We start from the raw sequence: 117,527 nt of genomic DNA on the forward strand, positions 1-117,527 counted from the left end.
GGGGATACTCCCAAACTCATTCTATGAGGCCACATCACCCTGATACCAAAACCAGACAAAGATACCCCCCCAAAAAAAAACTATAGGCCAATTTCACTGATGAACATCGATGCAAAAATCCTCAACAAAATACTAGCAAACCACATCCAACAATACATTAAAAGGATTGTACATCATGACCAAGTGGGATTTATCCCAGCGATGCAAGTGTTCTTCAATATCCACAAATCCATCAGTGTGATACACCACATTAACAAACTGAAGAATAAAAACCATATGATCCTCTCAATAGATGTGGAAAAAGCCTTTGACAAAATCCAACACCAATTTCTGATAAAAACCCTTCAGAAAGTGGGCATAACGGGAACCTACCTCAACATGATAAAGGCCATATATGACAAACCCACAGCAAACATCATTCTCAATGGTGAAAAGCTGAAAGAATTCCTGCTGAGATCAGGAATAAGACAAGGATGTCTGCTCTCGCCACCACTCTTCAACATAGTTTTGGAAGTCCTAGCCATGGCAATCAGAAGTAAAAGAGAGAAAAGGAATCCAAATTGGAAAGGAAGAAATAAAACTGTCACTATTTGCAGATGACATGATCCTATACCTAGAGAATCCTAAAGTCTCTACCAGAAAACTGTTAGAGCTCATCCATAAATTTGGCAAAGTTGCAGGATGCAAAATTAATACACAGAAATCAATGGCATTTCTATACACTAACAATGAAAGAGCAGAAAGAGAAATTAGGAAAGCAATCCCATTTACCATCGTATCCAAAAGAATAAAATACCTAGGAGTAAACCTACCTAAAGAGATAAAAGACCTGTACTCTGAAAACTATAAGACTCAGATGAAAGAAATCAAAGATGACACAAACAGATGGAAAGATATACCATGCTCATGGATTAGAAGAGTTAATATTATCAAAATGACAATACTACCTAAGGCAATCTACAGATTCAATACAATCCCTGCCAAATTACCAAGGACATTTTTCACAGAACTTGAACAAAATATTTTAAAGTTTATTTGGAAGCACAAAAGACCCAGAATAGCCAAAGACATCCTGAAAAAGAAAAATGGAGCTGGAGGAATCAGGCTCCTGGACTTCAGACTATACTACAAAGCAACAATCATCAAAACTGCATGGTACTGGCACAAAGAGAAAAATAGAGATCAGTGGAACAGGTTAGAAAGCCCAGAATTAAACCCACGCACCTACAGCCAACTAATCTATGACAAAGGAGACAAGAATAAACAATGGAGAGAGGACAGCCTGTTCAATAAGTGTGCTGGGAAAACTGGACAGCCACATGGAAAAGAATGAAATTAGAACACTCCCTAACACCATACACAAAAATAAACTCAAAATGGATTAAAGACATAGATATAAGACCAGACATTATAAAACTCCTAGAGGAAAACATAGCCCAAACACTCTCTGACATAAATGACAGCAACATCTTAGAATATTGACAATAAAAACGAAAATAAACAAATGGGACCTAATCAAACTTCGAAGTTTCTGCACAGCAAAGGAAACCCTAAACAAAACAAAACAACAACCCACAGAATGGGAGAAAATCTTTGCAAGTGAATCAAACTGACGAGGGATTCATCTCCAAAATTTATAAACACCTTCTGCAGCTCCATACCAAAAAAACAAACAATCCTATCAAAAGATGGGCAGAAGATCTAAACAGCCAATTCTCCAAAGAAGACATACAGATGGCCAAACACACATGAAAAGATGTTCAACATCACTCATCATTAGAGAAATGCAAATCAAAACCATTATAAGGTACCACCTTACACCAGCCAGAATGGCCATCATCCAAACGTCTACAAACAATAAGTGCTGGAGAGGGTGTGGAGGAAAAGGAACCCTATTACACTGTTGGTGGGATTGTAAATTGGCACAACCACTGTGGAAAACAGGATGGAGATTCCTCAGAAAACTAAATAGAGAACTACCATTTGATCCAGCAATCCCACTCCTGGGCATCTATCCAGAGAAAACCATGACTCGCAAGGACACATGTACTCCGATGTTCACTGCAGCACTATTTGCAATAGCCAAGACATGGAAACAACCTAAATGTCCATCGACAGAGGAGTGGATCCAGAAGAGGTGGTACATATACACAATGGAATATTACTCAGCCATTAAAAAGAATGAAATACCAGCATTTTTAGCAACATGGATGGATCTAGAAACTATCATGCTGAGTGAAGTCAGCCATACAATGAGAAACCAACATCAAATGCTTTCACTGACATGTGGAATCTGAAAAAAGGACAGACTGAACTTCTTTGCAGAACAGATGCTGACTCACAGACATTGAAAAACTTATGGTCTCTGGAGGAGACAGATTAGGGGGTGGGGAGATGTGCTTGGGTTATGGGATGGAAATCCTGTGAAATCAGATTGATATGATCATTATACAACTACATATGTGATAAATTCATTTGAGTAATAAAAAATAAAAAAATAATAAAAAACAAAAAAACCCAAAAAAACATAAGCCCTAAACTTTCACTGGCAAAAGTAAATGAATCCAAATTCTATCATCCAAAGCCTCAAACTATGCATATCCTTCTGATACACAAAATCAGCTTAGCAGGAGGGATGTAACATTTAGCCACCAGGAAATATATTTCAAATATGGTCAGAACAAAGGACAGACAGCCATCGTGGTAAGAATAGAAATGAATGATCGTTGGCTAAGATCAGCGTGTTTAATGCCTGTTTTGTTTCAGTTCTCATTACAAAGGCTACTATTGTCAGAGATATAATGTAATTCCTACCACAGGACTTAAAAAACAGGATTTAAAACAGGCCAGGGACTTAGTCATCCAGATCAGATTTGCCAAAATGTCCAAAAAATTAATCAGTTCATCCTGCATTACAAGAACACAAGGACTAACTCATGAATTATGGATCAGTTGGTCTGACTTTTAAACCTGAAAGTTTCTGGGGCAATTCATTAAGAAAAAGATCAATTTGTAAAATCCTGGAGGTTATTAAGTTGTTTAAAAGCAGCCCACAGAATTTGTCATGTCAAACCAATTCCACCTTCTTCTTCAGCCAGGAGGAGGTGACAGGTGGCATGAAAGATGTGAAGGAGATGGCTTACTTGGTTCCTAATAAGTTTTTGATCAATCAACACATTGACCATCAACTAATATGTTGTTTGGTTAAGTTTAGGGACAACCAACCCACAGAGAGCGATGCAGTAACAAAATAAGAGAACCACTCCTCCGTCCAACCTTTATCGAGATTCTGAATGTGTAAGGCAGCCTGCTGAGCAGTCTGGCTGGGCTGGGGTGGGGGACCAAAGAAAATCAAATAGCTGCTCTGCACTGAAGAAGATTAGAGTGAGAAGGGAAGTTGCCATCAACTTTTTTAATGTTCAATATGAAACACTGATGATATGTAGGCATGACAGGATCAGGGTTAAAAACATGGACCCTAGCGTCAGACTGTCTAGGTTGGAATCCTGGATCTGTTATCTACAAAGAACATGAAATTGAGAATGTCATGTGATGTCATGGCTTCATGTCCCCATTTGTAAAACAGTGGTGATGATGGGGATATATATATATGGGGATATATATATATCACAGGGTTATGGGTAGCATTGAATGAGTAGTACGTGCAAAGCCTTAGAATATTATAATGTTAGACATTCACAGAGAGAGAGATTACTGCCAAGGGTGGGTAGGTTTGAAAGGGAGGAGGATAAGAAGGATGAGGTAAGTTAGAGGAGTCAGAAATATATAATGTTTAAGCAGAGTTGGAGTTCCCGCTGTGGTGCAACAGCAGCATCTCTGGGGCACTGGGACACAGATTCGATTCCCTGCCCGGGACAATGCACTAAGGATCTGGCGTTGCTGTAGCTGTGGCATAGGTCACCACTGCTGCTCTGCCCGGGAACTCCATATGCCACGGGGTGGCCAAAAAATAAACAAACAGAGTCAAATGAGTAGGCCTTGGCCATCAGAAACTGAAGGAGGAAAGGCTATGGCTTACGTGGAAACACTGCGTTAGTTCAGCAGTAACCAATACACTAACTATGTGGGGAATAGACTTCCGCCATATAGTGGATTGTCCAACTATGTTATAGCATAATGTGCGTAAAAGGCAGTCATGAGACAAAGATGAGGACTCATCCACGGTGATACCTTCATCATGGCGAATCGGATAAAATGACAAAGGGAAAGAGGGTAGAAAGAAGAGAGGGGTGCATTGAGCAGCTCAGAGAACACGAGAATCAAGAAAAATGTACACACACAAGGCAGGAAGATGGAAATTAGAATAGGAAGGATTATTCCTACGCCAATTTAACACTTACTCATTCTCCTTTGTTTAATTATACACAGGGCCGGCCTCCCTCAGAAAATTACAGTTAGCCCTTCAAACTTGTGTAAGCCAGAAAAAGGAACTGATTTTAAGGAAACAGTTGTATTCCAGTAAATCGACAGGCAAGGAGTCCTGATAGGTTACAATGAGAAAGTTGTCGGAAGGTTTACTTGCTCAGGGGTAAGCTCCCCCAACCGCTTCTCTCTGTCTCAGGGCTACCTGGTGGTTTGCAGAGCAGTTGGACATGTACTTAGCAGGTGCCTCCAACAGCTCTAGAAAGTCTTTCTGCTCTACCCGCATGAACCAGTGCCTCATACCTTGCTGGACCTCCAGGAGGAGTCAGCGAGTTGTTGCTGGATGAGACTGCTGCAAGATTTGACCCGCATTTGTTTAGACACACTACCCCCGACCCCCCTGCTAGAAATGAACCTGGCACAATTTGCTTACTTGGCAAACGCTGAGAAACTTAGAGTTTATATGGCAGCTTCAGTTTATCCTCACTCCTGACATATTATTTTTAAATGAGATCCTTTTCTTTCTTCCATGTGAGAACTATCTATGTTTCAAGAGGGGGGGTAGCTTGATTTCGGGAGAAACCAATGCCTGTGTTAAAATTGAGAAACAACTGGTTTCTTTGATAATTGTGTCCTTGTGTCAGATGTGCGCTTAAGCTGCCTCTCCCTTGCTGCTCCTCAAATGTTCACTTCGGCCTCATTCTTATTGCGTGTTAGAAGCTGTGAAGCTACATGTCTCTACCTCATCATAGATTTGGTGCTCAGATCCCAGGAAAAGCAGGCCCCTCCCTGCTGGCAAGTCAGCTCCATGACCAGGGCGATACGCCTCCTCACCTCACCTGAGGAGCTCCCCGAGGAGACACAGAGTGGTAGCTGCCATGACAATCAGATGTCCGCAGTCACTGTCCCCACACCCAGCCAATCTCCTGCCTAAGGATCTGCAGGAGCAGGATCGCCGCCCCCAGCCCCACGTCCCCTCCACTGTGTAACCGCGGCAGCTAATATTCAAAGGAACCTGACTTCCCTGTGGGTGGAGAGGGAATCCATGTCGCGAGCTTGAAAAGCAAGGCCAATGGCAAATTAGCACAAAATGCATGAGGCTCTACCATGCAGCGCTTTATAGGGAACATTTTAGGCGCATGATGTATCCGAGGGTGAACACACTCCATTCTACTGGAACCATCTCCAAATTCAAGCTCAGCTGAAACCCCACAGAGGGAATCCTTCCTTGACTCCTTTCTCTCCAACTTCAAATCCCAAGGGGGTCATAGACGCCGATGTGAGATATGACCTCGGTGAATTGAAAACTGATCTGGAATTTTTCTGAGCTTTGTCCTGCCCTTTGAAATAATCAGACTTTCTGTTGACAGTTCTGCCTTCGACTACACGCTGCAGCTAGCAAGACTCCTTATTCTATGTACTTTGCTGTCTAGAGCCCTATTAACCTCAGATTTATTAGCTTTTTTTGTCGACCACTTATACTGCCAGCCTCCCAAGAGGAGAACACATCACAAAGCAAAGAAACTCTAAGAGACACATACATAGAAAAATATCTCAAATAGCAAACATTTACTGAAAGCAGAAAGTCAGATGATAGCACTTGAATAACCCCTCTCCCTCACAAGCACATTCTATAGATACACTCATGGAAGTTGTGCAAATAAATCTCATTATGCTGCCGAAGCACAGAATTATTGTCTCTCTGAGAGTACTGAGATGAAGCCGAGAATCTTCACAAATTTACTGGGCTGGCTCCAGACACATACTAGATTATATTCATCAAAATGAATGGATTTTAAAGTGAGTCCAAAATAGATTCTTTCAAAAATCTAAGACTTTGCCTCAGAGGGACTTCTTCCCCCCCTCCCCTTCTGTCCTGTCTCTGGCTTCCAGGGAGAAGCATAGAAGAGAACAGTTATTAAAACAAAGAGAAAAACATAATTTGACTTAAGTTACCGAGCCAGGGAGCCACCAGATGTCAACAAAGCCAGCAGAGGTTATCGGCAGCTTGGGACCAGAGATAGAAATTAGAGCAAATGTATCTGTAAACAATGTCTGCAAAGTCCATTCAGCTCTAAATAGCGATTTTGAGATTCCCTAGATGGAACCTTTCTCGGCTGGCCGGGGTAGATGGCTGTCTCTTTGGTTAGTTCCGCAGATACTTTCCTCATGATTTTTCTTCATTAGGTGTCACGCTTTCAAATTATCCCACTTTAATAGACCAGCCAGCTATTTGTGGTTCAGTTTAACCATAAGACCAACCAGAAGGAACACAAATGAACATGACCTGCCACTGGATCCATTTTTCATCCAGATCATGTATAAGATGTTCCCAAACACACACACACACACACACACACACACACACACACACACACACACACAGTGAAATACTCAGAGCTAACATTCTGGAATGCTTACTGTGTGCCTAGCTAGCACTGTTTGATCTCACTGAACTTACCCAAGACAAAGAGAGAATAAAGAATAAGAACCTTGTCCAAGGTCACGCAGTAAGTGGGGGAGGCAGGATAGGAAAACAGGCCATCTAGCTCAGAGCTTGGCCTGTTAACCATTGCTATCACCTTCCTAAAGGAGTACTTGGACTGAAATGTGTGCTAGAGAATATGCAAGATGTGCCTTGAGGAAGTAAATTTTCCAAGTTATCTTATTAGCTTCCACGCCTTTGTAGAAAAACAAAATACATAGTTATTCAACTACAAGTTATTTGTTTATATCCTTGTATCCTCTGCTCTGTACTGGTTAGCACGAAAGCTGTCAGACACATGTGGCCATGGAGCACTGGAAATGTGGCTTATCCAATTTGAGCTGTGCTGTGAGTGTAAAATACATACTGGATTTCAAAGACTTGAGTACCAAAGACAAGACTATAAAGTATCATAATTTTTATATTGATTATATGTTGAAATTGATCATTTTTGGATATGTTGAGTTAAATGAAAAATAATACTAAATGCATTCTATCAATTTCTGTTTATCTTTTAAAATGTGGCTACTAGAAAATTTTGTCACTTTGTGTTTCTAATGGACAGCACTGGTCTATGTAAATAAGGATACCAAAAAAGTCTCTCAGATTCAATATGTAACCTTAAAATAGTGAGGGCTTGGTAGCTTATTTTTATATCCACATTATTCATAATTTTGAACCTCAAAATCCAGTTAGAAAAATGTCTTTATTTATAGAAAATATAATATCTATGGGCATATAAAACCCTAAAAAATTTATAAAACAGCTAATAAGTAAATTTAGAAGGTTCTCAGGATACAAAGTCAACCTATAATACTCAATTACATGTTCATATAGCAATAGCAAATCATTTAAAAATAAAATTTAAAAGATTCCATTTTAAATAGCTTCAAAAATAGAAAGCCCTTAGAATAAATTTAACAAAAGTTATGGTAAGGCTATACATCACATCTGAGAGAAATAAAAGACCTAAATAAATGGAGAAATATACCATGTTTATGGATTGGAAGACTAAATATCGTTAAGATATCAATTCTTCTTAAATTGATCAACACAATTCAATTATGTGAAACTGATTCAACACAATTTCAACAAAACTTCAACAAGCTTTGAAGTAGAAATCACAAAGTTAATTCTTATTTTTTGTGGAAAGAGCCTAGAATATGTAAAACGACATTGCAAAAGAAGAAAAAATTTGGACTCACAATGTCTAATTTCAAAATTAAATAGTGGGATAAACAATAGATCAGTGAAACAGAATAGAGAGTTCAGAAATAGTTCAGAAACATATATACTCAACCAATTTTTGACAAATGCCCGAAGGCAATTCAATAGGGAAAAAAAAGTCTTTTCAAAAACTGATGCAATAATTACTGGATTCATGTGGGGAAAAAAAAAAAAACTCAACCTCGACCTCTTAGAAAAATGAACTTGAAATGGATCATAGACTAAAACAAAAAGCTAGAACTTTAACGCTGCTAGAGGAAAACAATCTCTTTGTGACTCTCAAGGAGGCAAAGTTTTTGTAAAGATGAGACAAAAAAAAATCACCAACAGTAAAAGAAAAACAACTGTCAGATTGAGTTCATCAAATTTTAAAACATTTGCTCATCAAAAGACGTGGTTTAAAAATGAAAATGCAAGCTACAGCTTGGGAGAAAATATTCACAATACATATATCTGACAATAGACCTGTATGGAAATGGACTATATCAGACCATTCAAGTTAAAGATTGTACTCATAAGAACCTAAAACACAAACAACCCAAAGGTCCATCAATATCTGAACGAAGAGACAAATTGTGGTTTATACATACAATAAAATCAGACTCAGCAAGAAGAAAGAATATACTACTGTTACAACAAAATGAATGAATCTCAAAAACCTTATGCTGAGTCAAAGTAAGGCACAACGTTGCAGACTCCATGATTTTATTTCTATAAAACATAAGAAAAAGAAGAAGCAATTTTTGGTTGTCACAATCAGAACTTTGATTCCTGATGTGGTGCTTGGCTCTTTAGGAAAGAGCACGAGGGAACTTTCTGGGGAGGTAGAAATGTCTTAAACACTGACTGCAGTTGTAATTACACAGGTGTATGTATTTATCAAAACTTGTTAAACTGTTTACTTCCTAACTGTATATTACATCTATCTAAATTTTATTTCAATAAAAAAGCCAGTTACATTGCTCAATCTATGTACAATTTTCATTAAACATTTTGTTTGTCATGTTATAATTAAAGTCATCAGGTAATTAGTGTTCCACAGAGGTAGGGATTTTTGTTGGATTTGTTTACTGCTCAATCCCCAATCCCTGGCCCTTAGTAGGCATTCAGTAAATACTGGTTAGTGAATGACTCATGGAACACATTACTAAGGCCAGCTAAGGGTCTTAACTTCAGTTATATACGTCATTGTATTTTTTGTTTCATATACTATATGTATTATTTATAATCCAACTCTGTAGAGCCAGCCCCTTGGACTGTAGTGTGCCTGACAGAAAAAAGGGATTAGGGAGCAAAGCATGCATTCATTGGTCACGTGGTTATAAATTTAATTTTACCTGCTGAATAACTAAAGGCTATAATTGTCAGGCCAAAAGTGCCAAATATTTCATCTTTCATGCAGGCACTCAACAGGTCACTAGATTTTCATCTTAAGCATGTTGAAAACGAGTCTACGTAGGAGTTCCCGTCGTGGGGCAGTGGTTAACGAATCTGACTAGGAACCATGAGGTTGCATGTTCCATCCCTGGCCTTGCTTAGTGGGTTAAGGATCCGGCATTGCCATGAGCTGTAGGGTCAGTTATAGACGCAGCTCGGATCCCGAGTGGCTCTGGCTCTGGCGTAGGCCAGGCAGCAACAGCTCCAATGAGACCCCTAGCCTGGGAACCTCCATATGCCACAGGAGCAGCCCTAGAAAAGGCTAAAAGACAAAAAGAAAAAAAAGTCTACATAGATTTAAAAATTAAACTTTTGAGATTTATGACCAATTTTAAAGGTCCAGGATGTAGTTACATACATGGTTCACATAATTATTCCCCTGAAAAGCACTAGGATAGTACAATTTTCCATTGAGTAACCATTTTCTCCTTTGAGATGTGATCAGAACTAGTAAAACATCATTAAGAATTACATAGAATACGAAATAAGGAAGGTCAAGATCTTTGACTATTTTACCCTCCTAGTTTAAATGTGACAGTTTAACTTATGATTTAGCAAGTGTTCAAAAAAAAATGAGCAGAGTTTGCACATGATAGGATATTATAACGTTATAACGTTACCAGCATTTCCAAAACACTACCATCGTTAGACAGTAGCGTGAAATTATTTTCAACATATTGAAATAGGAGAAATAATTGGTAAAAATCTCAAAGTATATGCACAAATATTTATTGTCATTGAAGAGCAATATTTCCCCACAAATTACCATTTAACTCCATGAATTCAAGGAATAAACTTGGACTTGCACCTCACAACAGCTCTCCCTCATGGAATAATCCCCCAAGAAGAGTCCAGTTACATTTTATTTCACACCAAATTGGGATTTTCTGATTAATCTTGAGCATTATTATCTTGGGGAAATATTTCAGAAAAAAAAATCTTAAAAGAAATGCTACAAGTAGGTAGGTTTTGTTGGTTAGATAGTTCTGTATATGTATGTTGTAAGATTTTATACACGGTTAGTCCTGAGAGAACAGAAAGTGTGTGTGTGTGTGTGTGATAGAGAGAGAGAGAGAGATGAGAGAGCGAGCGAAGAGAGAATGTGCAAGAATATAGGAAGGAGGGAAGAAGGCTCTCTCCTGAAGATAAAAGTTGTCTAACTTTTGCAAGTAATTTCTCTTTTTTCTATTTTCCAGGCACCCTCTCAGATCTTTTTATGCTCTTTCTGATCCTTTATAAAAGAATCTAATTTGAATAGGTTTGAAAAGTAATGGCTATGAATATTCTATTCTGTGCGGATCTATTTTGAATACCAAACACACACACACGGAACTGTACGTGTAATTTAACTTCCATAGTTTCATGAGAGAGGCTATTTCTGATTGGGTGATTCTGCCTCAGTGGTTGCTAGGTAATGAGCTTTTAAGATAAATGCATTTCCTACCTCCAAATCAATAATTGTACAATGTTAATTTAGAACATGATCTCCATGGTCACCAACAATTACCAGGAGAATTTGCTTTTCATGAAACAACATTTGCACAAAACTTGTCCCTGCCAATGTGTTCTTGAGTACTTACTATATTTGATATTGGCAGCTGTACTACCATGGCATGCTCTTTGCTGTTGGATCTATTGATTGAAATGCCACTCATTTTGTGCAGACAAAAAAAAAAAAATATATGGCTTAGCTGGCTTCTATTTATTAAGATGTGGCCAAGTAGAAATTTCATTTAACTTTAAGAAGCTCTGATATCATTTTTCTTCCACATTTGCTTCTTGCAAAAAGTGTTTGAAATTCAGGGAAGAATTATAAACCATCCACTTGAAATTTGGTAAAAAAAAGAAGATTTCAGCTTCTAGTAAATTTTCTACTAGCTTTTATTTATACCACAAAATACTTGTACGATGAAAGCAGACTGTCTCAGAGATGTACTTTTAAAAGAAAACATCTACCCTACATGAAGACAAAATACTTGATGAGTAAAAAAAAGCAAATGGGTCTATACAGAGTATCTCAAATCAACTAATAATAGATCACTTGTTTGAAAGTTTCCCCCATTTAAACTGAATGATTTTTACAAAAGAAAAAGACGAAAAGAGTATTTGTAGGCAGCATAGATATATCAAAATGGGTATCTGTATTAGTGCGCAAGGGTTGCCATTAACAAATCATGTACTAAAAACTGGGTGCTTTAAAGCAACAGAAATGTATTGTCTCACAGTTCAGAAGGCTAGAATTCTGAAATCAAGCTTTGAGCAGGACCATGCTGTCTCTGAAGTCTATAGAGTATTATCCTTTCTTGTCACTTTCCAGCTTCTGGTGACTGTCAGCAATCCTTGGCATGGCCGGGGGTGGGGTGGGGGGGAGGGAAAGGGCAGGGGGTGGGGAGAAACAGCATAAATTTTTTTTAATATTTTTTGAGAAATGTTTTTTGTTTGTTTATTTGGTGGGGGGGGGGGTTGTTTTGTTTTTGGCTGAGCCTGTGGCATGTGGAAACTACCAGACCAGGAACTCAAACCTGCACCACAGCAGCAGTCCCAGCCACTGCAGTAACAACACCGGATCCTTAACCCACTGCCCCACAAGACAACTCCAGCGTCGCTCTAATCTATGCCTTTGACTTCACATGGCTGCCTTCCCTCCATGTGTCTGTGTCCTCTGCGTATAAAGATTCCACGGTGTAATCTTGTCTTAAGTACATTTGCCAAGATCCGTTTTTCCAATAAGGGCACACTCTGAGGTTTGGTAAACCATATTCTGAGGCAGATGTTAATTTTAGGGAGCATAATTCAATGCAATACCATTGGCTGGGTTGGAAGATGAGGTCATGTTCTACATAAGGTCAAGGACCATTATTGGCTAATCTCCATATTCTCACCATCCAGTATGAAGCCTAGTCCCATGTGGATACTTATAAATATGAGTTTAATAGGCTAGATGGATGAATAAATAGCAAGTTAGATAATGACTCCTAGTGATGAAAAACCAAAAAATTGCAAATGTAAAACATGAGGACATAATACCTTTGTATTGCATTTTATTTTCTGCTGCTTATATTTGCATTTCTGTTTGGGAATTATCCAGATATAATTTGACTCCCCTTGTAACCCAGACCACAAAGCACCATCAGGCCTGCCAACTTCTCTTTGAACTTCTCCCACACCATGAGCTCCGAAGTAAAATAACCATGCCAAAGCACCCATGAAGATTTTTTTCTAGTTGAATCAAACTCTCCTGATCTTCTTTGAAGTACACGAAAATAAAATAGAGCTTCTTATAAAACAGCATTTCCAATTAAGGAAAAAGACAGAACAGTAAGCTGTCTTCATTTTATGTCACGCTCTCTTGGTTCTTTATATACTGTTTTTCCAGAAGTCTAGAAAAATGTGTCAGAAGTTTTCTGAGAATTTTCTTGCTGTAGCAGAGCTATGACAGATTATAAGGTTAGCTGTGCCACTTAGGAGAGAGACAACTCCCTTGTCTTTATTAAACAGAAGGGGTGAGTAGCATTTAGCATCTTGTGTTATGAGGATACCACTGTGCTTTCATTTTCCAAAGATGTCTAAGTTTATCAGCGTAATAATGGGCCAAAGGACTGAAAAAGAAAATATTGGGAATCTTCGTGATGCTTATTATTCACTCTGGTGAAAGAAACCTAGAAATGAATCACAGCTTTAAAAGACAACCACAGGACAGCAACAAGGAATTACAACCACAGTGAAGGCCTCTTAAGCCTTTCCTTGTTTCTGTTCTTTTCCCGGAGCTAAGTGGCACGCTCTCCCGGACATTAATGAATGGCCTCTGTCAGGAGTAAATATATGAAATTACAACTGCTTATTTATCGGATAAATTCATGCATCGGTTGGTAACAATAGACTCTTATTTGAGGCAGAGAAATGGTACCCATTCCTCAAGAAGATTTCCTCAGCAATCTTATTACTGAAGTCTGAAATTCCACCGTGAAGTCATCAGGTATTGGGAAGAGTTAGTTTCTCCTCCTGCTGAAAAAGGCAAACGTTCCCGGAAAGTGGACCCAACTCAAGTCTCCATTCCTAAGACTTTGTTCTGACGCAGGAAGAGACCATATCATCACAGATTTTACATTGCAACTCCAATGACGACGACAGCGTTTCCATTTCCTACCCCTGGGGGGAGCTAGAGAAAGACGCAGAACCATGCTGAGATTCACCACCAGCAACTCTACCTACCAGATGCTCCTGGCCTACGCACACCCTCCTAGGAGACCCCTCTTCTCTTTCCTCCGACTCCTCACATGCCCTCCTCTCTTTTCACTCTCTCGTGATGCCCTTGCCCTCTACTTCACTGAGATACTAGAAATTCTCCGAGGCCATGGGCACAGGGCCCACCACGTGGTCTGTCTTTGGTTCACATTCTCCGCCTTTCTGCTTTGTCACTTTTCCACGGTTTTGTGCAAGGCCCGTGCTTCCTTGAGCGGCACCCCATCTCCTCATACCTACTGAAGAGTGTTGCTTTGGCACCTGTCCTGACTCCTGCATCATCGGTTTCTCCTATTAGTCTATTTCTATCAGCCTACAAATATACTAATATTTCTACCATTAAAAAAAAAAAAACCTTCCCTTGTATACCTTACATTTACAGTGTTATATGTCAGATATATTTCAATAAAAATTTAAAGAACCCTAAAAATAGAAAAAAAATTTAAAACTCTCTTTTGTTCATGACCCCTCCACTACAATTGCAATTTCCTGCTCTTCTTCACCGATATCTCGTCTTTAAAGGGCATCTATACACATGGTCTTTGCTTTCTTTTGCTCTGTTACTTTTGAGGTCACTCCAATCAATTTCGTCTTTACTACGGCGCTATAAAAACCCTTGTCAAAGTTATCAAAGGCCTCGCTCCACGGCTACAGCCAACGGGAAATGTTCAGTTTTATGTTTTTTCCCCCGACCAGCTGCATTTTTACTGTTTTTCTGGAAATAGTTTCCTCACTTGACTCTGAGGTTGTAACTTACTATTTTGATTCTCTTTCTATCATGCTGGCCCTTCCTCACCTTCTTTTGCTAATTTCCACCTTCTTTCTCCAACTGCTAAATATTGAGACACAGCAGGAAACCAATGACCCCTAACCTCCTATTTCCAGCTTCAAAGCCCAGACTTAACACATCCAGCCGCCTGTTTGATATTGCGACCTGAGTATCCAATAGACAATTCAATCTTAGCATGTCCAAGGCCACGATCCTCATTGTCTGTTTTATTCATCTTTTAAAAATTTTATTGAAGCATAGTTGTTTTACAATGGTGTGTTAATTTCTGCTGTTCAGCAAAGTGATTCAGTTATGCATATATGTCCATTCCTCTTCCGGTTCTTTTATAAGAAAGGGCTCATTTTCTTCTCCAAACCTACTCTGTTCCTGGATTCATTCATCCAGGTAAATATCACCTCCACCCTTTCAATGGCTCAAGGTTAAAATCCTTGGTTTTATCTTTGACTCCTCCCTGCCCCTCAGACCACACCCTCCCTTCATCAGCAGTCCTTACAGATTGACCTTCAAGATACATTCACCATCTGGCCCCATCTCCTCCTCAGGTACTACCATCATCCCTTGGTAGGATAATTTTCATGGCCTCCTGATGGCTCTCTTCCCCCTTACGCCCTTCCCCACCCTCAGCAGCCAGAGTGGTCCTTTCAAAACAAAAGCTAGATTTCACTTCTCTGTTCCAAAAACCCAGTGGGGGACTTCCTGTCATGGCTCAATAGAAATGAATCTGACTGGCATCCATGAGCATGCAGGTATGATCCTTGGCCTTGCTCAGTGGGTTAAGGCTCTGGCATCGCCATGACCTGTGGTGTAGATCACAGATGTGGCTCTGATCTGGTGTTGCTGTGGCTGTGGTGTTGGCCAGCGGCTACAGCTCCAATGTGACCCCTAGCCTGGGAACCTCCATATGCCATGGGTGCTGCCCTAAAAAGACAAAAAAAACAAAAAAAACAAAAAAACAATGTCCATGATTTTCTTTTCTGTGGAAAGATTCTTTTGTGCTGTATATTAGATTCCAGATATAAGTGGTATCATATGGTATTTGTCTTTCTCTTTCTGACTTATTTCACTCAGGATGAGAGGCTCTAGTTCCATCCATGCTGTGCAAATGGCATTATTTTGTTCTTTTTTATGGCTGAGTAGTATTCCATTGTGTATATATATCACATCTTCTTAATCCAATCATCAGACATGGAGAACAGACTTGTGTTTGCCAAGGGGGAGGGGGGGAGGGAGTGAGATGGGTTGGAAATCTGGGATTAAGAGATGCAAACTATTGCCTTTGGAATGGATAAGCAATGAGATCCTGCTGTATAGCACTGGGAACTATATTTAGTCACTTATGATGGAGCATGATAATGTGAGAAAAAAAATGTATATATGTATGTGTGACTGGGTCACTTTGCGGTAAGGTAGAAAATTGACAGAACACTATAAACCAAGTATAATGGAAAAAACAAAAATCATTATGAAATTAAAACAAACAAACAAACACCCTAGTGGGTCCTCATCTCATGTAGAATAAAAACAAATTTCTCAAATATTAGGCTATAGTCTGGTTCCACCCCTTCTCTGAATTCATTTCCCATATCTGTCTAGTTTTCTTTCCTGCTTCACTTAGAATAATTTCTTCCCAGAAATTCCACTTCTGGATACACACACACACACACACACACACACACACACACACATATACACACACACAAAGTAAATCAACACAGTGTACCAAAGAGATATCTGCGCTGCCATATTTATTGCTGCTTTATTCACAGTAGCTCAGATATGGAAACAACCTAGGGGTAAAGGATAAAGAAGATGTGGTGTGTGTGTGTGTGTATCATATGCATATGTGTGTATATAATGGAATATTATTCATCCATGAGAAATAAGGATGTCCTGTCATTTATGACCACATGGATGGACCTTGAGGGCATTATACTAAGCACAGTGATTATAGTTAAGAAGACTATATTATATCCGTGAAATCTGCTAAGAGTAACTCTTAAATGTTCTCACCACAAAAAAGAAACCCTAATGATGCGACACGATGCTGGTATTAGCTAACGTTATGGTGGAAATCATCTGGAAATATATAACTGTATTAAATCAACATATTATATACCTTAAACTTAACATTATATGTCAGTTTTTCTCAATGATGCTGGGAAAAAGAAAGTGAAATAATTTCTTTGTTCTTCGTCCAAGATGCCAAGAATATCCCCCCCTTAGGGCCTTTGGACTTGCTGTTTCCTCTGTCTGAAACACTCGTACCCACACATTCTCATGGGTCTGTCGCTTCTTTCTTTCTGGCCTCTGTTCACATGATAACTTATCAGGGGTCTTCTTCTGTCCCCCCGCAGAAAAGAGCAACCACAACCCCGACCAGCTCTTCTCAGACTTCCCAGCTCTTATCACTGTTAAATATTATATATGTGCCTGTTCACTTGTTCATCTATCTCTTCTTCTAGAAATTGATGTCTAGCCTCTCTGGGCAGGGATTCTTGGCTGTTGTATTCATTATTGTTTGCCTAGAGCCTAGAACAGTGCCTAGCATATAGTAAGTGCTCAGTACGTCATTTCACTGAATAAACGCCTACGTTTTAGCAACTCCACTCTTACTTTTCCTAAAAATGTTCAACCGTCTTCTCATTTTCCTTTTATTGATGAGATAAACCAGCTCAAGGACCTGCCATCTGCAAATGACAACTCAGAATCCTCCCACAGAGTTCCTTGAAAACAAAACTAAAATGTAATCGAAAGCTGTGGAAATTTTTAATGCATTTATTTTAGGTTAAAATTATCATTTTTTCTAGGCCTCCACAGTATGATTTATTTTTAGGAAAAAAAAATTTGTGAAACAAGGCAGGACAAAAAGAAAAAGACAACAAGAAAACTAGGGCGGGAGGAGGCTTAACTAACCAATTACCTCACAGAGGCTCTATGGGGATCAGGTGTGTGTGAAAACACTCTAAACGGTACAGTGCTATGCAAATCCAGTTGTTTCATTACATTCCTCTTTCTGGGGCTCTTCATTATTAACCAAGTTGTTTGTGTTGACATATTTACTTCTGAAGGTCTTGCAAAAAATACCCTGGTGATGTGTCTACCTGAGGAAATGCAGGACTGTATTCCAAACCTCACTGAATCTCCTTTCTGTGAAAAGAGAAGGAACTGGATGGTAGGCAGAGTAAGCGTCTCCAACGACATCCACATTCTGAGAATGGGTGAAATGACAGAGCGAGGGGAAATTAAGGCTGCAGATGGAATTAATATTGTTAATCAGCAGATCTTTCGGGAAAGGCATCTGGATTATCCAGGTGTGCTCAATGTAATTACAAGGGTTCTTAATGGGATGCTGGTGAGGCCCCAGAGGGAGCAGTGAGGATTTGTGGGAGGAGGCCGGGAGCCAGCGTACGGACGCTGCCAGAGCCTCAAAGCTGGAGGAGCGGAGGAGGTAGACGTTCCCCTGGAGCCTCTAGGAGCAACACAACCCTACCGACCCCTTAGTTTTGGCCCTGGGAGACTCATGTTGGACATCTGACTGCTAGAACGTAAGTTAACAATTTGTGCTGCTTTAAGCCTCTGAGTCTCTGGTTGTTCCTGGGGCAATAGAAAACTCATATAAACAACTTTGGGGCATGAGTGGGCTTCAGGGTCAAAAAGACCTGAGTCTTGGCGTTCCTGTTGTGGCTCAGCAGGTTAAGAACCCAACGTAGTGTCCATGAGAATATGGGTTCAATCCCTGGTCTTGTTCAGTAGGTTAAGGATGTGGCATTGCCATGAACTGTGGTGTAGGTTACAGACGAGACTGGGATCTGGCATTGCTGTGGCTGTGGTGCAGCCGGCAGTTGCAGCTCTCCTTTGACCCCTAGCCTAGGAACTTCCACACACTGCAAGTGAGGCCCCAATTGGGGGGGGGGGGAGTCCTGAGTCTTCACTCTAGAACCTCCAACATCTCCAAACTTTCTCCTCATCAGTAAAATGAGGAAGACAATAGTGTCTTCTCCACAGGAATATTGTGAATATGGAACAAAATAGCTTACGTGAATGAAGACTCCAAACAGGGCCCACCGCGCAGTAACTTCTCAATAATCATTAGCTATAAGCTGTTAACTGATCATTTGGGGGAACTTTAAGTATGAATTTATTTGTAGACGTTGAAAGACGGGTACAGTAAGCTGCACACATATTGGGATAAAGGGAGAATTTGGAGGAACGAGAGTTCACGCTCTCTTAGTGGTGTGATCTTGGGCAAATCCTTCAACGTCCTTCATCTGGAAGCTAATTACGGTTGCTCCGTCTCTACCCAATTAGATACTCCATGGAAAAGTGTTTCAGAAACCAAAGCCATAGTGTTGGAATTAGTGCATCCCTCATAAATCCTTCCCATTAGCTTCTTTTGTTGACATTTATTTTTCTAAATGTGTCATAATGAAGACAGGCTCCTCTGGTTAGAGCCAGAGGAATCTAGTTAGTTGGATCTGGGCTAAGACCAAGATTAAAGTAGGTAACATGGTCGCAGGGAAAGAACATCAGTACTACCCAAACGAGATTTCTTTTTTAATGAAATGCAGGTCATGACCACATTCTAGAGAGGAATCAGCAATTTTTCTAAAATCAGCCTCAAGAACTTGACGTTTCCTTCTCTGTACTAACTCCTCTTGCTTACATCAAGCAAGGCTCACATTCATTCTGATTCTTTTGCATGGGCTGTATGTCGTAAGACTAGGTTGCATCTAGTTGCAAGCCGAGTAGAAATCATAAAATCATAGGGTAATCCAGACAGCCTCGTCCCTTCTTCTTTTTTTCTTCTCTCTAAATTAGATGTTTATGTGAAAAGTCCTTGAACGGCTTGGTTGGTTTCTGCTCTAATGTCATCTTGGTCCTAGATCAATCTCTGCCCTCTATTAGCTCGACTTTCCTCTCCCCCCCGCACCTGTTTTCTGAAGGTCAACTTCCTTCACCTCTTTCTTAGGTCTTCTGTAATACAAATGAATAAAAGCTCACAATAACAGAACTAAGGTAACAGGATGGAAACGGAATGCGGGTAAAGTGAGTTAGCACAGTATTCCCCAAACTGTATCATACAGATCTCTAGCTCTGCAGGTGGCGAGTAAGTTCATGGAGAGTTCCCAGCTTTCATAAATTTGGAGAATGCTGAGTTAAAGTGGAAAAGATTTCATTATTTCTGGTTTCTCTACCTTTTATATGTTAATGTGCATGGGGCTATAGTACACAGCTTATCAGGTTTACCTAACCAGACACTCTTTTTTTTTGAATGTAGAACATTTAGGGGACTAGAATGTTAGGTAAACTCCTGGTTAAGGAGGGGAAAAACCCCAGGAAGCACAGTTACTGAAATTACAAAATGTATGAAAAAAGATAGGAAGCTCCAAAATAACTCTTATACATCCTTCCGGCTAATACAATAGTATGCTTGTATGTAAAAGTAATAAATAAAAACTATCCCTATTCTAATTCTCCTTGTTTTTACTGGGAAAGGCCCACTCAATTACCTCCTGCTCTCCCTCACTTTTCCTTTCTCTTTCTCCACCCTAAAAACATTACTTTCCCTAATTTTACTCTTTTCCCTAATTTTACTCTTATATCCAATTTCCTTTCTACAACCTTCCCACCCAAGTCAAGAAATAGTAGTAATTCTATAGAGTATCCAGGTGGTTTTTTGTTTGGTTTTTGTTTTTTGTTTTCTTTCAGTGGAGAGATGACTAGGCTATAGCAGAAAATATTCTATTGATATCTCATAACTAAAATGTTTGAAAATCCAGCGTTAATTACCAAATTTCTGACTTTTGAGTTTCTCCCTCCCTTTTGAAAGCCAAAGCCAAACAGCTTACTCTAATTACTATTATCCTCACCAGTAAATATTCATGTACTTAAATTTCCCTGTGACCTCATGTCCCTGGAGTTGGAATTGGAATTTTAGAAGAGACCTTCTTTACATATGAGAATTGCATGTTCTGCCTCTTTGATTCCCACATGCCACTCAATAACCAGGCATTCCTCATTCATTCAATAAAGACTTATCGGGTGTTGGTGCATGGCAGACTTTGTGCATGGTACTAAGAAACATGTAGCTTACAGGGATTGGTGTTGGCCATGATGGTGGCAGTGTGAATGTACATCCTGTAAAAGACGTCCCTCATTATGTAAAGAGCCAGTGAAGTGGAAGTGCTCACCATTCTAAACGGATGAGCATGGGACCAGCTTGCAGACAGAGGGCAATTATTACTGCTGGGGAGTGGCTTATTGGACCACTTATTTGTTCTGGATCAATGGTTCTAAACTCAAGCTGCACAAAAGAGATCTAAAATATCGATACCTGGAGTCCCATGACAAATCAACTGAATTGGAATCTCCGAAGATGGGGTCTTTGACATGGTTTCTTTATAAAAGGTCCATTGGTGAGTGCAATAATATGTACCCAGTGTTAAGAGCCATTGTTGCCGATAGGAGTAAGAAGGGAGTTGTCTGGGTGCAGTAAGGATATCGACATCAATAGTACCTGAATTAAGAGGAAAGCCAAGGGAAGAATTATTAACTCTCCATAAATTAACCAAGGAATTCAAAAGTTGGACATGCCCCTGAATTGTGACCAAGGGTCATGGCACCTACAAAATTACATAAGATAGATCCTGTCTTCTCAAGCAACTCCACTCTCTTAGAAACATAGGAGGAAGGCTACACTGCAGAAAGGCTCCCAATTTTCTAGGGAACTCAGCTCATGGGATACATTTATCAGAGTTAAATTTATAAATATTGCACATGGTCTCAATACCCAGAGGTAAACATTTACATACCAGATCTTATTAGCAGACAATTGTGAAACCAAATAATGATTTTTTTCTGCAGAGTTGCACATGTAAGAACAAACACAAATTAAAAATAAGAGGCTTAATTTTCCCCGTTGAAAATAGCAGAAAAGACTTCTCCCCTCTCGTGTTCACAGAGCATTTGCTTTAGGAACTTAGCATTGTACGTACTTTCTCATCTCTTTGAGATGCATACAAATCCTTTTGAAGACTAGACAGGTCTTTTGTCAGCTGGCCTCTTGGCATCTTTCTGACCTAGGAATGTCCTTCTGAAGAACTGGGAACCATCTCTTTGAAAGACAAACATCAAGGGAAATGGTACCCCTAATCTTCTAAATTCTGTGGGAGGATAGGAGTTAGACTTTGTGGGCACTTTGCTCTAAGTTGCAAAACCATCTCCTATTTATAAAGAAATGAGGTTTGTTTTTTCTCTAGCTAAAGCCAATCACTTAGTATATATGATCTCCAATTACCAGGTGAAATTAAGATGAACTATGTGTAGCAAATGATGTTGAGTCTTCTACTTACTTCATATCTTGAAACGTGTATAAATGGGTTAATCTGCTTGGCTATATAAAGGGATGAGATATCTTTGTCTCTTTGAAGTCTTTTTTTTATTGAAGTATGGTTGATTTATAATATTAGTTTCATGTGTATAGCATAGTGCTTTGATTTTTGCAGATTATATTCTACTACAGGTTATTATAAAATGGGTATAATGCCCTGTGTTATTCAGTAAATCCCTCTTGTTTATTTTATGTATGGTAGTTTGTCAGTCCTGTGCCCCTAATTTGTCCCCTGCCTCATCGTTTTCCCCTTTGGTAACCACAAGTTTGTTTTCTATGTCTGGAAGTCTGTTTGTTTTGTACATACATTCATTTGTATTTTTTTTTTTTTTAGCATTCCACATATGAATGATATTATACAGTGCTTATCTTTGTCTGATTTATTTGACTAGGTGTAGTAGTCTCTAGGTCCTTCTACTTTGCTAGAAATGGCAGTAATTCATTCCACTGAGTAATATTCCAGTGTGTGTGTACATATATCTTCTTAATCTAATTGTCTGTTTATGGGCATTTGGGTTGCTTTCATGACTTGGCTATTACAACTAGTGCTGCTATGAATATTGGAGTGCATGTATCTTTTCCAATTAGTGTTCTCATCTTTTTTCCGGATTATATGACCCGGAGTGAAATTGTTGGATCATTTTGTAGCTGTACTTTCATGTTTTTTTGGTTTTTGGTTTTTGTTTTTTTTGGTTTTTTTTTGTTTTTTTTTTTAAGGAAACTCCATACTGTTTTCCAAAGTGATTTCGTGGGAATTTACATTCCCACCAGTAGGGTATGAAGATTCCATTTCCCCACATCCTCTCCAGAGTTTGTTATTTAAGGTGTTTTTGATGATAGCCATTCTAACAGGTATGAGGTGAGATAGCTTATTGTGCTTTTGATTTGCATTTCTCTGATAATTAGCAATGTTGAGCACCTTATGTGCCTGCTTATCCATCTGTATGTCATCTTTGGAAAAATGTCTATTCAAGTCTTCTGCCCATTTTTGATTACACTATTTTAATATTGAGGTGTTTAATTTTAATATTGAGGTATATGAGCTGTCTATGTATTTTTGGATATTAACTAACTCCTTGTCATATTAACTAACTCCTTGTCAGTTGTTTCGGTTGCAAATATTTTCTCCCATTCCAAAGATTTTCTTTTCATTGTTGATGATGTTCTTTGCTGTGCAAAAGCTTTTTAATCAGATCCCATTTTATTTTTGCTTTTATTTCTTTTGCCTCAGAAGACTGACCTGAGAAAATGTTCTTATGATTTATGTCAAGGAGTGTTTTGCCTATGTTCTTTGAGTCTGATGGTGTCTTGTCTTACATTTAAATCTCTAAACCATTTTGAGTATATTTTTGTATATGGTGTGAAGGAATGTTCTAATTTCATTGTTTATATGTAGCTGTCCAGCTTTCCTCGCATTACTTGTTGAAGGGACTGTCTTTACTCCACTGTGTATCCTTGCCCCCTTTGTCAGAGATTAATTGACCATAGGTGTGTGGGTTTATCTCTGAGCTCTCTGTTCTGCTCCATTTATCGATGTGTCTGTTTTTGGGTGAATACCATGATTTTTTAAATTACTGTTTTTGTGGTATAGTCTGAAGTAGGAGATGGTTATGCCTCTAGCCCTGTTATTTTCTCAAGATGGCTTTTGCAATTTAGGTCTTTTGTGGTTTTCTATAAACTTTAGGATTATTTATTTTGTTCTATGAAAAATGCCCTTCGTACTTTGGTAGGGATTACACTAAATCTATAGATGGCTGTAGGTAGTGTGGCCATTTTAATAATATTTATTCTTCCAGTCCAAGAACACAGGATATCTTTCCATTTCCTTTATCAATGTTTTATCATTTTCAGTGTATAGGTCTTCTTGGTTGTTTATTCCCAGGTACTTTACCTTTTCTGTGATTTTAAACAGAATTGTGTCTTTCCTTTCTCTTGGATTTCTGTACATCAATAAGGAAATATAAGAGATTTGTATTAATCTTGTATTCTGCTGCCTTGTGGAGTTAATTTGTTCTAATGACTTTTGAGTGAAGAGTTTAGGGTTCTCTATATTGAGTAGCATATCATCTGTAAATAGTGACAGTCTTACCTCTTCCCCTCCAATTATATATATTTTTTGATTTGTGGCTAGGATTGGCTAGGATTTCCAACACAGTGTTAAATAGAAGTAGTGACAGTGAGTATCCTTATCTTGTTCCTGTGTCTAGCAGGAAGGCTTTCAGTTCTTCACCACCGCGTATTGTGTTTACTGTGGGTTTGTCATAAATGGCCTCTATTATGTTGAGGTGGTCTTTCTATACACACATTGAGAGTTTTCATCATAATGGATTTTGAAACTTTTGTTAAATGCTTTTTTTGCGTCTGTTGAGATGATCGTGAGTTTTTTTGTCTCTTGTTAATGGGTATCATGTTGTGTATGTTGACACATCCTTTTTGATATCCATTTATACATCCCTGCAATAAATCTAACTTAATCATGGCATACGGTCCTTTTTATGTATTGTTGGATTCCGTTTGTTATCATTTTGTTGAGGATATTTTATAGTCATCAAAGCTATTGGCCTATAATTTTCTTTTTGTAATGTCTTTGGTTTTGATGTCAAGGTAATGGTGGCCTCATAGAAAAAATTAGGGAGCATTTCTCAAAGTTTTTGAAATAGTTCAAAAAGGATAGTTTCTTCTTTATATGCTTGGCATAATTCCCCAGTAATTAGTCATAGACTTATTTTTATTTTTATTTTTTGCAGGATATTTTTATTACCAGTTCTAATTCACTTCTGCTAATTGGGTTGTTCAAATTGTCTGTTTCTTCTTGATTCGGTGTTTGCAGGCTGTATGTTCCTAGAAATTTGTCCCATTTCTTACATGTTGTTCAACTTGTTGGCATATAATTGTTGATGGTATCTTCTGTATTTCTGTGGTACTGGTGGTGGTTTCTTTTCATTTCTCATTTTAATTGGGTCCTCTCTTCTTTCTGGTAAGTCTGGCTAGAGGTTTGCTTGATTTTTGTTTTATCTTTTTTAAAAAATCAGCTCTTTTCTATTTGGTTTTTTAAATCTTTATTTCCTCTATGATCTTATCATTTCCTTCCTCCTGCTGATTTTGGACTTCGTTGTTTCTTTTAGGTGGTAGCTTATGTTGTTTTGAGATTTTCCTTGTTTCTTGAGGAAAGCCTGTATGTCTATGAATTTCCTTAGAAATGTTTTTGCTGCATCCCATAGATTTTTGGAAAGGTATATGCTTTCATTTTTATTCGTTTTAACATTTTCTGATTTCTTTTGATTTCGTCATTGACCCAGTGGGTTTTTTAGTATCCACATGTTTGTTCTTTTCCCATTCTTCTTTCTGTAGTTCAATGTGTATTCTGCTTTCTGTGTGTGGGGGGGGGGTGGTGGTGAATAATGTCCTGTATATGTCAATTAAATATAAGTGGTCTATTGTGCCTTTTAGGACTTATGTTCCTTTATGATTTTTTTTTTTTTTTCTGTTGAATGATCTTCCCATTGATATCATTGGGGTGTTAAAGTCGTCTTCTATTATTATACTACTGTCAGTTTCTCCTTTTAGGTCTCTTAGTATGTGCTTTATATCTTTAGGTCTTCCTGTATTGGGCATGTGTACGTTAATGAGTATAACCCTTTACCGTCACATGATACTCTTGTCTCCCAGCACAGCCTTTGTTTTAAAGTTTGGTCTGATATGAGGGTTGCTACCCATCTTTGTCATTTCCATTCACATGAAATCTTTTCCATTTCCTCACTTTCAGCATGTGTGTTTTTCACCCTGAAGTGGGTCTGTTGTAGGCAGCCTATTGAAGGTTCTTGTTTTTTAATCCAAACAGCAACTCCATATTTTGATTGGAGCATTGAGTCCATAACATTTAAAGTAATTACTGATGGGTATATACTCACTGCTATTTTATTCCTTGTTTTCCAGTTGTTTTTGTAGTTCTCTGTTCATTTATTTTTGTTTTGATGTTGTGGTTTAATTTTCTTTTGTAGTATGCTTACTCAAACATATATTTTTGTTTTTTGTGAATCTATTGTAGGTTTTTTGATTTTTGGTTACCCTGGGGTTCATACATGTTGACCCATAACAATATCTACTTGGCTTTAAACTGATAATCATTTAAGTTCAGATACATTCTAAAAGATCTAAATTTTTTTATTCTCCTCCCACACATTTTTTGGGTTGTTTTCTAATTACTCAATTTTATTACATTTATAGTTGTACAATGATCATCACAACTAAATTTTATAGCATTTCCATCCCATCCCCGAGTACATCCCCCACCCCGCAACCTGTCACATTTGGAAACCATAAGTTTTTCCAAAGTCTGTGAGTCAGTATCTGTTCTGCAAAGATCACTGTGACCTTTTTTTAGATTCTGCTTGTAAGTAACAGCATTTGGTGTTGCTGTCTCACCGTCTGACTGACTTCACTTAGCCTGATAATTTCTAGGTCCATCCATGTTGCTGCAAATCTTGTTATTTCTTTCCTTTTAATGGCTGAGTAATATTCCATGGTGTATATGTACCACATCTTCCTTACCCACTCCTCCGTCAATGGACATTTAGTTGTTTTCATGTCTTAGCTATTGTATGTAGTGCTGCAATGAACATTGGAGTACATGTGTCTTTTCAAGTCATGATTTTCTCTGGATAGATGCCCAGGAGTGGGCATTTTGTGGCTTTTGATGTCCTATTTTACATATTCATGCCTATCTTTTTAATGTTTATTGTGGTCAAGAGTTGCTTTACATTTTTGTTTTTTTAATCTACATACTGGTTTATTTAGTCTTTAATCCTTACTATATATTTACCTTTCCTATTGAGATTTACCTTTTCCTATAGAGTCTTCTTTTCTATTTATAGAGAAAACCCTCAAGCATTCCTTTTAGAGTGAGTTTAATATTCTGAATTCTTAGTTTTTGCTTGTCTGAGAAATTCTTTCTCTCTCCTTCTGTTCTAAATGATAGCCTTGCTGGGTAGACTATTCTAGGTTGCAAGCTTTTCCCTTTCAAGACTTTGAATATATCATGCCACTCACTTCTGGCCTGCAAAAGTGTCTGCAGAGAAATCAGCTGATAGCCTGATGGGGGTTCTCATGTAAATGACTCTTTGCCTTTCTCTTGCTGCCTTTAGAATTCTTTATAACTTTTGGCATTTTGACTATGCTGTCTTGGTGTGGGTCTTTCTGCATTCATTTGTTTGGGACTCTCTGTGATTCCTGGATATCGTTTTCCTTCTTTAAGTTGGGAGAAGTTCTCAGCCACGGTTTCTTCAAACCCCTTCTGTCTTCTCCTCCTTCTGGAACCCCTATTATGTATAAGTTGGCATGTTTTATATCATCTCATAGATTTCATATGTTGCTTTTTTTTCCCACTTGTTTTTTTTTTGACCACTGTTCTGATTTGGTGATTTCTATTATTCTATCATTCAATCACTTCCATGTTCTGGGTCATTTAGTTGGCTGTTCATTGCTTCATGATTGCTTTTATCTCAGAAATTGAATTACCTATTTTTCGTTGGGTCATCTTTATAGTTTCTAGTCCCTTGTTACAATGATCTGCAGTTATATCAATAAAATTGCTAACTGAATTAAGATGATCTCTTTTTGAACTCAGGGTTTGCTAGACTAACCTGTTTCATTGTTTAGTCTTTCAGGGGTTTTCTCTTGCTCTTTTAATTAGTAGTTCCTTTGCCTTTTCACTTTACTTAAATTTCCTCTGTCTCTCTGAATTTAGGAGAAACCCTTGTCCATTGTGGTCTCAAAGGGGTGTTCTCGTGTGAGAATGTCCCTGTGTAGACAGTGTGTATCCAGTGTCTTTGGTGTGAGGGCTTGTTTTGAAGTGGATGCCAGCTACCTCTTTCCTCATCGTGTGCTGGTTACTGTCACCTTGATAGGGAGTGGGTTGGTGTTAGAGGATCTAAAGCCTGCACAGTGTGAAGCAGGACATCCCCTCTGCTCGGTGGCTGTCACCACCCTCTCAGGGGCGGGGTCTTCTCCCCAGTTGCTGGGGCAGAAGCCCTGAGGATTGAGCTAAAGCAGCCACTAAATTGCATGCTTTGCCCCAAAGGATAGGAGTACTGAAGTAAATGAGGCTCATGCATTCACAGAAGTACCATGAGTTTCCTGTGTAGGAATTTGCAGCTCTACTCAGACACAGCCCAGGGTCAAATCCCTTCCCCCATTGTGGTCATCCCAGACCTCACACAAGGTTATGGCACAGAGTAGGCGGATCCAGGTCATTCTCTAGACTGGGGTTGGGAATCAGGGCTTTGCAGCTGCAGGAATTAAAGCAGCCACACTGCCATCAGAAGTCAGAGCTGCCTCTGTGGCATTGATTGAGCTAATGTTAACAGTAACTGCTATGACCTCACCTAGACCACACCCCAGGCCCCTAGGCCACCTGTGTCCCTAGATGGAATCTTTTCCCCAGATCCAGCTGGCCTCACTCATCCCACACTAATCTCTAGTGTAGCATGAGTGTGGCCAAAGTGTTCATCCCGTTTAGACAGGGGAGCACAGTGAGGGGGCAGCTGCCAGTGCAGAGCTCTCTCTGCCCTGTTCATTGGCAAACCAGCACCTGTGCATTCTTTGTGAGAGGTTGAGGTTCTCTAGCCTTTTCTGCCCATTCAAGCAGTTCTTCCAGCACCTGGTGGTGGGGGGGGCTTGTCTTCTCCACGTAGGACCCCAGGACTGGGATGCCCAGTCTCTGGCTCAACCCACGGACTCCCTAGGGTGAAAGCCCACCTGTGGACCTCCTCATCCTTTCAGAGCCCTCCTAGGGATGCAGGTCCCAACCCCATGCCTTTTTTCTGTCCTGCCAAGTTACGCAGAAATCTATCTAGCAACTTTAATTGTATAGGAGTTCTTCTGCCAGTTTCCAGTTGGTTTTCCATGAACATTATTCCACATGTACATGTATTTTTGATGTATTTGGGGGTGAGAGGGTGAGTTCCACATCTTCCTACTCTGCCATCCTGATCCCTCCTTACCTCTGATCGGATTGTCTGTGATACATGCCGCATTGTGGTTGAATGCGTTTCGGTAAGTTTTCTTTCTATTACCTTTGGAGAAGTCTCTGGGTTGGAAAACAATTTCATTTTCATTGATATTTCCCCAACACAGAAAACTTCCACCTACTAGAGAGTAAAAATCAATTCTCAAATGTATTCTTTTTATCTCAAACTATCATCACGTACACAAATTTTGAGATGTTTAATGGTCTGATTTCAGATTCTGTTCAGTTCATAATTATGGTCTGATTTAAAATTCTCTTCAATGTTCACAGATGAGGGGAAATTTTGAAAATACCTTGAGTTTATAATCTTGTTTTTAATCTAGTCAAAACTGCAAGAATGTTCAGGAAACCTCAAATATTTGCTACTTTCCAGAAAGGGGAAAAAAGTGTTCATTTTGGCACTTTAGAGAGTACTGCCAACTAACCGGTCAAGAAATTGAGGAATATAGAAAAAAATCTTGGAATTTCTCCTTCTTAGTGCCTGGTTTTATTTACTCAAGGCGTTCAAGGCAGAGATACTCACTGGCAATACTGAAAAGCAAGTTGCCTCAAGGAAACCCCTACCAAATGCTTTGAGGAAGCAAGTCTTCCACTCTAGTCCTTTTTATTTAGACAGTTTCGTGACAGCAAACGTGTGATTCGACCAGTGTAAAGTACTTGCTTCAGAAGAAAAGCTTACTGTCAGAACGAGAGTGGGCTAGAAGGAATCATTGTTAGCTCATAGGACGAGGATCCTAATGAGTCCTAGATCCCATTATGTCCTGTGGCAGCAGAGCAACCACACCAGAAGTGTACACTCCTCCTCCCCAAAGGAATAGGCACTCCATTTACGCAAGGAACACCTGGTTCTCTGGGCTGACCAGAGGGATGGCTCACCAAAAAGATGAGCAGGAAGGTGGAGAACTAGTGCAAACAAAATCTCACAGATGGGCAAGACAAGGAAAACTGAATTAGTCCGAGAGCTGTTCTTCAGGGTCTGGGAGCTGGTGGTTGTAGAACAGCAGCGATGGAGGAGGTAGGGATGGTGGTATAAGTGGTACAAGGCAGTAACCAAAAGGAGCTGGAGCACCTTCACTTAGCACAGTGCCAGGGATATAGAAAGGGCTTAATAAATAGCAATGGAGGAGTTCCCGTCGTGGCGCGCAGTGGTTAACGAATCCAACTAGGAACCATGAGGTTGCGGGTTCGGTCCCTGCCCTTGCTCAGTGGGTTAACGATCCGGCGTTGCCGTGAGCTGTGGTGTAGGTTGCAGACGCGGCACGAATCCTGCGTTACTGTGGCTGTGGCGTAGGCCAGTGGCTACGGCTCCGATTAGACCCCTAGCCTGGGAACCTCTATATGCCGCGGGAGCGAACCAAGAAATGCCAAAAAGACAAATAAATAAATAAATAAAAATAGCAATGGAAGAATTAATAGAGATGTCTTTCCCCCCTGCCTTTTTTTTTTTTTTTTTATGTGTATGGTGCAGAGCAACCTTGTTTAAATTCATGAGGACAAAGTAAGCACAAAATATCTACCTTAACTCAGTCTGTAGGGTGGCTTTTCTTTGTCCCCCAACATCAATGTGGTTTTGAAACTGTCCCTGAGTGCTAAAACTCACTTTCCTTCCTTACGTTCTTATAAGTGAAATAATTTATCTCATGTACGTGAGATGTGGTCTGGAAATCTCATCGAACAATGACTTCATAGGTGCATATGCACCATATCATTCACCTACAATCCGCTGAGGCATCCAAATTTAGCTCTAGTTGGCTGCCCCATCCCAGCAGCATTCAAACTCGGTCAAAAACAAGTTATCTCTTTTCTTTTACAAACTAATAGGTTCCTTGCCTTAAGGTTTAAATGAAAAGTGTAAATATATTAAATGTTTAATGGAAAAGATAGGAGTTAGAAGTGCTGCTTGATCTATATTTAAAGTGCAAGCATAAAAAACACACCTTTGATGCAGATATTGATCATTAGAAACAAGTTCTAAATTAAGACGATAGATCATGTCACCTTTTCCTATATCTTATTCTGACATCAGTCTGAAGAAATTCTCCTACCATTGAATTAAAAAGATGATAGAACCATACACAGGCAAAACTGACAGCAGCACCAATTGGTTCCGTGGTAAAATCGTATCTTCCTTGATGAATATGAAATATCCAATTGAGAATGGCTGCAAAATAAATGTATGTTGTGATATCCCATAAGATTAACTCAGTAATATCCTCTCTGAGTAAATCTGTACCTCTTCTGAGATTTTTAGTCTTACAGGGTAATAAAACCTACATATAAAAGTGAACTGAAAGATTAGCTTCGAAAAACCACAACTCCAGAGGAGCAGACGGGCTGTTGGCAGCAGCCAGTGTCATTGTCCCATCCTCTCTCAGAAGAACCAGGACCGTGCCAAGGCGAGAGCTGTTCCCTGACTCCTAATGGCCTCGAACTCCTCACGCAGAACCCTGGGTGGCTGCCAAGGCTCACAACCTAGGTGGAGAGAGAGAGCTTAGCAGAACAGTATCTAAAGAGCTCACTACTCAGTGCCAACCTGGTAACGTTCTGAGAAGTCACAGCTCGAAAGGAGAACATATTGACTGGCTCAAATTTCCAGGGACAGCGGAGCTCAGTATGCCTTTAATAAATAAGTTCAGAAATTAGGAATGAGGCATTTAACTTGTGTGATGATGAAAGACCATTGCATTTGTTGGGTGAAAGTGGGTTTTTTTTTTTTTAAATATGTTGAACTCATTAGTAGTATGAATATACAAATGCTCTGGCAGTGTTTTAATTGTTAAGGTTTACTTAACATCTATACCTCAAAAGTAAATTTCTCTGAAACCTAGTCTTCACTCTTCTAGGCGAGAGAATAGAGACAGCAGGGGTGTTTTCCCCTGGGATGGGGGTGGGTTGGGGAACACTGTGGTGAAAGCAAAAAACAGATATCAAAATTTCTGCCTAATAATGTTCACAATAGATCTTTCTTTCCTATTAATATTCCTCAAAATCACATTAATAAAACTACCACAGTCTACCAATTCACCCAACTGGATAATTACGTTATTGCAGTATTTAATTGTTTAGCCATAAGCAGTTATAGCATTACATTCAGTTTGTAGCTCTGCTAACATACACATTGGTGTTTCAGCACGTTTCTACTGCCACCAATGCAAGACCAAGCCTCTACCCCTCATCCTTCAGTGTCCTATTACCTTAGGCAACCCAACAGAGGTGATATTATTTCAGGACATATCTGAAAATAACTTCTTTTCAAAAAAAAATTTTTTTTTATATATAACCAACCACCCGCGTGGCAGGAAAATCACAGGAAGCAAATAACTATCCCTGCGTGAGTCGCTGTCACTAGCAATCTCACAAGGTAATGAAACCAATTCCACACTTTGCTGGTAGTCTGTAAACTGGAGGCGAAGAACCAAGGGGTTTTGGTCATCCTGAAAGCGAAGCCGAGAAGAATTCCTGGATTTCAACAAAGAAGAAAGGCAGCATTCCCTGAGTTCATTGTTCTCAGCTATTTAATTGTCCTCCCGATTCTATGTTCATCTTGGTGTATGAAGCACCACTGGACTTCTGGAGACCAAACTGAGCTCAGATGAAGAAAACCATGACCGGGGAGAGAAAGTCTATGATTAGAGCTGCAGGGAGCTGCAACCCAGAAATTTGAATTTTTGAGCTCTGACAAACAAGTTCTTCCAAATGCACGAAGGAAGCCTCCCAATAATTCTTTCCTTGATGCGTAAGTCAGAGTTCTGCTCAGCTGCTGGGATCCTGGAAAATTCAAAGGCCTGTCTACATCGATGGTAATTGGGCTGAGGCCCCTCGAATCACCAAGCAGAATACATAATCCTGGTGAGGTTATAAATGGGAGAAGAAATCTCATTCCCTGATGGGCTGAGTGGACTGGCAGAGATAAACCGGTAGCCTAGTCAGTGCTTACATTCTGTTTTCCCAAAGCCAAATCCAATGAGAGAACTGGTAGAATGAATCTTCTCTCTTGAAGTCTCCCTTCAAGTTTTAAGTATTTCAGACAAAATTCAATAAAAAATTTTAATCTAATTTTTTGCCAGCAAACCCCATATAAATCAACACAAGCCCTGAAAAATTGAAGAGGCACTGTTTTTTATTGAATCCATAAATCTAAGAACTTAGCACTTAAAGAATGATTGTAAGTGTTTCTTTTTTAAAAAAAATAATAATAATTAGTGTGAGAAAAGACAGGGAAATGGAGCCCAAGGGCATAAGAGCCTTATTCAAATCCCAGAGGCAAAAAGTATCTGGGAAAAGAATGTTGCCTAAATAAAATCGACTGAAATATCAGTATCTATAATAACTGAATGTATTTTGTTTCGGTGGGTTTTGTTTTGGGTTTTGGTTCCCTTATGTGTTACAAAGCCCTAGTGAGAGTCATGGGAAGAGGAGGGTGCTTTGAAATCCACCTATTTTTCAAGTGAAATACATGAACTTGGAAGTTTGGCAGGAAGGTTGGCACCAAGGGGGAACTTGGAGGTGGCAGCATTTAGAATTCTCTCCTCACTATAAGTTTTTTTTGAGCATCTTAATTTGTATTCATAAAGATTTGCCATCTGACTTCTAATACCAAACCAAGAATATTACATCAGTATAAATTCTATTCCTTCCTGCTGTATAAAGCACTAAAAAACCAGTAAGTATCATGTGCCTTAATTTATTCCAGAAACAATCTCTTGTTTGTTTCCCTAGAAAGTTACCTAAAGTATGATGTGGTAGGAAGTAAATTGTGTTTTCAGTGGAAATTCAGCTTATAAAATTTGTTTTTGTGTATTTGCACCTATATTCTTGCAACTCTAAGTGTGATCCACTGAGCATAAGCATTGAAATCACATGCAAAATCTCAGGTCCCACCCAGACTTATTGAATCAGAATCTGCATTTTAACAAGCTCCACAGGTACTCATGTGTACATTAAAATACGGGAATCATTGTTCTATATAACTTCACACTAATCCTTTCTGTGTTCTGTCTCCTCTGTTGGTGAATGAAAAAAAACTAAGTAGCCACTAAGGTCCTATCCACAATTTATAATTTACAGAACATGCACACTAGAAAGCCCCCTTGCTTCGACATCGTCTTGGCTTTTCTGTAGTGCTTCCAAGCAAACACCATCTAAATATGTATCCTGAAATTTAATGATCCTTGGCTGCCTCTACGTTTACTTCTTTATTGAAGCAAATCAAGCTAAATGTCCAGCCTCATCTTTCTCCCAAATAGAACACATAAAAAAGAGAAAGAGGGGTGCTAATAGAAAGTGAACCTCGATAAACATTTTAAGACCAGTTTAATCCTACCCACAACCTTGTGAAGTGTGTTCTATAAAATATGTTACAGATGAAGTCTCAGAAGCCTTAGGTATCTTGTTCCGGGCCAAAGAGTGAAATGACACAATGAGGATTTAAGCTGAAGTGTGTCTCATTACAAATCCTCTGAAAAGCAGAGTTGCTTAGTAATATGCCAACAAATTCAGTGTTTTATCAACTGCTTTTATTTCTGGTTTCCTGTGTACCCTAGTCATATGAAAATCATCTAAGTCCTAAATAACAAATTGACATTAAAAATTTCATACCTGCTTTGCTTGGCCTTGCTCCAAACCACCCTCTCTAATGATACTTTGGTAACGCTAGATTTTTGAACACATATTTAATATGCAATTGGATCACCTTTTTTAAAAAAACTTGTATATTTAATCCATTTACATTTAATCCATTTACATTTATTGTGATCACTGTTTTTTTAAGACTCAATTTCTGTTACATTCTTTTGTGGTTTTTTTTTTCCATATTTTTCTTTTACTCCTTTCCAGTCTGTTGTCTGGATAACATTTATTTGCTCTCACTTCATCTTTTCTCTGCTAGTTTAGAGTTATAGCTTGTATTTCTATTATTTTAGTGTCGATATTAAAATTTTTAACAATCCCTACTTAATTTCATATTTTTCCAACAAAGCCTAAAGTTTTTCACTATCTCTCTTATTCTTAAAATATCACAGGATGTTTTTATCCTCCAAATGCTACCTCTCCCTTTTTCCAGGGTATTATAATTTCCATTAGTTTTAAGATAATCAGTGACTATTGAAATTAGTTTTAGAGTCAATAGACTGTATTTCAACATCTTCCCTGAGATTTACTATTTTGCTAGTTCAAGAGTTCTTCATTTAGTTATTACATATGGAGAACAAATTCATTTAGTCCTAATACCTGAAATTTGTGTTTTTTGCCTTTACTATGAATGATTGTTTAGAGTTTGATGCTGAAGGTTACTTTCTCTCAACTAATGACATCTATTTTTATTTCTGAGAAGTGTGCTCTCCACTTAAATTTCCACTATTTTGTAGGGGATGTCTTTTTTTCCCCTATGTTAGCATTTAAGAATTCCTATTTCTTTATCTGCATTTTTATCATTCTGGGTCTATCCGTGGATTTTTATTTTTTTCTATTTCAGTTTATAGGGCTTTTCTGATGATAAATTTTTATCTTCAATTTAGAAAAACATCAAGTAATTCATTACCTCTTAGAATATCACCTCTCCCCTAGTGTTTTTTTTTTTTTTTTTCCAAATCCTATTATATGTTGGGCTTCTCATTCTACCCTCTGTGCCTCTTAACGTTGCTTTTCCATTTCCAATCTCTTAAATTCTAAGTTAAGCTTTCAAGTATTTCCTCTAGTTCACTAATTCTTTCTTGGCTGTGTGGAATCTACTGAATTTCTTTCAGTGATTTTCATTTCCTAAATCTCTATATTAAAAAAAATTTCCTGTCCTTGAGTCACAGTCATTTATTTTTGTTCATCTCGCTCTTTGTCTATGCATATATTTTTCCTTTATATCTTTGAGGATTTTGACCCAGTTTGAAATATTATAATCTTGGTAATAAATTTTATCATTTATTAATTCATTGACTGTTTATGAGTTTTCATTTGTGAGTTTTAGTTGCAAGATAAAACTAGTAATATTCTTGCATTTTATCTTCTCATTTTTCCCTTTGTCTTCCTCTTTCTTCACTTGTTCCATGTCTAATTTTTTTTTTTTTTTATAATTGCCTGTATTTAGGTTACTTAAGTCCAGAGTCAGAAACAGGTCTTGTATTAGCAGCTCAGAATGACAATCCTTGGAGTTACAACTGATCAAATATCCAAATTGATATGACTTGAGTGATACACAACTGTCTCAGCTTACTCCTGCCATGCTACCAAGTCATAAACTGTAGGCTATAGTCCCCGAGTGTGATTTGGGTGGCTTGTTTTCTTACTTCAGCTCCTGAATGAAGCATGGAACGTTTAAATCCTGCCTCCCCACAGAGACTGAGCTCTCAGCTGCCACTTTGTGTCTTCATCCTACAATGTAATAGATCTCTAGTTTCACTCTCCCTCATTGCCATTTTTTTCTTTTTAATTTTTTGGTCTGCAGTAGATGTTTATCTTTTTTTCCAGAGTAACAATGGCTCTATAAATATTTATAGATATTATTGCCATATGTTTATAGTTGAGAGGAGACAGTTCATGTAATAAAACTTATAAGCCCATGTTGATCAGACTAATACCTCTCTAGAAATCTGCATTTTTATCCCAAGGAATGAAGTGGCACCACGATTAGCATCCACTGAGAATACGTTCCTTTTTTAATGTGTTTAATCATGTTTAAACAATTGTTTTTTGGAAACCTTGCAAAGTCAAAGCCATGGAGCATTAAGTCATCATTGCTAATAACAATGCCTCCCCCTCAGCAGCAATTTGTTTATGACGACGTTGAGCTCACTGGACCAACCGTAAGTCAAAGGATGAGGATGGCAAAGCTGACTTTCTTCTCCAACCAGCCTGTTCTGCCGCTTTCTTCACCCACCACCTCATGTCTGCTACTTCCCCCAGCTCCGATGCCCCAAGCAACCATCTCCTTTTTGTCTCTTGCCCTTTGGAAAATGAGAAAGGATTTAAAATTGGTACTTTGAACTTCTCAGCATACTGATAGGGCATATTTTCGTGAGTGAGGTTCATTGTATTAACTTCTTTGAATAGTAAATGATTTGTAGCTAATAAGAAATCAAAAGATTTTGTTTTCTGCCAAGGAGTTTTAGTAAGCAAATGAAGGTGTAGTTTGTTCATTCTGAGCAGAAAGGCCTAAATGTCACCTTAGACCAATGTATTGGACAAGCCATGAAAACGCAATAGAGAGAGGACCAGCAGTTCCCATCGTGGCTCAGTGGTTAACGAATCTGATTAGCATCCAAGAGGACGCAGGTTCGATTTCTGAAGCCTTGCTCAGTGGGTTAAGGATCTGGCATTGCCATGACCTGTGGTGCAGGTCAGAGATGAGGCTTGGATCCTGCGGAGCGAGGCAGCTACAGCTCTGTTTCGACCCCCAGCCTGGGAACCTCCCTATGCCGAAGGTGCAGTGCAGCCCTTTAAAAAAAAAAAAAAAAAAAAAAAGCAGAAGGCATAGACTGTGATCTGTGTCTCCTAAACTAGGAGTTAGAAAATTATACCTGCAGGCCAAACCCAGCCCAATGCCTGATTTCATAGATAAAATATAATTGGAGTACTTACGTATAGTCTATGGCCATTTTCACAGCAGCAGAGCTGAGAATTTTCTAGAGACTATATGGCCTGCAAAGCTGAAAATAATTACTATGTGGCCCTTTCCAGAAAAAGCTTGCTGACCCCTGCCCTAGATAGTCTTCCTGCTTTGTTGAGGGGGAAAAAAAACTAGTAACTGGTCTGGCCACCAAAGGAAGGTCTGAGAATCTTTCATAAAAGAACCCACGCCCGCAGTGTTAATACTGCGAAATATAGGTCTCCCCTGCCCTAATCCTGGTCTCCCGGTCATCCCTCTGTACGTGTCCACACCCACTTCCCTGTCAAACTCCTCCTCCAGCCTAGCCTCTCTTTCCCTCTGTGCCAAAATCTTAGTGCCCCGTTGTATACATTATGTCATCATTTCATTTTACCCCCCATTTAATTAGAAGGGGCCACAACCTCTTTCATCTGCCATCTCCCTTTGCTCCCTCTCCCTCTGATATATCTTGTACATCCTGTATTTTTCTAGTTTCACAGCACCAATTCGCTCATTCACCCAGTCTTTAAAACAAAACAATACATTCTTACAGCACATACTGCGTGTACCAGGCATGGGGCTAGGCACGGGGAGACAAAAGAGCACGTGGGCCAGAAAGAGAGGCAAAGAGATAAACAAGCACATTCAATATATTATCAAAATGAAGTTTCACTGGGGCCCAAAATAAGTGTATGGAATCAATTCTACCTTTTAGGAAATAAGGCAATTTGTGAGGCACAAAATCTGTCAGGAGGGTTGTTTTGCTAAGAAAAATATCAGTGTGTAGGTTTTAAAAGTCCTGAGAAAACTAAGATTGTTATGAATTTGGTAAAGTAAAATTTATTTTTAAGTTTTTTAAGGTAAGAATGTATCACAGGGAGTTCCCATTGTGGCTCAGTGGTTAACGAATCCGACTAGGAACCATGAGGTTGCAGGTTTGATCCCTGGCCTTGATCAGTGAGTTAAGGATCCGGTGTTGCCATGAGCTGTGGTGTAGGTTGCAGATGCAGCTGGAATCTGGCATGGCTGTGGCTGTGGCATAGGCCAGCGGCTACAGCTCCAATTAGACCCCTAGCCTGGGAACCTCCGTATGCCTTAGGTGTGGTCCTAAAAAGACCAAAAAAAAAAAAAGGTATCACAAATATACTTTTCTTATATGCTTTTAAGTAGTTATAAAAGACAAGTGAGGCAACATGAAGTTAATTAAATATAAATAGAACATGATTGATCTCCTGCCCCTAGGAATGCATTAACTCTCGCTGATTGAATTTGGATAAATCAGAATATGTAGAGTTACCTTCAATAGAGTTGGTGCTGGAGTACAGGCTCTGAGAGCAGCTGACAAAGGATCCTTTAGATGTGAAAAATCCCTAAAAGAAACAGTGAGTCAAATGAACAGGCAATGAATTGGAGCAGAAATTTATGTTGGGTTTTGATGATAAACAGAAAAAGGAGAAGGGAGGGAGAAATTTCCTTCCAACTGATCTGGAAAAACTGGAAGATCAGAATTTTAAACATCAGTTCTCAATGTGACCAAAGAGATCCTGACAGACAGTCTGGATGTGGAAACTGCTCAAAGCAAGAGGATACAACCTTTCCTGTCTATTGTGACCAGTGGGGCAGGAGACGAGGCTGCCCAGCTACGCATCCTCTGGAGAAAGGTTGGCTTTCTCTCTGCAGGCTGTTCTAGTGGAGAACGGGTGACAACATCTAGTTACAGCAAACACTTAAAAAAAAGGAGGGGGATTGGGTTAAAGCTGAGATTGGAAGAATGGGCTTCTTCGAAAGAACCTTAGTTCTGATCATAGCAAGTTTTTGAGTGGGACTAAAACTATTTGGAATGTGGTAGCTCCCTCTCCTCCCACCACCCTTGTAACTGGAGGAGAGCTGAACTACTTAGAGAACCCTCTCGGTTCATTGTACCTCAATGGCTCTATCCAGAGGTTGCATGTTAGGAGTCTATGACAGCCTGCAAGCAGGAATCTAGTGCAGAAAAGGTATTCAGCATGTGTCTGGATGAAGAATACGTGGAGAAATATGGATGAATAGAGAGGAGGAAGGGAGAACTAAGGAAGGGGAAGAAAGGAGCCTGGCTTCATTTCAACCATGTGGGTCAAATATGATCTCAGCCAAACATATCTGTCGTGAATGGCTCTGCATTCACTCATGTGTAACTTCGAGGATGAATTCCTAACCTCTCCGATTCTTAATTTCACATGGTTAAGACTGAGATAATACTAATCTCATTGGGTCAATTTGAGGAATAAGTGAATTGCGTGTAAAGTGTATCTCATACTTATAGTAGACAGTAAACATTCCATAGGTACCATTTCAGTTCTTGCCATTCTTGTTGTCATTTGTGTCATCCCATCGAAATGTGATATTTGAAAGAATTCTAGAAATGTAAAGATGTGCTGAACTGAATTCCACCAAGAAGCACAAAAGCTATGAGGACACTTCTAAGTAGAAGTCACTGTTGAGGAGTAGACAGCTAAGGAATTTTTTTTTTTTTTTCTGCAGTTGACTTTTATCCTAAGAGCCTACATGGTATTCCTTTCATATGTTTGTATTTTAGCCACTCAGAGTAATAGGATTTTAAGGTGACTTAGAGGCAGGAAAGCCCGTGTTTTCTTTTGTTGTTATTGGTATCTCTTCAGTCCGTTGGCAACTACAGAAAGCAGTAAGTCACTGCTCAGAGATGCCTGTGTGGGAAGATTTAAACCATATCAATTTCAAAGCGTGTCTATAGCAAGAAAATATTGCTTCTTTTAGAAAGACTAATGTAAATCAGATTAAGTGATTTAAATAGAAATAAACCTGTAAAGGTGACTAAGGTGCTGATAAGCTTTTATAGCTGTTAGACAAAGAGGGGATATCTTTTCTATTTTAAAGGAGGCTTACAGAGCCAGCATTTATTAAGGCGAAGAACAGTAACCTAATGAAAAACCAAATGTGACACTCCCTGGAAGATATGTGACCTTTCTTAAACTCCAAAAAGACACAAATTCTATGACAGCAAATTTTTAACCCACGATCCCGGCTGTTTTTGTTCCTGGGACCCTTTCCGTAGCTCTCTTCGTTGGTCGGCAATCAACAAGGAAAAATAATGATTTCTCTCAAAGAGTTTTTAAACATCTGGATTGAAATAAACGGGAGTATTTATCCACGGGACACCCTCCCTCAGTGGGTGAGGGCGGTGTTGATGACCCCCCACCTCAAGGCCAACAAGCTCCTTAGAGTGCCATTGAGATGGAAGGGGAGAAGCCAGCAAGGGAAGTCGGAGCTCCTGTGCACCTGCCCATCACAGCTGTGGCTGAAATCAAACCGGAGGTAACACGAGAAGACGTGACCCTGGACACAAAAAGCGTCTGCTACAGTGCCCTTGGTGGCAGGGTGACAGGGTTTCAGGAAAGAAACTGTGTGCACTGAGGCCGTGTGTCCAGGCAGAAAAGCACCACGCGTGCTCTTACAGGCCTCACCCGTGGAACGTGGCCTCCAGCATCTTGCATCTTATGCAGCTGGAGGGGGAGGGGGACAAAAGGGGGACATCACGCAGCTGCTGGAGTGATGGCGACAGAGCCAGTGGCACGGAGACCTTGCCTCTGTGCACTTCTTCGCGGGCTCTCTCCCCTGTAAGATTTTCCTAGAGAAATCCTAGGCCCCTCAAAATGTGGCTCAAATCCCTCTGTCTAGGCTGCTTCTAGTCACTAAGATTTTTCTTCTGCTCCTTGAGACTGTATGTTTGCTGCAGGCCACTGAAGGACACAGGGAAGGAAAAGCATCCACCGAACTGGGAAGGCATCGAGACTGAAAAACGATGCTCCATATAATCACTGCGTCAGTTTATTACAGGGTAGGATCGGACGGACGACAATCCAGAGGCATTCACAGCTGCACTCCACACTGGCAAGGGGGTAATTTCTTAGTTAAGCTAGTGCATGGGGGTAGGTGCTTGGAAACAGGACATGCATTCCTAAGACAAGACTTATCAGGGAGTAATTAGTCTTATGGGCCCTGGGACTATGTCTGGAAAGATTTTCATCATTGTTTGGGGACTAACAGAGCATAGAAGCTACCTGGTCCTAATGATTATTAAACAACATTAACTACAAAGCCCTTAACGACAGAGAAGTGACTCACTGCATAGCACAGTCCTAGGTAGGGTCAGCAGAAGAACAGGAGAAAACTATACAGGCCCAAGATGGCACCAGTTACGCTAATAGACACACCCAGGCAAGTTTCTGGAACACTCAGAACAAGCCTGTACCTTCTCCTCCTTCCACAGTTTGAGTTCCAGCCTGTCCCTCTTCCTAGCGTTCTCTCAGTTCATATCCTGGTTCAACATCTTCTTTGTTTTAGTCTATGTCTACTCATCTCTCTTCTAAAAATCCTTCCTTGACTCCACCAGCGCGATGCAATCTCCCGTTTTGTAGGACTTCTCACTTTCTGTCTTACAGCTATTTATGTGCCTGTTTCATCCCTCTCAGAAATAAATCCTCAACAGAAGGATCCAAATCCTATTGTTTCTGTAGCCTCAAGTCACTTAGCATACAGCATGGCTTATAGCAGATATTCAACAAATATTTGACTCAATAGAGATTGAATTATAAGCTCTTTGCAATAGAAGCGGAAAAAACCATTGCCACATGTCTAAGGCAGCGTGAGGCAGAGATTTCTGTAAGCTTCCCAAACCCCATTTCCTCTCCCTCCCGGCACACATCTCGGCCACATATCTGGTCTACCTTGCAGGTAGATCGGGGGACATGTGACTGAGTTTTGCTAGTATGTGGGAATGCAAGTGATATTGGCCACATCTAGGCTGGTTCCTAAACCCCCAGCAGGGTCCTCTGTGTTATCTCTTCCTTTCATTCAGATAGCCCATGAGAAGATGCTACCATGAGTGTGGCAGACACCAGATGAAACAAGCATAGCCCCCGAGGCAAGGTGTAGACCACAGAATTCCCTCATCTCTCTCCGACCCCCGTTAGACTGGAACATGAGTGAAGACTAAGTCTTTGATAGGCCACTGAGATTTGGGGTTATTTATTACGGCACTCGACCCTGACCAATGCAGACACTTACCAGATATTTTTGGTTGATTTTATTAACTCTAGTTGGGAGGAGTAACATAATATCTCTTTGCATTTAAGACACCATCAAAGGTAAGACACCTCATTATTTTATGTTCCATTAAGAAAAAATGAATGTTGCCAATCAAGCCGTGACAGCCCGTTCCAATTTCAGAGGAGTTCAGTTGTGCGAAAAAGTGAATCTTAGAATCAAGGAAATACCATAACAATAATTCATGTGTAAAATAATTCTACAGTTTATGAAGTGCTTTAGTGAAAGTCAACCCATGTTTGCAACATGCATTCAGTAGTCCCTTTTTTTCACTTAGCATTATGCTTGGTCCTGTGTATAAGATATGGTCTCTGCCCTCAGGGGGTGAATAGTCAGAGGTGTTCATAATTAAAAATAATTAAAATTCAGCTCAGTAAGCATAAGAATAGCTAACACATACTGTACATACTCTGTTCTAGATGCTGCGAATGGCACATATTTCAGGCTTATGTCAATGCCATGGAATCAGTAGTTTTTTGATAACTTTACTACCTCACTGCCCAGGACGTGTACCCGTGAAGGGCAGTCCACACCGTCCAGCAACAGCGTTGGAAAGGGGGTGGCTAAGTGTGTGATTGGGGTGGGCTGGGCGAGGGGATGTGATACCTTAAGAGTGTCAAGGACTCTACCTTGAAACTGAAAAGTGTCCGTAGGGACAAGGCACATATTTCAGGGTGAGGGAAGCACGTGTGCAGAGCGAAGAGGTAATGAATGTTTGCAAAGTGCTGCTGTCCCCCCTTCTGAGGGCGTGGGATGTAAAGAAAGACGAGACGGGGAAGAGTGTGGGGGATGGGTCGCAAAGAGTTTCACGGGTGAAGTTCACGTGTTTGGACTGGTCCTTTGTGATGATAGGAAATTTTAGATTTTTACGGAAGAGTGGATGTAGGTCTGGATATTACCAAAATAAGGTCAAAAATGGCAATTTAAAAAATGAATTCTTAAAATTGCCTACATTTATAGCGATTCCATTCAAATTAGCAGAGAAATAGATCTTTTGTGTCTCGATATCACTCGATCAACAAGAATAAAAGATATAGCGAGATCCATTAAGATGGCAAAAACATCAAGAGCATTTGTTACTGAAATTCATTTGAATCGATTTCATATTACACATGCATAAAAAGACAATTTTCTATGCCTTTTGCAGTTTTGTGAGTTATTACCTTAAGACGACTTTACGGCAATCATTCATAAATCCATTCAGTTCACTTATTACCTCTGGAAGATTTTCTTTTAAAAATATTGCTAGGAGCAATTTTAACCAGACCAAGTTCCAAGCTTTAAAAGGCAGCTATTTTACATACACAGTAAGTACTTTTTTCTGAAATTTTTGTGTTATAGACTCATAATTCACAGTGGGCTACCCCTGTTAATATGCACTCACAGCTGCAAGCAGCCCTAGGAACCATTATTATATTAAGAATAATGTAAAGACACTTAAAGTTATTCTGTATCATCATGCGTATTACCAAGTGTGTGTCATTATGAATAGCCGTCACAGCACACAGCCTGATGCTGTGTTAAAGACGACATTGTGGTGTAAACTAAAAGCACATTAGGAATACACAAAACTCTGCCGCATTGTAATCGTCCTCATTCATAGGACACAGAGCCCTAATGATCCTCAAAATGCGTGTGATTTAAATAAGCCATCTTTATTCCATTCCATTTAAACCCTTGGTGTGAGTTAATCAGCTTGGGGGGACGCATTCCTAGTGGTGAAGGTGAGGAAAGCTGGGCTCACGTGTAGAGAAATGGGTGATAGGTAGTGAACACACAAAGTGAATCATCACTGAAGACATCCTGCTCGCTTCCTGGCCTGATCAGAAAGTTGTGTGAATTTAGACTCTCCCCTCCTGAAAGGCGATCTCCGAAGGGCTTGCCTGTAAAAGAATTATAGCCAAATAAGAACGTGGCCAGGAGTTCCCGTCGTGGCGCAGTGGTTAACGAACCCAACTAGGAACCGTGAGGTTGCGGGTTCGGTCCCGGCCGTTGCTCAGTGGGTTAATGATCCGGCGTTGCCCTGAGCTATGGTGTAGGTCGCAGACACAGCTCGGATCCTGTGTGGCTGTGGCTGTGGTATAGGCTGGTGGCTACAGCTCCGATTCAACCCCTAGACTGGGAACCTCCATGTGCCACAGGTATGGCGATTAAAAAAAAAAAACCCGGAGTTCCCGTTGTGGCGCAGTGGTTAAGGAATCCGACTAGGAACCATGAGGTTGCGGGTTCGGTCCCTGCCCTTGCTCAGTGGGTTAATGATCCGGCATTGCCGTGAGCTGTGGTGTAGATTGCAGACGAGGCTCGGATCCCACGTTGCTGTGGCTCTGGCGTAGGCCGGCGGCTACAACTCCGATTCGACCCCTAGCCTGGGAACCTCCATATGCTGTGGGAGCGGCCCAAAGAAATAGCAAAAAGACAAAAAAAAAAAAAGGACGTGGCCAGCGTTATGTCAAAGTGCAAAGGAGGGCTCTTTACTGTTATTCTGACACTTCAGAAATAGCAGCAATAACCAATAACTAACAAAACCCCATCAGTCGCCCTCAGCTGGGTCATTTCAGGAGCTTTATTCCCTCTGATCTGGTGAGTGTAGCATTTGCAGAGGAAAACGGCAGCTCTGCTACCAGGAATCACGTGATTCTTCCCAAACTTCTTCCAAATCTGGTTACAAGAATATGAATTTCCAGTGAATAGATATGAGTCTTATATTCTGATAAAGGGGAACTCCTATGGGATCTTTCTCTGTCATAGTTAAAACATTTTGCACTTGGTGATTTGCTTTCAGAGGAGTGACAAAGTGCAGGGGCCATGTTAACATAAACACAGCGTTAAATCCTTGAGAGGCCTCTTTCAAGTCCTAGTGGGCATCCAGTCGTAGATAGCGGTAGCTGTGGTTTGTCTGCTGCTTTGAATGGAGACCAGGAGACCGTGGTTCCTGGTCCCACTTGGGGTCGTTAATCCCTGTGTCCTGCCCTCGCTTGGTCAGCGATGCATCCAAACCTTGCCACAGTAGCCAGGCATCCCACGGCCTGGTGATGAGTGGAGGGATAGAAACTTGACCCAAGCAGGGCAGCATCATCTCCAGGGGCTCTGGAGCTAATGGTAAAGATGAGCTTCAGCCACTGGAAATGCTGAAGTGGTCAGATATTTCCAGCTACGTAGCAAGTATGAGGATTCTAGTTGCCATTTTGCCTTCCTTGGGCAGAGGCCTAAATACTGAATTTACACCAAAAAGAAGGGTGAGAATGCAGGTGAAAGAGCCATGCAAACATCATTTGAGCTCCTGGCCACTGTCGTGAACTAAGTCAGCTGTATCTCAAGACTTCCCATGGAAGTGAACCCATGAAGATTCCTTTATCCTTAAGTTATTTTGAGCTGGGTTCCTATAAACTGAAAGAGAGAGACTCCTAAACATAGATGGCTTTTTTTTTTTTTCTTTTCCATTGATTCAGCATCTATCACCATTTACTCTAATACACTAGCTCAAATTCCCCTGAGCACCCTGTTTCCAATACCTAGTCCTGGTGTTCTGGGTGGGCCTCCACCTTCAGCTACAAGCAAGACCAAAGAGAGCATCAAATTCCCTTGAACCACAGTGACTGGGCCACATTTCCATTCCACAACCCATCAGGGCCAATGAGGCAGAATGAGAATTTGGGGAAAGAAAACTTATGTCTTTTCCACTGGATTTGAAAATTGAAACTGAACATGAGTTTACAGGGACTACCATGCTGGGCCTGATTGTGAGGCCAGTAAATCAGAAAGAAGAGAAGTGGAGAGAGAGAAAGTACTAATGTATCATTTGTGATCCCAAGACCCTATATGAACCTGAGGTAGAAGCTGTACCCTGTTTTTAGGTTTTATTTTATTTTATTTTATTTTTTTTACTTTTTAGGGCTACACCTGCAGCATATAGAAGTTCCCAGGCTAGGGGTCAAATAGGAGCTGGAGCTGCTGGCCTACACCACAGCCACAGCAATGTAAGATCCTTAACCCACTGAATGAGGCCAGGGATCAAACCCATATCCACATGGATACTGGTTGAGTTTGTAACCCACCGAGCCACAACAGGAACTCCTGTTTTTAGATTTTTAATCAATTATTTCTATTTTTCAGTTAAATCAGCTTGTAGGGTTTTATTCCCAGTTTTGTTTGTTTTAAATTTTGGTCACTTGTAATTAGATTACCAATCATCTAATGCACTAACAATGATCTGATAACTAGGTTACAACGTTGGTATGATATTTATAGACTTCCCCTGATTTTCATCTCTTCACTCCTGGAATAAAAGTGTTCGGGGGCCTTTCCTCTAGCTTCAGAGGTAACTGGGAAAATGATCCTGCAAATTCTCCTGCAACACTAATGGAAGAAATTTTAGGAATATGTTTATGGAAGATCCAAGGTAGAGGAGAATCCAGCCAAGGACTAGGTTCTGGGCCAAGAACCTCTACCTTATTATCAAGGTTGTTCATTAAACAATGAATAACTTTTATTGTGAAAATCATCTGCACTAAAGAATAAAAGTTAGAATTATAATTCTGAGGGCACTGAGGTGACTAGCTAGTCATGAAAGCCTAAAATAAAATAAAAACCCCAGAGGCTTCCTGCACTGAGGTTGTCTACATCTACTCACTCTGGATTGCATTCCAGGTGCGGAGTGAGAGGGGCCTCAGAAAGGGTGCCTGGGAGTCGTGGGGACCCTTCCTCTGCGGGTCCATTTGTTCTGTTATTGCGTCCTGTAGCCTTTCTTCAAGTGCTAGGTGGAACCAATGGTGTCTTCCGAGTTTGTCAATCCAAACTCAAAGTCAATACTCCTGTAAAGCAAAGAAGGCATGGCCATTACAGAATAGAATTCTGGGAGGCTAATAGATTATTCCTTTCATAATTACGCCTATCTTTGAAAACAGATCATAGATTTCAAGGAAAAACTTTCAAGTAAAATTTGTGTGTGTGTGTGTAACCCCTAATATATATATATATATATATATATATATATATATATATATATATATATATATATTTATGTTTATATATATATATATATTTATGTTTATATATATATATATTTATGTTTATATATATATTTATGTTTATATATATATATATAAAGCAACCAACTCCTAATTTTGTAGATGATTCCAAACATTCTCTTTTCCATGATGCTCTCCTTCACATATTCTTCCTTGTCGAATATTACTCTTGATGGAATTTTAACTTAGAAGTCTCAACCTCTGTGTATGTTCCTCTGTCTCCTAAATGTATAACTCCTGCCCAGGATCCCTTCTGGGCACCAGACATGTCTTTCCACTGTACCTTTCCACTTGAATGTCCTTGTCAACACCTAAAATTCAACAGTTTCTGGAGTTCCCACTGTGGTGCAGTGGGTTAAGGATCTGGCATTACTACAGCTGTGTCTTAGGTTGCATCTGTGGCTCGGATTCTGCCCTGGGAACTTCTATATGCCACGGGTGCAGAAAAAAAAAAAAAAAAAAGAAAAAAAAAAAACCCACATTTCCTAACTCAGCCCCTAAAGCCATGTGGTGTAACAATAGCAGAAGATAACGTATTTCAATTCAAGAAAACCTAGATACAAATCTTGCCCCCAACATTCAATAGCAGTGTGAACTTGACAAGTTGTTTAACCTCTCTGGGCTTCAGTTTTGTGGTTTAGAGAATGGAAGATAAAAATACCTATCTCACAGAATGGTTGCAAGTGTTGAAACGAGTACTATCAGGACTAGGGCAAATGTTGATTTCCTTCTGCTCTTATTTCCATAGATGTAATTCCAGTGCCTCTTCCTTGAGGGGAAAAAAAACAAGGACCACTTCCTCCATCTCTCCCCCTTCACCATTTCTCCATGGAAGAGGAGAACCACTCCTGTGAATTCAGAAGTACTTGAGCCTGCTCAGGTCAGTGACTTCTTTCTCTTTTAGAACTGTTTGCATTTGAAAAGGTTCATTCTTGATCTGTTCCTAGTCCTGTGATAAATGCCTGCAACTGTCCACTTTCACAGGTGGGTAAATCTGTTTGATTCGGGTGAAAAATATGGGCAAGACCACCTGGCCAGAGATTTTGATCTGCTTGTGATTAGCTCCTGTGAACTATTCTTCAATGGTTTCCAAATTTGGGAGAGAAATGAGAATATTCATTTTCTGGCCCCCTAAACCCCAACAGTCATGGAAAGTGCCCAGAACATTCTAGCACACACTACGAGCTCACAATTTGTCAAGGTCCTTTCTCCATAGGCACCTGTTGCCGCCCATGTTTCCACTTCGGATCCTCAAGCAAGGGACTCAGCTGACTTTCAAATCTTCTGCTCCCTCATTTCCTATTGTAACTATTCACCAAGTGGGTCTGTTTTACTGTACGGATCTGTCTTGAATCTATCCCATTCACGCTATCCTCACTTCATTGTCTTGGTTCATAAGCTAGTCCTTTCACTCCTAGAGTAGTTCAATAAATGGGGAGCTGAACTTGCTGCCTGCTTTCTGTCTACTCTCCCACCAATGCCTCCTTCACACTGCAGTGAGAGTGATCTAATATATGATACAAGCCACGTCCCCTTTCCAAAGAGCTAAGCCTATTCCAACTTTCTTTCTCAGTCTCTGTTCTCTTTATTTCCCACCATTTTAACGCACCCGTACACACCCTGCTGTCCATGTGTCAGGATACTTGCCATAGCTCATCACTACCTGTGACCGTAATGGTAATTCAGGGGATTACTCATGTCGACCTAAATGAAGAGGTAATCTAAGGCAAACTTGAATTACCAGAAATTGAGTTTATTTGGGAATAACAGAGGAGTTGCAATTTAGAAACACATGCTATATCAAGCTGCAGGTGAGTGCCTTGAGAGTTTGGGGTGGGCTGTATTTATGAACACAGAGTGCACAGAGAGGAGAGTCCAGCCAGAGTCCAAGCAGTAAGCTCATTGGCTTGGGAATGGGGAGAGATTCTTGGTGGATGTTCATTGGTCAGGGGAATAAGCCTCAATCGTCTATAAATCGGGTGTTTTCAGGGTTTGTGTGTCTCAGTTCTTAAGTTCTGTTCCTTTGAGGACATGTGGGTAAGAGTCTCCATTTGCATTCTCCAATTCCATCTTCGATTGAAATCTTCACATTCAGTAGACCAACCTTAAGCTATGTTCTCTAACATGGCATATGTTAGCAATAAAAATTATATTTGGTTCTCCACCTGCTACCCCATTGTTTTATTTCACAATTTGTTCTAAACCCAAAGTAGAGAAGAGAGAGACTATGACTGGCCACTTTTCCAAACATTCCAATTCCTGTGCCCAAAATATGAACCTGTCTTCTACCCTTCACATTCTCTGTCTTAGCTTCAAAATCTAGTCCAAACAGCTCTGCCTCTGCAAAGGCTGTCCTGACAATCAAAGGTGTTCGAGTTTGGGAGCACTAATTACATATCTTCTTTTGGATTCAAATCAATAAATAATAGACACATGAATCAAAATAGGAATCAAAGTAGCCACGTTATTAACAGTGAAACTTGATTGGAGAATGTAGCAGAGCTCCTTATAAGCAGACCTTGCCCAAGCAGACTCAAGCATACACACCAGTCACCAGTAAAAAGATAGAGAAGAGTGAGCTCCCTCACCTTGCTCTGGAGCCCCATCCATTGAGGGATTAACCTTCTGAAAACTGAAAAGAAAGCCTGTTACTTCCAAAGGCAGTTGTCCTATAAATCAAGCATCTGGATCATATATAAACAAAAACATATTCATGAATTCCTAATAAAAAGTGACACTAAGTGAATGTCAGGATCTTATCATTTCATCAGTTAGTTAGCTCAGTTAAAGGGGAGGAGAGAGAACAAGCTACCTCTCCACAACTTCTTCTGGTTCAATGTCAGAGAACATTCCTTCCTGTATGGGTGAAGGTGGAAATTAGGGAGAGAAGAATTTTCTCCCCTTATTTTCCTATGGAATTGTGATCTATAATAATATATTATTTTGTATCTGTCTCCATTCTTGGCTCAGAGTTCCTAAAAACCTTGGAATTTCCTGAAGGAGAGCCAAAAAATGTCTTTTTATGTTAATGAAGTGACTTTTGGAAAGCCCTAGGTAGCCTAGGGATGGAGGCCGGTTGCCAGGGGAACCAAACTTGTGATTAGAGTGTTGGAACTTTCATTCCTACCCATGATCTTCAGTGGGGATGGGCTGAGGATTCGATTCAGTTGCTAGTGAGCAATGATTTATCAATCATGCCTATGTAGTGAAGCCTCCATAAAGCCAAAAAGGAAGATTCAAGAGAGCTTTGGGGTTGGTGAACATTCAAAGAAAGTGGCACCCCCTTCCTATATGTCTTGCCTAATGCTTCTCTTTCACCTGGTTGTTTCTGAGTTATGTACTTTTAAAATCTGGTAAACATAAGTAAATATTTCTTTGAGTTCTATGAATAGGTCTAGCAAATTCATCAAACTGAGGAGGGGGTCTGTAGCCAGTTGGTGGGCAACAACCTGGACTTCCATTTGCCATCTGAAATGGGGTGGAGAGAACATTTCTGTGGGACTGAGCCCTTAATCTGTGGGACCTGGCGTGTATCAGAACTGAGATGAATTGTAGTACACCCAGCTTGTGTGGAAGAATGGCTTGATGGTGTGGAAAAAGCAGACATCACAATCCCCCAGATTAATTTTCTTAACCCCCAACTCTCAAGACCCCCCCAAGAAATTTAGACATCCCTCTATTAATAGATTTATTTTGTTGCATATTTATCTGTTAATGTATAGTCCTAAAATATTGTTTATTTAAATACGAGTGTTTATGTTCCAATGCCTGGCGTATGATAGGGTCTCAATATATTGGCTGGCTGAATGGATGGAGTGTAGTCATAGGATCTGATAAGTAGAAAAGGATCTTAGAAATCCACTCCCCTCAATTTCACATTCAAAGTCAAGAAGTCTGCAACTGCTCACTGTTTAAGTACTTCTGTGAACAGGAACTCAACTTTACCAGTTGTATATAGACACAGAGAATATTAAAAAATCACTCAAAAGGGCACAACATCATTTCTTTGGTAGTCTTGTTGAAACAGCATAAGTTTATTCTAAGCATGAGAAAACCTCATGTGAACACAAACTTGAATGATTCTACAAAATCAGTACTCTTCAAAAGTAACAAAGTCATGAAAGACAAAGATTTTAAAAAGAACACTTTAATAACACACACATGCGTGTGAGTTTACAATAGCATAAATATTTACCAATCCTTTGGTCTACTTAGCACAGTAGTGACAACCATAAAATTATATCTGAGCCACAATGACATTATCAGTTATCGCTATCAGGTGAAAAATAAATGAACGTTGTTAATCAGCAAACAATATCCAAATATTTCAGTTGTTCATTGTCATTAACTGGTCTGTCTCCTCGCATGGTTCTGATGCCAGATTTAAGTCCTCTCGTTTTAGGATTAATGTACTATTTTGAAAAGGCATCTGAGAGGTTGGTGAAAACATTTGAAGCGGGCCTCCAGGGAGCTCCAGCCTTCCCGCTTCCCAGAAGCCCAAGGTCCTCACTTCTTACCTGCCAGCTTTGTGCTTGTGCTATATTTAAATTCCCTTGCCTAGGGTTTCTGTGTTAGCCCTGTCCATTTAATGGATTTCATGAGGTCAGAGAGTATTTCACATGGAAAGTAGGAAGAGGGCCTCCCCACAGAATTGTAGGAGAGGTTATGGGATATAAAGGCTTACACCAGGGGAGTGCAGCAGATGTGGGGCTGATTCTCTAATATCAGGAAATGAAAAAAAAATTTTAGAGCATCAGTAAACTTCAGAGCCATATTAGCCATTTCGATTTTATTCAAATCAATTTTATTCAAATCAATTTTATTCCAACCTAGGGCAATGCCAAATCTAATTGAAAACAACTGTTGGAAAGGAAGAAATTTTCCTCTACCCTTCTAGGTTTTTTGTTTGTTTGTTTGTTTTTTCCTGGCTGGTCTAGGAAAAAAATCTACTCTAATCTGACACGAAACAGATTAGTAGGAGAAAATCACACAAAATAGTAATAATGTGAACACATAGGAGAAACTCAAGAGAAAGGATCTCCTAACTCACCAAAATGGCTAAAACCCTTTCCTTAAATACCTTCTTCAGCTCAAGACAGAAGAGGAGGTTGGGGATAGTGGTTTGGGACTTCAAAGGGGAGGAAAGCAATTGACATAGAGATAGAAGAGTAAATGTTTGGTAAACAAATGTTTGCTGGGCCAGGCAGAGACAATGGGACACAAAGGAATTTTAACAAATAGACTTTGTGAGGTTCCCAGCTGTCTACACAGCTAGTTCATACTACAGTTATCTGTGGTAATGGCTCCCTTCCTGGTCCTCTACCTACGTTCTTTAGGCAATTAGGAGGAAGATCAAAGTTTCTTCCCGAGTCTTTTGGACTTTGATTGTTTTCAGCTTGAAATAATATGCATACCAAAGGGATGTTTTTGGGGTGGTAAATTTTGCTCCCTTACACAACTATGCTCTCTCCCAGATTGTTGCATCTGATGCTTCTTCAAACCTTTACTAAGGGCCTGGTGTGTCCACAATAGGCTCCTCCTACCTACACCTCCACACTCTGTTGTATATTTCTCCAGTCACTACTCAGTGGTTGGTTCTGCATGGACCATGCAGATTCAAGGGGGAGCATTTCAATAGCACCTGGCTTCAGGTCTGTGCTGCATGCCTTGGTCTCCTGCTCTAGGCTTCCTAGGTTGATTCTAGGAACCCGTTCCATATCCACACATGTGCAACTCACGGGTTAATCCCCTACGGGTTGACCCTTTAGTTAGAAGAGATGGGGACTAGTACACGTTACCATTACCGCAAGTGCTGAGATACACTTCATGTAATTTCTCAGCTGTCTGACAGGACTGATCAGCCAGTCACCCATGGTGGAAACTGACTCCATACTACATCCTTGGAATGGCCCTCCCTCTTTCCTTGCTTCAGACTCTGCTCCCTAGAGTCACATTCTAGATGAGGTATAAGCCCCAAGCTCTACTTTCTGAGGAACTCGGATGAAAACAGTATCCTGGAAAATTGCAATTAAAATATCCCATGGGGGAATAAAATATGGCCACAAGGGGAAGAAGTTGAAAGCCAGCAGCAAAAGTATAAACAACACTTCCAAAAGAACATAGTCTATGTGAAAATCTAGGGAGATTTGCCACTAAATCTATCACTGAGATTTATGCGTTAATAAACAGGGAGATTTCACATATTCTGTGAGTCAACTTAGGATAATAGAGAAGATCAAAAACACTATGAAGAAGAAGTTAAGACCTGATGCAGCTGTGATACTTGCCAGTCGCTGTGGGATGCAAGATGGTCTTCCCCAAAGCACGGACCCACAATGCATCCATCTCTCCCTGCTTGCCATGTACTTGTTGCTTTCTACACAGAGACCATAAAAGTATCGTCAGAAATAGATGGGAGCATTTCATCATGTACAGCATCTCGGGATGCAGAGCTGCTTGAGAACAATGTTTGCTGGGAGGGGACATGAAGTATGATGGGAAAAGTACATGCTGGCAGAGAGCAGTCTTCCCCATTCTCAACCCATGCACAGAATTGCTGCAAGTTGCTCTGTCTCACGGGCATAGGCAGAGAGCCTGACCCCAGAAAAATACCGGTCTCGGCCAAGCACACCCACCTGGAAAGACAAGGTTGCTAGAAAGTGAATGTAGTAACTATACCTGACATTCTGCCCTTAGGACCTAAATCTCAGAGGAGGAATTTCCTATCAACTAGCAGAAAGGGAGTGTTGCTAGAAACCTACTTCCTGTGTCTACAAACAAACATGAGTCTTAAAGAGTTTTTCTCCCCATCCAAGGAAGAGTATACAACAAAAAGCAATACCTGAGAAAAGGAGGAACACATTGAAAACTCATAAAAATACATGCAGGAAACAGGACCATATTTTCTTGGCTGCACCCGTGGCAGGCAAAAGTTCTGGGCTAGGGATCAAACCCTTGCATAGCAGTGAATTGAGTCACAGCAGTGACAACACTGTGTCCTTTACCCACTAAGCCACCAGGGAACTCCAAGACCATTCTAGAATAGTATCCCTTTGGCGCAAAGACAAACATGATACTAGATGAAATTTTAAAAAGGATTTGAATGAGTCCTTAAAAATAGTTGAGAATTTTTTTCCAATTAGGCAATAAAAAGCAAAGTTGACATTTTATAAAATGAAATCTTTGAAGAGATGATCCAATGCAAAATGCTCTCCTAGAATTCAAAAAGTGTGATAAAGACATAGGATAAAATGCTGTGATACAAGCTACCACGTGTAGATGACTTAAAGAAAATCTGAAACTTGATCCCTTGAGGGAGTCAAGTGGCATTAGTGGCCGAGTGCTTTTGGGTTTTTTTCTTCCTATTTTATTGAGATATAACTGACATGCAGTGCCGTACAAGTTTTAAGGTGTATAGCATAATTATTCGATGGACATACATTATGAAATGATTACCACAGTAAGTTCAGTGAACATCCATCATCTCAAATAGACACAAAGTAAAAAAGAAAAAATGGCTTTTTCCTTGTGATGAGAATTCTTAGTATTTTCATAAATAACATACAACAGTGTTAATTCTATCATTTTGTATATTTTACCTCTAGAATTAATTTATCTGACAACTGGAAGTTTGTATTTTTTGACCACCTTCATCCAGCTCCTTCCTCCCCTACCTCCTGCCTCTGGGAGCCACAAATCTGCTCTCTTTTCCTATGAGTTTGTTTGTTTGTTGACGTCTAGTTGGCCTACCACACCTAGTTCCTGGAGTACAACATAGTGATTCAATATTTCTGTACATTTCAAAATGATCACCAGGTTAAGTTTAGTTACCATCTGTCAACATACAAAGCTATTTCATTGCTATTAACTATTTTCCCCACGCTGTACTAGTGACTTTTTATACTGATGACTCATTTATTGTATAACCGGAGGTTTTTACCTCTTCATCTCACCCATTTGAGTGCCTTTGATTTGGAGTGAGGCCTTTGGCGTGTAAACTCCCTCCTATTTTACTAGCTGTAAAGGCTTTGGAAAGTTGGTTAACATTCCTGAGCTTCGGTTTGCTTATTTTTAAGGTGAGGGTAATAGGAGCCATTGTTGTGATGAAATTAGATACCATGTAAATGACTTGATACAGGCATTTCAAGCACTCAGTGAATAACTGTTAGCAATACCATCATCATCAATAAAGACAATAAATACATGTTCAATGAAAATTTTCCTGAGGTCAAGAGAAAACAATGCAGTGGTGAACTGGAGGAGTTCTCTGTGTTCTAGACATGGTTAATAAAAAACACATATACCTGGCTGTAGTCAGGCTGTTAAACCTAATTATAACAACCACAAATCCTGCAAACATCAAAGCTTCTGACTCAGAACAAAAATCAGGCTAGCCTCCAACTTTTCCCCCAGCGTTAAACACCTAAAGACAATAAAATAGAATGACATTCGCAAATTATGTCGCTTATAAATCTTTCTAGAAAAAAAATGAAAGATATTCTTGCTTATTAAGAGATAATGAAAAACAAGAGACCAGGAATGGGAAATGGTATTAAAACTAATTAGTGCAGCTTCTGCAGATACATTTATAACATTTATGTGGAAAATATTATATAAAGGCGCGCACACACACAGTACTTCTACTTTCTACCGCTTTCGAAGATCACCCTGGGGAGAAGCAGAATGATGGATACATTCCTTCGCATGCAAGGAGTTGTCATCTCTGCCTGGTTCTTGATTTTAATAAGTGGGGAAGTGAGGATTACATATGTATTTAATCAACTATGAGCAATTAGAGGTAGAATTTAAAACAAGATATGTACTTGCCACATTATTAAGAAAATAACACACCTTTATTCAAATAGAAAAAATGGAAACTAGAAGGCACGAAACAAACTAAAAAAGAAAATATTAAATTTAGCAATAAATGAAAATAAGCTATATGTTATGAACAGAAAAACTAAAATTAAAAAAATTTAAATGACTAAAGATGTATTGAGAAGATGTGAAAAATATGCAGGAAGGAAGGATGAGAGGGAAAGAGGAAGAGGGAAGTAGCGTAAACATGAAACAAAAGAGATGGTAAAGCCAAACACACAACAGTGTTAAATTGAACATCTATATAGTTTTTTGACAGTTTAAGGAGAAATTGAGAGAAATGTAATTATAGAAGTTTTCAACACTGTCAATCTGTATAAGATACAGTTGCCAGAATTATGACATAGACGGTTCAAAGAATATGTTTAATGGGATTTAGTATGTGGTAAGATTTACTAATTTAAAATAATAGTACACCGTTTTCAAACAGTTGTGAACATTTCCATTGAAATGTTGAATGAAACACTGAATACATACTAAACTATGAAAAAAACCTCAAGATTCGCAAGTAGAATTTTTTAAATTATGGTTCAAACATGTAACACAAAATCTACTCAATTAACAATTTTTAAGTATACAGTACAGTCTTGTTCACTGCAAGTGCATTGTTGTACCTCAGATCTCTAGAATTTTTTGTCTGCATGCTGCTCATTGCCTAACAACTCCTCGTTTTCCCTTCCCCCAGGCATTAGCCACCACCATTCTATCCCTGTTCTAAGAGTTTGACTACATTAAACACCGCAAATGAGTAGAATCATGTGATATTTGTCCTTCCATAACTGGCCTATTACACTTAGCAAAATATCCTCAAGATTCATCCATGCTGTAGCATATTAGAGGAGGTCCTTCCTTTTTATGGTTGAATAATATTTTCATTGTATGTTTACTTTTTCTTTAAGCATCAATGGACATTTAGATTGTTTCCATCTCTTGACTATTGTGAATAATGCTGCAATGACCATGGGAGTGCAAATATCTCTTTGAAGTCCTGTTTTCAATTCTTTCGGATGAATACCCAGAAAGAGAATTGCTGAATTATATGATAGCTTTAGTTTTCATTTTATTTTTCATTTTTTTAGACACATCATTCTATTTTCATAGTAGTTGCACCAACTTACATTCTCCTCAAAAGAGCACAAGGGTTCCCTCTTCTCCACATCCTTCTTAACACTTATCCCTTGTCTTTTTGATTATACCCATTCCAACAGGTATGAGAATAGTTCGTTCTGGCTTTGGTTTACATTTCCCTGGTGATTAGTGATGTTGAGCATCCTTCCATGTACTGGTTGGCCAACTGTATGTCTTCTTTGGCAAATGTCTATTTAGATCCTTTACCCACTTTTTAATTAGGTTGCTTGGTTTTTTATGTTGAATTGTATCAGCTCTTTGTATATTTTGAATATTAGTCCCTTACAGGATATATTGTTTGCAAATATCTTCTCCTGTTTAGTAGGCTGCTTTTTTGCTGTTGTTGTTGATAGTTTTTGTTGCTGTGCAAAACGTTTTTAGTTTGATGTAGACTTCTTGTTTATTTTTGCATTTGCTGCCTATGCTTTTGGTATCCTATCTAGAAATCATTGCCAAGTCTAATGTCATGAAGCTTTTCCCTCATGCTTTCCTCTGGAAGTTTTAAAGTTTTAGGTTTTATGTATTTAATTCATTTTGAGTTGATTTTGTGTATAGTGTAAGATAAGTATCCATTTTCATTCCTTTGCATGTAGGTATCCAGTTTCCCCACCACCATTTATTGAACAGCATATCCTTCTCCATTGTGTGTGGTCTTGGCAGGCTTACCCAGGATCATGTGACCATATATACATGGGTTTATTTCTGGGCTCCCTTTTCTGTTCCATTGGTGTATATGTCTTTATGCCAGCACCACACTGTTTTGATGACTATAGTTTTACACATGTTTTGAAGTCAAGAAGTGTGAGGCTCCTACTTTTGTTCTTTCTCTATATTATTTTAGCTATTTAGGGTTCTTTGTGGTTACATATGAATTTTAGGATTGTTTTTTTTTTCCTTTTATAAAAAAAAATGCCAATGGGATTTTGATAGGAATTGCACTGAGAAGAGGAGAGAGATGATGGAAAAACATAAGGGAGTACTTCTCTATCTACTTGTATTGGCAGACGAGATGACAGAAGAACATTATTTCTGAAAGTCCACTGCCCTGAACGAGACAAATGAGTCTGTGGAATTGCAAGATTCTATTAGGCCTCTAAGAACTAGTCAATTCTATTTGGTTGAAGTGACTGGAATTCTACAAACTAGACTGCAAACAGGAGATTTTTCAGGAATCCTAGCTCCTGAATTCTTTAGAGCTTTAATTCAATCCAAATTGTAATAAATATGTAGCAGTTTCAATTATTTAGTTTCAGAAGATGAAAAATGAGTAAGCAATGATTACTTTATATTTTAAAGTTTTAAATAATCACAAAGTTTACCAAAATTTCTGTTTTCTGAAATACATATATAATTTACCCACAGAGAAGCCATCTGAGGCAAATAATACAAAACAAGACAACATTTTTAAACCCACACTGTAGCCCTTTGCATGAATAACTTCAAAGTTGTCCTACCTATTCTCCTCCTTTCAGAATAGTATATCAGTTCTGAGCTCTGTGCATACAACAGCCACTTGTTCATGATATGTTTTCTTGCCCAACCGCACACTTGAAAAATACAGGAACAGTTCTATAAAATAGAGACTCTTTCCTCATGAAATTGTACAAGACATTTGTGAAACCACCTAGGACATTCTGTTAGCTATTTTACCCCAGAATTATCTAACATCCAGGTGAAACTGAATTAATCTGATCAACCTAACAAATCTAGATAAAAGATGTGGCAGAGAAATGAAACATTCACACAATCAAATGCTTTATAATAATTTGCCTTAAGACAACTTTCAATATGTCTCAACTATTCAGCAACCCAAAGCTAATTTAAAAAATACACTCGACATGCATTATGTGACAAAAGAGAAAAACCCAGCTAGCTTTTAGCCTGGGAAATTAAGAAGGAGGCAGCACACAACCTGATATTTTCAATTAACACTCTGTATGTTTCTTCAATCCCATGACCTGCCTGAAATTAATGAAACCTTTCCTACATGCTACCTCAATTTGTATGAATCAATCCTGGATGTAAGAAAGAACAGAGTGAACAAATTCTTCTCTCTGGTCATTGGCACTGATGTAAATATCACAAAGTCATGAAATAACAAACGCAAGAAAATACATAAACCACATAAAACATCCCTGTGGGGACTGCACAAAGGAAGGCTGGATTCGGGTAGATTAAGTAAGAAGCTTATTGAAAGACCATCTTTCACCCAGATCAAATCAACATAATGGCTATGATTAATTCTTTTTTTCCGAATAACTTCCTAGCACCCCATCCCAAAATATAATTCCTGCCACAGACTTTTCATAGCACTAAGGAGGAAAAAAACCTCTTGACCCGTGTTTTTGTTCAATTCTGATTCTAATTGGAAAGATACTTGCACCGACTATAGATCTCCCATGTCCACATTGTATGCACAAAATCTAAGAGGGTTATTAAAATAGACTCTCCTCTAATAATCTCTATAAATGCTTTAATCACATATTCTGTGTTTTTAAACCAACACCTCAGTTTTTGTCATGTCTTGTGAAACTGGCAGAGGGTGGGGAGAGATGACAGTAATTGAACTTGAAGTTGATTTTGTGAAATCTATTGAATCTGAGCCAAAACCCCCCCCCAAAATATAATGCACTTCACCTGATAATACAATTCAGAAAAATAATCTTGTTTTTAACACCTTTACCTTAGAATAAAACATTGTTTTCCTTTTTATCCACTTGTACTTCTGGTATAATTCATTATAAATTTTTTAAAGACAGCCATGAAAAGAATTGTTCTTATACCTATTTAAGCATCAAATTCGAGTGATCATTCCATTCCTGCCATACTTGCATTACCAGGCATGAGTCTCCCAGTTGCTTTGCCTCATTGACATGTATATGACATCATTCTGTATGGTAGTAAACCCTACTGGGAGATGTGTAGGGAAACAGAATGTAAACAGAATGCCCAAGCCAGAGGCGACATCTCAACCGATGTTTGGAAGAAGACAGAATCTATGAGATGGAGCACTAGCAAAGGTCTATCTGCTCGTCAAAGCTGAGCGAAGGCAAGTTCTCGGGTAACGTGGAGAGCTTCACACTGCCTCTGGCTGAGTTTAGCAACAATCATTGCTGAATAACTCTCGTGCTCTTTCCTATTTTCCTTATAAGTTTACCTCTCACCTTTATCGCTCTCCAACTGTTCAATCTCTTTCTCGCTACGAGCCATATCCCATCTATTCCCTTTCCTTTCAACTTGAAATATTTTATCACCCCTTGGTTTTATACTTCATTTTAATGCCCTTTCTGCTTACTAATCAATAGGATTTTTCCTTTTATGCCAACCATCTAAACAAATATCCCCCATTCTTGGCCTTAATTTCACCAAAATTTCCCCTAATCTGACTCTTGCCGCTACCATCATCACCAGTGACCTCCCCAAGTCCCATGACTTTCTGTCACTCAATATCATTGGTCTTTCTGGAGCATTTTTGATACTAGAGACTCTAGTGGAACATTCTTCTCCTTTGTCATTTTAACTTTCATTATCCTCCTCCAATCCTATAATCGAACTCCATATCTTCTCCCTCATTTTGATAGAAATAGTTATGATTATAAAAATCAAAACCAATATTTAATGGCATTTTAGTGTGTACAATACATGCCTGTTTACTTGCCTTATTTGATTTTCCAGCACTTTTTCTCCCCACTTATTTACTTCCTCATTGAGCTTAAGTGTACCTAGGATTTCAACCATAAAATTATTGAGGTTAGATTCTAAAATGACTTCTCTACTTTTGATCTCCTACCTTTATTCTAGTTTACTTCAAACTATTTTCAAAAACATTTCTTCTTGGAAATTTGCTTACTGGCTTAAATTCAAAACACCTAAATTAAATATCGTATCCCCCTTCTACCCAATGTGCTCTGCCTGTGGTGGTGGGGGGGGATGGAAAATAGGCAATAACCTTCTACTCCCTTATTTTATCTCTAGAATTGGAATTTTCAGTGCAGTAACCAGTGATATGACAAAGGCAAATTAAGCAAGAAAAAGCCACATCTGCTTCTTCCCTATCCATTTTTCTTCATCCCTGCCCTGAGACTCGGGTTATTAAGCACAGAACAACATGCAGTATGGATGAACATGTCCCAAATAGCTGAGATTAATCCAACGCAAGTGGGCTTGATCCTAAAAGTAAACAAACAAATTAGCTTGGTAAACAGAGTTTGGGGTGGATGGCTTGAGAGACAGATATCCCTAGAATTGGCTTTTAACAAATTAAATGGAGTTTTTAAAGTGAATGGAGAGGTTTTAAGAGGGTTGAAGCATCAGAAAAAAATCCCAAGCTTAGAGAGTAGTGGCTTATGTTTGATTCAAACTGACTGGGAGGGTCACCCAGGTTAAAACCAGGATAAAGCGAGATGAACATCTGTGCCACCAAGAACTGAACAGCTATGAGAATGCAAATACATATGGATACTTAGAAGAGCACTGGGAATAATATCTAAGCAGGAACCTACAGAGAATCCTGGTCTAGAGAAAGCCACCTAGCCAGCCTGGGTCAGGGAGTCAGATTTCCTGGCCAAGGAAAGTGCCCTAATGCCAAGAAATGGGTCTGACAAGTTATTTCCCATGAATGTCTCTGTTCCCATCATATACTTTATGATTCTATCCAGAAGATGCAAGATATGATCCATATATGGTGGAGACCTGTATTCTACCATATTCTCCCCAAGTGGAATTTTGTTTCGTCTTGTTTTTCCTTTACCATTGACTGTTATCTAGATTAGTTCTGAGTGGGTTTTGATTTAGTCTGTAAATGGTAGATCACGAAGATCACAGTAAATTGAGACACCCTTAAAACTGCATATATGGGGGAGTTCCCGTCGTGGCGCAGTGGTTAACGAATCTGACTAGGAACCATGAGGTTGCGGGTTCGGTCCCTGCCCTTGCTCAGTGGGTTAAGGATCTGGCGTTGCCGTGAGCTGTGGTGTAGGTTGCAGATGTGGCTCAGATCCCGCATTGCTGTGGCTCTGGTGTAGGCCGGTGGCTATAGCTCCGATTGGACCCCTGGCCTGGGAACCTCCATATGCCGCAGGAGCGGCCCAAGAAATAGCAAAAAAAAAAAGACAAAAAAAAAAAAAAACTGCATATATGGGAAGAGGGCATATGTGCATTGGGCAACCAGGTGATGAATTGTAGTAGATACCAGTTGAAGTGCCATCCAAGACCTCTTTCAAAAGCATATTTCTAAGCCACAGAGGAAGGCTCTAGAGTGGCCTGTGGTTATTATGTGATCCACTTCCATCGTGGTTCAGCAGAATAGGAGAAAAATTTTAGACACACAAACATACACGCACACACTTCAAGATGGTACTTCAGATTCCATGAGGAAATGGTACTAGTGTCTCTGTAATTCACAGGTAGTACAGTGCTCAGTAAATAACAGGCATTTGATGAATGGTGTCTGAACTACCTACGCATTTTAGAAGGAGGTACAGCACAAACAGGTATAAAGGCAGTGAATTAGGAGTGCATGGGCTTTGTGTTGGAACATCTAGCAGTAGATTCATGATGAATGGATGGAAGGATTGGTGACCGGGATGAGAAAGAAAAGTGGGTCCAACTTCAAGATGCTACTACCTTAATAAAGGAATTGGGAATAATAAACCATGGACCACAACATTTTAAAGTATGAGAGATTTCTTAACCTCTGTTACTTCTCCAAGTTGGTTACCTCAAGCTGTGTCTGTATTATAAATGCCATAAAATGCAAACGGCTTTTTGTGTTCTTGTGCTCAGAAATATTGAGAAAGCTAAGAGTCTAAACCAGATCCTGTGTACAATAACTCTTTGATGTAACTGGGAGAAAGTCATATGAGAGAGTGAAAAAGGAACAGAGTAAAAAAGAAAATACGATATGCTCACCCCCTACAGCTAGTGAAACTAAATGCTGATCTTGAAGACCTCTGGGCCTGAAAAGTCATCCTGGGGCTTGACAATGTGAAGCCCCCGATCAGTAGATGGAATGACTGATCAGGAAGCCCTGGAGCACAAGAAGTCTAGATTTAAAGTTACCTACTCTACTTGGAAGTTGAAGCGATCTCGAGCAATAAAGGTAGAGAAAGAAAAGGAAGAAAAGTGGGCTGAGATGGAACCTATACTCAGGGGGCTGCAAAGAGGAAGAACACACACCAGAGAGACACACAGACACACGTACAGAGTCTGTATAGGAGAAGTTATACAGGCACAGGAGCCAAGGACAAAGAATATTGTAGGATGGAAGAAATGGTCAGGCATCAAAGAATGCCACAGAAAAGTAAAGGAGGAGAAGGAGACAAGGACCAAGGAAGGTCAAGATGAAGGTCATTGGCATGGCTTTGTCTCTGGAACAAGAAGAAAGTCCATGAGAGGGAGAATGGGCAGAGTATGGTAGAGGTTTTATGAGAAACCACAGGTCTTGTACAGAGAGACACAGTTCTTTCGGCTTCTTGAGAGAGAAGGGTAAATGTAGGCAAGAATCTTTATTCATGTCAAAAATTCGGTGGCTCCCTGGTAATCATGGAATTGAAGCATCTTATTTTAAACCCAATCTATAAGGCCCTTTACAAGGAAATCTCAACGTCTTTATATTTTATATTTTCACTCTTACAGGAACTCTTGACTACATCCAGAAGCAACTACTCACTTTTTTGAACAGTAACTTGTGCTTTCCTACCCCTGTGATTTCACTGGCCTATCAAAAAGTCTTCCATTTCAATTTCACTTATTCTTTAAGTTCTGGCTTTAATTCATTCCCTTCAAGAGGTATTTGGCATAAACAACTAAGAACACATGGGCTGCATGGTCTGACAGACTGGCATCCATCCTGGTTCCAGTGCTTACTAGACCCATAGCTTTCATCAAGATGCTTCACATGGGCTTCAGTTCCTTCATCTGTAAGATGCAAAGAATAATAGCACCTTCCTCTTAGGGTTGTTATAAGTTTTATATGAGATAAAATGTGTAAAACACTTAGAACAGTGTCTAGCGTATCATAAGCCTTCAATAAACATTAGCTCTTATTAATCATGAAGCCTTTGTAATCATTCTACTTGGATGTTAGCTCACCTTTTTTTGGTTTTTAAGCAATATGGTCTGGTCTATTAACTTGGTCATTAGGTTTTACTCTTTGGGATTCTCAGCTATTGCATTTGCCCTAGTTTTCTTCCTCATTTCTTGGATTATAAGGTCTTTGAAGAGAGAGGCCTCGTCTCAGACTTCTTACCCCTTTGTACCTAGAATATTCCTTTGCAATACATGGATGCTTAAAAGTATTTAGATGATATATTTCTATCGAAGTCATCTGTAAAATCCAAAGAGACACTTTATTAGGAAAATGCTTTTATAATTCTCTATATATAAAGACTCTGAAATGTCTAAGAATATTGTTCAAATATTCATATCTGTAATATAATTAACTTTCACAAAACTAATAACAGTTGGAACCTACATGTAAGTGTGTGTGTGTGAATGATCAGATCACTGAACCCACTAGGAGGTGACTACAGCCCAGAATATCAGAGGAATAAGCTGTAAATCTTATTTCCTTCTCCACCACCTCTCATAAATACCACTTGAATTAATCTTTATCTATTGAGGAAGGCAATATGTTTTAGCTGACTTTATTCCATCACTGAAATGCCATGAGGGAAAACAGGGAGTTCATAGGAGATCAGATGGAACCTAAAGATATTGTTGGATGCCATCTATTTAAGTCATTTTGCTTCCAAAGCTGGCACAGGGCTAGGTGTGGGAGGGAAGGGGTGAGCAGCCCTGGCTAATCCTCTCCCGTGGTCAGGAGACTTGAGCATCTGAAGGCTCAGGAATGGTTAGGACCTTTGAGGGTCTGAAGTTCTATTTCCCCATGGGGAAGAAAGCCCAGGGCCCCAGTCACTGCCTTCCCTCTTGACCTCCCTAAACAGTGGTTCAAATCTTCAGAGCAACTCTGCAAATTATAGAGATTAAGAAACTGAGACTGAGAATGAAGTAATATGCCTAAACATACCCTGGTTTAGGTTGTTCCTAAAATCTTCCAACTCCAAAAGCATTCTCGTTCCCCGGAACAGTCACACTCTGCTCCCCTGAAATCATGGGCTTTTATAATGCTTAATGGCATTAACAATGTCTTCAAATAGGAGAAGCCTGAGCTATCAAATCTGGATATGCCCTCATCATGTTCTTGTGAAATCTCATCTAAACTGAAGGTGACTCGGGGATAATAAAATCCTAACTGTACTCCTGGTTCCACATGCCTGGCACTGAGGGTAGTCAGAAGTGCTCTTCACACTTTAAGGACATTGTCTAATTAATGCTCCTAATCCATGAGGAGATATATCTATATATATATTACCTCTATTCTATAGATGAGGAAGTTCAGGCTCGCTTTCAGTAGAAAGTGGAGAGCCAGAAAGTGCTATGTGGTCTGCTGGTCTCAGGAACCATGTTCCTAATCAAAGCTTTTCTGCATAGTCAGGAAAGTCTGCCTGCAGTTTCTGCAAAACAGAGGCATTTCTGTCCTCCTCTTCAAAATGCAATTTCCTGCTGCGATAAGACTAGTGTCCAGAAATGTCTCTAATTCACTGAGTTATATGTCCGATGGTTCATCTCAAAGAACCTTTGTTGCTGCTTTTGACAAGAGCTTCTATTTTTCCAAAGATGTTCAAACAAACACAAAATAGGAATCCAAACTGAGTGCTGGATGATGGTGATCCAAGTCGCTAGAGAGAAGTCTCCTGGGTAGAAAGTGCTGAAGACCTTGGCTATTTGCTGAGAGGGTCTGGACGTTCTGTGTGGGTCACCACTTCAAGTGAAATACTGAGACAAGTGGCAGGATCCCAAGTCAAGAAACAAGGTGCCAGGAGGCCCCACCTCCACATGAGAGCCTGTTTAGAGCGATGATTTCCTTGGCATTGCCCAGAAGTTTATACTCAGACCCAGCAGTGTTTTCTCCTTTACTCAATTGCCCAACCATTGAGTTTATAATAGCTACATTAGTGCAGTTACTGGCTGACAACTCCCTAGAAAATATAGCCACAGAGGAAAATTCTGCCTTTCCCTCCAGATAATGCTGGGAAGTAATTAAAACCTTGTGCCTTTTTAACATAAGGTGCCCAGACACACACTAGGAGACTTTCCATTCATGAAGAGTTCAACAGGCAAATCTCAAAATAAATTTATGAGTAATACGTTAATCAAATGATCAAATGTAATATCACCAATTGTGGGACAAAATGACACCAGGTGCCTTTTGACGTCGTGCTCTGAGGACACAGCCTCACCCACGTGCTGCTTTCAAACAAAATGCAAACCAGAGGTAAGCCTGACTCCCATTATGAAGAAACAGTCAGACTAATGCAAACTGCAGGACCTGCTGCAAAACAACTGGCCTGGACTCAGAAAAGTGCCAATATGTGAACGATGAAAATAAAGAAATAGAACTTAGGGAACGCGTCCAGATTAAAACAGATTAAAGGGAAATGAGAACTAAAGACAGTATGATTCATAACTGGATCCCAGATTTTTTTAACAAGCGGTGATATCTGAATATGGACAGTATTTTAGATAAGAGTGCTATATCAGACTTTAATTTCCTGAATGTGACAATTGAAGTTTCTGTAGATGACTATTCTAAGGAGATAAATGCTGATGTATATATATGAATATGTGTATATAGATATATATGCATACATATACATATTGGAGGAAATGTGACAAAAATAAATTTATTAACTTGAACAACAGTAGGTGAAATTCTAAAGTTAACGGATCAATGAGCAGCCCTGGTCAGCGGTGTTGGGGTAATGTATTTCATTCAGCTCATTTATTCAATAAACTGTAGTGTCCTTCTTATAGGAGGTACGATGCCAGACTGAAAATCTTTTAAATTAATAAAATATTAGTTCTGCCCTCAAGCTGCTTACTTTCTAGTCCACTTTATAGAACATGAACCTCCAACCCTGTGCATCTTTGTAGTATGTTCTGTTGTAATCTTAAATTGTCACATTTTCTCATGAGGCAAAATATGAATGGAACCAAATTCTAAGATGTAAGAATATGGCAATAGATACTTGGCCTTCATTTCTATCCTTTTCTTTTTTGTGAGCTTTCCCAAGGGGAAAGAAAACTATAATCCTCATTCCTTAGACATGCCTGTAGCTGGAGCTATGAATGCAAATACATTTCTGTCACGTAGATGCACCCTCATGGATCTGGAAGGTAGAAAAGAAATAGCAATACTTGGAGTTCCCATTGTGGCGCAGTGGTTAACGAATCCGACTAGGAACCATGAGGTTGCGGGTTCGGTCCCTGCCCTTGCTCAATGGGTTAATGATCTGGCGTTGCCATGAGCTGTGGTGTAGGTTGCAGACGCGACTCGGATCCTGCGTTGCTGTGGCTCTGGCGTAGGCTGGTGGCTACAGCTCTGATTCGACCCCTAGCCTGGGAGCCTCCATATGCCGCAGGAGCGGCCCAAGAAATAGCAAAAAGACAAAAAGACAAAAAAAAAAAAAAAAAAAAAAAAAAAAAGAAATAGCAATACTTGTTAACTAGTGCTGGCCTTAACAGTGGCACTTGTGGTGGCTGGACTCAGCGTCCCAATGTCCAGTCACTGGCTTTATCTTGGTCAAGTGATGAGTTTTGTGGCATCACAATGTGGGGAGGGGGTCAGCAAGACCCTCCTGATTCCCAAATCTCAGCGGCAGTGGTGTATCCTTAAACACTAGAGTCGAATTCATTGTTGACCTCTGACTCACACTCCTCCAAACTCTCCAACAGTTTTGTAAATTTCTAATATCCTATATTATATCCATTACTGTTTGAAATACAATAGAGGGTGTCCTATTTTATGAACAAAACTTTGATTGGATAAACCTTGTCTCTAGATATAGCCCTAGTCAGTCTATCCTTAGCCTCATGAGTTCTGCCTAAAACATGCTTGGGGACCCTGGGGTGGGGGTGGGGGTTCTTAACTGAAGTCCAGTGGATTTACAATGTTGTGTTAATTTTTGCTGTATGGCATAATGATTCGGTTATACATGTGTACTCCTATTAGGGGTTATCACAGGATATTACAGTTCCCCGTGCTATTCAATAGGACCTTGTTGTTACTCATTCTATATGTAAGAGTTTGCATCTGTGAATCCCAAACTCCCAGTCCTTCCTTCCCCCTCTGAACTCTCCCACCCTTGGAAATTACAAGTCTGTTCTCTATCTAAAACAATGTTTTGAGCATACTAATTTTTTTTTAAATTTAGGACATTAGATTAAATGGGTTTAATTCAATCTTCTTGTATGGTCCACTGAGCTCCAAAATGTTTGGGGAAAAAAGTAAGAGGAAGGTAATGCTTTAAAACCACTTTGAATGTGAACTTCATTTTATTAAATACAAAAGTTATTTATAAATTATATTTTGGTTTATGAAATTACATTATTTTCCATCAGCCGTTTTCCATTTCAAAACAGTGAACTATACTCTCAGAGGGGGCAAAAATGGAATTGTCTGATACAGAAAATACTAAAAATCCCATATTTAAAGGAAAATAGATATGTTGATAAAACAATAACACCATTTAAAATAAATCACACACCTTAAGTATGACTTTTAACAATGTAGCAGAAACTCTTTACCTGCCCTATTAGATTTACACAAAGGAAACACACACATCCTAGTGTGTTGGTAAGCATTGCAACTCCTATTTGGTAATCTCTGCATCTAGATAAACAGACAAAATTTCCATTAATTTGCACCCAGTCTCATAGAGTTGTCAAATAGATGTAATGCAATGCCATCCATGAGCTGGTATGTCATTACTTGTCCTGTTTCATTTCCCATGGCTCCAACCCCAAACCCTTAAATGTTGTACCCTTTAAATGCTGGGGGAAAAAATACTACCTTTCTTAAGCCTTGTTACATTTGCACTTCAGTTGCCTATACCTAAAATACCTCCTTGTCAACCAGACAAATTCCTAAAAAAAGTTCTTCAACTCTTGAGTCCAAATATGAACTTCTCGGATACCTTCTCCAGAGAGCTCCTGCAGACTGAAGCGGCCTTTCACTGGAACTTCACTGCCCGCGTACATTTCTTCAACCCTGCCAATGACCAAAACATGTCACAGTCAGGAGTTCCCGGATGGTCTAGTGGTTAAGACCCAGCGCTTTCACTGCTGTAGCCTGCATTCAATCCCCAGTCTAGGAACTGAGATCCCATATCAAGCCACTATACAATGTGTCCAAAAAAAACACACAACAAAAAGAAACAAACAAGCCTCCTGGGTCACTGCTGTGGCACAGGGGGCACTCCAGGCCCAAGAACTTCCACCTGCCATAGTCACGGCAAAAAAAAAAAAAAAAAAAAATCATTAAAAAATAAAGTGTCACAATTGTTAACCTGTCTCCTTACCAAGTATAAGTTTCTTAGAGAGGGACTATGATTTTTCTTTATGGCTTATTAAGACTGCCACTTACTGACTACATTATCTTTAACCACAAGAAGAATTAATAAGATTGATGTGCCCAAAACCATACAACAAATAAGGAGCCAGGCTTAGAGGCCAAGGGTACTGACTCCGAAGCCTGTGCTATGCTATCTGATTCAAAATATTCAGAGTGAATGAATGAATGACAGAATGAATAAAACCAGTGTCTCTTCAAGGAAGGAAAATAGAATGATGAAATTTATCTTCTAGTTTGCTTTGATTTAAATATTACTTTATTAATCAGAAAATCATATGTCCTATGGCTCAGATCTGATCCCTGGCTTGGGAACTTCATATGCTGTGGGGTGGCCCAAAAAAGAAAAAAAAAAAAAAAAAAAAAAAGAAGAAAGAAAGAAAGAAAATCATCTAGCAAATGAGGAGATCAGATGCAAACAACCAGGTCAAAATATGGATTATTTCAGACATTAAATTCACTAATGAAAAAGATAAGAATGCTGACGGAACACAGTTTCACATTTAACCTAAATGTAAAACTCCTATATCAATTATTTTATATTAATTTGTTCTAAAGAAAACTGTTCATTCAATAGAAACTTTTAAGTCTTCTAGCATTTATTCATTTTATTTTTAAATATTGGTTATTATTTGCATGCTGTAAAAGGAACTCACTTTAGCTACACACTTTAATACGTTTTGACAAATGGAAAACCCATTTAACCACTACAACAATCAAGATATACAATATTTTCATCATCCCAAAAGTTCTTGCACGTTGCATTTATAGGCAAGATTCTACAAACTCTGACCTCATGCAACATTTGATCGCTCTTCTATTGCAATATGAGTTTTGTCTATTGCAAAATTTCATACAAATAAAATTTAGAGTATGTACTAGTTTGTTATTTTACTAGCGTAGTATTTGGAGACTCATGCCTGTTGTTGTATACCTGAGCAGTTCATTCGTTTAGCCTTGAGTAGTATTCCACTGGATGAATATAACACACTTTGTTCATCATTCACCAGTTGCTATGTCTTTGGTTCAGTGTGTGGTTGCTATGAATATCTGTCCTAAATGAAGACAGCATCTAGGAGTTCCCTTTGTGGTGCAGTGGGTTAATGATCTGGCTTGTCTTAGTGGACTTCGGTTCCATCTCTGGCCCAGCTCAGTGGGTTAAGGATGCGATGTTGCCACAGCTGTGGTGTAGGTCTAGCCCCGGAACTTCCAAGTGCCACGGATGCGGCCAAAAATGGGAAAAAATGCAAATGAAAAAGACATCAGCATCTATGAACCTTTGTATTAAAGTCCTTGTGAGGCACATGTTTCATTTCCCTTGGGGAAATAAGGAGGAGAAAAATTCTTGAGTGGAGAGTTTGTTTACAATGTATCATTGCACCATTTCATATTCACACTCACTCAATGGTACAATGATACATTGTAAACAAACTCTAGTTATAAGCATTTGTTTATAATGTATCATTGTACCATTTTACATTCACACTCAAGGTATAGGAGTTCCAATTCTTTGTGCTACTGTCATACATTCTACTTTTACATATGCTATAAAATGCCACAAAACATTATTAGCCTTGCTCTCAACAGTCAATATTTTTTAATTAAAAAACAAAGAAAAACCATCATTTTTGTTACCACAAATATTCACCGTCTCCAGGGCTCTTACTTTCTTTTTAGATCCAAGTTTCCATTTTATATTATTTTTCTTCCCCTTGAAAAACATAGTATATTTTCATAGTTTAGGACAGCTGGCAATTAAATTCTCTCAGATTTTGTTTATCTGAAATATTTTTATCTCGCCTTCATCTCTACTGAATATTTTTGCTACAAGTAGAATTCTAGGTTCTCAGGGTTTTTCCTTTCAGAACTTATATCATCTTCCACTCTGCATGACTTCTAGTAAGAAACTAGCAGTCATTATTAGAATATGGAACTTTTTCCATTGTATATTTTTCTTTTAAAAATATTTTCGTCATTGGGTTTTAGTTATTTTATCATGGCCTTGTGTGTATTTTTTATAATTATCCTTCTTGGATTTCATCAGAACTTCCTGAATCTATACATTTATGGTTTTTGTCAGGCTTGTAAAACTTGAGGTTTCAGAAGTGTTAGATGCCTTGATATTGTCCAAGAGATGATTAGGCTCTGTTCAAATTTTTTCAGCCTTATTTTTCTCTTTATGTTCAGGTTTGAATAGTTTCTGTTGTCGTATCTTCAGGTTCTCAGCTGTTTTGATCTACAACACAATTTTTGGATATACTCATTCAATGAATTTTTTATCAAAGACAAATTTATTTTTAGTCTCTAAAAATGTCCTGTTTTTAAATCTTCCATTTCTTTCACTGTGGTCACAGTTTGCCCTTAAAGCCATAAACATGTTAATAATAGCTCTCTTAAGTCATTTGCCAGTAGCAATATCCTTGTCACTTCTGTGTCTGTTTCAGGACACTCATTTTTCTTCTGGTTAGGAGTCACTTTTTTCGCTTATTTGTGCGGGTCCTTGTGGAAAGCTAGCCAATGGAAATGTTACGTAGTTGCATATTTTTTCTCTTATTGTTTTCTTCTTTGTAAGCATTTGAATTAAGAGTATTTAACAGGCAGTCCAGTTACATGGCGCAGCTTGATCCTTTCCAGGCTTATTGTTCACGTTTGCAGGATGTGTCTAGAGCAGCCTTTATTCTAGGTCTGGTTGAGCCTTACTTTTAAGGGATGATCCTTCTGGCTTTACTACCGAATATTTCAGATGTTCAAAGAGATCCATATACCAAGCTAGTCAGAGACTGAACCCCTCCCAGCCTTGTTTGTGGTCTGAGAAATACTTGTTTTATAGTGCCTGTAGCTCCTTGCTTGTTCTTATAGAATGCTGTCACATGCACACGCACTTTGGTAGGTGGCGCAGTGCATTCCCATGCAGATTTCTGGCGCTTCTTATCCTACAGAACTGCCCTGTATGTTCCCCCACAAATTCCAACTGCTTCAGCCCCCTCTCCACCCCCCCCCCCACCAAGGTGGGGCCTCCGATTCCACAACTCGTTGACATCTCTGTGCTCTCTTTGCGTTCCCCTTCCCTTTGTCACACTATGGAAAGAAAACCCTAGGCAGAAATCTAGGACGGGGGAGGGGAGAAGACGGTGGCAGAATGGATGGGCATGGGGTCCTACTGCACAGCACAGGGAACTGTGTGGGATTGGGTTACTTTGCTGTACCACAGAATTGGAAGAAACTTTATAAATCAACTATACTTTTTAAAAAATCACTATCGTTTAAAAAAATTTTTAAAGACATCTAGAGCAATTGTAGAGGTAATCTCATCTGTTTTCCTTTTGTTAGAGGACACAGCCCTGCACTCCCTGTTATCCAGAGTCTGACAAACACTGTTCAGTACATTTTGTCCAGAGTTCTCATTGTATACAGTGAGCGAGCAGTTCAAGTAGCCGTTATTTTGCCATGGCTAGACATCGAAGTAATTGAAATTTTTAGAAGAGAAAATTTTAGGAATTTTTTAAGGACAAAAGCCTTTGGAAGTAAGCCTTTGGAAGTATGCAGTTTCCTTCCCCTTATAAGAAAACAAGAATTCATATTCAGAATGAGGATCCAGAAGCACCACAATATTCTATTATCAAACAACCTACATTAAGAGTATTCCAGCTATTTTTTTGAGTTAACAAAATTATAATTAAAAATATGCGAGAGCTAAAATAATCACTTTTTGCTTGTTCACTACACAAAGTATATTCATGTGCCCCAAATTCCATTGCCTGAATATTCTGATAAATTAGCCATTTATTGAATTATCCTGTCATTAACATTTTGATCATTTGTATTTTCTAGGCTTATTCTGTGTATATGGTTTATTTCCATTTACCCAGGGCTGTGCGTGAATATGAAAATATATTTTTCATTTTTGGTAAGGTGTTTGGGGAACGAGATCTGATGTATCCTTCTTCAAAACAGAACAAGGAACACCATTAAAAAGAGTCTCATTTATTTCCCCAAGTAGATAATTGTCCATAGTGAATTTTCTGAAAAAGAGTTGTACCTGGACATAAGAAAGCAGAAAGCTCAAATCATGCCAAAATGAAAAATTGAATCAGTGCCTGAGTAGGCAAAAATGGCCTTCTTAGACCTCAATACAGCACTTGGCCTACTTTATTTCTTAAGATTTTTTTCTGGCTCCCAGTTTATCATTTCTGTAATGGGCTTTTAAATGGCTTTTTTTCTTTAGGAAGGTAGCATTTATCATGATGGTAGAAAGAGCCCTGGGATGGAGCTTGGGAGAACTGGGTTATGGCCCTGCTGGTTCTTATACTTCTAGGAGATGTGTGATTTGTGGGAAATGATTTACCTTGTCTGAAGTTGGGAATAGAGCAGGACTTTTTTTCATTCTAGTTTTGTGTTTTGCGTGTGTGTGTGTGTTTATTGTTTCTTTTAGCAGTGGTTTTTAAGCTGGAGAATACTGTATCTAAAATATTATTTCATAAAAGTACATGTGTGCGGGAGATGAAAGTTGATCTTCCCTGATTGATGGGCGTGCTGGCAGTCTCTCCAGCTCATCCTCTCCCACTGGCCCCTGCGGGTTCCTAAAAGAAGCCCAGGCCTCCAAGGAGAAGAGTGTGAAAAACTCCCTGTGACCTTGACTCCACTCCGTGCAACTCAACTATGATGGCCCAGAGGAAATTTTCTTCCTCTAAAAAAGGTATTGTCCCAGCACTGAAAAAAAAAAAAAAAAAAATGAAAGACTCGAGTAAAGTCTTGTCTCTACCTCAGCTGAAGGATCTTAGATAAGACCTTTTTTTTCCCCCAGTTTTATGAAGATATAATTGACACACAGCACTGTATGAGCTTAAGATGTACAGTATAATGATGTGTCCTAAATATATTAGGAAATAATTACACATTTAGTTAATATCTATCATCTCATATGGATAGAAAAGAAAAAAGAAAAAAATATTTTTATTTTGATAGGAACTCAAGATTTACTCTCTTAAGAACCTGCGTATATCTCATGCAGCAGTGTTAAGAATAGTCATTGTTGAGTTTCCATTGTGGCTCAGTGGTTAATGAACCCGACGAGTATCCATGCGGATGCAGGTTTAATCCCTGGCCTCACTCAGTGGGTTGAGGATTCAGTATTGCCTTGAGCTGCGGTATAGGTCACGCACGTGGCTTGGATGCTGCATTGCTGTAGGCTAGCAACTACAGCTCCATTTTGATCCCTAGCCTGGGAACTTCCATATGCCATGGTACAGCCCTTAAAAAAATAAAAATAAAAATAAATAAAAATAAAAAAAATTCATTGTGGTACGTTACATCCCCAGTACCTGTTTCTCTTATAACTGGAAGTTTATTCTTTTTGACCACCTCTATTCAGTTTCCCCTCCCACACTCCCTGTCCTTGATAATAACAAGTCTGATCACTTTTTCTATGAAAGTTATTTATTTGTCTTCAATTTCAGATAGAAGTGAAATCAGACAGTATTTGTCTCAATTCTGTCTGACTTATTTCAAGATAATGCCCTCAAGGTCCATCCATGTTGTAACAAATGGCAGGATTTTCTCTTTTTTTATGACTCAATAATATTTCATTGGATATTATGGATACCAAACTTCTTTATCCATTCATCTGTCAATAGGCATTTTGATTGCTTCTGTATCTTAGCTATTACTTAAGAGGAAATAATGTGGCCATGAACAAAGGGTGCAAATATCTCTTCGACATAGTGATTTCATTTCCTGTGGATATATTCCCAAGAGTGGGATTGCTGATTCATATGTAGTTCCATTTTTAATTGTTGAGGAACCCCCATGCTCTTTTTCATAATGACCATACCAATTTATAACCCCACCAGTTATAACCAAGAATTTCCTTTTCTCCACATACTTGTCAGCATTTTTTGTATTTTGGCTCCTTGATGCTAGCCATTCCACAGGTGTGAGGTATTATATTGTGTTTTTAATTTGCATTTCCCTAATGATAATTGATGTTGAACATCTTTTCATGCATCTGTTTTTGCATATCTTTGGAAAAATGTCTATTCGAGTCCTTTGCCCATTTTTATTGGGGTTGATTTTTGCTATTGAGCTGTGTGAGTTTCCTATATAGTTTAGATGTTAACTCATTTAATATTTGGTTTGCAAATATTTTTTCCTATTCCATAGGCTGTCTTTTCATTTTGCTGATTTTTTCCTTTGCTGTGAAGAATTTTTTAGTTTGATGTAGTCCCAATTATTTATTTCTTATTTTGTTGCTTGTGTTTTAAGTGTCATATCCAAAAAATGACTGCCAAGTCACCTATCAAAGAACTTTTTTTCCTGTTTTTTTCTATGTGTTTTATGATCTTACATTTAAGTTTTTATTCCTTTTTTTACTTAATATTTGTGAGTAGATAGGAGCTTAGTATTATTCTATTACATGTGGATATCCAATTTCCCCAGGACCATTTACTGAAGAGACTGTCTTTTCTCCTTGAGTATGCTTGGTTCCTTTGTTCAATATTAGTTGACAGTATATGCTTGGGTTTATCTATGGGCTCTTGAATCTGTTCCATTGGCCAATGTGTCTATTTTTATGCCAGAACTGTACTCTTTTTATTACTCTAGCAGTATAGAATAAAATTGAATTCAGGAAGTATAATGCCCTTTGTTCTTCTTCATGGTATTTTTTTTTTTTCTTCTTCAGATTGCTTTGGTTATTCAGTGTCTTTGGGGGGTTAGTATAAATTTTAAAATCATTTTTCTCTACCTCTGTAACAATTGCCATTGGAATCTTGATAGGGATTGCATCAAATCTACAGCTGTCTTTTGGAAGTATTGACATTTTAAGATGTTAATTCTTCCAGTTCATGAACATGGGATATTTTTCCACTTGTTTGTATCTCCTTTGATTATTTTAATCAATGTCTTGTAGTTTTCAGAGTAAAGATCTTTTACCTCCTTGGTTTTATTTACTCCTAAGTATCTTATTGTTCTTGACACTACTGTAAGCAGACTTGGTTTATTTCTTTTTCAGATAATTCATTGTTGATGAATAAAAATGCTACTGATTTTTTATATATTAATTTTATTCCCTGAGACGTGACTTATTTTGTTTATTAGATTTAGCAGTTTCTTGGTGGCGTATTTAGAAGTTTCTATATACAAAATTATTTAATCTGCAAGTAGAGGCAATTTTACTTCCTTTCAATTCTGATGCCTTTTATTTCTTTTTCTCACCTCATTGCTTTGGCTAGAACCTCCAGTACTAAGGTGAAAAGAAGTGATAATAGTGAGTATTCTTATCTTTTTCCTGCTCTTAGAGGAAAAGCTTTCAGATTTTCACACTTTTGTATGATGTATGTGTAGGCCTGTTATATATACCCTTTATTATGTTAATGTACATTCCTTCAATACTTAATCTGTTGAGGGTTTTTATCATGAACGGATGTTGAAGTTTGTCAAATGCTTTTTTTACATCTATTGAAGTGTTCATATGATTTTCTTCTTTTAGTCTATTAATGTGATACATCACAATGATTGATTTTTGCGTATGTTGAACCATCCTTGCATCTCAGGAATAAATTTCACTTGATCATGGTGAATGATACTTACTGATGTGCCGCTGAACATGATTTGCTGTATTTTATGGAGAATTTTCACATCTATATTCATCTAAGATATTGGCCTCTAGTTTTCTTTTCTCGTAGTGTTTTTTTCTGGCTTTGGTATCAGGGTAGTTGCTGCCCTTGTAAAAAGAGTTTGTAAAAAGAGTTCCCTCCTCTTGAATTTTATGAACAGTTTGAGAATAATTAGCATTAGTTCATCTTTAAATATTTGGTAAAATTCACTGGTGGAGCCAACTGGCCCTGGCCTTTTTTTATTGGGAGATTTTTTTTTAATGGCTAATTCAATTCCTTACTAGTAATTGGTCTGTTCAGATTCTTTTTTTCTTCCTGATTCAGTCTTTATAGATTGTATTTTTTAAACAATTTTCCACTTCTAATTTGTCCAGTTTATTGGTGTTCTGGTAGCCACTTATCCTTTGTATTTCTATATTATCAGGTGTAATGTCTCCTTTTTCATTTATAATTTTGTTGATTTGGGTATCCTCTCTTTTTTCCTTGGTTAAATCAGCTAAAGTTTTATTAATTTTATTTATCTTCTTAAAGAACCAACTCTTAATTTAGTTAACCTTTTTTATTGGCTTTTCTGATCTTTATTTCTGCTCTAATCTATATTATTTCTTTCCTTCTGCTAATTTCAGGCTTTTTTTTTTTTCTAGTTCTATAAAGTGTTGTGTTAGGTTGTTTACTTGAGATCTTTCTTGTTTCTTTTTTAAAATTTTTGTTATTACTATTTTTTTTTTTTGTCTTTTTTTTTTGTTGTTGTTGTTGTTGCTATTTCTTGGGCCGCTCCTGCGGCATATGGAGGTTCCCAGGCTAGGGGTTGAATCAGAGCTGTAGCCACCCGCCTACGCCAGAGCCACAGCAATGCAGGATCCGAGCCGCGTCTGCAACCTACACCACAGCTCACGGCAACGCCGGATCCTTAACCCACTGAGCAAGGGCAGGGACCGAACCCGCAACCTCATGGTTCCTAGTCGGATTCGTTAACCACTGCGCCACGACGGGAACTCCTGTTATTACTATTTTTAATAGTTATTTCCTCAATACAATTTTTTTTTCTACTGTACAACATGGTGACCCAGTTACACATACATGTATACATTCTATTTTCACACATTATCATGCTCTGTCCAGTGCTATACAGCAGGATCTCATAGCTTATCTGTTCCAAAGGCAATAGTCTGCATCTATTAACCCCGAATTCCCAATCTATCCCAATCCCTCCCCCTCCTCCTTGGCAACCACAAGTCTATTCTCCAAGTCCATGATTTTATTTTCTGTGGAAATGTTTATTTGTGTCTTATATTAGATTCCAGACATAAGTGATAGCATATGGTATTTGTCTTTCTGACTTACCTCACTCAGGATGAGTGTCTCTAGTTCCATCCATGTTGCTGCAAATTGCATTATTTCATTCTTTTTTATGGCTGAGTAGCATTCCATTGTGTATATATACCACATCTTCCTAATCCAATCATCTGTTGATGGACATTTAGGTTGTTTCCATGTCTTGGCTATTGTGAGTAGAGCTGCAATGAACATTCAGGTGCATGTGTCTTTTTTAAGGAAAGTTTTGTCCAGATATATGTCCAAGAGTGGGATGGCTGGGTCATGTGGTAGTTCTGTGTATAGATTTGTATCTCCACACTGATCTCCATAGTGGTTGTACCAGCTTACATTCCCACCAACAGTGCAGGAGCATTCTTGTTTCTTAATGTAAGTGACTATTGATACAAACTCCTCTCTTAGAAATGGTAGAAATGCTTCTTTTTTTTTTTCCTGCATCCTATAACTTTTGCTATGTTGTTTTTCCATTTTTGTTTATCTCAAAATACTTTTTAAAATTTCCCCTTTAACTTCTTCTTTGATCCATTAGCTGTTGAGGAGAGTGTTGTTTAATTTGTATGTATTCATGAAATTTTCAGTTCTCCTCCTGTTACTGATTTTCTTAGTTTTATATCATTGTGGTCAAAGAAGATACTTGGTATGGTTTCAGTCTACTTCAGTTTGCTCAGACTTGTTTTACGGCCTAACAAGGTCTATCCTAGGAAATGTTCCATGTGTACTTGAGAAGAATGTGTATTATACTGTTTTGAATAGAATATTCAGTAGATGCCTATTAGATTCATTTAGTCTATTGTCTTGTTCAAATTTGCTCTTTCCTCACTGAGTTTCTGTCTGGATGATCTGTCCATTATTGAGAATGGGGTATTAAAGTCCCCAACTATTATTGTATTGCTGTTTATTTTTCCTTTTAGCGCCGTTAGTTTTTGCTTTATATATTTTAGGTGATCTGATGTTGGGTAGATAAATATTTACCCAATATTGTTGTATCTTCTCAATGGATTATTATCATTACAGAATACTTCTCTTTTTACCATTTTTAGTTTAAAGTCTATTTTCTATGATATAAGTGTAGCTACTTCTGCCTTTATTGTTTCCATTTACTTGAAATACCTTTATCCCACTTTATTCCTTCTCCCACTGCATGTGTATTTAAAGTTAAAGCACTTTGCTATATAGTAGAAAATTGACACAGTGTACAGAACACTGTACACCAAGTATAATAGAAAAAATGAAAATCATTAAAAAATAAATAAAGTTAAAGAAAATCTCTTAGAGGAATTATATCACTGGGTCTTGGTTTTTTATCCACTCAGCCATATCCACTCAGCCATTATATGTCTTTTGTGTTTTATTTGTATTTTAATTTCTTTTCTATTGAGGTATATTTGATTTACAATATTATATTAGTTTCAGGTGTAGAACATAATGATTCAAAATTTTTGTTAGGTAGAGGTGATATCTCATTATTGTTTTAGTTGCATTTCTCTAATAATTAGCAATGTTAACCATCTTTTCCTGTGGCTGTTGACCATCTGTATTTCTCCTTTGGAAAAATATCTATTCAGGCCTTCTGCCCATTTTTAAATTGGGGTGTTTCGTTTTATATATGTATGTATATATATATATATAAAGAGAGAGAGAGAGCGTGCACTGTATGAGCTGTTTAATATATTTTGAATATTAACCCTTATGGGTCATATCATTTATAAATATTTGCTCCCATTCAGTAGGTTGTTTTTTCATTTTGTCAATGGTTTCCTTTGCTGTACAAAAACTTTAAGTTTAATTAGGTCCCATTTGTTTATTTTGCTCTTGTTTCCTTTACCTTAAGAGACAAACCCAAAAATATATTGCTACAATATATGTCAATGAATATTTTGCCTATGTTTTCTTCTAGTATTTTTATCATTTCTAGTCTTACATTTAGGCCTTTAATACATACTAAATTTATTTTTGTATACAGTGTGAAAAAAGTTCTAATTTCATTTTTTACATATAACTATCCAACATCCCAGCACTAATTATTAAAGAGACTGTATTTCCTTCATTGTATATTCATTCCTTCTTTGTCATAGACTAATTGGACATAAGTGTGTGGGTTTATTTCTGGGCTTTCTATTCTCTTCCATTGATCTATGTGTTTGTTTTAGTACCATTACCATAACGTTTTGATGACTATAGCTTTGTAGTATAGTCTGAAGTCTGGGAGCATGATACCTCCAGCTCTATTTTTCTTTCTCAAGATTACTTTGGCTGTTTGGGGTCTTTTGTGTTTCCATAAAATTTTAGAATTATTTGTCCTACTTCTGTGAAAAATGCCATTGGTATTTTGATAAGGATTGCATTGAGTCTGTTAATTGCCTTGAGTAATATGGTCATTTAATCAATATTAATTCCTCCAACCTATAAACATGGTATATCTTTCCATCTGTTTGTGTCATCTTCAATTTCTTTTGTCAGCAACTTATAGTTTTCCAAATAGAGGTGTTTACCTCCTTAGATCTACTCCTAGGTCTTTTATTCTTTTGATGGTATGGTAAATGGACTAGTTTCCTTAATATTCTTTCTGATAGTTTGTAGTTAGTGTACAGAATGAAATAGATTTATTTGTATTAATTTTGTGTCCTGAAAATTTCCAAATTCATTGATGAACTATGGTAGATTTTTAGTGGTGTCTTGGGATTTTCTGTGTATATTATAGTATCCTGTCATCTTCAAACATTGACAGTATTACTTCTTTCTTTCCAATTCGGATTCCTTTTATTTATTTTCTGATCTGATGGCTGTGGTTCAGACTAGGATATTATGTTGAATAATTGTCTGAGTGCTGCCACTACAGGCTGCAGGGCTTCAGTGGTTCTAAAGCTAATATTGGCCCACTGGTGGGCAGAGCTAGATCCCAAGGTATATGGGTGCAGATCCCTGGGGGTACCAGGGCTTGTGCCTGCACACTGTTTTGTGAGACTGGATCCTGGTCCCTTTAGAGAACAGTGTGTCCCAGGGCAGCTTTTGGACTTAGGGGGTGTTAAGGCAGCCTGCCTACTAGTGGGTGGGGCTGTGTCCCTGCCCATTTAGTTGCTTGGCCTGAGGCATCCCAATCCTGGTGCCAACAGCTTGGCCAGGGTCTCTGTGCTAATAAACTAGAAGGAGGATTCCAAAATGGTACTTGCCAGCACTAGTGTCCTTATGGTAGAACAAACTCCCTAAACTAGCTGCCACCAATGTCTACATCCCCAGGATGCCTCCTGCCTCTCTGGGAGACTCTCCAAGATCAGAAAGTAGGTCCCAGGCTTCTTTCAAATTACTGCTTCTTCCCTGGGTCCCAGAGTGTGTGAGATTTTCTGTGCAATGAATTAAGGATCCAGTGTGGTTACTGCTGTGGCTCAGGTCACTGCTGTGACATGGGTACGACCTCTGGCCTGGGAACTTCCTCCACATGCTGCACAGGTGGGACCCCCCCAAAAATACCCCAAAACATCAAATCAAAAAAAGAGTAGATTCTCTCTTTCCCATAGTGCTCTGGGTCTCCTTAAACTGAGGCACCATGGCCTTGAAAGTCAAATGTTCTGGGGGCTTACTTCCTACTGCAGGGGAGCCTAATATGGAGCTCAGACCCCTTGATCCTTGGGGAAAATGTCTACAATTATAATTAACCTCCCATTTTGGGGTTGCCTTCCCAGGAGTGTGGGTCTTGACTATATTGTGACTTTGCTCCTCTACCCGTCTCATGAGTCCTTCTTTTATATATTTAGTTGTGGATCTTTTCTGCAAATTCTGGTCTTTCTCATAAATAGGTGCTCTGTAAATAGTTGTGACTTTGGTGTGCCTGTGAGAGGAGATGAGCTCTGCATTTTCCTACTCTGACATCTTGGCCCAAATCTCAATTCAGTGTCTTTACATTAGAGACCTTAATCCACTACCTTTAAGATAATTATTGATAGGTAAGAGCTCACTATTACCATTTTGTTAGATAATGGTTTTGCAAGACCAGAGTGGAGTTCCCAGCGAGTGGTCCACAATGCTGGGGAGCTGAACTTCCACCCCGAGCTCTCTTTTCCCATTGGAGGAAATGTACACTCTGGGGAGACCTCTTGGCAGGGTGCTACACTGGCCTGAGGGAGGTGCAATAAGGTCAGCATGTAGCCACTCCTCTTATTCTAATACACTCTCTCCTGGTCTCTGTAGTGCAAGGTGATGCTTCAGCCTCTCTCCTGTGTTCTAGGAATCTCTCCGTGGTGTCTTGCCCATGAAAAGTGGTTTTTTGTTTCCTTGGGAGGGAGAGCGAAGTCATGAATGACCCGTGTCACCATCTTAGTGATGTCACAGCATAACTTTACTTCTCTGAATTTCAGTTTCCTTTCTGCAAAATGGGAATGAAATCCACCTTGTAATGAAAATATTATATGAGAATGGATGGGAAACCATCAAATGCCATTCAAGTGTTGGCTCTTATTAATAAGCAGGAAAAGCAGGCTATAGGGTGAAGGGGAAAATATAAGGATATGAGCAGAAGTATTAACTTTTGAGGTGGATTGTTGGGTGGAGAAAGTCTTTGAGGTGCTTCTGGAAAGACATGAGATACTGGGGGGAAAAAGGTATAATCTTGTGGATAAGAGCAATGCTTCAGACCAGATTGTCTCACCTTGGACTTGAATCCACTACTTACTATCAATGTGATTTCCCTGAGCCCCACTTTCCTGATTTGTAAAGTGAAGAAATACAGAGTTATTTCTTAATAAGTGTTAAATGAGTTAATATACCTGAAGTTATTTTAAAATACTCAGTAAATATTTGGTATTTGATGAAGCATTAAATGTTATTTATCATAGCTATAGAAAAATAATCCTAATATTTCTCTGGAGTTTGGTAGTTAAAAATAAATTGATACTTTACCACTAAGATGAATCATTCTAAAAAATAATTTTGCAATGGATGTGTATACATGTATAACTGAATTACTTTGTTGTATAGAAGAAATTATCACAACATTGTAAATCAACTATACATCAATAAAACTTTAAAAAAAGAAAAAAAGAATTTCGTAAATATTACTACTAAGAGCTATCTAATATTGTTTTAAAACATGTTTTTATTAACAATTTTAAGGATTTTTTTCACATTTATTTATAAAATAGTAAAACCTGAAACACTATGACCATTCACTGTTTTATAGTCTTAAAGATCCAATGATACAAATTTCTTATCCTTTCAAACATATTGTACAGAACAAGACATCATCCAAAGAAGTTGCAGATATTTATGTTAAAAACTTTTAAAATCTTTAAAAAGACAAATATTTGCTAAAGAAGTAAATATTTGCCTTAAAGCTAAAATTTTATACTTTTTTACGTATTGTAATGGTAATCTCTCTCTCTCTCCTCCTTTTCCCTTAATTGACAAGGATACCTTTTCACAGAGGTAGTGCACTTGAAGAGACCTTCCCGATGACAACTCCCTTTCAGCCAGGGTGCCCTGGTGTATGTCACCCCTACTTTAGCTTCGCGAAAGCATTTTCTTCACTGAGAAGGGGTTGCTTTGGCAAATGGTTTAGTCTATCTGATAAGTAATGAAATCGAACTCACTCTTCTTTAAAAGCACAGGATCCTGAGGAAGCAAGTAGGCTGCGGTTCCCATACCTTCAAATACACTGAAAGAGAATATTAAAAGATGTGTTATCTGACCCCCAGCAGGGGCAGAACTGCAGTTTCCTCCCCAGTCTTCATTTCACAGCTTCTGCACAGAGCCATCTCTGTGTACATTAGGGAATTAACCTGGGCTGAAAGGCTGGACCTGATTGGCTTAAGTTTAATCCCAGCCCATTGAACGTTCAGGGTACCTGTACTAATTCTAACCAATAAGACAAAAGGTTTGCAAGAATCTTCAGAGACGGTTTTCCTTCACTCTCAAAAGAGCCATCTCACCAATTTGGTTCCATTGCTACTGGCAGCCATCCAGCTGCCATATTGAGAAGGAGCTAAATCAATTTTGAATTAACTTTATATTACTTACAGACAAACATGGACTAACAGATGTAGAGGGTATGTTATACAAAACTATATTTCAGGTTACTAGGTTTTTTTATAGTTAAAGGGATTCTGAAAGAGAAAGCAGTGTTAAAAGTAGTAGAATAGAATTAGGCAAAACTGGATGTTAGTTTCGACTGTACCACTTACAAACTCTGGGCCCTTGGGAAAAATACTAAACATGTCAGTCAGTTTCCTCATCTGAGATGTCTACCCTATTTCAACTGAAGATAAATATGCTTACCCCCAAACAAGGGATTCTTATTAAAGGAGAATTGCAGAGCAATGTAAAAAATTTTTGCTTTTTTCATGCTTTTCCTCGAAACAGTTATCTCTATTCATGTTTCAGTCAGAAATGCACAGAAACTTCTTTCAGGTGAAAGTCTATACACCATGCACTAATTTAAATACATTTCTAGCAGGACAGGATTTTGCGAAGCGGCAAGGTGGCTGTGAGTGGAATGCTGTAGGCACGATCCTCACTAAATTACATGGTATGAAAAAGTAAAGGATATTTCAGACAAAATAAATCATGTTGGTGGATTTCAATTTGTCTCTGTAATTAACATTCAAGAGGGCTTCATTAGGTGATTATGTTATCCCTGTGAAACATTACTTGGTTAAAAATGTAATTCTGAAACTGTAATGCATCACCTGAATGTTCTGGGCGGATGGGGTTACTTTCCTCTAGGACCTCAAGGAACTTGGAAGACATGTATTCACTTCCTTTGCTTCTGTGAGTCAGGTCAGGATTTTTGTTGTATGGATGAAATCTAAGGCTCGTGGAGTGTTTGGGAGACCTGGTGTTGACAACCCACTGGCTTCCAACACGGAAAGGGAGGTGATTATATCCAGGCATTTACATCCATTTCTTATCAATCTACTGTCCTGTGCTCAGTGTGACTAGTATAGAATGAAACAGGTACAAAAAGATACCTTTCTAAATAATCAGATTTGGGCTGAACTGCGTCCTCCTAAAATCCAGTGTTGGTGTCCTAACCTCCCAGTACTTTAGAATAAGAGTCTGTTTGAAGATAGGGCCTTTAAAGAGGTTATTTAGTTTTTAATTTCATTTTATGGGGTAGGCCCTCATCCCATACAATCGATGTCCTTATAAAGGGAGGCAACTGGGACCCAAACACTTGCAGAGGGAAGACCGCGTGCAAATACGGAAGACAGACAGACATCCACAAGCTAAAGAGAGGCCTGTGGAGAAACTAACCCCGCCCGCTTTTGATCTCAGACTTCCAGCCTCCAGACCTGTGAGGAAGTGAATGGGTATTGTTTCAACCACCTGGTCTGTGGCACTTTGTGAGAGCAGCCCTGGCACACGAAACAAATCCTACAGGAGTTTGGATCCTAGAGCAGAGAAAGTTGTATATTGCAAACTGCCCTCTCCCTGGGTGTTGGTGGTCTTAAATCCTCATAACTGCTAGGACTTAGGCAGGAGACCAGCACGCTGGGCCTCCTCTTTGGACCTGAGCAAGCCTTAAAGATCTGAACTCAGAAGACATTGCCTGGGAGACCTGCTGTGGCTCAGCAGGTTAAGAACCTGACCAATAACCATGAGGACATGGGTTCAATCCCTGGCCCCGCTCACTGGGTTAAGAATCCGGTGTTGCCGTGAGCTGTGGTGTAGGTTGCAGACACGGCTCAGATACTGCATGGCTGTAGCTGTGGTGTAGACCAGCAACGGCAGCTCCAATCCGACCCCGACCTTGGGAACTTCCATATGCTCTGGGTGCAGCCCTAAAAAAGACAAAAAAAAAAAAAAAAGATTACACAGCTAATGAATTTCAATTCTGCTGGAAATCATACCAGGGAATCTTACCCCAGAACTTGTATTCTAAACTGCCTCCCTCTAAGAAAAGAGTCCAGGGAGTTCCCGTCGTGGCGCAGTGGTTAACGAATCCGACTAGGAACCATGAGGTTGCGGGTTCGGTCCCTGCCCTTGCTCAGTGGGTTAACGGTCCGGCGTTGCCGTGAGCTGTGGTGTAGGTTGCAGACGTGGCTCGGATCCAGCGTTGCTGTGGCTCTGGCGTAGGCTGGTGGCTACAGCTCCGATTCAACCCCTAGCCTGGGAACCTCCATATGCCGCGGGAGCGGCCCAAGAAATAGCAACAACAAAAAGACAAAAGACAAAAAAAAAAAAGAGTCCAACGCTAGTACATTTCTATTAATATATTGAGTGACAAAAGAGTGGTGCCAGCAACACCTTCCAGAGTTTCCCTGGAGAAACCTCGCTGTTTCAGCAAGGAAAGACCCTGGAGGGAATGAGGCCTCCTTTGTAGAAGGACGACAAGGCACGCTAGCTTTGGGCCCCGAGGAAGCACAATGCTATCCCTCCCCAAAGAATTCCATTCCTCTCATGAATAGACCCATGCTATTTTAAAATGTCTTTGGTTATTATTATGTTAATTCTTATATTGATTAATAACATTTAATCGTTATTTTTAAAATTTGTGGACATTTGTCTTCTCTCTTCTCTATTAGTGCCTGCATAATATCCTAGGGTTTGCCTCCTAGCCCAAAAATATTTACATTTGCTACTTTACAGAAAAAGTTGGCTGGCCTCGGCTCTAGAGTATTAAAGTGTGCAAACAAATTTGGGGGGTCGGGAAGATGATTTCAACCATTAATGTTAACCTTTCTCTCTCTTTTTTTTTTTGGGGGGGGTCTTTTTTGTCTTTTTCTAGGGCCACACCTGTGGCATATGGAAGTTCCCAGGCTAGGGGTCTAATTGGAGCTGTAACTGCCAGCCTATGCCAGAGCCACAGCAACACGGGATCCGAGCCACATCTGCGACCTACACCACAGGTCACAGCAACGCTGGATCCTTAACCCACTGAGCGAGGCCAGGGATTGAACCTGCAACCTCATGGGTCGTCGGATTCGTTAACCACTGCGCCACGACGGAAACCCCTAACCTTTCTCTTCTTTATTAGCAAGTTGTTGTCAGTAAAATTAGGTACACTTCAGCTCTCATGAGGCTAATTATATTTTAATTTTGGATACTTCATTTTCAGTTTAAGAAGTGATTATCGTTTGAATGACAGAAATAAAAATGCCTTTTGAATGATGACAAAATGCAGTAAATGAGTTGCAAAGAAGCATCATACAGTGATTGTTTTATTTATATTTTGTTTCTATGACTATGGTCTGTGCAGTGGTAACTGATAACTTTCTTTAGACATAAAGGTAAAGATGAGTTCCCACTGTGGCTGACTAGTATCCATAAGGTGGATGCGGGTTTGATCCCTGGCCCTACTCAGTGGGTTGAGGATCCTGCGTTGCCATGAGCTGCGGTATAGGTCGCAGACACGGTTCAGATCTGGCGATGCTGTGGCTGTGGGGTAGGCTAGCAGCTGTAGCTCCGGTTAGACCCCAAGCCTGGGAACTTCCATAGGCTGCTACAGGTGCGGCGCTAAAAAGCAAAAAAAAAAAAAAAAAAAAGGTAAAGATGAGATCAATCTTAATGAAAAGTGCCATGGACCCAAGACAGATATGCTACACCTTCTATTTGGATTTTAGTTTATTATGTTGCTTATTTATTTATCCGCATACCCCCATATGAAAATTTCTCATAAAAACATAATCTCATGATCTGCATAAAAACATTGCCACTATTCGTGTGAAATTAAATGTGATTTAGAAACTGAGCATGAGAAATTCTTATTAGTTTTGCTAGGTACTTATGTTTTTTAAAAAGGATGCATATGATCCAATGGGCTGGGAATTTTTAGTCCTGAGTTCTTTTTCAGTTTGACCTGAGCCTATCAAAATGGTCAAAATCTGTTCCACTGAAATGCTAACACATTGCCATTTCTCTAAGTGTTGAAAACTGGATTCAGAATTTTTACACAACTGTACTATTTTAGTGACTCTGCTCTCACCATATTTGGTAGCGCATAAAACACCTCAAGAGGCAAATTCTGGCAAAATCAAAAGCCTGGGTGTTCTCTCATCTCTTCAAACTCAACACGGGCGAAATGCAGTCCAAACAACTTGCCAAGCTAATGAATTATCTTCCTGTCTGGTGTTGTTTCTGAAAAAGAGTACTAAAATTCACTTCAGGAATAAAACTTCATAATCTTCCATTTTTTTTCTTCTATGGCTTCAACCACTAATCAGTCACAAAAATTGTAAACATTTATCATGGACCTGCTGCAGACTTTAACATCTCAGGGCTTCACATATACATATTACTTCTAATTGTCATCATAATCTGGCAACGTAGTTTCTATCATTTGATTTTAAAAAAGAAAACTCAGCCTTGCATGTATGGATCTACTGAATACTAGAGTCTAGATTAAAATCGAATATTCTGATTGCAGGGCCCTGATCTTCCCAAGGGTTACTAATTTTTTCTTCACAAAAGTTCTCCTATTGTTCTGTTCCTTTCCCTTTGCAACTTCTGCACCAGCTGGTTCAGGGCGATCATTTTCCTTTATCAGCCTCGCAAACTCCAGTTTCTCCCCATTCAATCATCTGCACTCCCATTGTTACTGATCTTTCAATACTCTGAATGGGAGAGAGAGAGCTCTTTGAAAATTTCCCTAATTGACTCACAGAACCTCTCTTTTTGAACCTTTGTTGTTCTAATATTAGTTTCATAATATTAGTCTAAGGTAAGGATTAATTTGTCCATGTATGATCATTTTGCTATCTTTTTTCCTATTCGAGTCAAAGATTTGAGCAGACAGGAATTGATACCCAGTAAATATGACTGATCATATGGAAATTCAACACATTTCTTCCTGCTCCCTTAAAGAATGTGTATGGTTGTTTGTTTCTTCTTTTCTAAATAGTTGCTTTCCCCTGCCCGAAAGTCAGCAAGGCATTGAAGGCGATACAATAGCAGAAGGACCTTCCCGTGAGAAAACTTGTTCTAAGGGTGTCTGCCTAGCAAGAGAGGACAATTCGGCTTCTCCTAGGGAGACCCGTGCCTCATTTTGAATAGCATTCAAATGACTGTCTCTGCTAAATCTTCCATCCTATCGCTGTCTTTGTTAAAGTCAGGACTCCAGGGAGTTCAAGGTGAGGTTTTATCCACGTGGTAAAACACTCTGCCCCCTCTTGTATTTTCAAAGATTGCTTTGTATTGTCTACACAGCTCAAAATAGCTCTGTCCTTCTTTGCTGCGGCATTGCGCCGTGAACTCCTATTCAATTTGTTATCCACGATCCTCCCCCAAATCTCACTCAGCGTGACAGCTTCCTGAGTAATATCCCCATAATTTGAATCGGTGCTAAGAGTTATTTTCTCTCAGGTGCATATATTATCTTGCATGTCTTTATATTAAACCGCATCTCACTTTTGTTCAACCAGTGCCCTGAATTATCTGTATCCTGCTGGGTTTGTAATATGTCATCATCTTTATCTCCCCCACCTGCACGCTTTGTGCTATTTGCAAATTTGGTCACTATCGCATTGACCTTCTCTTCAAGGTCAGTTGTCTAAGGGATTGGACGGTGATGGTGGGCCAGGCTCACACCCAGACGGGATGAGCACACAGGACCCACATCCTGTGCTATCCTGGTGATAACCTCCCTTTGTATCCTCTTTGTAAGCCATTCCAGTTTATCCACCAACTCGCATTGTTCTCCAGACAATACTTATCTAATCTCTCAGTTAGTTGTGTGTGATCCGGAGTCAAGAGCCCTGGGAAAAAGAGAAAAGCAGCAGGACTATTGTGAGCGCCAAGGTGGAAAGGGCAAAGTGAAATACAATGTCCAAACTTTTTTTTAACCTCTCAATGCAGATATTATAAGGAGGAAAACCATTTAGTTAAGAGCCAAAGGCCATTTTAGCCACCATTTCTTATGTTGAGCGTTTTAACCCTACTCTTCTTTTTAACCCAACATGGGTATTTTCTTTTCTCAGAGGTCCCTCGTGGGACTTAACGTGAAGCTATGATTTATAGGTCATTTCCAAATGCGTTTCCCTGTGGTTACCTCTTTATCGCAGGTGTATTTCAAATTGTTTATTTAATTTGCAGATCCAGCTCAAATGCTCTTCCCCTGCTGTGGTTGGATTCCCCTGTCTGTGTTTTTGGAGAGTAGCAGCTAATGTCTGATCGGGAAGTCTTGGGAAGCAGAGCTCCGGCCTGGGGTCGGTGGCTGGAGGGGTAGAGAGAACGGGCTGTAATTAGAGACGGCTGTGGCCTCAATTCAGTTCTTCTTTATTCTTATTTCTCCTCTGCCATGGGGACTCTTGATGCTATTTGTCATTAAGGTGGATTTTGTAGGATCTTTCAAATTTTATTTTACTGTAATTGTATTTTTTCCCTTTCAGGTTTATTGAGACGTAATGGACATAGAGCGCTAAGTTTAAGGTGAATAGTGTGATGGCTTGACTTACATATATTGTGAAGTGATCACCACAAGTTTCATTAACATCCTTCCTATCACACAGCTACAGAAAAAATGTTTTTTTTTTTCCCCTATGATAATAACTTTCAGGATCTTTTCCTTTTCAACTTTGAAATATGCCATGCAGCAGGGTTGACTAGAGTCAATAGGTTATACGTGACATACTCACTGCTTACTTATCTCAGGACTGGAAGTTTGTACCTCTGAACACCTTCATTCAATCCCTCCATCTCTCACCCTCTACCTCTGGTAACCACAAACCTCCTCTCTTTTTCTATGAGTTTGGGAGATTTTTTTTTGGAGGCGGAGGGGGAGAGGTTTGTTTTCGATTTCACATACAAGGAAGACCATACCATATTTGTTCTCTGACTTCTTTCACTCAGCATAGTGCCTCCAGGGTCCAGTGATGTCCCAAATGGTAGGATTTCCTTCTTAATGGCTGAATAGAATTCCGGAGTATACATATACATATTTTCTTTATTCGTTTATCTATTGATGAACAGTTAGGTTGTTTTCATGTCTTGGCTATTGTTAATAATGCTGCAATGAGCATGAGAGGTGCAAATATCTCTTCAGCATAGTGATTCCTTTGGCTAAATACCCAGGAGTAGAATTGCTGGTTCCATTTTTAATTTTTTGCGGAACTTCCTTACTGTTTTGTATAGTGGCTACACCACTTTACAATCCTGCAGGATCTACATCTTTGTAGCACTTGTTAATCTCTTGTCTTTTTTCTTTTTCCTTTTCTTTTTTTTTTCTTTTTTTTTTTTTTTTTGGCCACTCTGTAGCACATGGAGTTCCTGGGCCAGGGATCAGATCCAAGCCACACTTGCAACCTACACAGCAGCTGTGGCGATGACAGATCCTTTAAACCACGGTGTGGTGGGAATCGAACCTGTGTCCTAGAGCTGCAGAGATACCGCCAATCCCATTGCACCACCACAGGAACCCCTAATCTCTTGTCTTTTGGATGATAGCCATTCTAACAGGTAGGAGATGACATCTCATGCTGGTTGTGATTTGCAGTATCTTGGTGATGCTGAGCACATTTGCACAGATCTACTGGCCATTTGAATATCTTCTGTGGAAAAATGTCTATTCAGCTTATTTGCTCATTTTTAATTGGATCGTTTGGGTTTTGCTGTTAGGCTTCAAAGCCCCTCCAAGGAGATTAAACCCAAGGCCTCTGGCCTAGACAAGAATGACCAAATCCTTATCATCCCACTACCCTTTCCCCACCCTGAGCAACCTGGCCGGCCTCTTCCTACTCCCTACCAGGGAAAGGAGGCAGCCCTCTCCTCACCTCGCCTCTCTAATCTGTTCCTGGTGCAGATAAGGCATCCTGCCCACGACCAATCAAAATATGCCCCATACAGAGACCAACCAACACTCAGCCCTTAGCGTGCACAGTGGGCCTGGGCAGGAAGAATCAGGTCCCCACTCAGGTCTGAAGCTTGGGGATAGAAGGAAAACCCAGCTGTAGGACTGGGCCAGTCCTACTCCCAGTTCTCCCAGGGCAGCCTGCTCTTTCTCGGAGAGTGTATTTTCACGTTAATAAACTTTCTGTAATGCGCCTGCCAGGTCACTGCTTGGCTGTGGCAGGCCAGGACGGAAAGAAAGGCAGCCCTAACGTTACTCTTCTGATTTTTAGTATTTTTATTTTATTTTTTTACAACCGCATAAACTTTTGTGTTTGCTTTTGAAAGTTTTCTGTTTTTTAATTACTCAATGAATTTTAATACGTTTATAGTTCTACAACAATCATCACAACCCAGTTTTACAGCTTTTCCCTCCCAAACCCTCGGTGCATCCCCCCACCCCGCAACCTGTCTCCTTTGGAAACTGTAAGTTCTTCAAAGTCTGCAAGTCAGTATCTGTTCTGCAAAGTTCATTGTGTTCTTTTTTTTTTTTTTTTTTTTTAGTATTTGCTAGTATTTTTAATCTCTATGGATTTTAATATCATCATCCTAATCTATGATTTTTGACAAAAGAAGCGAAATGGCTCTTATTTCTGTCTTTATTCCCCCTTTACCTCTCTGGCATCTCCACAAGCAGTCTTTTGCTTTAGACTTTTGAAAAACTGTTTTAGCTAGACATGCATCCCTAAGTGAAAGCTATCAACATACCTATTATAGCCAGAGAAATGGAGGAATTTCTCAGCAGGCGACACAAAATTTCAATTCCTTCTACTCTAGAACTTGGAACAACCTGGAATCAGTGTCAGTTCACTCTCAGAAAGCTTTCTGCTCCATTTTAGACTCCAGAAATCACAGTTGTAAAAAACAACAATCTACCCTCTGAAGCCGTGGTTCTCACCCATGGGAGAGTTTGCTTCCCAGGGGACAGCTGGCAACGTCTGGAGGCCTTTTGGTTGTCGCAGCTTGGGAGAGTGTTACTGGTACCCAGTCGGCAGGACCAGCAATGCTGTGTGACATCTTTCAATACACAGGACGGGCCCACACCTTGAAATGTCAGTAATGTTCAGGATGAGAAACCCCGGTCTAATATCTTGACAGCACCACACTCCTCCAAAAAAAGGAAGCACCCAGTGAGATAAGGAAAGTGGCTCTGCCTATCTTGGTTCCCTAAAGCACAGCTCAGTGCTTTGCGGCAAACTCGTGGTGTGCTTCCCCAACACATATTCCCTCTCTCCATCCATCTCTAGTTTGTCTGTTAATCCAAGTTCAGACCCCAATGGAAAAAATAGATGCCACCTCTCAACTTAGTCACAACCCTTTCTTAGCACTAGAGCCTCATTAAGAGTCCTTTGAGTTCCATTTTCCTGGGTGTGGGACCTCTTACAAAAATCGTCTCGTTTCCCTTTCTCCCTTCTGGCTCCCATGGAAGGTTTGGGGTTTTATGGCATTCTTGGACAAAAGTTCCCTAACCTGTCATGACGGCTGTTCAAATAATATCTCATAAGGGATGCCGGGGCCTGGTTGGTGAAGAAAGAGGGAGGAGGAAGAGAATGACAGGACAGGACAGGAGGAGGGAGAAAAGAAAGAGAAGGACTGCTGGATCAGACCGAACATTTCATTTCCTTCTTAGCTGGCAATTAATTCGCAGAGTTCCTTTTTTCTAGCCAAGCGCAGCAGGCATCAAGTCACCCTCTTGGTCGTCTCACACCTTCACGGTGGGTCTGCTCCCTAATTAATTTTCTACCGCATGCAGATAGACACTTACCAGCTATCTGATGAGAGATGCTGGTGGCACTTTGCTTAATGCTGCTGAGCAGTCACAGCCACCGACCTCTCCCAGGAGCCCAGCATCGTGCCCCGTGGTCCGATGTCCCAGCGGCACGCCCAGTAGACAGGGCGACCTGGGATGCAGCGCCAGAAGGGGCGGCTGGTGCCACCAGGAAGGAGGTGCTGTCCTGCTGCTCCCTCCTCCTGTGACCCACTGGCTTCCTTTTCTTTCTCCTGGGAAAGCAGAACTTTTGCTTCCTGTCGTCTCCTGACAGCCACTGACATCTCCTCCTGTGACACAGCCCTGCATCTTTTAGTGGCCTCTTTAAGTGTTATTTGCAAATTTAACCAGACGCCACAAAGATAAAGAATTGTGATGGGTGTTAAGCTCCATGTTTGGACAGTGTAGCCCTGAGAGATCTTGTACATTCCATAAGCCAGAATCAGAGCCAGAATTTGCAGTGGTCCAAGAGATAGAGATGATGGATCTCATATTCCAGATAAGGGTATCATGTTTTGGCCAAGCAAACTTCCTTGTTCCCTGCTGTTCTGATTTTAGGAAGCTAGGCATTTAACAAAAGTGACCTCTGCCTCCATTCTCCACTATTACTGCATGGATAGGCTATGGGCCACTGCACAGATCTGGAGTGGTGCATAATCTATAAATGTACAGATATCACATATGCCACTCTTTTCTCTGAACCAGATTCTAGGGCATGATGCAATTCCCTGAGCACATATGACTGTCGGTTTTGTGCCAGGCACCACACAGCGGTGAACCCAACAAAGTGAAACATAATCCATCCGTTACTAAGGGCTGTCAGCGAATCAGGTGCTACGCTGAGTCTTTTACAGACTTGCCATCGTTAACTCTTATAATAACCTGCTCAAGAAGGAACTTTTTCTACAAAATGATGCACAACTTATTTACAAAACAGACACAGACTCAAAGATTTCAAATTTAACATAGGGTTACCTAAGCGGAAACGTGGGGCAGGGGGCAAGAGATAAGTTAGGAAGTTGGGATTAACATATACATACTACTATGTATAAAACAGATAAGTAACAAGGACCTACTATATAGCACAGGGAAATCTACTCAATATTCTGTAATGCCCCATATGGGAAAAGAATCTGAAAAGCAATGGATATATGTAGATGTATAACTGAATCACTTTCCTGTCCACCTGAAACTAGCTCAACATTGTAAGTCAACTATACGCCAATCCGACTTAAAAATAAATAAAATCTTAAAAATAAAAAGCAAGAGCCCCTTCCTTTCCCAAGGAGAGTCATCTGAAGTTTCATAAGAAGGCTATCAACATTGAGTTGAAGACTTGTATGGGTTGGGATCTCTGTCTATAGCTCGTGCTGTGAAATACGCTTGATTTTATTATTTTGTTAATCCAGCTTTTATCTTACACATGCCCCTTCTGCCAGATAGTGGATTCTTCTCCTTAGTCCGTGTGGGGTTGCAGCCACCTCTGAGGAATGTTTGTAATACCTCGGTGCTGTGGGGGAAGGGGTCCTGGCAGCTCTGAAGGGCAGGTCCATGCAGGTCCCCCCTCCCCAGGTCATCTCTCACTTTCAGTTAGAGGACACTTCCAACCTACACATTCCTCCAGCAACTTTCTTCCTGCTGTCCCTGCTGCTGCCCTTTGGGAAACTGTGGTGCTATAATCCTATGGCACTTTCCTGCATGACACCATCCAGAGATGCCACAGCTCCCAGGAGTGGGGCTCCTGCATGGGGCTCCAGGGCCTCTGCTGAGATGGACCACACACCACCCCGTCTCTGAGTAGATTCTCCCAGGGGTGAGGGTGGGGGGTTGCAGCCCCACCCCGTGCCCTCCATCACACACCCTTCTCTGAGAGACCTGTTTCTCCTGGCCTCTCCCCTGATGCTCCCTCCTTCCGCATTTCTGCTGCAAAGCCTTCCTCTCCAGATCATAGAGGATTCCTCTCTGGCGGCTTCATCCGGGAGGAAAGAAAACTGCTTTTATGCCTTATTATTTTCTGAAACCTGTGGCCTCTCTTCCCCTGAGAAAATCAAGAGGCAAGGATGGACTTTTTTGTCTTTTGTTTTACTGATTTATGTGAAGGAAAGAATAGTTCCTGGGACAACTTATTTCTGAGAATAAATGCCCTCACTGACTGAACAAGGAGAAGCCAGAGAGTAAACAGGAGAGAGGTGAGAGGCTATACTCACTATTTTAAAAGAGTAGGAATCATTCAAGTAGACGAGGAAGGGATCGCAGGCTGAGGGAACCTAATGCATAAGAAATAACTGGAAGACCAAGTGGCAGGGGGTTCGGAATGGATGAGAGGCAGCCTGTAAGGTGAAGGATGAGGTTGGTTTGGGGGGCAGTGGGGAATCAGGGACAGGAGATATTATCAAGGGCTTTCAAGCGAGGAGGTGGTTTTCAACTGAATGTATGCCTTTCCTCCAAATTCTTGAAGCCCCAAGCCCTCGTGTGACAGTGTTTAGAGGTGGACTTTTGGGAGGTAACTAGGTTTAGATGAGGTTATGAGGGTGGATTAGCGCCCTTATAGGAAGAGAACCAGAGCTTCCTCTCTGGGCCACGTGAGAGCTTCGTAAGCAGGCAGCCAACTGCAAGACAGCTCTCAGCAGGACCCAACAATGCTGGCACCTCAGGGTGCAGGACCTCAAACCTCCAGCCCCCCAGAACTATTGTTGAACCCACCCAGTCTGTGGTCCTTTATTACAGCATCCTGAGCTAAGACAGAGGCAATGAAGAACTGTGTTTAGCCAGCGACCTATGCTGCAGCTGTGGCCATGCCACATCCTTTTTACCCACAGGCACCGGGCAGGGGATCAGACCCACACCTCTGCCGGGACCAGAGCCGCTGCAGTCAGATTCCTAACCCACTGTGCCACGGCAGGAACTCTCCTACTCCTTTAAGTTCCATGTTGTGTTTATCTTCTTCACAAATGTCGGTGGTAGTTTTTAGACCCTTTTATTTTAAATGATGTTTATGATCCCCAATTTGACTTTGCAAATGAAAGAAATTGAAATGTAGCAAATACCTAATCAGGATATGGTTTGTTTAAACGGAATTTGAGTGCCTGAGTGCTTGGATTAGTCAAGGGGAGATTTTTCTCAGTATTGTGTCCTAATTTTTAATTAAAAACCGACACCCTGATTAGCTGCCTACCACATGAACTTAACTAATTCTGAGAGGGTGTAGATAGCATTACAAAGGAATTGCTGAGGAGGGATCCCCGAAGTCTATGCATGGCTTAGAGCAGATGTAACGCATGGATCTTCTTTCTTTTTCTTTTTTGGAAATTTGGTTTTATTATCCAATTTATAATATTCTTATCTAAAAGAGCTGATCTGTGGAAAGGGGCTGAATCAGACTGTTCTTCCTACAAAGAGGGGCAGTTTTTAAATTTCTGTTAAGAGATGGCTACAGGAGTGCCCATCGTGGCTCAGTGGTTAACGAATCCGACTAGGAACCATGAGGTTGCAGGTTCGATCCCTGGCCTTGCTCAGTGGGTTAAGGATCCAGCGTTGCCGTGAGCTGGGGTGTAGGTTGCAGATGTGGATCGGATCCCGAGTTGCTGTGGCTCTGGTGTAGGCCAGCGGCTACAGCTCCGATCCGACCCCCAGCCTGGGAACCTCCATATGCTTCGGGAGTGGCCCAAGAAATGGCAAAAAGACAAAAAAAAAAAAAAAAAAAAAAGAATTACATGTAAACTGTCCCCAATCTGATCCTTGCCAGACCCTCTACTCTAGGTAGAACCACGAGAGTGTGGTGCACTTATAAAGGCCATCTGTTACGTAAGTTACAGTGGAAAAAATTGGAAAGCCATTGGTCTGGTGTCACCCAAATCAAAAACAGTCTATACTCAGAGTCCAGGTTGTTTTTTCTCAAGGCAGCCAGGCCCAAATCCAGGTCAAACAGAGACCCTCAGGGGCCACACCCACTTCTTGACCTAGATAATAAATACGGAGACAAAGAAAAAGGTGGCATGATTCTTAAAACATGAAAGGCCGCTTGGCTTTTCCTCTGGCTTTGATGAACTGCATGGATAATTTTCTTTAATCAAGTTCCAGGGTCTGAGAAAAGCAACTCAAAGCAAACAGAGTCTGAAGACAGGCTAACAGATTAATGGAAAGGTTGAAGACGTGAGAGAGAGCAGAGCATGAGATAAAGTGAATAAATAACTAAAGTAACCGCTGGACTTTTCCTAATAGCCTCCTGGGCTGTACCTTGGCTCTTGGTTGATTGGGCACCAGGACATGGCAAATACACAGGAATTTAATTACCCCTGAAGGACGGGCTCTAAATGGCCATGTTCTGAGAATTTATAATGTTCTTCTAAAGTCTTTGGACTCCTAGTTCTAAAACCACATACGGTGTCCCCAATCAATTAGATACACGATGTCTACTGTGTTTTCGTGATGGGTCAGGGTGGTGGCTATATCAAAGGGAGAAGGGGGGTGAGTTTGGCATGACTGACCCTTAATTGAACAAGGTCGGTTCGGATCCATCGCGCTTCCTTTTCTCAGTACTTGTAAGCATTTTTTTTTTTTTTTTTTTTGTCTTTTTGTTGTTGTTGTTGTTGCTATTTCTTGGGCCGCTCCCACGGCATATGGAGGTTCCCAGGCTAGGGGTCGAATCGGAGCTGTAGCCACCGGCCTACGCCAGAGCCACAGCAACGCGGGATCCGAGCCGCGTCTGCGACCTACACCACAGCTCACAGCAACACTGGATCGTTAACCCACTGAGCAAGGGCAGGGACCGAACCCGCAACCTCAGGGTTCCTAGTCGGATTCGTTAACCACTGCACCACAACAGGAACTCCCTGGTAAGCATTTTTAAGGAAGGGAATCTAGTCTCAAACATCACCCTCCATTGTCATTAAATTCATCTGCTTCGAGTGGGAAAAACTTGACACTTACTCCTCTCCTTCTCTTATTCATTTGTTTATTTTTGACCACTGCAGTGACAATGCTGGGTCCTTAACCCACTGAGCTACACGGGGAACTCTGCCTCCTTTTATTTTCAAAAACCTAGACTATCCTTTAGTGCAACTAGAGATTCTCACACTAAGTGAAATAAGTCAGAAAGAGCAAGACCAGTACCACATGGTACCACTTCTATGTGGAATCTCAAATATGGCACAAATGAAGCCATCTACAGAACAGAAACAGACTCAAAGACGTGGAGAACAGACTTGTGGTTGCCAAGGGGGAGGGGAGGGAGTGGGGTGGACAGGGTGCTTGGAGTTAGTAGATGCAGGCTATGACATTTAGAATGGAGAAGCAATGACGTCCTACTGTATAGCACTGGGGACGATATGCAATCTCTTGGGATAGACCATGGTAGGAGATAATATAAGAAATGGAATATATACATATATATGTGTGTGTGTGCATGTGTAATTGGGTCACTTTTCTGTACAGCAGAAATTGGCACAACATTGTAAATCAACTGTATTTTAATATATATAGATAGAGTATGTACATCCACTATGCTTTAATATATCTATATTAAAGACTATTGCTTCAGTTTGGATACCTATCCAAGACGCCTCAAAACCCACTAAGTAGCAGTTGAAGGTTGTTCCTCTAGGTTCTGAGTTATCTGAAATAAAGTTTTCCACACGGGATGCCTCAAATTTTCCTTCTCTCAGGGCTTAGTTCCCTCTTACCTGTGTCTCATGTCACATTTTCTGCTAAATTTTGAGTTTCATGATTTTCTCCTGCATGTCTCTCGCGGGTAGACCCAAGACACTGATTCTTTGCTTTCTTAACGTTTGGAGAGAGAAAATTGTCAATCGAACAATCAAGGATGTACGTGAAGCATGTATTTCTTCTTCTAGATCAGAAGTAACCTAAAGGTTTAGACTCTACTTGTAATTTCCCCTCCTGTCTCTAATAAAATCCATGGTGTATGCACAGTTCCTGTACAGAAGAGATTCTCAATAAATGCCGAATTTTCTCTATTTTATAGAGTTGAGTGGAAGTGGGAAGTGTCAAGGGAGATTGGCCCAATTGTTCAGATGATGAGTCCAAGTTCTTCCTGGCCTTGTCCGGGATGGTCAAGGGTACTGTAGGCTCCTGAAGAGTTCTGGTTCAGACCACTGAGGGGAAGAAGAGTCTCTTTTTTCCAAATGAAGTCCTCTAATCGCAACATGTTCAGTAAAGTATATGCCCTCTCAATTCCCTTTCATGTAGGAATGAAGTAGGTGCAGAATTTGTGCAGAAAAATCCCTCATAATCTCCAGCAGAAATCCTCGTGGGGCCACTTTCATTCTCCCTCCAGCAGTCATTGCTTCTTCCAACGGTGCGCAAAGCTTATCCCTAAGGTTCGACAAATCTGCAAAGTTAAGTTAGATGTTATTCTCTAAAGGTGCTTCCATTCCTAAAAGCCTACACGTCCATAAGGAACTGGAAACTGTTTTTTGTTGCTCAAGGAAATGCTGAGAGTCTCTGCTAATGGGAACTCTCCCGGCTGGCACTGTGTTCATGGCTTTGTCGGCAGCCGGGTCTGGGGAACACACAGGCATGCGTGTAGAATGTCATTCTCTCATGGGTGACTTACAAGCACCTCAAAGGCCAAACGTCCAAAACCCAACTCATTTCCTTCCCAGCAAGCCCACTCCCTCTCCTGCATTCCCATCCCAGTAACTGGCACCTTCAACCACCAAGACACTCCAAAGAGAGATGTGACTTCTATGTCTGAGGTTTCCAGCTCTCTGGCTACCAACGCCACGTCCTCTCTAAGGCAGTGAGTCACTGGATCCCGCATGTTCTTTCCACTTAATCTCTGTCTTCTGTCCACTTGAACACTCTCCCACCTGGTAACTTGACAGCCTCCTAAGAACAGTCTGACCTACAGTTACCCCATATTCCCCACAACTCCGCTGGAGCATTGCTTCCTCCAGGCAGGCTTCCTGAACTCAGCAGTCTGACTTCAGTGCCCTTTATGGGTACATCGGTCAGGGCTCTCACCTCCTGGGCCCTCATCGCTTCCATCCCCTGCTGAGTTCCTTTAGTGCAGGCACCATGGCTTTTTAGTCCCAACATCCATGAGAATATTTTTAGACTGAATGGATAAGTGAGATGGTTCTTATTTTGAGATTCCTCTTCCTATAGACTCTTGCTAGTAACTAAAGTCTTTTCTGTTAGAAAAAAAACCTCTGCTTCCTTTAAGGGCAAGAGTCTATGGCCTTCGGTGGTGCCGGAAGGACAGCCTGCGAGTTAACCCCCGGTGTGCAGACTGGGGGCCGCCTGTCTCCCATGCACATTCCTGAACTCTCAGTGGCAGCATCAAGGCCAGAGGAACCTCTCTTTAGTGGGAAGAAAGGAGAGAGTGCCCGGAGTTGGGAAAGAGCCCAGGCCCTCGTCCAGTAATACTCCTCTCATGAGAGTTTCCTAATAGAGGAAAGAAAGTGTCCTGGGGGGCATCTTTGCCAGGAAGGGCAGAAAGGAACAGGAAAGCGAAGGCATCAGAATTAACCCATGGGAAGGCACAAAATGGGCTGGGGAGATGGTTGCTATGCAGCCGTGCTTAATGGAGGTAAGGCGGCCAGTCCCCAACTTGACAGAGTAAGAACCAGATGAGGGGGAAAAGCCAAAGCTGGCCCCACCCCCTTGCACACACATGCATACACATGCATGCACACACACACTCAGCTGCTCACTCACCTGGCATCTTGAGGCTACAGGTAAGGATGGTGAGCTGGAAGACCTTGCCTATGGATGCAGCAAGGAGAAATGGTCCTTTTTGGAGAAACAGTAGAAGCAGGTGCTGGGAGGCCCTACCTGACACATGGCTCCCCAGGGTTTCTTGTCTGGACCACCAAATCCTTTTCTCAGAGTCCAGTGACTGATGTGTCTGGCTGCCATCAGATGAGCATCCACTCCCTACCAGCCACGTGATGAGTATCTTCTGGCAAAGTTGATCCCCCCTGGGACAAATCCCTTTGATCAGAAATTTCGTTTTGTTTCAGTTCATGGAGACAGATCACAGTGAGGCTTCTGAGAGTCAATAAGAAAACCTTAATAGATTTCCTCTCGCTGGGGAGGCCGCACCAGTGTTTTAATCATCCTGTGGCTGCTTAATTAACATTGGTTGGCATTATTTCTGCTACTGTTAGCAAAATGTAAATATTTAAATGGCATGCATTTTTCATGGAGCCAGGGAACGGTGAGCACAGAACTGGAGGCAAAGATCTGGCCGCATCTTCATCTCAGCTCTCAGAAAAGAGCCCCTTCAGCTTTGGGCAGCTGTCTTAACGTCCTGACTTTTCTACCTCGGGAGAAAAGAGAGCGCGAATGCAAACACTTCTCAAGGGGGTTATAAAGATGAAGCACCAACCATCCAGAAAAAATTCCTTGGAGGATGAAAAATGGGCCAAGGTAGCATTTCTGCCTGTAAGCGAAAGGGGTGGACAGAGAGAGGACGTGAAGAGACCCTGGATCCCAGATGGACGTGATGCTACCTGCTCTGCTTTTGCTGTGTTTTAGCAGCTCAGGGAGCCACATGTTCCGTCCATATGCTCACAGGCCGTGGGGAGCAAAAGAATATTCAAGAGAATAAGCTGGATAACGCCAAAACTGAAGCCGTTCACCGAGAAGCCGTTTATTTCAAACCACAGTGAGTGCCCAGAAAAATCCATTAAGTCTATTCCCATCCCAGCCTTTTGGCTCAAGCCTCGAGACACAAACTGTCTGTACGTCGGGAAAAGAGAACCTGCAGAAAGAAGAGTTTTAAATGTCGCAAAGGGAACTCATCGTTCGTGTCAGTCTATGAGAAGAGGGGTGGTTTTTTTGGCCACACCCAAGACATGTGGAAGTTCCTGGGCCAGGGTTCGAACCCCCACCACTGCAGTAACCAGAGCCACGGCAGTGACAAGGCTGGATTCTTAACCCGGAGCCACAAGGGGACTCTTGAGCATCTTTAACGTCTGATGAGACTGCATGGAAACTGGTCTTTCTTCAGTGGACTCCAGCCGTTCCTTGGAGCTCACGTGATGCTGTGTTTACGTGAGCAAGGACCCATGGCTAAAGGCTGTGGGAAGATGAAAGGGGGTGGAAGGTGCAGTCTGGAAAAATTACCTTCATCCTAAGTCCATTTTCATCCCTTCTTCCATGTTTAATGAAGCTGCTTCCTAGGGAAGTGCTAGGTTTTACGAGGGAGGCTGTAGGAGGTGGGAAGATGACAAAACGAGGGGGTGTATTTCTAGCCCCACCCCTGAACTGCAGTGATGGAACCTCTGTTTCCAAACCCGTGAAACAGGGATCCTCTAGAGGCTTCCAGTAGAGTGAGGCATGTGCAGGCTTCAGATTTTCTGGGGTGAATTCCCCTGTAGCTGATGCACCTGGGATGAGTAACTGCTTTGTTTCCTAACCAGTAAAGCAGACATGTGAGCACAGAGAGGATTCCATGAAGACGAAACGCTAATCTGTGTCAATCACCCAGAACTGGCAGGGGCCCACAGTTAGTGGTTAGCTGCCATGCTCATGCCATCTTCATCATCCCCCAGACTACCTGGCACCTGTGTAAAGCATAAACGGGTGCAGATGTTCATTGCAAACTAAAAGGAACTGCATGGAGCTAAGTTATAATTACTTTGAATAAAAAGTCCGGTCCTGAAAGCCTGCGATATCCCAGACAACAAAAGCCATATAAGTGGCCCTCAGAGCGAGGTAGCAACTGCCACACACAGCTCAGGAGGTTCTTCTTGGATCAGCAGATTGGAGAGCTGCTTTTTGCAGCCCTGATGTTGTATGCACACAAGTTCGTTCACCCATCTGTGCCCAGGTGTCCTCTTCTCTCCAGAGTGCCATGGCTTTAGCTGCCTTGCCCAGTGATCTGCACAGGCCAGGCTGCAGCTTGTGTCCTGGGAGAGGGGAGTGTTGCCTGTGCAGAAAGCCTGCAGGGAGTTCAGGAGGTAGAGGAGGAGGCCAAGGCCTGGTGAAACGTGGGAGAGAAACATGGGGTCTGCAAGCCCAGAGCTGCCTTCCCAGCAGCAGACAACGGGGCAGGCACTGCAGACCCAGAACAAAGACCAAGGTCGAGGGAGGACCAGGAATCCCAAGTAGGAAGGAAAGACTGACATGGCAGACTGCCCTCTTTATGGGCACAAGGGCTACAATTCTCAGTCTGTCAGCTCAGGTGAGGGTGAAATGACTGTGTCTCCCTCTTGCTCAACTAATTAGTGAGCCCCTATTTCTAAAGAGGTGGAGGTGCCCTCTGGCCATCCTCGTCTCAGTGTTTGTGACTCTTCTCGCTGCCACCTGCAGGAGCTGCCCAAACGCTCCCTGATTAAGGACGCCTCTCCTGATCCTACCATATAGAATAGTGCTGGCAACTCTAGTCCCATCTGTCTCTGGCTTGTCCGGCTTTATTTTCTTCCCCATGGCACGTGTCGCATTTGACTTACATTCTGATTCATTATCTTCCCTGCTCGAATGGAAGCCCCATGAGGACTTGGTTGAGAATGGAGCCCACCTATGTCTATACAGCATTCATGACCGTAGACCACCTGTCAGCCTGACTTAGTTGTTACAGAAAATATTTGCCCAGAAAAGGCACAACCGTGAGCCAGCCAGTAACTTCCCTGTCTACTTCAGGAAATTCCCTCCAAACCATTTCTCAAAGACAGTGACCTGGACACTTGGCTCATCAGCCATGGTTTACTCGGCAAGACTCATTTTAAGACTCTCACTTCTCCCGGTTGGCCACTCCTGACTGATGATGTCAAAATCTCTCTCCAGCTCCATTCAGCTCCCCACTTTGGAAGACCCTCCTTAAACTACGTGACCTCACACCCCACAGTGCTCTAATGTCCTGCTTTCAACCTCTTTCTGAGACACTCTTAAAACCCCATCAAGGTCAAGTTTGTGTTCTCCTTTACCTCAGCTCGTTCTGATAAATTGACCTTTGCTTTATTAGCTGTCTGGGGATGTTTGGGGGAAAATCAACATGGTTTTGTTTAATTCTTTATTTACCATGCCTACATCAATAATAGAAAAATAATAGGTGCTTTGTGAGAATGTGCGGAATGGATGAACGCACAAGGGAATGGTTCCTGTGGTTCCTGAAGTTTGTGGAAGGGGATTATGCATTGGCACCTGGCCTGTGGCACAGGTTCTCAGTCCAGACTGGCATCGCTTATGACATCAGTCATTCCTTAGTATCCTTGGCTCCTGAAGGATGCTGGTGGGTCATTCCTTTGTTCTTCTCTGCACTGGCTCCTTCACCTCCTCATGGCATTCTCTGTATAGCAATCATTCTGCTGCTTCATGCCACATATAAGCAGTTTAAAAAAAAAAAAAAAAACTCACTAGGACTTTCATAGCCCTTTCTCCATCTTTTGGCCAATTTAACGCATGGGAAACAGTCAAATGCATTTGACTGCCATGTGCCATGCTGGTTGTTAGTTGTAAGCCCACCCCGCCAAGCATGCAAGCTGTGTCTTCTACTCCCAGACAACCCCCCACATCTCTACTTGGGAGACTGGAAGTTGCCAACGCCCAAGGCCAAGGGTTGACACATGTTCTGTGTGAAGAATTAGGTAGTTAATATTTTAGTCCCTGCAGGCCATAAGGTCTGTGTTGCAGTGAGTCCACTCTGCCATCATAACGTCAAAACAGCCATAGGCAATATATAAATATTCGAATGGGTTTGTATTTACAAAAAGAGGCATCTGGCCTGTGGGACAGTCAGAGTTTGCTGACCCTGCCCTCGGCTTTCCTAGGGGATAGAAGGTAGACCATTCCTACTCTGGATTTACACATTTATCAAGGTTTGAACACTTCCCAGTTCTCAGCCCACTTCGGGGGGGCAGGGCATATAACTTCTACTGACCGCTTCCAACTTTCTAACTAATCTCTTTTCTTTTAATCATTTCTTTCTCCTAAGATAAAGTCTTGAGGATGAGAAAAAGGCTCGCTTTGACAAATGACTCTTTCTTCCAAATCTATTGTTTTATTTTTATACCGCAGCTTGAAGAAATGCCAAGAATTTGATTCTCTTATCTGTTCTTCCTGAGGAAATGATGTGTTGGTTGTCCAACTGAGAGAAAGTAAAAAGCATAATAGGATATTCCAGGAGGAAATATCAGCTAGTGTTTCAAAACATCATTAGCTTTTTATTATAACATGGTTCCTGGGAAGAAGGGGGACAGAAAAGGGAAGAAGGCTCAGGTAGCCCATCAGTGGCGCAGTGTGGTAGCTGAGAGAGCGCACTGTGATTGTGGGGCTGGGGGCGGGATGTCCCCTAGGGGTCCTGCTTTACCTGGGATGAAGGCCTTTCACCAACTCAGGTTGGCACCGACAGGTCGGTTTCCTGCCATTCAAACTGAAGAAAGAACTTAGGTGCAAACTACAGAGCCCCGGAGAAATCTGGCTCTTTCTGGAGGTGGTATCAGAAGAAAAGAGACAGGTAGAAACTCTAAGATGGTGTTACTTAGACACCCTGCCCATTTTCTTCCAGATCGGAAACTGGATAGTGAGGAATTAATGGTTCAATAAAAAACCAGCAGAGCATGGTTTAGCCTGGGAAAAATGTTTAGGAATCGAGCCGTGACAGAGAGCATCTTGCCAGGGTTCTCAAACAGGTGTAACCAAAGTTATATTCTACATGGGGCTGAAGATAGCACGTGAGTTAAATGGTACGTATCACAGAGAGGGGCTCCCACTTAGGGTCACTCCTCCTCTAGAAAGGATGGTTCCTGCTGGAGGGAAAGACACCATCTTGCATTTGTATCCTGTCTTCTGATTTCCAGGGTCCCTTGCACAGAAGTATCGCAGAAGAGGAAACAGAGACACATCTCGAAGTGCTAAATAATTTTTTTGTTTGTTATGCTTTTTAGGGCCACACCTGGGGCATATGGAGGTTCCCGGGCTAGGGGTCCAATCAGAGCTACAGCTGCCAGCCTATGCCACAGCCACAGCAATGGGGGATCCTTGACCCTCGGCTGCACCACAATGGGAACTCCCCAAAGGGACAATTTTGAGTTAGAGAAGAGAGAGTAGTTCACAAAGGAATTCTGAAAGGGCAGGGAGAGAGGCATTGAGAGGAGTTATTCTTGAGTAGGATGTGCTCATTCTCTGAGACTCAGGAGAAGGGCCTGTGTGACTGTTATGTTGACAGGGAGAGACTGAGCATTTTCACTGGGTGATTTCAGTTTTGATTGTAGAGTTGGGGAGGGAGTATGAGAAGGATCATTTTTTTCCTCTAATTCAATGACATTTTTTATTTTTAATCTTTTTAAAGTTTCAGTTGTATTGAGCTGCAACTGACAAAAATCATAAGATATTTAAAGTGTACATGGCGGTGATTTGATACACAACTGTCCCTCCATATCCATGGGGTATTGGTTCCAGAACCCCTACAGACTCCAAAATCTGAGCTATTCAAGTTCCTTATATAAAATGATGTAGTATTTGCGTCTAACATCCACACATCCTACCGTACACTTTAAATCGACTCTAGATTACTTACAAAACTTAACACAATGTAAATGCTACGTAAATAGTTGCCAGGGTATGGCAAGTTCAAATTTTGCTTCTTGGAAGTTTCTGGATTTTTTTCTGAATACTTTTGATTCTGTGAATATGGAACCCGAGATAAGGAGAGTTAACGGTATATTGTGACAGGATTCCCCTCATCTAGTTAATTAACACATTCATCCCCTTGCGTTGCTCTTCTTATTTTATTTTATTTTTTGCTAAGACCATTTAAGTTCTACTCTCAGAACATGTTAATCGTTCAACCGTGTTACTAACTATAGTCTCCATGTTTTATATTAGCTCCTCAGACCTTATCCGTCTTATAGCTGAACGTTTAGATCCTTCTACCAACCTCTCCTTATTTCCTCCACACACACTCCCATCCCCAGTGCCTGGTAACCTAGCAACCACTATCTAGTCTGTTTCTATGAGTTTGAATTTGTTTGTTATTGTTGTCTTTGATTCTACATACAATTCATATCATGTAGTATTTGTTTTTCTCTGTCTGACTTATTTCACTTAGCATAATGTCCCTAAGTTCCAGCCATGTGGTCACAAATGGCAGGATTTCTTTCCTTCTTGTGCCTGAAAATACTCGCACACGCACACACAGACACACACACACACACTTATACATACATATGCACATAAAACCTGCTTTATCCATTTATCTGTTGACAGATGCTTGGGTGTTTCCATATCTTGCCTATTATGAATAATGCTACAATGAGCATATGAGTAGAGCTATCTCTTCCATCTCCTATTTGTGTTTGCTTTGGAGCTATACCTAGAAGTGGGATTGCTATATCATATGGTAACTTTATTTTTAATCTTTTGAGGAAACTCCATACTCTTTTCCATAGTGGTTGTACCACTTTAAATTCTCACCAACAGTATACAAGGGTTTCCCCTTTTTCTACATGCTCACCAACATTTATTACTGCCTGTCTTTTTTGGTAATAGTCATTGTAACAGGTGTGAGGTGATATCTCACTATGGTTTTAATTTGTATCATCCAGATGATGCGTGATATTGAGCACCTTTCATGTACCTATTGGCTGTGTGTATGTTCTTTGGGAAAATGTCTACTCAATCCCTCAGCCATGTATTTTTTTATTCTTTTTTGGCTACCCCATGGCACATGGAATTCCCAGGCCGGGGATCAGATCAAAGCGGCTGTTGCAACCTAGATCCTTTAATCCACTCTGCTGTGTCCTGGCTCAAACCTGTGTCCTGGCACTGCAGAAACACTGCCAATCCCATTGCACCAGAATCCTCTGCCCATGTTTTAATTGGAGTTTTGTTTTTTTTATTTTTTGCTATTGGGTTCTGAGCTATTTATATATTTGGATATTAACCTCTTATGAGATACATGTTGCCAATGTTTTTTCCTGTTCCCTGTATTACCTTTTCATTTTTTGATAGTTTCTTTTGCGGTACAGCTTTTTACCTTTTAGGAGTCCCTGTTTGTTTATTTTTGCTTTTGTTGCCTTTGCTTTGGAATCAAATGCAAAAAGCCATTGCCAAGACCACTGTCAAGTGGTAACCTATGTTTTCTCCTTGAAGTGTTCGTCAATCCATTTTGAGTTGATTTTTGTATGTGGTATAAGATGGGGTCTAGTTTCAATCTTTTGTCTGGCTGTCCAATTTTCCCAGCACCATTTATTGAAGAGACTATATCCATTGTATATTCTGACTCCTTTGTCATAACTTAATTGATTATATACACATGGATTTACTTCTGGACTCTTTATTCTGTTCCATTAACCTATGTGTCTCTTTTTTATGCCAATCTGATAGTCTGTAGTACTATCGCTTTGAAATATAGTTCGAAGCCAGGAAGTGTAATACCTCCAGCTTTATTCATCTCAGAATTGCTTGGCTATTCAGGGTCCCTTGTAATTTCACACAAATCTTCATATCGTTTTTTCTATGTCTCTGAAAAATGGTATTTCAATTTTGATAGGAATTGCATTTAATCTACAAACTGCTTTGGGTAGTGTGAATATTTTAATAATATTCTTCTAATCTATGATCACAGAATACCTTTCCATTTATTTGTGACTTCTTCAATTTATTTTATCAGTGTCTTAACGTTTTCAGTGTATAGATCTTTCACCTCCTTGGTTAAATTTATTCCTGGGCACTTTATTCTTTTTAACACGATTGTAAATGGGGTTGGTTTTGTAATTTCTCTTTCCGAATATTCCTTATTAGTATATAGGAATGCTACTGATTATTGTACATTGATTTTGTATCCCTTACTGAATTATTTATTCAACAATGTTTTGATGGAATCTTTAGGATTTTCTAGATGTAATATCGTGTCATCTGCAAATAGATAGTTTTACTTCTTTCTAATTTGGATGCCTTTTATTTCTTTTTCTTGCTGAATTGTTCCAGCAAGGATTTCCAATATAATATTGAATAAAAGTAGTGAGAGTGGGTATTCTTGTCTTGTTTCTGATCTTGGAGATACTTTCAGCTCTCTACTGTTGAATATGATGTTAGCTGTGGGCTTGTTATATGCGCTTTTTATGTCAAGATTTGTTTCCTCTATACCCAGTTTGTTCAGAGAGTTTATCATGATTTGATATTGAATATTTCTGTATGCTTTTTCTACATCTATTGAGATCATCATATGATTTTTATCCTTCATTTTGTTAATGTGGTATCTCACATTGATTTGTAGAGGTTGAACCATCCCTGCATCTCTGGAATAAATCCCACTTGACCTTGGTGTATAATCCTTTTAATGCGTCATTGAATTTTTTTTGCTAATATTTTGTTAAGGATTTTTGCATCTGTATTCATCAGGGTAATTGACCTGTAACTTTCTTTTCCTGTATTGTCCTTGTCTAGTGTTGCTATCAGGATAACACTGGGCTTGGAAAATGAGTTCGGAAGTGTTCCCTCATCTTTTTTTGTGTGTAAGAGTTTGAAATCTAAAGGGACAATCAGAGATAAAAGAGAGAGAGGGTACTTCATCGAGGAGTTTCTAAAAGGGCAGGAAAAGAGGCACTGAGAAGAACTATCCTTGAATAGGATGGGCTTGTTCTCTGAGATACAGAGAGGGGCATATATGATGGTTATACAGGCAAGGAGTTGAGAGTTTTCATTTGATGATTTCCATTTTCATTATAAAACTGGGGTAGGGAGAGAGGGGGCATATCTCCTGATCATTTAGTGAGTGAAACAGCACATGCATATATGTATTAAGGCTGTGATTAATATGACTGCCATCTAAGAATTAAGTACTTTAAACATAATAGATACCAGAATACACATTGTTTATATAATTATGTTTTTGTTTTGTCTTTAGTATAGATTTTTTTAAAAATTATTTTTGGGGTATAGTTGATTTACAGTGTGCCAATTTCTGCTGTACAGCAAAGTGACTCTGACACACACACATTTTCTATATATATGTATTATATAGGTCTCTGTGTGTGTATACACACATACATTCCTTTTATTTTCCATCATGGTCTATCTCAGGAGATTGGATATAGTTCCCTGTGCAATAAGTAGGACCTTTTTGTTTATTATAATTATTTTTTTAAGTAGTTACTTTGAAAATTTGAAAAATTAAAGTTTTCAAAACAAAACAGTATATAAGAATTTGAGCAACTTGTGAAGTTTTAAAAGAGATATGTATTTGTTCTTGTTGTAGTAAATGATTTGTCCTTTTTTATGGCTACATCAAGTATTAGATTTGCATCAGCAAATCATTGTTATGAAAATCAGAGCAGCCAAAATAACTTCACAGTCAACTTAATTTCAAAGTGGAAACACAGTGCTACCTCTCATCTCTGTTAAATACACGGCTGAAAATCAGCCATAATCACAGATTTTTCAGTTGATATGTAATTGTACTCAAATCCTTTCACTATCACTACACAATTAAAATCTGTGATATGCAGGGTATGGTAAGCGTCCTGATGTATCTATAGTGAAATAAATGAAGATACACATGTGATGAAAGTAGCAATACACAGAGTACTTACCCTCAGAGAATGCTAAATTGAAATTTATATTAAAAAATAAATATAATAGGCAATAAAACTTCTGTGATTGACTGATAGGAATTCCTCAAGAGTTATATGAATAAATTTGAACCCCAGAGCCAGAGCAGTATTTTAACACTGACTTATTTCCTATGATGAAATAGGTTTCCTGAGATTTTAACTTGAGAATAAATGAAATTCCTAGCAGCTTCATTACAGCAATAAGACACCTTTAAGACAGTACTTCTTGAAATTATAATCATGATTGTGCATTTCAAACAAAGCTCAAGTTCAAAATGCCTCAAGGTCATGACTATATCTTTTCCTTTCAAGTACTTTTAAAGAATGGATAAAAACCTGAAAAGTCTGTAATCTGAATGTTGTTTTGATGCCATAATATATATTTTAAAATATAACACCCTGGGGGGAAAATAGTGCTGAGTCGGAACAATGCAAAGCTTTCAAATATTTTACAAATCAGATCATCAATAATATCAGCTAAACACTTAAGTGGTCCGTAGCTGTAGGAAATGTGCAGTTACTGGGCCTCTATTATTGTCTTGAAAAGGCTGGAAGAACTAATGATGTGACGTGCTTATTGCAGCCTTGATAGCTATACAGCTATATATTAAGAACTGGCACAAAAATGATAAACGGAACCATTGAAAAGAGATTCTGAAGCAATTACTAATCAGGAAAAGCTTCTAATAAATCAATCAGCGTTAAGGTTGCTCTTCATCAACTAGATTCATGGTATTGCAAATTATTTACATTTTTAAATGGCTCACCTGGCTTAGCAATGATATTCAAATAATTTCCATAATGTCGCCTGACAAGGACATCTTAGAAAATTGCTTATTTAACTCTGAGAATCGAATGGAACAAGTACAGCAGGGGGAGAGGGGCAGTTGAGGAGGAGAGGAAAAAGTACACACGCAACACACACGAAACCAGATAGGTGAAAACAGAAAGAAACAAAATCTAAAGGGATAAAATTTCAACCGGTATCAATAAATACACGTTCAGCCTATCTACATAGACTGTATGAGTAGATGTAGAATTGGGCAAGTTTTCTAATAGTATGTGTATAAGTAATTTATATCATCACAGAATTAAGCATGGATATTCCAAGCCCTTTTTCATACATTTGGTGAAGACCACACAGTACGCAGCAGGCCTATTTGAATGTTGCAGCCTTTCTGATCAGCATACATTTAAACTTCAGAGCCGAACAATAGCTGCAACAGTACATCATTAGCATTACTTTCCAAAAAAATAATATCTTCTCTATGTTCTTGAAAAACCTCTAAGGTGAAACTGTGTCTGGGGTTATATGGGAAGTTCTACAGAGCATTCAAATTTTTCCCTATGGTGGTATTTCATTATATTACACACCTTGGCAGAAATTACTTTCCAAATTACTCTCTGTGCTGAATTGAACAGAGAGTGCATAAGCAAAGAAAGAAAGTGCTTTAAAGATAAAAACGCAAAGAGGGGAAAAAAGTTCTTTAGCAAATACTCATTCATGTTGAACGTACAATTTTTCTGCTGCTGGGCTCGTAGAAGCACTTGAAATTTGAATCAATCCTAGCCCTCAATGGGCACGCAATCTACTTGGGGCGAGAGGACTGACAGAATAGGAAAGAGATAATCTCTCATTCTGTAGATGATCTTACCCTATCCTATTGCTTAAACTATTATCTATATGGCGTGGCCAAAAGACGCCCTGGACAGTCTCTCCTATCCCATCTCCTTTCTGTGCTTTATTTGTGCTCGTACAACCCAAGTGAGCATTCATTCCAACAGTTCTTTAAGCTGATGCCCTAAAACCATACTATGAGTTACTTCTTTTTCTACCTTAAAATATATATAATCGCGTAACACTCTGGACAAGAGCTGTTCCTTTTCCTTCACATCATCTTTAATTAGTCCCCAGCCCATCTCTAAAATACTCCTCAAATTCTCTCCCTTTCCACTGAATTCATACCATTTTCCTTGCCTTGCATTGTTCCAAGTTTTCCCAACTTGTCTCAATGACTCCAGGCTCTCTTCCCTGCAGTCCATCCTCATCATTCCTACCAGTTATCTGATTTAAATAAGGGCTCTGATTACATAGAGCCCTTATTTAAATATGTACAATTTCTCTCCACAGGGAAGACAAACCTTCAGCATGACCGACAAGGCTTTTCTAACCTCCTCTCTTACCACATCCACCACCCATACTACATTCCATCAATATGGAACTTCATATGAGCTGCAAATAGTATCTTTCCATGATGCTGTGCCTCTGCACGTATCCTTTACTGCATTAAGATGCCTTCCTTATCCATTTCTCCTTCTGGAAAAATGCTTACTTTCCCTTCAATACTCTAGTCAAATGCCACTTTCTCTGTGGCATTAATTCATCCTTCCCATGCACTCTCATAGCCTCATTATATGCACCTCTGTTATAACCATGGCAATATGGTTGTTTTCTGTTTTCTTTTCTAGACTGTGGGTCATTTTTGCAATTTTTGCTTGAATTGAACAGATTTGGCAAGTGCAGCGATTCACATAAACACTTTGTTAGGGAAGACAATTTTCCAAGTCTAGGCTGAGAAATCAGGGATTCCAGTAATACCATCCAGTCTTTAAGAACAAGTATAAATCTGCAGGCCAGGAAAGAGAAGAAAGAACAGTACAGGCAGAAGGACGAACATGTGCGAAAAGTAATGTTATGTTCAGCCATCCCTAAGTATTTCCTAGTGGCAAAGTTGGAACTATGTATATACATAGGCTAAGGGAAACATAACAAGGAAATGGACCTTGACCCTGAAAATAATTTTAAGTTGTTGCGAAGTGCTTGGATGAGAGACGCTAATTTGCAAGGACATACGATTTTGTTCATCTGTACTTAGCAATTCAAGAGACGAATGTAGATTTTGACGCTGATCTGGGTTGGGCTATGTTAAGGCAGGTGTGGTTTAAGTAGACATGTATAACGCAACTGAAGATTTTAATGAGAGTTTCAGATGACAGTGGTTCAGTCTGGTGTAGTTCCAGACTAGACAGAACAACTGGGAAGCATGAAGGAACATACAGGCTGTTTTCAAAAACCATATATACCAAAATTGAAAAATTGAAAGTTGTAACTTATGGATCAAATAGTTTCTATTAAGTATGTATTATATGCCAAATTCTGTCTTAGGCACCAGGGATCCAGCAGAAGAAAAATGACAAAAATCCCCATGATGTTTGTTGAAGTTCAAATTTTTAGAAGTAAAACAGTTCTGGAGGTTACAAAAAGCATGTTACCATGGGAAGGGGTGAATGAAGAATGTGAAGGTATGGGTCACTGGAGTTTAGGAAGCAAGAAATTCTAAGAATATCTGCCACAAGTCGTAAACATGGGTAGGAAATCAATCAAGACATCTGTCAGCACTTGGGTGAAAAGACAAAAAGCCAGGTGCAGAAGTCTTCAAGGAATATGCAGGAGTGAACAGGAGGTTGCTATGCTGTAGAGATGATAATGAGCAAAAAAGACATGATCAGATGGAAAAGTTCCACTGGAGCAGGAATGTTTACTTGAAAGCAGATGGAGAGAAGCAGTAGTTGAGAGAAAAGGGCATGTCCTACCTTCTAACTCCAAGGGATAAATGTCAAATGAGAAGAACCAGCTCTTAGAAGTTCCCATCATGGCTCAGCAGAAACGGATCTGACTAGTATCTCTGAGGATGCAGGTTTGATCCTTGGTCTCACTTGGTGGGTTAAGGATCCACCATTGCTGTGAGCTGCAGTGTAGGGCACAGAGGTGGCTTGGATCTGGCGTAGCTGTGGCTATGGCATAGGCAGTGACTACAGCTCTGATTCAACCCCTAGCCTGGGAACCTCCATTTGCTGTATTTGCTGTAGCGATAAGAAGTTTGTTCAGAAAAGAGAAAGCACAGAAAACTATGGAAATGAGTGTATGGCAAATTAAAAATTACTTGAGTTACATTTGGGGCAGTGATAAAGGAGTGGACTTAGTCGACTCAATTTTACAAAAAGCCTAGGTGTCTATATTCTAGAAACATAATTCCTGAGTTAGATTTCCAGCTTTACCGTTTACAGAATCTGGGACTCTGGAACGTATATGAAATATTTTGTGTAGAGCTTACAAATAGCAGTTCTTAATTATTAGCTACTATTAATGCCCTGAAGCCCAAGGAAGTATTGGAAGTGGAGTAAAGCTAGTTACTGAGGTCTGTTTCATAAGCCAGTGTAGGCTGATGATCAGGGAAATCGGAGGTCTGATTTCTTAATGATGAAGCCAGCGCAAGAATAGGTCCCTGGTGGGAACGGAGGCCAGGGTATTGGGAAACTCAGAGTGGACTGAGGCCTCAGTGCACTGACAGCAATAAAAGCAGAAACACCCAATTTCAAAACTCAATAGCAAAGAATACCATCACCTCATCTCTGATAACACACTCCTGCCAGAAAGTGAGCCTAGTTTTGTTTGTCCCATCACTTGACTCTAAACCCTAGAGTATGGAGTAGGTAGTAAAACAGGATAAAGAAGAAATGTGTCAAAAGAAAACTATGCATGTTTACAGAGGTGCATGACAAAATTTTAATCACTAAAGGTCTGTGGGCTGAGATGAGAGTGGAAAGCTTAGGGTTTAAAACATGGGCTCAAGCTGTGCTATTTACTATACGACCTTGGTAGTAACATCTACTGAGCCTCACGTTCTCCAATATGTAAATATCTGGCTCACACTGTTGCCACAGGAATTAAATGTACAAATGGCTAGAGTTCATCATTGCTAAGCATTACTGTAAAATACTCTTTACATCTTAGCTATTACTTCCTACAGGTCCACAACCGTAAATCCAAATGTACAGGACCTCAGATTTGTGTTTCCTGTTGCCAGTGCTCTAATATGTGTGTCATTTCCTGATGCTTTACTAACCACCCCACCGCCATTATCTGAAAACGCAAAACAGATATTTTCACGCTCATCCTGTAGGAGATGATGACAGCAGAGAGAAAGTTCTGGCTCTCTAGTGCAAAAATGCATGGAAAAGAAACTCAGTAAAAACTAAAAACCTTATGATAAAAGTGTGTAAGATTCACACCCAAAGGACAGAAGAAATATTACATAATGTAAAACTGTGTTAGGGATAAAAAGCTATATAGATAAGCAACCAAGAAGAATCTCATTCAAAAAAAATCTTTTTTTCACCTTCTTTTGACTAAAGGGCTACCCTATGGATAGTTTGCGTTGAGCGTTGGTTGTATAGACATATTAAAAGGAGCATGCCTCTTTCCGGCACTGCGAATCTAGCGATGATTCTGATC

At 39.9% G+C, this 117,527-nt stretch overlaps 1 long non-coding RNA gene across 6 annotated transcripts; it reads left to right on the top strand.

The window, feature by feature from the left end:
- The first annotated feature begins 17,927 nt into the window (after positions 1–17,927).
- Positions 17,928–110,955, top strand: LOC146404238 (uncharacterized). 6 transcript variants are annotated; one of them, XR_014844696.1, is made up of 4 exons: positions 17,928–18,109; positions 48,453–48,584; positions 74,614–74,877; positions 100,917–104,296. It is a non-coding gene; the product is annotated as an uncharacterized LOC146404238 (long non-coding RNA). The 6 variants fall into 6 exon arrangements; XR_014844697.1 differs by lacking the exon at positions 100,917–104,296 and adding an exon at positions 75,638–77,236 and having other exon boundaries at positions 74,617–74,877; XR_014844700.1 differs by lacking the exons at positions 74,614–74,877; positions 100,917–104,296 and adding an exon at positions 107,477–110,955.
- The last annotated feature ends 6,572 nt before the right edge of the window (positions 110,956–117,527 follow it).

Source organism: Sus scrofa, chromosome 4 (genome assembly GCF_054392235.1).
Source record: "Sus scrofa isolate SSC_HxYL_T2T_F1_AM1 chromosome 4, Sscrofa_HxYL_maternal_Yorkshire_Landrace_v2.0, whole genome shotgun sequence".
In the NCBI taxonomy this organism is placed as follows: domain Eukaryota; kingdom Metazoa; phylum Chordata; class Mammalia; order Artiodactyla; family Suidae; genus Sus; species Sus scrofa.